The 143,859-nt window shown below is 41.3% G+C and overlaps 3 protein-coding genes across 7 annotated transcripts in view; 2 read left to right on the top strand and 1 right to left on the bottom strand.

Moving 5' to 3' along the window:
• TGFBR3 (transforming growth factor beta receptor 3) overlaps positions 1-2,530 on the top strand; it is a 111,667-nt gene extending 109,137 nt beyond the window's left edge. For all 4 annotated transcript variants that reach the window (XM_026037878.1, XM_026037880.1, XM_026037879.1 and 1 more), the window contains one exon: positions 2,344-2,530. In XM_026037878.1, the coding sequence (XP_025893663.1) occupies positions 2,344-2,462 (119 nt within the window). In that variant the 3' untranslated portion in view covers positions 2,463-2,530. The remainder of the gene's footprint in view (positions 1-2,343) is intronic.
• Positions 2,531-44,853: 42,323 nt separating this feature from the next.
• CDC7 (cell division cycle 7) lies at positions 44,854-58,408 on the bottom strand. 2 transcript variants are annotated; one of them, XM_026037889.1, is made up of 11 exons: positions 58,306-58,408; positions 55,827-55,913; positions 53,918-54,053; positions 53,310-53,403; positions 53,081-53,223; positions 52,206-52,455; positions 51,524-51,619; positions 50,544-50,722; positions 49,210-49,292; positions 46,472-46,621; positions 44,854-45,459 (listed from the first exon to the last, which is right to left on the bottom strand). In XM_026037889.1, the coding sequence occupies exons 1-11, from the start codon at positions 58,397-58,399 to the stop codon at positions 45,080-45,082; spliced, it is 1,692 nt and encodes a 563-aa protein (XP_025893674.1). In that variant the 5' UTR covers positions 58,400-58,408; the 3' UTR covers positions 44,854-45,079. The 2 variants fall into 2 exon arrangements, with proteins under 2 accessions (XP_025893674.1, XP_025893673.1); XM_026037888.1 differs by having other exon boundaries at positions 52,368-52,455; positions 58,306-58,394.
• Positions 58,409-62,364: 3,956 nt separating this feature from the next.
• Positions 62,365-110,289, top strand: HFM1 (HFM1, ATP dependent DNA helicase homolog). Its single transcript, XM_026037892.1, has 41 exons — positions 62,365-62,483; positions 62,815-62,949; positions 64,592-64,660; positions 79,828-79,976; positions 80,388-80,509; positions 81,896-82,217; positions 82,945-83,189; positions 83,912-83,959; positions 85,647-85,717; positions 86,985-87,117; positions 88,619-88,770; positions 89,119-89,196; positions 89,338-89,499; positions 89,923-90,123; positions 90,203-90,291; positions 91,181-91,224; positions 91,306-91,407; positions 93,366-93,511; positions 94,243-94,337; positions 95,556-95,689; positions 96,653-96,700; positions 98,085-98,165; positions 98,773-98,864; positions 99,693-99,799; positions 99,890-99,937; positions 100,179-100,276; positions 100,362-100,493; positions 100,627-100,712; positions 101,686-101,769; positions 102,855-103,012; positions 103,730-103,833; positions 105,077-105,232; positions 105,616-105,711; positions 106,089-106,207; positions 107,038-107,120; positions 107,260-107,369; positions 108,053-108,280; positions 108,719-108,779; positions 109,067-109,172; positions 109,325-109,482; positions 109,768-110,289. Exons 4-41 carry the CDS (start codon positions 79,906-79,908, stop codon positions 109,832-109,834), a joined length of 4,437 nt encoding a protein of 1,478 aa, XP_025893677.1. The 5' UTR covers positions 62,365-62,483; positions 62,815-62,949; positions 64,592-64,660; positions 79,828-79,905; the 3' UTR covers positions 109,835-110,289.
• The last annotated feature ends 33,570 nt before the right edge of the window (positions 110,290-143,859 follow it).

The following is a 143,859-nucleotide window of genomic DNA, read 5'->3' as shown; positions in this document are numbered from 1 at the left end:
GGTAAAAATCAGCCAGGCCAAATATAATTACTGGACTGTGCTTCTCATTTCACTGTGATTTGGATTCTTTTGTTGAGCACAGTGAAGATTTATCTTTGTTTCACAAACTGACAGTGGCACATCAGAAATGATGGTAATATTATAGAAGCAGGAGGCACAGGAGAAGGCAATTGCATGAGAGAGTTGCTGCTGAGGGAAAGGGCTGTCACCTCAGGCTGACAGGACGGCACCTCCCAGGACTCCTCGCAAGGCCAGTGGAGAGGTGCAGGCAGTGCCGCTCGATTGGCAGCGTTACTGGGGCTTTGCTTCTTGCTTTTCCTTAAAAGAAAAAAAAAAAAAAAAAAAGCATGTGTGTTTAGCTTATAAATGAATTTATGATTGAATATATACAGATCGTATTGATATGCTGTGGCTGATGCAAAGCGATGTGTAGTTGTGTGGTTTGTAAAATGGGTGACAGTGAAACTGTAATAAGAGCTAGGAGGGGGAATCGGGGCCAGCTCTGCCTTCGCAGGCCTGTGCTCTTGGCAGGGCTGCTGAGGGGCCCTGCTGAGGGAGCGCCAGTAACTGCAGCTCCTCCGATCCGCCCGGACAGCTTTTTGTAGCCTCGTTGGGGGCAGGGGTTAGCAGTTTGGTTGCTTTCTGGTTTTGTCGTTGTTGATTTACTGCTTTTGTGTTAGTGAAAGGGAGTTTGCTGGTCCCAGCCTGTTTAGTACAAAAGGAAGGAGTCCTGCTGTATTCGAGGCGGACCGAGGAGAGCTGGGTTTAGGAAAGCTTTTACTGTCTGGTAACATGACATCGTTCTAATGCAGTTTATTCTGATGAGCTACAAAACTGTTTCCAATGAATGTCAAGCACATTTTCCCTGCAGATAAATGAGGGTCGATGCTGAGCTGCTACGTGTGAGTAGAAATCTGCAGCTCAGCTATTTGTACTGCGGAAAGCAGAGTCAGAATCGCTCAGGACAGAAAGATGCAGGGCTGAGTTCGAGCCAGATTCTAACTGTCTCCTTAAACGTCTCGTTGGCCTCTTGGCAATGATTGCTCAAGTTTGTATTTCTTCTGTCCTGCCCCATCCCATCTTTCCTGCTCATTCCTAAGCCAGTGGGATGTAAGGTGAAAGCTATGTAATGTGGGGCCTTACATGTGCTCACAGCTGCGGCTGCAGCGTGAGCCAGCAGCGAGGCCGGCAGTTTCCATTACAAACAGCGCCTGCAGCCTCTGCTGTGAGCAATCGGCAGGCCTTTGAATGCGCAGCGGCCTGCAGAAGTACCACTGCTTCATCCTGTGAGCGGCTGTTGCCTTTGGCCCGAGATGCGAAGCGTTAAAGGCGCTTCCTCCCCGGGCCGCGCATTCCAGAGGAGTCTTGGGCGCGCGGCCGGGCGCAGCGGAGCAGCTCCTGCGGGAGGAAGCAGCCTGTCCCCAACGAGGAGACCTCCGGCACGCGGTGTGCACATCCAGCAGTGAGCCTGTCACCGGAGCGAGCGCTTGCACCGTGTCATGGTGCAATCTTTGCTTACGTTCAAGTAGGAGCTAGATTTTTCTACAGGAGTCTAGGTATATGTCTAAAAGGGATGTGAAGAAAGCAGACAAGACCTAGGTTTTACAGGGGTCCCAAATCTGTTTTTTTATAACTTCAGAGTACTTGATTTGGCAATAGAGATAGCGAACAGCTTCTCATTTATTGTCAGTAAACAGTTAACAAGAAATGGTGACAATTGTTCTGTGTTATAAAAGCTAGAGCTACGTATTGTGGTACTGTGAAACTAAAGCACTCGTTGTGGGACTGTAGGGGAACCTCCTACGGAGTAAATCAGGTCAAACTTGCAGGAGAGTCTATTTTTTGTTGTTTTTTGTTTGTTTTACACTAAGAAAACCAGTCACGTCTCAGGATATGTGGGATCCAGCTGACAGAAGAACATTGACTTCAGCTGCAGCTTCTCAGTTTTAGTAAACATGGTGCTCCATGATCTGATATTAAAACAAAACTCTGCGTTTTGTTGGCCTTTCTCCATAAAACAAATAGCAATCCAAGCCATGTAGCAAGGCCCGTTTGAGGGACAGCTGACAACAGAAGATAGACAGTATCTCTCTAGATGGGCTCTGCCAGCTGCTTTTTAAAATGTTGAGGCAAACAGTGTTGCTTTCCCGGTTAGCACAGCAACACTAAGGTGGCAGAGTCTAATAAAAAATTTAGGACTATTCTGCTTGAGATTTGTCACCCAAGACATGAATTTTATGGAAGTAAAAGCCACCGGGAGATGGCGAGTTGGAAGGAACTGTTTTCTGTGATAATGAACAACCTTCTTCCCCCGCCCTCCTCTCCTCCTTCCCCTTCCCTCAGGGGAAACGGCCGGAAGACAGCAGGTCCCCACGTCGCCGCCAGCCTCCGAGAACAGCAGCCCGGCGCACAGCATTGGCAGCACACAAAGCACCCCCTGTTCCAGCAGCAGCACAACCTAACGCCGGCGAGAGCAGAGAGGAGCAGCCTAGGAGAGCAGAGCTTCAAAGGACTGTTTGTTGACATCAGCTTTCCGAAGTTAAAAGGGTGAATTTGGTTGCTTTCGGGAGGGGGGAAAAAAAAAAAAAAATTCTACAGGAACAAAACAAAAAACAAAGAAAGAAAAGAAAAAGAACTGATTTTCTTTTGGGGAAGCCACTGTGTGAGTGTATGTGTGTGTATATGTGTGCACATGATGTGTGGGTAAGCACAGCCTTTTGGATCTTCTGTAGCAGATTATGCTATATGTGACAAGGCTACTAATTTTGCAGTACTGCAATCTGTTTAAGGGGTCTGTGGACCCTCAATGTGAACTCATGCCAGTTTGGAAAAAATGCTGCTTTATCTATAACAACTTTTTTTTTCCACCTAAACCTTCTCACTGGTATATTTGTGGAGGGAATTCAACAAGATAAGCCGAGCAAAGAAGATCTTAGGTCAAAAGTTTTCTATTTGTCTAAGCAAGAAAGTCTCAAGGTCAGATCTATTTGCTTAATAACATTTTATTACTTCAGTTATGTTTAGCCACTTTTGAATAACCTTTGTTTCTTTAAGCTTACTGCTACAGCATCCCATTTGCTTTCCTGTTGTGTTTGCAGCTTCAGGTTTGTTCCAGGTATTTTGTTTTAATACGCATTGGTTTCGTAATTGGATTAGAGAACACTCTGACATTCCCTTTTCCTGTTTTCTGTGGGCCAAAGCTGTGGGCCAAAGCTCTTAAATAAGAGATTTTTTTGACATATTAGATCAAATACAGACATACACACAAGCTAATTCAGATAATGTTCTTGTGCACTAATGTAGATGTGTGTGTACATTTAATGGCAATGTCTTTATGCAGGTAGATGTACGTGTAAATATACAGAACCTAACACACCTACTTTAACAGTTGGGAAATTAGCCCAGTGATTTTCTTCCACACTTTAAATGTGTGTGTATGCGCATATAAGCCCGTATATATGCTTTGTGTGTGTATATGCACATGTATATGTTTGTGCACACACACGTATATACATATATATGTATAATTATATAAAATATACATATATTTGTATATATGCATACAAAAACTGGCTTTTCAGTTTATACTTAAGTGGTAATGTGAGCTGGAAGAAAAATAGGTGACAGTTTTAACCCTTTAGCTCCCCCAAATTCCCTTTGAATTCAGAGATAGTTTTGAGGGTACAAAGAATGTATGACAGAGCCTGTTATTTGTGTAAACTACTGCCTATAAAAATGAAACTGTTAGGGTAATTGTGCAGTTGTTTGTGTCCAGCTGTTGTATGAACACTGCAATCGGTCCCAAAGTAGGGTTGAAATGTGGAAATGGTAGAAAGGTACTGACGGTCACAGTATTTTTTTTCAGTGTCATTGTCATATCCTGGCCTTCAATTCGATGCCAAGTGAAGAGAAAGAAAATATTTCTGAATGTGTAATTCTTTGACTTTTATATTGCCACTTTGCATTTGTAATGTGTTCTACTGATCCTTCTCCTTTGAGGAAAATTAAGTTTTCTTTTCAACATGAGATGAGTAACTTCCATTAATTGTAGTACTGGTCACTTGCCTTCTGCAGGAGGAGAAGGGGATTCATTACACTAGGGACAGTCTGCTCCAAAGTCTGGCCTGCAGATTCTTTTGCTGATTCTACCCTCGTGCCTTGCTGATGCCAGGATGGTCAAAGTGCATGATATGCAATAGATATAAATGCCTCGGATCGGATAGAGTATTACTCATCTTAAATCAAATTTGGTCCTGCAGTCATGTATGCATATGAGTAATTGGACATGCCTTATCCTTGGGGGTGTTCAGCTCTGCATATTATGAGCAGCTTCAGAGCCGATGGAGGTATTTGGTGTATACAGTTGAGCACAAGAAAAGTGCTTAATGTTACCAGGCCCATGGAATAGACGTGTTAACATCAACAGAAATTGTCTCAGAAACAGAACTGTGCTCATGCACAAGAGGATAGAGGATTGGTTGCTTTATGAGGTGTCAGGAGAATGAACATGCTACCTGTGTGGTTGAAAAGAAAGCGCTTTGCCTAACCTTCAGCAGAATGTATTGTATAAGCATATTCTATGTGTAAAATCTTTAAAGATGTCTTCAAAGAAGACTAGAGTCTTTAAATTCAATCATAGCTATATTTTACTACATTAAATTTGTGTATAAAGATATATTTAAATGTTTTAGACAAATGTAAGTTACTCTATATGAAATGTTTAATTTCAGTTACTGTGAAATTTACATATTTTGTAAATTCTTCTTCCTGTTTTAACCCTGTTCTTCCTCAGATATTTTATTAAGTAGTTTCTCATAGGAAGTATTAGATTCTGTTGTTGAGATGGTCAGATTTAAAACTTTTATGTAAAATAGCTAATTGTATATTTTTGAGAGAAACATGCTGCATTATCAATGTTTTTATTAAAAAACTCTAATTTTAAAATAACTTACAGATTTATATTTACCGCTGGATAAACCAAAAATATATGAAAAATCAAAGATTCAATTTTATTGGCTTGTATTTTTAAATACAGTTTAGATTAACAAAACTTAGTGTTCTCAGCTGTTTAATTCAAAAATTTTAATCAATTTGAATTAGTTCACTATTGGAAATTACCAAAACTATGTGCAATTATTTAGCAGATGGGACAGACATTTCTGCTTAAACAGCCAGAATTAAAACTGGGCATTCCCAGTTAACAGCTTTATTACAAAAAATGTGTAGTTCTTACCAGCAGCTATTGAGCTGTCTGCAGATTACAGTACCAGTATATTTGTAAGCTCTGCTTTTGTACCAGCCATTCATATCTACAGCAAGTTCCTGTGTTAGAAGTGGTAAGTTACTGACTGTTAATTGCAAAGCCACCAGTTCCAAATCTGGTGAACCTGGTCTTGCCACACTTGCTCTTATGGGACAAAATACAGGGTGTGGAAAACCAGCAGGACGCTTGTGTCCTCTTCATGTCTCAGCATCGACTGAGATCGGCTTTGAAACGGGACTTATGAGGGACTTGCTTGGTGCTGGGTCACCTCAAAGTGGTAAATTTCTGGGTAATCCAGTTGACTCCAAAGGAACTTCTTACACAAGAATGGAAGGATTGGGCTTCAAAAGAGATACCTTCTAACTATAAAAGCTATTACTAAAATACTTAAACTCTCAAGTAGACTCTTTGTTGTGTCATGCATTGTCTAATCACTAATCTCAATCTCTTACAGTATTTGATGTTGACATTATTATTTCAATGTTTCAAGAAGTCAGAGCTTTCTGTGTTCGGCTGTTTTTGTAGCATTTTTCACATGGAAATGGATTTTGCAAAATGTCTCTAGATGTTGATGATTGTAAACTTCCCCCCCTGCCCCTTTGTAGCAACTCCTCTGATGTATGTACCAGTCGTCGTTATGTTTATCTACCTCATGCTTCACAAGAAGATGGGGCTGTTGGTTGTGCTGACAGCCCTTCCTGTGAGGTGACTGTTCTGTCCTATTGTTTGTCTGTCTGTTTGTCATTCATGGGGTTGTTCGTGGAATTATCAGATTTTCGCTGCCATGTTCCCACTAGTTCCAAACACCATATTCTCACTTCTGAATACATAAAAGCACTTCTTAGAGATCCAAATCTCAGATTAAGAAAAGGGGGGAGATATTGACCCGCTAAAACCTGTGGCCAGTCTGAACACCCCATTTGTATTCCATACTATGCTCAGTATTTCAGAGACTTGTGGAAATGCTTCGTTGTACAGTTTTGATAACCACAGTGTCATGTCATCATAGTTTCATGTCCATAATAAAGTATATATCAATTATTAACAAATGATTCGGTGTCCCATTTATTTGAAGTAGTGTAGATACCAACAGCCACTGCCAAAAACACTGGATCAGATTGTGCCTTACCGCCTGGTCCTCCTCTCACATAAACTTGAGTGAGAGCTGTGTATGCTAAGGCAGAATTGGCTTTCATGTCATTCTTTTCCTTTCTGTGCTTCTTTATTCATTGAATTTTGTCATTTTCTCAGTATTATGGCTTACTGCAGAAGTCAGTAGACATAGTCAATGAAATACTACTATTTTCACCCTCAAGTGCACAGCTCTGATCCTGCAGGCTTTTAGTTGCTGCGTGTCAAGGTCCTGCCTCAGGATGCAGTCCTGCACCAGAGTAACAAGGCCTGACCTGGGCACAGTCAAGATAAAGGGTTTGCTGATGGATCCCTCACGGGAGCTGCAGGTCTCTCCGGCTCTTCTCGTACCCCTGATTGCAACTGAACAGGAGGCACGTGAGCTTGACTGAGAGGTATTTTCACTACTGAAAGGCCTTTGTTAGAGCAGATAGTTTGCCCATGTTTTGGCAGGGAAAGGATTTGGGATTATTACTACCCTAGTTATTCTTTTGTTTCTTTTATTTCCTGTAAAAAATATGCCTTATGGATGCTCTGGAGGAACTGTCCTTGAGTTGTTTAAAGTGTTGGGCTGTTCAGCCACAAAATGAGGTTGCCTACGGAAAGAATTCAGTTGTTTAATGAAAACGTTTTCATGTCAGGATTCCTTCAGTACAGGGAAGATTATTTATGAGATGTGATCATAAGCTTACAGGTTGCTTATGAATTTAACTCACAGATATACAATAGGTTTATTGCATATTCCGTACTTCTGGAATATTTCTGGATTAAGTTATTCAAGTTTTTGGATTATGATATTTTATTTTATCTTTGGAACTGAGCTGACTCTCCACACAAAGATATCGAGGTTCTTCGCCTTTAAGATTAAGATTTAGATAGAAATATGTTGCAAAAGCATGATTTATGTCTTACATGAGGATTTAATTTTAAAATGCAATTAGTAGCCAACAATTTAGGATATTTGCATGAATATTTTTAAACATAAAGAAGTAAGAGTATTACTGCATTACAAAGTAAGCAACAGTTTTGCAAGTGTTTGTTTCTGCCAGGTATTTGTGTGTAATATAAACATTTTGGTGAGTTAAAAAATACCTCCAAGTGCCAGTTCCAGGAAAAACACAGTCCAGATCTTTTCTGTTGTAAACAGAATTAACTGTATAGCAGCATGCCCTCCAAGACAATATGAAAGGAAAAGGAGCCAATATACATTTTCAGAGTTGTCATTTTGTGATTGTAAAGGAGATATTTATGAGGCTGGAAGTCTCTTTGCAGCTTCACTTGTACACTGTATTCCCCATTCTTCAGCCCTAGAGCAGGCCCTGAGAACCTCTGTGCATTTATACTGCCAGGATTCTTTGTGTAAGAAAGATCAAATTACCTCATTTCACCTACCCAAGTAAGGTTACAGCTTAAATTACATTTTTATAGATATTCATTTGCAAAAAGCCGTCAGGGAGGCTCCACAGCGCGTTCGGAGATGGGGCATAGACTGAGGCAGCTCTCGGCCTGCTGTGCAGTGACTGGGTCCTGTGCAGTATTGCCATTTTGTGCAGAAAAAATAACAGAATTGACTTACAGATGGTTGGGAAAGGCAGCACAAAAAAAGTTACTTTTGCACTTTTTAAAAAATGAACATTTTTTCCATCCAATTATTTTGGCATGTGTATCTGAAGCATTAGTTAAAAAAATGCTTGGGTGGAGTCTCTTTCTCAGTCTGCCGTTACTGCCGCTTGTAAACTGTGACAGTTCCCGTACGGAACATACTGTGCTGCGAAAAAATTAACTGGTGTTCTAAAAATCAGAAGATTAAGTGTCAAGCAGAGAGAGCTGATGAGATTTAAAGGCACTTTACTTGGCTCAGTGAAGACACTTTGTGTATTGTCAGTTATGTTAATTTTTGCGGTGTCCAATTAAGCATTTTGTGCCTAGTTTTTTAGGCATGTAACTTCCTAATTTTCACTGTGAGTGAAATGAAAGGAAGAAAAGGTTCCCGCCCTGTCCTCTAGGGTAAAGAGCCATAGCCCACGGAGTAACAAGTGTTCGGGATTTAGGTAAAGTTCTGATTTAAAAAATATTTTTGGTAGTTCATCCTGAAGGTGTTTAAGCTATTAAGAATGTAAAATAAAATAGGAGGATTAAAAGGGTCATGCAGAGTATTTTCACCAGGAATATTTTGCCCATTTACAAATTATTTTAAGCCGGAGCATGTGACGGAAAATTTAAATCACTGAACGGAAACTAAAGAGAGCGCAAAGCAGATAGCAAGTGTGCGGAAACGTGACGCTCCAGCTCGGGCCGCACGTCACCCAGCCGGAGCGCGGCCGCTGTCGCCGCAGGGGACGGCTCCGCACCCCGCGTGGGGCCGGGCTCAGAGCTGGATCCATGTGGGAAGGCTGTCCCTTGCCAGAGCCTGGGCTCTGTGCGTTGTGCAGCACCTGCAGACCCACTGTGATTGTTACCAACAGCTCTCCTGATACCAGCTGCAGGTGCGTCTGCCCTTGCAAATAGCAAGGAGAGAGTAGCAAATAGCTGCTCTTTTTGGCACATAAGCTTTTCATGGAAGCCAAGCAGCGTTCTGGCCTGTGCTTGAGGAAAAGGGACCGTGAATTCGGTGCAGAAGATGTCTGGGGCCACCGAGGTGCAGGCTGCCTGGCAGGGCCGGGGCTCTGCCGCAGGGCCAGCGAGCGGTGCCTGGAGCGGGTTCGAAGCACAAAAAGGCCCCGGGGGAAGGAGCTGTGGGTTCTGTTTGGCAGGTGAGGAGAAAGCAGCGTCACTGTCCCCGAAAGCTTCGCACCAGAGCTTGGGTAACACAGGAGAGAAGATGGAGTCTGCCAGCACAGGCCAGCGCTGAGGGAAGATGTTGTGGGGAATGTGTGACCGCGCTCGGGAATGGCCCCTTGGGAAACAGGGCATTGAGGAGAAGCTGGAGAGGGGATGACAGACCCTGTGTGAGATGTGGGAGCCCCATGAGAAGAGGGGGACTGCGCTAAGCGCTCCATGGCAGAAGGAAGCTTTGCCCTTGCCGAGAGGCGCGCGGAGCTGTGGGCTGGGAAGGAAGGAGGAGAGGCAGGGCCTGTAGCCTCATGGCCGAGCTGAGCCCTAACGAGGCCGCCATGTGGGGACTGCCAGGCCCTGCCTGCGCTGGGCTCCGGCTGCCCACACCTGCCGGGGATGTAGGAACGGATTTGGAGGCGGTGTCCTCCTCAGGTTAAGTGCTTCAGAACCAATAAAGTGTCATTACCAGGGGGTTGGCTGCATGTGTGTGGCAGAGGTGCCATGCAGGCAGCAAAGGTGCTGAACATGATCGAGCCTCTGTGAGCAGAGAGGGGCCGGAACCGGGACCACCGTGACGTGAGCGCTTATGTGGAGAGGTAGGTGAGACTACATTTATATTTTACATCCATGAAGCTGGGGTGCTATTAATCTGAGGGCTGGAAAAAAGAGGGGACCTGTGATGAGGTTACTGTGGAGGTATTGACAAAAAAGCTGGGCTGATGCTGTGATTACCAGTACTGCAGTATGGCGAGCGGATAGAGTAGGTGGTCTGGGTCCGTTTGAGGAAAACGTGTTGCCTGATGACGCCCCTGGTATGGCTGCAAACTCCCAAGGAGCTCGTCGCTATATTGGGAGCTTCGGAATTGTGGCCGTGGCAAGAAATCACAGACGATTCTTCTTGTTCTCCAACATACAGCTAAGTGCCAAGCTAGTTCTAGAAGACTTCGTAAGTTTTCGTTTATGGCATTGTTTGTATCGCAGGAAAAAATGAGAAGCTTAAATTAAAACTACATCATAAGCTAAAAATACACTATGTTGAAAATCACTCCTTGTAGAGTGAATACTTCTTAGTATGTGATTTAAAAAGCCATGAATCAAGAGCAAGTTTGCTATTTTCTGTTTTAAAAGCTGAAAGAAAGCTTAATTGCTATTTTACTGAGTAATGGCAAATAGCACTGTCATGTAGAACTTGGATATATTTTACAATGTTGTTTGGATTTTTATTTGAATAAGGAGAAAATATGATACCACTAAGCTAGGTGATCAAGCATTTATGATCCTAAATACATATGCACATGGATATACAAAAATACATCAAGAGGGGAAGTATCAAGGCAACTCTTAAAGGGCAAATGGATGTGGACAAACAGATTTGCAAAGGCGTGTGTGTGAGCAGTGTTTGTTAACGTGTGGCCAGGAGGACAACTCGGCACACGCTACCAGTCTCCAGTGTGCCTGCATCTCTTTCTCCCCATGGGAATGGGGAGAGCTTGGAGCACCTCTGTTCCTCAGTGAGCACCTCAGGCTAACCGGCTGTGTCCTGATGTCTCTCATCTTTGAATTGCATTGCGTTGTGTAGGGAGCAGTTATTTCAAAAGTTGTCTAGTTTAATGGGAATTAACTAGTTCTTGGGGTTGTGTGTGCTGGTGCTTTCAGGGTAAAGACTATGATGTAAGTTTAGCTCAACCACTGAAGGTAATAGCTGCATGGAAGGAGGCCAGAAGGGATCACACTGATGGCTCTGCAGCTGTGTAGCCTCTGTCCCCACCTGACTGAGGTAACTGAGGTGTTGCCTTCTGCTTACAAAGCTTACGCAGACTTTCTAACAGCACTGTAAGAAACCAACACGTGTGAAAATGGAGGCACCTCCCAGTATCAGGGCCACATTTGAAGAAAAATAGGCCTTGCTCTTACTCAGAGTCCATTATTTCACTTTTATAGCAAACTGAGGGCCAGATTCTCAGCTGGTACAAACCGACTAATTTGACTTTAGTCTATTTGTATCTCTGTAAACCAGCAGAGATTTTTTTCCTCTAGTGTATAAACTGTTCCTTAGCACTGAATAACAGAAATATAATCTGGCAAGCAGCCAGTTTGAAGAGCTGCCAATGTAGGTCTTCAGATCCAGAGATGATTCCTTGAACCCCAGCTCTTCCCTCCCTCTTTATTTTTGTTTTTTTATTTAAAATGGGAACTATTCCCCAGTCTCTTGTGTCATACTTCCTAGAACCCAAGTTCTGCACGCTGTCTGCTTGCTCCAAACATCTGACTATTGCTCATCATTAGCAAAGTCTTTTTCCACAGCTCTAATCAGCGCTACAAGCTCTTATTTCTAGATAAAGTTTTGACAACTGCAGTGCTGGTCTTAGTTTTCAGATTCAAATCGAGAAGGTGCAAATTTTGGATTCAAATAAAGAAGGTGCAGATTTTGGACCAGCCACAGCAAAGGGTTGTGGGGTTTTTTTAATTAATTACATGCATGTTCTAGCTGGGGTCTAACTGTCCGTGTGTGACAGCCATTCTGACTGCCACGACTTGGGTAGGTTTTAATATAACCCCCCCAAGTTCAGGTTAAAGCGAGTGTTCTGGGCAGTATGCATGCGGATATATGAATGATGCGTGTGTTAGTCACAGAGATGGCCTAAAGCAAAACTTACAGGCTTTATCTGGCACTGTAGAGTCTTTGTTAAATCTCTACCTGATCACACAGAGGACAGCACCTAAGGTTTTTTTTAACTTCCTGAACTTTTAGGCTTGAACTGCAGCTCTAGGCTTGCCTAGCCCTAGAGCATCGTGATGTGTTTGTGTCTTTCCCGGGCAAGCAGTGTTTGTGTCCCTTCGTTAAAGGAGGAGGCCACCATGGGGCTGTGTTTGCCCAGGTGCTCTCACCTCAGCCTGTGAAGCCAAACACTGCTGGCTGCTGACAGGACGGTTCCCGAGGACGGTGCTGGCAGGGAAGGGGCCGGCGCGGCGCCCGTGTCTCCGCGGGGTAACCTTGCTGTGGTTTGGCGTCCCGGGGGAGCCGCCAGCATTCGTCAGACGTGAATCAGCTGTGGCTCCCACCCATCGCGCGCGCCTTCGCTTAGCTCGTTTCCAGATGGCTTTAACTGGCAGCTGCACTAGGGTCTGTCCGCGCTCCGCGTGACGTGAGGCTGCTTAACACGAAACACAACTGCAGCCATTAGCAGGCAGGCTCAAACGCTGCTTCCTTGGTCCCTGCTTTCGGGAGAGTTTCCTTTTTCTCTTTAATTTTGGCCTTTCCTGCATTACCTTGTGTCCATGCACCCTACCTAACTTGCTCTTTTGAGAAGCAAATTCTTCCCCATCTTGACGCTTCTACCTTTGACTTTGGATGCAAAGTGAATTTGTAAAATGAGGTGAGAGGAGCGAAAGGAGACAAAGCAGTTGCGTGTGGCCGGCTGAGTTACCCAGGGCATGGCGCGAGGTCTTTGCTCCTGAAGTGTGTGCAGCAGATCTAGCACACGTGCTGCCGCCTGCGTTCAGGACTCATCAAATGCCTTGGAATAGCAACCAAAATAGCCAAATCACATGCTGTTCCTAGGCGAGTAGAAGGAAAGGACAAAAAAAAAAAAAGCTCTTTGGGCTGCATATGTTGATTGCGTTGAACTGTTTGGGAAAAGATTTTAAGTCTATGGAAATAAATTACTGTCCAGTTCTATAAATACAGACATGAGGTTGTTGCACGGTTGCTAAAAAACGTTTTTATAGGAATTACAGCAGTTCTTTATCAGTCATCAAATTTAAAGAAACCACTCTTCATGTATCAAGGGTTGTATTTTCGATGTGCTCCATGATTCATCACCTAGGCCTGTAGGATGATCTGTGGGGATGTTCTGTGGATTTTTCATCTTGAGTTTGACAGTAACTACATATAGGCATCAATCATAGTCAACAAAAAGCTTATACAGTGTGTGATTTGGGGACTTGACCAAGTTTTTCATGGGAAATCTGGGACTTTCCCTAGGACTCTTACTGTTTTTTTCCCTTGGTGATTTCTAATGCTGAAAATAAAGCAACTTCAAACAGGTGTAATTAAGTTATATAACACAACTTTATGCTTCTACCTTACTTAGGTGAGGAAAAGTCACACTTTTTTTTTTTTATTCTTCTAAAGGAACTTTAGAAGAATAATTTCATATTAAAAACACATTCCTGGAGAGACATTAAAAAGTGAATGTGGAGGTTTGCTTGTGTTTCAATTAAATTGTTCTTTTCTCTTGAGGAAGATTGGTTGATCAAACTATTGTACAACTCTTGTAATTTTTTTAAAATGATTTTTATTACTCTGGATGGAAAGAGTAAAAGCCTTTTGCTGTACTATTTAAGGAAAAACATTGCTCTGACTTTGCTTTTCTGTGGCAGTGATTTTTTTCTTTGACATTCCCATCAGGTTGATAGGAACAAGTAAATCCAAGAGAGCTGAAATTAAATTGTCTATAGGTCTGTAATAGCAGCATATACATATGATATATAATGCTATGTACTGACAGGTCTCTTTTCCCATCAGTGCAGTAGGGGCTTTTGTGCAGAGTTAGTCTGTGCTTTGGTGGTAATTTCACATATAAATCTCCTGCAGATCAACTGAATAATTTTCTCCTTTATGTCTCTTCCTCCGCTCACAGTCTGGGTTCACTTTGTAGTAACAGCTGCTTATTTCCCTTCTTTTTAAATAACAGCGGTGATAAATAATTCTTAGTAGCCTTTCTTGTTAGTTTTTGTTAGAGCATCCTCTCTCGAAGCAGTGAATATCATACCCTATATTCATTAAAACAGCTTTTCACTCTTGTATAGGTGAATACCTTGCAGATGATAGACATAGAAAATAGCCCCTGTTAAAGAGCTGGCTTGTAGGCCCCTAACAAGCACTTGATCTAGGCTGTAATTTGGAGGGTTTCCACTTTTTTTGTAAAGTTTTCCTTCCTTGCCCTTTGTCTGCAGAACGTTCATGCTTCTCTGGGGCATAGGACGAGGGATAATGGCTATAAGCTGGAGCACAGGGAGTTCCGTCTCCAGGTGGGGAGGAACTTCTTCACTGTGAGGATGACAGAGCAGTTGAACAGGCTGCCCAGGGAGGTGGTGGAGTCTCCTTCTCTGGAGGTCTTCAAAACCCACCTGGATGCCGCCCTGTGCCACATGCTGTAGGTATGCCTGCTTGAGCAGGAAGGTTGGGCTAGATGATCTGTAGAGGTCCCTTCCAACCTTGAATATTCTGTGATCTCCTCATGCAGATGTTACACAGATATTCACACACTTTCATTTTTGGCCATGACAATAAGAACTTCTATTTCCCCCAGAGATTTGCCGTGTATAGCAGTTTGTATGTAGAGGCAGAACCCTCCAGGACTGAGACTAGGCTGCTTCATTTTAAAGGTGATTTTTGAGGTTGGAATAGGATAATGTAAAAATGTTCTCTCCTTGTGCATTGTAGGGCTTTGCCCATTGTGTGACACAGGTGTGACTGTTAACTGGGATCAGGAGGAAGGAATAAACCCCTGTGGTTCAGAACCTGCCCTGAGCTTGATGAGTAAAGGTAGGACAGCTTATAAAAGTGTTGAACTGTTACTTCTTGAAACAAGGCCTTCCAGATCAGAATTATTGAGTTATAACTAACGTGAACCTTGCAAGCATTTTGCATGTTAGAGGAATAACTCTAGGGCTGAGAAGCAGGACCCTGGACTGTGTGTATTCAACCATTGTCAGAAGTAATATATTAATGCTAGGCCTAAAGATGGTGTGGACAGATCCTGCAGATGCTAAAATGGAGGCATGCTTTAGCTAACATATGGAAAGTATTTACAGACCTTACACAATGTTGATGTATAAGCATAAACAGAATCCTCAGATAAGTATTGCATTCCTTTATTTTTCATGTAAAACTGAAGGCGAGGAATATGCTGCCTTTGCTAGGAGAGAGGGAGAGGAATGGCTTGGTATTAAGGGCAAACTTAGCAGAAGAATGTGCATGCTAAGGTAGCCGAACCATCTGTTTAAAAGCTATTGGTAAAAATTAAATTTGTATGTTGGGAAGATCTCTACTAAAGATTTGGAATAGGAATTTGGATTAGGGCTGAATTTTCTGTTCATTTCTCTTTCCTTGCAAAGAAAGATGGAAAATGCCCCAATGACTCTCATGCTGCTTACGCGCTCTGTTCTGCACAACCCAAGTTTAAATTCCCAGTGGAGAGTCAGTATCTGTGGCAGGTTAGTGAGATGACGGAGACCAACTGAGCCACGGAGTGAGTTTGCTGCGGCTGCTTCCAAGAGGGATCCTTTGGCATTGTCCTGGTAGCTGGGGAGAGGAAGAAGCCGGGAGATGGGGCCGGGAAGCGGCGCTGCCGCAGGGAGAGGCCGGAGCGGAGCGGCCTCCTGCTCTCCCCTTGCTCACAGCGGCCTCGCCGGGACACTGAGCTCCTCCTCCCAGAGCCCAGCCATCTGGGCTCAGCGTTGCGTTCATTTTTCTGTGGTTTGACATTATGACAGTGTTCATGCTACATATCACAGTCTGTGCTTTCTTGCTGTTTAGCACACAACTCCTCAGAGTGCCCCCGGAGTATTGCAAAAGAACGGCCCTGTGCCCTGTGCCTGAGAGCCGAGCGGGGCACGAGCAGCCTGGGGTCAGTGCTCAGCAGGGGAAAGGCAGGAATGATGCGACAGGCCGAGCGGGAAGCGGGACAGCTGCGCTGCCTGGCCCTGCTCTCGGCAGCCGCGGAGATTCCAGCGGTTACGAGCACGGACCGGAGCTGCGAGAGCCCCGACGTAGATTTATTAATAAAGGAGCGGAGACTCTGCAGATGGCTTCCCATTGACTTCAAATGACAGCCCGGGGAACTCGTGAGGATTTTACTTTAAAGCAGAAACGATGATTAGTTTTCTAATAGAGGTACACAGTGGTGATATAGAGAAAATGAAATGATTTGCTAACTCAGTAAGGAAAGAGTGCAACTTCAAACAAGTGTGTTCCTAGTGCCGAGATCTAAGCAGTGTTAGCTTGTTCAAATACTGGTGGTTTGAAACAATCACATTTTAAAATGTTGCTGACTTAAGGATTTTCTTTGATTCTTACAGTTGTTTCTTTTGGATGTGCATAGCTGTTTATCTAAGCAACTCTAGCTATTGAATGAGGTTTAAGAGAAAAGATTAAATAGAGGAAAGACATTAATACAGGAAAATACAAATGGGTTTTCCCATAACAACTGCACTTCTTACATACTGCATCTGTGAAGCTGTATTAAGATGCATTTATTCAGTAAACTTTTTCATGTTTAAGGGAAAGGAGAAGATCGGGAATACTGATTTATACTGAAGTGCTTAGGCAGTATCTAAGATTTGTTAGTTTTGGCACAGGCACGCAAAGGCAGGCTACGATCATGGTATTGGAAAAAGGAGGACAGTGACGAAGGGTGATTCAAATACAGCATGAACTTGGTTAATTTACAATCTTGGTTTTAATAAAAACGGGGTCCTTGGTACAGGGTGCTGCCTGAAAGTCTGGGATAAAATTTTGTATATCTGAAGATACCAGCAAGGAAAATAAAGCCAGGAATTGCCTTTGCTACATTTATTCATTGTTACTTAAGCTTTTTAAGATGACTAAAACTGTGTGTTGCGTTTTTAAAGGCCAAGCTGTAATTGTGTCTGAGGAACTTTTTATATGGCTGTGGTGTCTTGATCTGCTCTAAGTTGCACCAACAAACACACACCAAATCACTTGCTGCTCATGTCAATGCTCGCTCCAAGAAGACCCAGCTGCGGATGCTGCCTCTGATAGAGTTCCAAGTCTGGAAAAACTAATTATTCCCTGCTCATGCAGACAGTGTTGTGCAATGCCCTGGCCTTGCCTGGATACATTTGTTGTACAACGGAAAGTAACCCAGCACAGTGTCTGTGGCAGTGACAGCTGCCTTGCTGAGGCAATGGATGCGTTTTACTGCCCAGGCCCTCTCTCTGCCCACCAATTTCTTGATACTGATGGTATTGCAAGAGATTAGACTGACTGTGTCATCTTGGCCACTTTTCCTTTAGTATTTTGCCTACTGCACAGGACTGGTAGACATTCTTTTATGGCAGACCTTCAGGAGCAGTTAAGTACCAAATTAATTTATCACTGTGCTTTTACATGCACTATCAGTGATATATGATTGCTGTTATCATTTTACAAGGTGGTTTTAGGATTTCTCTCTTTTTTTTTTTTTGGGGGGGGGGGGGGGGTAGAGAGACTCTCTGAAGATGTTAAATAGTACCATGAACCAAGGTGGTGGTTTATATAGTAAACACTATAGAAAGCAAAATAAGAAAAACAGGCCAGGTAGTGTTAATTTTGTACTGTAATATCTCCTGAAAGTGGTGAGGTTGACAAACAAGACCCTCGAAATCCTCCCTGCTCATTCTGTTCCAGCTCCCTCGGCTCGCTATTGCTCTTGCACGTGTTTTGTTGCAAAATGCATCTATCCCCCAAGGATTCTTGAATACCTCTTCCCAACTTAAAATATATTGTTGATGTCAACCAGTCCTTGTTTTTGCTTTTTAAGTTAGAAGCTTGTGTTGCAGAAGTTTTTCGGCAGGAGCTCTCCCCAGCTGCCTGCCCTGCCCGCAGCTCTGCCGGCTCCCGCTCCGTGCTCGGGCAGCTGATGCTCCGCAGCGGCGCTGGGGCCGCTTTCCTTACCTATTTTAGGCATGCAGCAGCCGTGGCATCCCGGGCTGTTTATGCTCTGAGCCCTACCCTGGCTAAGGCGGGAGCCTGGGTTGGGGCTGCCTGAGGGAGGCAGCTCAGTGCCTTCGGAAAGGGCAGCATTAGTGTTTTAGCTTCGTAAAATACTAATGCAAAGACAAGAAAATAATCTTGAATATAATAACAGTACAAAGTCTATAGCTTGTAATACTAGCAGACAGCAAAGTGGCTGGTCTATCATGGAGAGCAAACTGATGTTCTGACTTGTCATTTCCTTGCCACGTAGTCAGGACAGGGAAACAGCCGGTATTTGGGGCCAGGGTAACTCGCAGAGTTGTCAGAGCTGACTCGAGATCCAAGGACCATGTGTTCGCAGCAGGGGACCAGCCTGGGCTTGACAAGATGATATATCAAGTGAAAGAGTATCAAGAATCAGCTTTTGAAAAAGCTCCTGTGATCGCACAGGATGTAGCTAACAGGAGATCTAGGGTTGGGATTCAGTTAAGATGGAAAAACCAAGAGCTCCAGGTGGAGAGGAGGTAGAAAGCGGCCTGCAAAGGAAGGGTGGGGGGCTGCACCAGGGCTTTGCCCCTTTTACTTGGTCACGCCAGGCCTTGTAGATGCAGAAAAAGACTCAAGCCAGGCCTAGCATTAGGGTTATCGTTAGCAGAGACATAAAACAGGCAAACACTGACCCAAACCCTAACCCCAGCAGTGGGCCGAGCTTTTAACCAACTGCCCGCACTCGTGGGTCAGAGGAACGGGCTGAAAGGGGCAAATGCTTTTTGTTCTTAACCATACTCCTTATCCAAACTGAAGATGAGGAGTGTTCTGTGGCCCTCAACACCTACTGTGGCTTACAGGGACAAGGCCACCACCAGGGTGAGGTTAAGCGTTAATTTTAAGCTTGGACTTGGTATTAAATCTTTGTAGAAAGGAAATCCAGTGAATGTCAAGTGGAGTTGCACTATGAAGGGGCTGCCAAAGGAAGTGTTTGACCTAACCCTGAGTACTTCCCTCACAGGTTTTTCCTCTGCACTGTGGCCAAGGGCCTTGGACAGTCACACAGGGTGGAGTTGTGCTAAGGGTTAGGACTGGAGTGTGGTTTTATGGTTAGGTTTAGTGGGGGAGGCGATGCCCTGGGCTGCAGCTCAGATGTGACCAATTGAGGGGAAAAAAGTGTGTGTGAAAGAGTGTTAAAAAATGTGAATGAGTTTGGGGGCAGGGGAAGAAGTGGGTGAAAGCAACTTCCATTTGTTTCTGTGAACTCTGAGAGTCCTGTGAACTCTCTTCTATTTTTTGTAGCCTTGCTGTTTGAATGGCAGGTGTTGTTAGTCCTTCTCCTTCAAGGAGCAACCTGCACCATTCTCTTGCACTATGGCTTTGGCTGCAAACACCTTTTTTTGATTTATTGCAGCACGTCAGAGTTTAGTTTATCATGTGAGGCTGTATTTTTGAGCAGATTAAGTGCTGATTAACTAACCCTGACTATATCATGTACCTGTTACTAAGGTCAAGTACAAGAGTGAAAAATATGGGATGAGACGAGAAGTGCTGCTGCTTTAGGCAAGCGGCCAGCTTCTATCTGCATTGATCTGCTTTGAGGCTTGCTGTACCTAACCTACTCAACAGGGTGCCTTGCCAAGGCCGTCCATCATGGTCACATTTTGTGGCATTCTTGGGCTTGGTGCAAATGCCCTCTCTGATAGAGCAGGCTGGGATGTTCTCCCTGCAAGGCCACAGTTCCAGCAGGCTGGATATCGCTGGAATTTGAGCACCGCGCTCTGCCCTGTGCCTCTCTCCAACACGTGTCCTTGCAGAAATGATTGCCAACATAAGCCCTTCAGACAGGGACAGAATCACTATCAAGCCCATAAAGCATATGCTTGTGTTTGTAATGCTGATAAAACGTCTCGTTCATCATATCACATTTTTCCGAACAGCCACAGGGTAAAATACTCATTCTTTGGCAAGGGGAGATCTCAATTAGGGATGTGGCAAAGGAATTCACAGAGCTATTGGAAATCTTTACATATTGCCTCCTCTGGGGGTAGGAGGAACTCAAGTGTTATTTCTTTAAATGTTTACAGCTGAAAATGAAAGCTGGGAATCCATCAGGGATGCAAGAATTTCAGCTTAGTTTTATTTCTACCATTAGTGTACTGTGTATTACTGATTCTGAAACCATTGGGCTTGTTCTCAGGAGCCTCTTTTATAATTTATATGGGAGATTTTGCATTTAATCATCTAATTGGAATTTGCAAGATTCTTATGCATGTTGATTTATAAAAATCAAGGTTACATACCAAGCATTTATATCTCCAATGTGCTAACACAAATAAGATAAGAGTGTCTTTAACAGTTTTAACTCAAGGATTAGCAGACCATGTTACCTGGCCTTGGACAAGGCAGTTCAGATCAGTTAAGATCTAGCAGGGCATTAACAGCAGCTTCTCGTTGCAGCGTCCCTGAGATAACTGCTAGAGACAAATGCTGAAGGGAAAGAGCACGTTTTGTTTGGCAATCCGCTCCTTAGGAGTCTTCTCCTGTACCTGGTGGTTTGTGCACTCTAAGCAGGGGGACAGCAGTATCTGAAGCAATGGCACGATGGCTGTACAATCTTTATACCATCCCTGTTGCCCGTGAAATGTACTGTACTTTAGAAAGAAACCTGGATTGCAAAAGATCATAGATCTGAGGGTATTAGAGTGCACTGCAAAATGAATCAGCCTCTTTTAGTTTCGGAAGTGAATTTCTTCCTCCCTACGCAGCAGAAGTGGCACCTGGCTTTACTTTCTACCCAGCAGTTTTCCTGCCTTGCAGCAATGCAAAAGGGGCCTGCTCCTTTTTCAAAGCAGTTTTTAGATGTGGGACTAGTCCCTGACCCTCTTTTTCCAAGGCCACATCTCCCATACAGCACCCAATTTAACAGGTAAGCTCAGTTTACTGATCTGTTCTATTGGCAATTTACATCATTTCAGAGTGAATTATGACTTATATTGAAAGTGATTGGCAATCTGTTGGTTGTCGTTAACCTTGTGCATTACTGAGGATGTTAGACCAGAAGCAGAGCTGGGAGATGGTGCCAGCAGGTGGGCCCTGGGATTCGGCCGCGTGGCCGTGCCGGGTGAGCCTGCTGACACAGCCACTGGGGATGGCTCCAGCAGGAAGTCTTGGCTGTTTACGGGCTACCAGAATGAAAGGAAAGAGCTGACGCATCTCCAGACACCACATTGGTATAAGAGAAACAGAGAACCAGGCAGTTTTGCTAGTAAAGGTGGAAAAAATGCTTGGTTTGTCTGCCATGTAAAAAAATACAAGTAGTAAAAGTAATACCTCACCGCAAAATAAGCGGTCAGGAACAAATTAAGGAGAAAATAAGTAGCTGACTGAAGCACATTAACCACTTAGGATGGAAGGTGACTTCAGTTTGCAGTGAAAACCTTTTATTAGCTGCTACATTGAGGTACTGCAGGTGATAAAGTACATAGCTCCCCCCCCCCCCCCAGTTTCTGGCAAGCAAAGAGGGCCGTGGAGGATGATGACAATCCCAAATGCTCCTGGCTGAGGGGTGCCAGCACCGTCTAGCCCTGCCGCTGTCCCTGTCCGCGCTGTGGGTCAGTGCCTGCCCTGTGCGCAGCCGGTTCCTTGGCACGAGCGCAGCTCTGTCCGCCCCCCCAAGCACACGATGTTCTTTCCCTTCGGACACTGCAATCGAGCAAAAGGCGGTTTGCCCCGTCAGAAATCCAAGGCTGCCGTTCCAGCGAGCCGTATCCCGGGACCCGCTGCCGCCCCTGCTCCCGCTGCCACCTCCCGGGGCTCGGGTCCCTCTCGGGGACAGGGGCTCGCGCAGCTGCAGCCACTCGGTGCCCCGGCCTTGTGTTTGCCCTCGATCTCCAAGGGAACTGCTGAAGCCAAATGGCTCAGATGCAAATAGTCCCCTCCTTGCTGCATATCAACCTGTATCTTGGGCGGTGGCTTTGGTTGTCTTTTTCTCCTGAACGCAGAGCTATTGAATTGCCACTGTGTTCAGCCTGAATGCAGTTTTCTGATGTCTTGTAGATAAGTGAGGGCTGTTATGATCTCCTCTCATCTTCTTTCCTAAAGACTGTGGTGAAAAATGGTGAAGTCTCTGTAAAGATCAACTTTGGTTAGGTGGTCTCTTTCTTAAAGTGTTACTTAATCTTAAAGTGCTCTTCTGTCTTTGAATTGCTCATGAAGATCTACCCTATTGAGTGCTGAGGAGAGGAAAAAGAAAAGGAGAATTCCAGTGCGAACCTGGCCCCTTTATCAAGTCTAATCTGCAGGACCTGTTGCTAGAAATAGCTGGTTTGGGGGAGGAGGTGATTTCCCCCCTGCCCTGTCCCCCTGCCTAATAGATTTCCTTGGTTTAGTTCTCTGCTGATATCAACTGCCATTAATAGAAGGCTGTCAAAATACATGAGCAAAATAGGGGTTCTTAAGTGCTTAGGAAAGATTATAATTGTTGTTCTACATATTTTAGTCATTATTACATTCCTGACCTTTATTTCATGATTACTTCATGCTAACAAGCTTCAGGCCAGCTGTGCGTGGCCAACGGGCACACTGAAAACTGCTGCCGTATTTTGAAGGATGGGAAGCCAGATAGGGGTACAGGCAGAGCTGGCTCTGTTTGCTGTAGCATAGACCTAATTAATAAATGCTCACTTCTGACCATCTGGTTCTGAAGGAAACTACCTGGTTTACTTTTAGGAAAAGGTGGATTTTTCAGCCCCAGAGAGAAGGCAAAGCTCTTGGCCCAATTCATCCTAGGCCAGTTGGGTGACACCACAGGGTGCCCTGTTAGCTCCGGTTGCTCATAGGACTGAACGGATGACCACGAGTTGTCTGAGGAAATGTTTTCCAGATGCCAAGAACAGTAATCTCTCCTGGCATCCTTGAAATGCTGAGCACTAAAGTAAGTGTGGTGAATGGAAAAACTGAAGGAGAACATACAAACAACAGGCCAGCGGAACCAAGGCACAGATTTTCTTTCACCCTTCAGGATTGCTTCAGGAATGCCAGCCTAGGTTAAAAAAGGTAGAGCTGGTGATTCATTAAGAACTTAAAAATACAAACTTCTGTTTGATATAATCAGCTCAAAGGAGCTGTGCATTTTCTTTAGACTCTAAAAAGCAAAATCATTTTTCTCTGAATAGGGACAATCAGGTCTTTGTGATGGAAGAACGGGGAAGCCTCAAGGAAGCAACAGCTCTGAGACTTGGGAGATTTCAGTTTTATTTCCATTTGTGTCATCTGACTTCCTAGGTAACCTACGACTGGTAATTTAATCCTCTTGGGTTTTTACTATGAAAAATAATAATAATACAGAAATCCCTTATGAGGTGAGGCATCAGTCCTGCTTCTTACACGATCTGAAGTGTGTACACACAAAGGGTAACTGTCATTGAAGAAAGAAAGGGAGAACAGAAACTTTTCACATCATGAAATAGTGATTTATTCTGCAAAGGGTCAAAAATTAGAGAGAAAAAAAAAAGCTTCTTAATTTTGAGATTAGAGGGCCTTATTCTTCCTAGGTCTGCTGTTGAGTCACTTCCATTAAATATACCTTCTGGAATCAAAGATCTTGTAAACCAAGGGCGTCAGAAGCCACATATAAATATCTGGGTCCTGCTGACGTTAACAAGTATTTGTAGCTGTCAATGTTTTTCTAGTCAAGCTCTGTGGGACAGGCGCAGGAGCAGCAATTTGGCCGTGGCCTTGGCCAGGATTAGTGGGCTAGGGGAGCGGGGCTCTCTCGCAGGCTCTGCTCACAGGCCAGGGCTGCTCTTCTGATGTAGCTCTACACGGCAGTAGAGATACAGTAATTTGTTAAACGTCTCTTATCTTCCATTGCCATCACTCTGGCTCCCAGTAAAAGGAGGCCATAATTCTTCGTTAGCTTTGAAGAATAATTAGTGTTTATAAAACTGTTGATATCTTCTGGGGAGAAGTCGTGGGGCTCCTGAACAAAGCAGGTGGGCAGGAGAAGGGCTGCAAAACCTGCTGCCGCCTCTCGGTGTGAGTGGGAGTGTCGGTGCAGAGCGAGAGAGATTTCCTGGTCCCCGAGGGGGATCGCAGGGCGGCAGCGGGTGCCGCAGGAGCAGCCTTGGGTGAAGCCTGTCCCCCATCAGCAGCAGCAGCCCCAGCCCCAGGGCGCTCTGCCCTGCCTGTCCCCCCGCAGCTTCCAGCGGGCTTTTTATGACACACACTTTTAGCAGCTTATTGTATAGCTGCATACAGAGTTATAACAGCTTACAGATATTGTAGCTTGCAGTGTGGGTATATTCAGTTTTATTAAATGGAACCTTAAGTGGTTTGGGACGTGGTTGTGAGGGCAGGTGCCGCTTCCCTGCGACAGGCTGCCCTTGAGATCTGCGAGGTCTGGGCTGCGGTCCCCCAGCAAACAGGCACTTCGGGTGCTCTGCGCGGCGGCCGCTCCTCGGGGACGGCTCCTCCGTAGCCCCACGGGTGCTGGATCTGTCCCTTGCCTGGGTGCAGTGCGAGGACCGTCGTTCCGTTCCAGGGTCGGCTCTCGGAGGCTCTGGGCTGAGGTGGGTATGTGCAAGTTGTGGTTTTTATTTCTGTGGGATACGTGCCTGGAGCACTGCGTGAACGCCTCCAGTTGTATCCTAAAACTTTGAAAAATTAGCTTAAAGGGAAAAAAAAAGAAAAATGTAAACTCTAAAATATCTCAGAAGGGATTTGTTTAATAATAATAAAAAAAAGTTATAAGTAAAAGCAAGGCCTGAAAACAGATGAAATATTGAGTCACCTTCCACCCCAACATTCCTTTTCTTTAGCCCTGACCACAGCACGTTTCCTTCGAACGCGGAGGCATTTCATCAGCACTTGGTTGCTGCGAGCTTGCTGGCACGGGCAGTGCCCCCCTGTGAGCCACTTTGACTGCATGGGTCTCGAGGGTGCAGCGGGCGCCGAGAAGCTGGGCAGAATAGATGCACAAATGTGGACATTGCAGGAAAGTACTTCTTTGTGTAAATAAGCATGTGGATCTGAGGCATATGGTCTGGATATTGATTCATGCTAGAAGGTTAACCCTACGTGAACTAGAAAAGAGGGTTTTATCAATGGCTTGACACTGATATTTGCTGAACGTGCTCGGTTCACTGTGGAAGTTGTCTAAAGCTTAAGCATGGGTCCCTACAATTACTCTTCGCCCCTGTATTCAGCGTTGTCACGTGCAGTTGTGCTCTTTCTGTGTTTATGGGCCTGCTTTTTGCCTGGCTGGAAGAAGGTCTGGATGCCCGTTGAAACCATATTTATCCACAGAAGGAGCATGCACATTAAGTATGGAGGCTGTGCGCCCTCAGACCTGCCTATGGTGACCTCTAAAATAAGAGGCAGAATTTACCCCCGCAGAGCCGCGTGGGGCAGCTCCCTTTGGGAAGATGATATTTGCCTACTTTTTCTTTTACTTTTTTTTTTTACTTACATTTTTTGGGAGGAGATGTTTCTTGTATGCATCTATTTGTATGCATGCATTTGTGAATATTGATGATATGAAATCAGCAGACTGTGTCTAGAAAAAGTTGAGATACTTTAAGGGAAAGCAAGTTTATGTTCAAAAGGGAGACTCGAGCTCAGTACAGGGATCTGTCCGAGGGGATGGTCGATCTTCCACTCCCTTTGGCTGCACTGATGTCTCACACATGTTAAGGGTTCATAGTTTGCAGTTACTAATGAGAACTGACAGAGTGCAACATTTCTCTTTATTGAAAACCTCTTGTAATTGCCGTGTGCAAAGCTCTATAAAGTCAGTGGAAATGTTCCAGCTGGCTGCAGTGGCTGCTGGATCAGGTAATAAATTATGTATGTCCTATTCACCTATGGGTAAACATAAATAATGTGCTGTAAATGGTGCTAAGCCTGTACAGCATAGTTCATGAGTTTTGTGGAACCTATAAAACCTTCCCTGTAAGCAGCAGTATAGAGGGCAGTCCTTAAGGATCTGCAGGACTGGACCCTAAAAGATAAATCCTGAGGGTCTGCTTTGAGGAACCACCCTTAGTGGCTCAAAACTGGAGTCTGAGAAGGGTCCAAAGGAGCTCTCTGGCATTAAAGCGAAACAGATTTTTCTGCTACAACGAAGCTTGCTCAATAAGCCTGTGGACCAGTGCATTTCAAAAGAGCAGGAATATTAGGAAACGGGTCACAGTTGCTTTATAGGCCTCCCCTTTTGAGAGTTATGCAGCTAAAGTCATCTCTACTAATAAAAACTCTTCTTGGTGCAGATGGGTAATTTCTTTTAAGGACAGAGAGAAAAGGTTCCTCTTTATGCCCATAGAATTTACCTTAACTACTCCTATCTGGATCTTGCATATGGGTATTTTTGAGACAAGACACACACTGTATGATAACCAAGCAAACTTACAATTCTTAACAAATTTATGCTCTTCCCTCAGTGTATTTTGGGTATTTTCTTTAAGTATGATTTTCTTACCTCCCAAAAATAAGTAACCTACAATTGTGCAAAATACCCCCAGTCATCACAGGAGCAATACTTCAGTTGTCTTCATGTATTGTTTTAATATAAGGTTTATCTGTGTATGCATATACAAGTATTTAAAAATAGGAAGGTGTGTTAGGAAAAGCTTTTGTAGGGGCTATCTGAAGATAGTTGAAAGTGAATTTGGAGAATCATGAACTTGTGAAATGGTTGCTATGTTTAGCACTTCTTGGCCAAAGTAGGAAAAAAGGGATGCACTCGGTGCTCTGTTTCATCCGCAACATTTGCTGTTTAACACATGGCATTTTATTTCTTTTTCAATGCCTTTGTGAGGTTATTTTGCAACTAGAGTGCTCAGATTCCCCTTTCATGGTCTCCCTGCAACCAGCAGCTTGTGCAGCAGTTACTAGAGCGACGTGGTCGGGCGTCTTCCCCGGCCGCTGCTTCGACCTCCTGAGGCTGCTCTGAAGCTGCTGCTGGACGAGGAGGCCGAGGGGTCAGAGGAGCAGCAGCCCTTTCCTCCCGCAGGGCCTGAGCCCCTTTCCTGCTTGCTGGCTGCAAACCCACTTGCTCAGGGCTCTTATTGTCCTTCCACATGCTGCTGTTCTTAAAAGACATTTCTCCCCAGTGCTGGAGATGCCTATTGATGCCTTGGGCTCGTCAAAACTGCTTTGCATGCATTTTCTGCATGAAGAGTGGAAAGTTTTGCCAAATTCAATATGAGCTTATTATCAGAAACAAGCACATTTTCCTTTCAAGCTTCTCATTGGGGAGGGTGGGAATTTGCATTTTCTTCAGCTGTTTTGCTTGACTTATGGGTCTTTTTACTTAAATGACTTGATTTATTTTGGTTGTCAGAAACTTGCCCATTCAGAGTTCCGGGAACATGTGCAAATATTTACAGATGGCAGCAGCAGTTTGGAGTAATGTGCCGATAAATACTCTCTTCATCACAGTAATTAGCAGGGTATCCATAAAGGACTGCAGCTACAAAAGTGTTTTCTAGAATCCAAACTTGCGTAACAAGAGGCAGGTACCCCCTTGAAGTTGCTTTATCTGATGAGCAGTGCTGGGGAGAAGCTTCACCTGAACCAATTTCCCTTTTTTTTCTGGCTGAGTTCTATGTAGAGCAGTTGCTTCTATACTCTGTGCTTGCCTGAGTGTGGGAGGTTGTGGAGAACTTCACATTTCATGGCTCATCTGCCCTTTCAGGAGCTCATACACAGTAAAATGGATCCTTGGCCACATGCTTATCTGAATGGGAGAAGCACATGCCAGCTTGTGTGCCATGGGAGAAGGGAATAGGATTGCTCTGGAGTGGCAACTTGGTTTGACTTCGTTGAAAACAATGAATAAAAAACTGTCCTGGCATTTGTTGCAACTATGAAGAGTGCATGGTTTGGGATTCATACCGGCTGTTAAGAAGCAGAGCACTTTCAGGTTTCCAGAGGCCTCCTGAGGTCCTCTAAGGGCGAGCGCCTGTTCTCATCTAATTATAACATATCCACACAAAAGCCACCAACAAGGAATTACTTGCTGCTTAGTTCCCTAGTGCAACTCTTTAGGGCTAGTTCTTTTACTCCCGTGGAGATGAAATTCTCACTGTGTCCATACAAGGGCCTGGCAGTCATATCATAAATGAGTCTGGAAATAGAATTTCTGGAAGTTGTAATGGGCAGTGGTAAAATAGCCATCCTTAATATCAGATAATTGAACTTAGGAGAAAAGTATGTGGGATGTGGAAGAGACTGAATACTGAAGTCTGCACAGGCACTTGTCTATCTGAAGGCTTGCAAGTCTCCCTTGTGGCGTATTAGACCTGATTTCTGCAGATGGGGCAACGTGTCTGCCTTCTTCTTTCCAAATGCTCTTTTCTTTCTTTATTTTTCCTGCTTGAGGAAGCCCGTTTCAGGTTGCTGTACTCCTCCGCTGGCTGTCTATGCAGAGCCGAGCCGTGCTCTTGCCCTCCTCGCCATGGGCTGCGCTGGGCTCTCCGTGCAGCAGCCGGTCGGCCCCTCCGTAGGCTCTAGCTCTGTTTCCGAGCCGGCCGCGCTGCCTCTTGCCCCGGCGCTGCATCCTCGCCATGGGCTCCAGCGGTGGGTCACAGACCTCATGCAGACAGGGCCAGAATGCAGCTGTAGTCTCTGAGAGCTTAGCTGGAACGACCTCTCTAGCCCCCAGATCAACCATGAGGCTAATTCTGCATTTCTCGTGTAACTAGGATTCCCGCTGAAACTGGCATCTGTGTGTGTACAGGGAGTGAGGAGTTGAGTTTCCGTTCTTATCATAGAAAAATGCTGTAAATAAAACAATAAAAATTCCTCCAGAGAAGTCAAACTGAAGGCTGCGGGCAGGCGGTGGGCTGCAGGCACCAGTAGTATAGCAGAGCGCAGTGAGCCCTGCACGGCTGCCGCTGGCTCCGCAGAGCAGAGCGGGCCGGGTCCCCCGGCCTCACGTATGTGCAGGGGCCAGAAGGCAGCACAGGGTGGCAGTGCCACCGAGGTGCTGCCTCGTGTCCCTGTGGCACCAGCGCCAGGCTCCCCTTTGCTTCGGGAGCTGCCGGTGGCTTTGCGAGGTCGCACTGGGCAGCGCGGCCAGGCAAGGAGAGCTCGGGGTGCTCCTGGGTGGCCGAGCTGAGAACAGGGGTCACAGCCTCTCAAACGCCTTCAGGCATCAGAAAACGTCTCTGTCTAGAGGAGCCCTTAAAATAAGGGCTCACAGGGGAATAAAGGGTGCAGCTAGGGACCAAAAATGTTGCCCGGCTCTTCTGCATTTAGCACACCTTGCTCTGCCTTGCAGGGTTAGTTTCCAACTTTAAGGTGACTGTATAAAATACTAAGTTTTTCAAAGATTCCTAGTCCTTTATTTCAGTAAATCTAGTTTTAATCAAGATATGAGCAAATATTATTTAATAGAAAAATACCCCAAAATTATTTGTCTGCTTAAACAGAATTAATGGAAGATTTAGCCTTGGCAAATAAGTATGTTAAATGAGGGTCAGGTTGCTCCTTTAATCAAATAACTTTGCCAAATATTTACTAAAATAGGGCAGACTCTTGTAAAAGTATAAATAATTTGCTACTTATTTAAATAAAAGATCCTTACAAACCTTATTTGGTATGATTCTTTGATAGTGTTTATGAGGGCTTTTTTAATAGCAGGATTTTCATTGTGATTTTCACTAGTAAAAAGAGAAATAACTTTTTCTTTTTCCCCCTGGCAATGTAGAACTTCCCTATAAAATTTGGTAGAAAGCATACTACTTAGTAAGTTATGAGATAAGTTATAAACACTCCATACATGAACTTCACTAAATAAATATTTAATTAGAAAGGAAGTTGCTGTTTGTGGGATTTTAGCAGATACTTTGGTTCTGCACAGCAGCTTGTAGTCAACAAGGTTTCAATCCCTGATAAGAAAGTACTTAGAAACAGAGCGGGTAGGGTTTGAAGGAGACAGCTTGTGATTTTTTAAATGCTTTGTACATGCTGGTATTGTGTGGAAGAGACTGTGTTCAGAACAGGAAAGATGTAGGTAAAAAGATAGGATTGTGAAATACATGAAAGATGATACAAGGTGGACGTTCAGAGTAATTGTCACATGTTTTCAGTCTAATTGGTCTTGCTAAATCAGGTGCAACGTGACCCACTTTGTGTGTCGGATGTTGAGTGTGTGCCCTTACATGCTCCAGGAGGAGGGATGCTGTGTCTGTGAATGGAATGAGTGGTCGTTGTCTAAATAGTAAAGTGAGAGACAAATAGGATGATGAAAAGATGCTAAGCTTTGCTTTTAAAAGGGACGCTTCTCTTCTTTAAGTTTTTCTTTCTCTTTAACTTTCTCTTCTTCCTTTTTAACACGGACTGCACCAAACCTGGAAATCAAGGATATTAAAAGTGGGGAAAAAAGAGGTACCGTAGGGCTGCTTTATTTTATCCTACTTTTTCTAGTACAGATGAAGCTTCAATAAACCAATATCTATTAAGAACATACACAATAAATATGACGTCCAACAAGTTACCTGAAACAGATGCTATAAATCACTCCACAACCAGGAATGAAATTGGTTAACCTGAGGATAATGCTGTAAATGCTTTCCGTGCCTTCTATCAAGGCGTAAGTAGCTTGAGGAATGGGAAATTTATTGTGCCAGTCTTAGAAACTAAGTGCTAAGGTGATCCTGGACTTGTTTATCTACAGTACCAGGAAAACTGAAATGCTGAAAATACTGAATACATAAAGACAAGGTGCTAGTGACTTTGTAAAACAAAACCCAGGGTGACTTTTGCAAAGAAATATAACAGTTTGTAAAGGCATGATGTTCGGGTGTCTGTTAAGAATGGTTAAAAACAGGAAAAAAAAAAAATTTTTGTTCTCTCGTAATGCAAAGGTTCTCCACAAGGTAATTTAAGTGCTTATTAAGTGAAAAGTTGACGTATCGTTACGGTTTAGAAGCCTTTAATACATAGGGAAAGGTAGAAATATTTGATGAGGTCTCAGTGCAGTAGGTATGAACACCATTTACCCAGCGTGGGGTGGGAAAGGGGTGAAGGTTACTGAGTATGAACAGCCTGAATCTTCTTTTTGGTAAAATATTAGTTCAGTTGAAACGTTAGAAACTGATGTGTGATACTTGATGCAGTCTATTTGGACAATTGTTTTTCTGTCCAATATATCTTAAGATTTAGCAGTTGTAAAACTGAGGTGCCTCTTAGCTGAACAGAAGGTTAATTTTGATTTTTAAAAAATTAACTGAGAAAAGACTGGGTTGTTTTAGTGAGAGATTAAGGCAGCGACTCAGTAGCATTTTCTGGTGCTCTGTGTATGAAAAGCAGTTTGGCCTGGAAACTTGAAGGCTGAACTGTCTGGCTGGAGACTTGAAAAATAGCTCTATTTCTGTGCAAGTTTTGCTGCTATATTTAGAACTCAGATTGCGTAATCTTCAATTGTGATGGTGACCATTTATGTAAGTCGCTTCGTTGGCTCTATTAGAAGTGCTCTTGGGAGCAATAATTTATTGGCACTATCAACTTCCATGTTCTAGTTGGCCAGTTTTTGTGCAGCCCTGCTGTAAGCATCAATGCGCGTTGTGTGAGACCCTGCCATCACAGTGACCCTAGAGTGACAGGACTCCAGCGTGAACATTGGGAGTGACAGGACTCCAGAGTGAAGCTGGGAGCAGCACTGAGCCTGGGAGAGGGTCTGGCTTTGGGTTCTGGCCCCAAGGGCCAGCGCGAGGCACCAGCAGCTTCAACACGGGCACAAGCTGCTGCCTTCCCCTTATACTGCACAGAGACTCTTTCGCTTAGGTTTTGCTGGCCTGCACTTCATGAGGAGTAAAAGGATACAGAATAATTTTCCAATGAAAAGATACTTGCTGCTCCCATGGAAAATGTGGAGTATGTGATATTCCTAAGGAATCTTGCAGTTGTGCACGAGGAAAATGAGGCTAGCTAAGAGTCAGACTGCCATCTAACTCCAAGCATCATTTCTCATAATATCGTTTTAAAAGTCTGGAAGGATTACAGAGGTGTGATCAGATTAGCTGAGTCCAAATGATACCCAAGTGATGCAATAAAGGGTGTAAGCATAGGCAGAGCGAGTGAAAACATGGCAAGCAGGTGAAATGAGAAATAATACAAATGGAAACCAATTTAAGGGATACAAAAACATAGCAACAGCCAATGCTGCGAGCTAAAGAACAGTTTAAGGGATACAAAAACATAGCAACAGTCAATGCTGCTGGCTAAAATAAGTTTGAATTAACTGGAAATAAATTAAGTCATGTTAAGTGCTGGAGAGGAAAAGATAAAGGCTGTTACAGAATTTTCTGAAACTGCTTTCTTGTAAACCTTGCTATTTTGGGAGGAATACAGCATAAAGCAGTGCTGTGTAAAAGAGCCACGTACGAAAATGGGAGATGATTTCTGAGATGTGAAATACACGTGGGCAGCAGTGGTTCCTGCCTCGCATTAGGGCTCTGCCCCTGTCCCCGTCCCGAGCGCAGGGGTGTGAGGGCGCCCGGTGTGTTTGGGCAATTGCAGAGTCCTGCGAGGAGCAGGACGCAAAAACATTGGAGCTGGCACAAAACACTCTGTTAGTATTAATAATTGCTTGAAATCCCATCCACTGGGGAAAGTCTTTTAATGCAGAGGGGAAGTTTGAAATAAAAACAAATTTAGAAAAAGAAACAAACGCAGCGATAGGCCTGCCAGTGCTCTGGACTGGGGAGATGCTTGTTACAGACCTGCCTTTCGGTGGGAATCCTTGCTTTATAATGTAGATAGAACTACCTTGCTCTCTTTTCAAAGGCAAGGTTAGAGGGGAAAGGGGGATACTTTTAAACCACCTTGACAATGTTGCTGCGTTGTGCAAAAATTGAGCCGTTTATCTGATGTTTTTGGGTTGAACTCCAGCGCCAACACGGCTGCAGTCAGAGCACCTGGTTTCCAGCAAAATGTGGCCTCAAAAACGGTGACTTAGAGCAGGAGAGGGAATTTGTGTTTAAAAGATGGCAAATTGTGAGCTGCCCGTTCTGCGAGTGCCTGGAGTTCTGCTGTGTCGTCTCAGCGGCCGCTGGCCGAGGCTTTGCATTAGAGGGGCTCCTGAAAGCGGGGCTTGCTGCAAAAGAGCCAGGGAAAATCCCAACACCATCCCTGCCCTAGGTCCCAAGACCCCTCTGTGCTCTCCTTATGGGTCACACTCCCTATTTTAAAAATAACTCTTCCCTATGAAGAGTTTTTGATCAATTTAATTTTTTTTTTCTCTTGAAATGAAAATTTCCTCCTGAACCATTAGCTGGATCTGCACTTCTGAGTTTTGGACTAGAGGCTTTAATAAACCTTGCTCTTAACAAATACCCTTTTGATAGAATGTGTCCTGAAAGAAATGCTATAAAATAAAAATTAAGGAAAAGGAACTGAAAGGGATGTATAAAACTGCTCAATTAAGAGATAAATGATGCTGAGGAAAGTCCATCCCGAGGCTTTGCAGGCAGGCAGCTCTTCACTGGGAGCCTTAGTATGGTGCAAACAACTGGATTTCAAGCCAGACATGTCACAGCTGTGTTACTGGAAATTTGAGATATCTTATTGTAAATACTTTAAGCCAAAAGAAATGTTTAAAAAAAAATCTGCTTTGTTTCAAAATGGTCTCCTGTGAGCCATCCCCTTATCTTTAGGAGAAGGAGGACTATTTAACTGTTGCTAGGTCTTATCCTTAACTGGGTATGTGTTTACATTTGTCATTTGTCAAAAAAAAAAAAAAAAAAGTCAGGGTTCGAGAGAATTAGTCGCTATTACTTACACTCCTTCCAAAAATTATTTTCTTAAAGTACAAAGAAAAGGAATCTATGAAAAGAGAATATAGGCTTTTTACCTATTTGGATTTAGCTATTTTGGTGTCTCTCTCTCAGGAAAAGTCTCTTCCACTTGGAAGAGCAGGAATGAAAAGGGCCGCTTTAGTGTCCATCAGTAGAGCAGTAACCAGCCGTTGCAGGGATTATTTTTTGGGTTGAACACTTCCAAGCAGACTGCTCGGAAATGGCTTTTCCTGGTGCCTGGAAGCCTGTGGGCTGCTCTGTGCCAGGGCCTGGCACCCGTTTGGAGCTCCTGTCCTCATGAAAGCAAGTGCCCTCCTTCCACTGCCCGCAGCAGCAGCCTCCTTAGACAGGGAACTGCTTGGGCGTGTGGAAGCCGGGATGGGAGATACAGAGAGAGCGGGAAGGGGCCTTGTTGGATGGCAGCTCACCTAAAAGGAGCTGTCATGGAACCTAGAATGAGTCCCAGGGCGCCTCTCTGTGCAGCGTAGATACCCACGTGCAGCGTAGCTGCTGCAAGACACAAAGGTTTGTGCTTGTAGAGTGATGGCCCGTGGGGAAGACTTTTGTTTTTTTCTTTCAGATTTCTTTTGTTTTGGTTTTATTTTAACTTGAAAAGTATCTCTGTTAAAATAGTGGAATATTTGTGTTGCGGTCAGGCATTCTGAAATCAAGTAATGTTGCAATTAGAGCTTCTGTAGCTCTGTACATTGATGGATATGCTGAGATGCTTTAGGAATGATATCAGCACTTACAAGGGGTTAAGTGACTCAGTGAAGTTCAGAATGGAAGACACTGGCAAATCTGGAGGTAAAGCCTAGAGCTGCAGTTCCCAGTCCTAGTTTCTCTTGCGAGACCACTACAATATCAGAATGATAAAAAAACCTTGCACAGAAGTGATTGACTGCCCTCTTAACAGATGGGTGTAATGAAAGGAGAATGAGGCAAGGCAATAAATAGCTGTTGCGGTCAAACTGATGCTGACATACAGCCAAAACTTGGAAAATGATCCAAGGTCTTATTTTAAAGACAGTGTGCCACCGCAGCGGCTGTTCAAGCAGGTTGGGAGCTCTCCTGCTTTTTGAGTCCTTCCTTTGCTGCAAAACCCCTGTGAGTGGAATGAGCAGCCTGAGTGGAAGGAGGCGGATGCGACAGGCCTGTCCTTCCTCTGCACTTCAGTCTCTCTCAGGAGACATCCGCCTATTTGGAACAGCCATCGGTTGGGACGGGTTTTCTTGTGCACTCTGCTGTAGCCCAGTGACCCACGAGCAATTTGACCACATCGACCCCTTATTCATATTTGCGGTAAGATCTGCTGAATCCCGACCTACTTTAAAACATTTAATTGCAGCAGAGCGCTGCAGAGCAGGCGGGACGTTTGCTCCGGCAACCTCCTTGTTTTCCTTTCCCAGAGTAAGTTTTTCATGGAATAGTTACTGCACGGAGCACGCCTGGATCCAAGGCTCCCGGGCTGCTCCGCATTCCAGTGTCGCAGGAAGTAGAATTTGCCCTTGCCAAGTCCGCTCGCTGCACTGAGCGACGCGCTCCCGCCGGCCCCGAATTCCTGCGCCGCTTGGCAGGGGTTACGCAACGCCGGAGCCCGGGGCTTGGAGCGGGTCGCTCTACGGAAAAGCAAAAATGAATGGGTGACATGTGGCAGGAAGTAGCTTGTGTAACATGTACAAGCAGAGGCCGAGAGATGTCAGTAATATGTTTTTAATACTAAGCCGAAGCAATGAAATGCTCATTTAAACGGTAAATTGGAGGTCCCGGAGGCTATAAATGAATGTATAAATGAAGTAAACCTCAAAATTTGAGTGGTCGATTTATTTGACAGCATGAGCTTAAATTACCCCAACAGCTGGGTTAATAACTGTTCTCCTCTGTGTGAGACAGAGGTTTTGAGGCAGCTCCCTTGCTTTTTGGAACTGTGATGAGAGAGGCAAGAAGGTTACAATAGTTTTTAAAATACTGAGAGGAGAGGAGTTGATGAAGGGCTGAAGCTGCTACGCCAGGGCCCGAGTGCACGAAGAGGCCCCGCTGGTCCTGACCAGCCTCTCCTGGGGCCTCCTCCCGCCCGCCCCTGCCCTTGGCTTGGGATTCCCTTGGGCTTTGGGAGTGAGGGCATCTCTAGGCCATCGGTGCCAACTGGATGGGCCCAGGGCTGCAGCCTTGTCTCCATCCCTGGCCCCATCTCCTTTTGCTCCTGACTGGGTCTGTGCCGTTGCTGCACCCCAAGGGGTAACTGAACTTCTCCGGGTGCCCGGCTGCACGTGGAGCCAGACCACGCTGACGGCCGATGCGTTTCCTGCCTCCCTTCCAGGCCAGCTCTCTGCCCCCATGCACCTGGGGCATTGATCGCCTCTTGGGATGAGCTCGGTTTTGTTTAACAGATTTCCTGTTCTTGTGGGGACCAGCACAGGGTGACACTTGGTTTCTTCCCTTCTCTTCCTGTGGCACGTTAGGAGGTTTCAGCCTCCTGCAACAAGTCTGCACCTTGTCAAGGGCTGCTGAGAACTATTTTATGGCCTGTGATGAGTGGTAGCATTTGGGAGCAAATGTTCATTTGAACCTTCTGGATTCAGTATCTATAGTGCAAATGTTGAGGAAATGGGACTCTTGACCAAGAGGCCTCAGTCCTGGTTTCCCAAAAAAGCAGGGAGGGATTCTAAGGGAGAAGCCCCTTTCTCCCCTCTCTATACCAGGTACGCGAGCTGATGCTTGCTCAGTATGTCGCACTGGGGCAGTTGTGATCTTTTCTACTCAGATGCAAGGAGACGGTTCCTGGCTACTTGTCTCCAGCAAGAGCAACTTAAAAAAAGAGGCTGGCAAGTAGGAGCGGTTGGGGTGCTGCTGCATCCCTTTTGCAGGTGGGAAACGCAGGCCGTGGTGGTAGAAGCAAGGCTCTGCCACAGCAGAATCTGGTGATGTGTCCACGTCGCCTTGCCCTGCGCCGAGCACAGGTCGGGCTGCATCCCGGGGGGAATTCCACGCCTCTCCTCACGCAGTCCCTGGTGCCCTGGCGAGCGGGGCCGGGCTCGCGTGGCCGTGCGGCTGCACCGCCCCGGCTGCCCACGGGTCACCTGCCTACAGGTCACAAAGAGCCCCGTGAAAACAGACCTGTGCTCGCAACATCTCGGTTCAGCTCCTGCTTGATCCTATAGTAAACTCAAAGCAGAAGAGTAAGGAGATTCTTTTTAAGGAGCGAACAAATAGAAGGGGAGAGGGTGGCAGTCTGCCTGCTCTGCAGCATTAGGATCAAAATACCAAAAGGTGGGGGAGAAGCGGGCCATAATTAATTTACCAGGATGCTGTAGCTCTCATTTCACTTTCCTACAGTAATAACTAAATGAAAATCCAGATTGTGCCTGAGCACATGAAGAAATAAACAGTCCCCGTGTCTTTCAGAGGAGATTGTATTTCATCTTGCTGTGGGACCTTGTTGTCCCTCAGTTTGCTTGGAGATTGCCTTTATCAAAATAGCACATTCTTTGCAGATGAACTAAATTGTTGTTTTGAGGGGGCATACTTCTATCACCATCAACACCCTGAGCGAGGCACGTAGTAAATTTTTCTTAGATGACACCTTTCTGCTGACAAAAACTAAATGGGTGAAATTGAGAAGGTCAAGAAGTACGGCCTGGGTCTTTGGAGGGAAGTTCTCTGGGTCCTCCAGAAGGATCGTTAGCTCCGTGCTGAAGAATTGTGTTGCCCTAAATGCTGCCTCATCTGAGGGATCACTTAGAAATTGTGGCTCTCAAGAGACAAGAAGTAGTATCTTACACTTTTAGCACTGTTTATTACTAGGAAAGCTAATGGAAAAATCAGACTTGGAAAAGATGATATATGGATTCTGTGTACCCAGCGAGGCCTTCTGCAATTTGGTAAAGGATTTAAATCCTTTCTACTATAGCTATCCTGGCTCCTTCTTCCCATCTTGTTGCAGGTTCTGCATATATGTGAAGTTGTAGACTTTCTATGAAATGCCAGTATTATTTTTTAGCTGTTTATTAAATTATTTAAACATTTAGTTGTTTACTTAACTAAATTTGTCTTAGTTACATTTCTTATAGTATAAATAAAAACATGTCCCAGCTAACTTAGAAACAGATGGGACTTATCCCTCTCTCTCAAACGGGCCCTCCTCAGCCTCATTCCAAATGCCAGCTGTCTGGCCGCTGTACGGATAGGGATGCAGCAGCAGCAGTGAGTGCCTCATGCAGCAGTCGGGATGAGGATGCAGCAGCAGCAGTGTGTGTTGGACGGGGCCCCGGGTCCCGGCCCAGTGGGGCCGGCACCTCCGCTCCCAGCTCTGCTCCTGCTGCTCCTGGGCCGACAGTGAGTTCGGAAAGCCACCCAGCAGCTGGCACTTCCCTTTGTCTCTGCTTATAATTTTATCCCCAAACCTTGTTTTTCTCTGTGATAATTGTTGTGTAGAGCTCCACAAGATGCTTTCCTTGTGTTAGAAGAAATAAGAGAACGCTTGCTTAAGGAAAACCAGTGGGGCTGAGGTTCATGCGTCCCCACTCTGCATATATCACTGCAACTTTCATATATGAAGGGAGTAAATTCCTTTCATTTCTTAGGAGAACCGACTAGCAAGTGGGAATACGTGAAGCGTGACCAAACTTGAGCATCTTGTGACCATCTTGTCCCTTCCTCCTAAATGCTCAGTGTGTTTGCAGCAGCCAATGTATTTCGGCAGTGTATTTCTGAAAAGGAAACCACGATTAACAGATGCTCTATGTGTATCTTCATCGGCAAATCAGTTACTGTGCTTGGGCTTTGGAGGAGGTTTGTGCCAGTTTGTCTTCATGTTAACCCTCTGCAGGGACCTGCTTGTTCATTCACAGAATGCTCATGCACCTCTTGCAGAGATGTAAAAAAATAAAGGGGGGGATGAGGCAGGTCTTGCAATCCATCGCACAGCCACCCTTGTCTCCTGGATGTCTTGCTTGCCAGGTGTAATTAATGGACTGATCTTTAGAGTCAATGCATGAGCACATTCCCTGTGTGTGTCCAAATTCTGGCAAAAGTTTATCTCCAGGCCTCGCTCTGGATTACACTTGTGTGTGAAAACCTGGAGTGTGCGCACATGTGTGTGTATGTAGTGAGCAGGCTGTCGAAATGGCTATTGGAAACTTATCTTTGCAGCTGTGTTGCAAGCCAGAATATTTTGAAACTTGGCATACAGCTTTTGGAGTGGGTGCAGTTCATTTAGTTAAACTTGGGTCTGTCTCTTGTGCGCTTTTTATAGCTCAGGTTCCCTAGAGGAGGGGGAAGTACCTAATTGCAAGTCTGTTTTGCCAATACTTGGCAACTAGAACTTCCCTCCACAAGTGGAGTTTGCCTCTAAAGCCAATAGAGTCCATTTGGAACAACCTGACACTTTAGCCTAGGAAAGGACAAAACGTTTTGGAGAAGAGTTAGAAATTAAAGGGTAGTATTGGTAACTCATGTATTCATTTGTAGATAGTGCTATTTACAGGTCAATAGTTGTATTATTAAACAGTTGTATTATATAATTGTCAGTATTACTAATGTGTCAGTGTGTGCTGTAGCAATCTTGACTCCACATTTTTCACCTTTTCCTGCATTTTCTTCCTTGCGCTCAGCTGGCACAGTGTGGCACTTGATGCTTATCGGAACACTAACCAGGTTCTGAAAACACTTTCTACCAATGCAGCGCACACAAACATTTCATGACCTTTTTCATTTTCAAGAAGCTTAAATGCTTTTTTTGAACCAAACATGTTGCTAGAGTTTGAAAAGGACTTTTATGGCTTTGTGTGTGCTGGCGGGTTCTGGCGCCCGAGTGGGTGTTTGCAGCCTGCGCATACCAGGGCGCACGTGTCGGCGGCGCGGAGGTGCCAGCGGCATTAAGGGATTGCAGCGGCTGCTCCTCGGGCCTGGAAATCAGCAGAGTTGCACAGTCAGCACGGGCCCCACTCGAGCAAAAACTTAAACATCTGTTTAACTTTAGGCATGTGCTTAAGCTTCTTTGACATGAGTGTCTAAGTTAGCAGATTTTGTTTGTTTTTAATAGCTGCTCTGAGTGCTTTACTTCACCAAGGTTTTTCTGTAGGATCTAGGAAGCTTTTCCGTCTCCTAGGATGGAGCTGGTTCCCTAACTTCAGCCTCGTTCACATCACGGGACAAGTTGTAAGTGTGCAGTCCCACACTGGCTCTTTCCTGCTGCTTTCTCTCCCCGTGTCAGGTTTGCAGAGGAGGCAGCCAGAGGGCTCCAGCCTGACATGAGTTAGGGCTTGTTGGTGCAAGTCTCCCTCAGTGCTGGGGAACATCTGTCCCGCATCGTGCAGACAGCCTGGAAATGCTCACTGAGCTTTTCTGGGTCTTTCAGGCAGTTCAGGGTATTCAGCAACATTTGGTGTTCGTTTAGGCTGTCAGTGTTAGTTTGGGTATCTGAGGAACTCTGATTATGGAAACTTGCTGTGGACTTGTTCCTCCTTATTCCTCTAAGCTACAAAAAGTCATAGATCTTCCTCTGTCCTAGTTCTTATGACAGCAGGATCAGAAACAACCTTTTGGGAAGAGCCGTGGCTGAGAAGGCATAGAGGAAAACATCCTTGCCTCGACACGGGTAGGATAAAGGAAAAGCTGATAGCAAAATATCACTGGCCTGTTCACACCTTTCAGCTGAGCTCTGCTTCCTCAAACCATGGAAACTCTTCCTTTGCTCCACACAACGTGGAGGAGCTCAACATTTCCCACATCTATTCAATCATCTTCTGTGGGTGCAGCGTAATGCTCGGCCGTGTGCTTATTTACCCATCAAGTGAGATGTACTTGCTAGCACAAAAGCTGTGCTTTGTTCCAAACTCCTTTGCTCATTCACTGATATTTTCTTAGAAATTGTTTGCTGGAACTAACTCTTGAGGTTCTAGGAAATATTGGTAGCTATTTCCTTTGTAAGACGTGTGGCCCGCAATACCAGCCTCCTCTTCCTTCTCTTACAATGTACTCCAATTGCGTTAAAAACGAAATATATAATAGATTTTTCTGTCTTGGAGGTTGCCTAAAAATATTCTAAAGATATACTGATTCATTTAATCCACAAGATTAAATTCTAAAGTCTAAAAGATGAGGAGGAAAATAACTTTGTGAAAGGAACTATGTAGCAGTGCTTGGAGCAAATAGTTCATCGAGGCTTGGCCAAGTGGGGGACATACACGACTAAGGGTAGTCAGAAACGAGGAATTAAAACAGCAGGTCAGCCTAGTGCAGGCACAGAGCCTGGCAAGGAGCTCGTCCCCTCTCCCAGTGTGCGTGTGGGCACTGAGGGCTCGGGGGGTTTGGTTAGTGGATATTGCAGTCAGGAGCTGCAAGGCTGGGAAACGAGATGATGATACACCATGGGGATGATGCATCTTGGCATCCCATAGACAGTGTTCCGGTAGCCCTTTATTAAGCAACTCTGAAGCCTCTGCAGAAACATCTCACAAAGGCACATGTAATGCGGCATGGGGGAAAAAAAAAATAAGCGTTTTAGGAAGAGTGTATTATTTTTCAGTCCAATGCGAAATAGCCAATTTATTGGACCTTCACCTCAATGGTACTAGAAATTTTGGGGATAACAAAACTCTCTATGCTGGGCTTTGTAAGTGTGCAAAGAGACTATTGGATTTCCCGTACAGAGGCCACCGAATTAAATATTTGCCCTCCTTTGAAGTGGCCAAGCAGGAAAGCAGCCCTGAAAGGGGCGCGAGCCCCGTTTGTGCTGCCCTCCTCGAGAGGCGCCAGGGGCGTTGCAAGCGAGCGAGCTGTGGCTGCGGCAGCAGAGAACACGGGGCACCTGAAGCTATTTATGCTTAAGAAAGCCAACAAAACAGACACGTTTGCAGCTATGTGCTGTAGAGAACTCTGCTTGAGTAACGTCCTGGCTCTAAGTCCACTAACTGAGATACGGTATTGTTAGGTTATAGAATGAAATTCTTAATGTCTTAAAATATATTAATTTCCTCTAAAATACTGCTGCTCTGATAAGTACCTTCAAGTGCCTTCCAAACAGTCTTTGAATTGCTATGATAAATTGAACAAATATGACTAAACTTTTTTTTTTTTTCTGACTTCTATGATCTTGTGCCCCTTTAAATGCAAACACTTCTCTCTAAATGGCAGCCTGTTCACAAGAGGCCCTTGTCTCTGTTGGCGAGTGAGAGCGCTGCTCTGCGGGGCTTCTTTTCTGGCTACTAGAACATAATGGTTAGAAAGACACTAGGAAAGGTCTCTTCATAAAAGCAATGATTTTTCTTTGGAAATCATCTGTGCAGTACAAAGTTTTACTGCAACCAGAGCAGGTTCCAAACCCAACCATTAGTTCCCCAGGCTTTTTGTTTCTGCAGACCTACAATGCCTCGATTCCTCTGTAGCCCCCGTAGAGGAGCTCTTGACTGGAGAACCCTTCAAGCCCCACCGTTGGGTCCGCTCTAACTCGTGCCCCGTGGCCGCTTGTGCGGCTGTTTTCACAGCCCATCACCCTGGGGCTGCAGATGGGAGAGCCCTGCGAAGGCCTCGGAGCAGCCGGAGCCCCTTGCACCCGGGAAGCACCAGCTGCAGCGTGTGAGCTAACCCCGGCCACGAGCGGCCGAGCGGGTAAGGGGAGCGCCCCGTGTGCTCAGACAGAACATGGTTTTCATGTTTCTATTCTTATTCATGAATTATTTTGTTTAAACTCATTGCTTCACTGAGCCCCAGCCCAAAAGCAACAGGCCTACAGGCTCATTAGGATTTAGATTTTCGTTTGTCTATTATCACCTGGAAAACTTAGCACTTTTGCCGACGCTCCTTCAGGCTCTTTTAGTAGGATGTCTCCTGTTTCTAAATCATGATATACACTAACAGGAAAAAATGCTGCAACCTTAAGGTGTGCCACAATTTCCTCCTCTAGCCTTGCTTACTACAAAAGTAACCACATTGTCCCCCTGCTATATATGCAGCTGAAAAATCCAAAATTCACAAAAAAACATAGCCAAAAATGTCTCCCTTTGCCTCCAGCATTCTTTTCTCAGGATTTCTTGGGATTTGATGCATCTGTTACTTTTTTTCTTTTCTTTTCCAAGTTCATAGGGTCTTTTTTTTTTTTTTTTTTTTTTCCCCCTCCCTCCAGCCTTATTTTGGGGTCTGGCCAATTTATTAATGTTCTTGTCATAGCATGTCCAGAAAGTCACAGTAATCCAGCTGCAGCCTCCACTGCTGCACGTGTTGCAGCAACCTTGTTGCAGCCAGTTCTTTTAATTACGTCTATCAGAGCTGGAGATTCACAGTCAATTTGTAAGGATCCCCAGCCACATAATTAAACTTTAAAGGAATCTTGAAGAGTTTCCTAAACCTGTTACAACTCCCGAAACTTGAGAGTTATGGAGAAAGATCAGTGGCAACTACTGCTTGTTGCTACTGTATTTTCTTGCTGTTTTCTAATAAGCCTTTTATCAAAACGTTAATTCCTTTTCACCCCAAACAGATCCCTTTGATATTTTACTTCTGGTTTTCATTCTTTTGCGAAGTGTTAAAATGTGCTCTTTAGGAGTATGTATCTTTTCCTTTTACCCAAAATGAAACAAAAAAAGAAAAAAAACAGGAACGATGTTGCCTGTAACTTGTTATCAAATACATAGAGCTTAAAATGAGCCGAGAACTTTATTCCTCCCCCGGCCCCGCTGGCAGGGATGTTCCCCTTTCGCTAGCAGCTGCCCGCAGGGGTGGCTGTGTCGCCCTGCTGCCCGCGAGGAGCTGCCCAGCGCGGTGCCTGGCAGGGCAGCCCAGCTCCCTCACCCGGGATCCTTGGCATTCTTGCCTGTTGTCAGCTGCTGCTCTCATAAGGCCATGGACAGCGTGAGTGAATGTAGGAGGAAACAATACATCTGCAGACACTGGCAGACAGAACCGCTTGCCAAATTTGGCCACAGTTCCTTTAGATAAATAATTTCTCAGTGACGTGCTGTGTTGAAATTAAATAAACAGCAGAAATTACTAAGACCTGGGCCCCAGGGTTTTGCGGGTTTCAAGATTTTCTGCAATCAGTATTCTGACATCTGCAAATATTTTTCTTTAACAGCTGATGCCAGGAACAGAGCAATATTACCCTCAGATTGTACATGCTAAAGATTTTAGGTATATAGAATAATTGCTGTTGAGCCCCAGCCCTGGTCGGGATCTCTGCACTCTCATAACCACCAGTGTGTATGTGAAGGCTTTATAAGAGATATCAGAGCAGCAACCCCCTTTGAGGAGTGGCTTGTAACCTTTTATAGCAGCAACTCATTAGTATTTCAAGAAATGTATATGGAAAGACATTGCAGTAAGCTTCAGTCCCCCCAAATCATCAGGCTTATTTAGAGAAGTGGCTGCTGCACACAATACAGCTCATCTTGCACAGCGAAACTGCAGGTTAGAAGTTACTGAGAGGTTTTTTCCTACTTAGGACCAGGCAATAAACTAGCTTATAACCCTTCTTTGATAAACAAGGTGCTTCCACTCTAGTATCCAGATGCACTGTACCTGGCTGAAAAGGGCTTTCCATCATTGAAGGATTTACATGGGAAACAGGTCTGCACACCAACAGGTATCTTCCTGAACAGCAACATCCCACAGGAAACCTCTACCCAACTCCCGTTTACACAAGCATTTCTAGACAATCTTCTGAAGTTATAAAAACAAATCCTTTATTGAACAGATGCTCTGTAAATCAGTTTCCCTAACAGAGATTGACACCTATGCAGGTCACAGGAGACAGGCCACAGGCAGGAGTTGGTGCCTTGTGACAGTTCCCCATGTCACCCTGGAACTACAGGCTGTGCAAAATGCATAGCTGCTTTTAAAGCAGTTACCTTCCCTCATGGTGATACAACCTCCACCACTTGGGCCCTCCTCTAGCACCATTCCCTAAGTAAAAGTGTTTGCAGAAAACAATCTGAACAGACTTAACACTTGGCATTTTTTTTCCCTTCTCTGATATGTTAATCCAGAACAAAGTAAAGATATAGAAGTATGGAAAAGAGTTTCTGAAGCACTTTTCTCATTTCAGTTATACTTTAAGGCAAATTTATAAATTTTACCAGACTATCTTGAGAGGTAAACTGAGCTTGTGGAGCTCTTCAGTGCAGCTTTTGACCAACAGTGATTTTCCTCACAGAAGAGGTATGCACAGTAATAGCACCTTGAAAGTGTCCTAGGATAAGATCATACCAGCAATGTGTATGTAATACTTACACTTGCAAGTAATTAAGCGAACTTATCTTACGTAGCTGGACTGCAAATGTAAGAGCTCACTAGTTCTGAGCACAGTATAATGCTGTTTCACTGAGTGTAAATGTTAAAGGCAACAAGGTAAACCTAACTACTCTGTATCTTATTTTCACATAAAAAGATATCAAAACAGTAATAGAATATGGCATCTTCTCAAAGTCTCATATTTTTAAAAAAAGGATGCAGCAAAGCCTCTTTTGCAGTTATTCTTGTCGCAGGGTTTAAGTCCAGTAATTTATCAAGTAAGTCATATGCGTCATCAGGAACGTGATCCCAACCTTTCCTGTCTATTGCCTTATTCTCCAAAGCACCATCCAAAGCTTCCTGACAGCTCTGTAAGTGCTGAACTTCTTTTCCGAGTGACTTGGTAGCACAGTGTTTGTCCATGTCCAGTGGCAAAGCCGGGTCGTGTGGAGAATCGCTGTGCGTGGCCCCCTTGGATCTGGTAGAGCTGCTGTTCGTTCCTCTCAGCTTCTCACAGAGGGTTCTTAAATTTTGTGCTGGGACCTCTTGGGTACACAGAATAGACTTGCCTAAAAATAATTAAAAACAATGAATCAACAACCTTAGAAAAAGCAGTATTTTATTATGCCTACTATTCAACCAGTCTCCAAGCTTTGTTTCAAAGACATTCCCTCAATATTCTGGAGGCATTAATTGACATCAGCTCAAGTGCCATCTTTCAAAAAAGAAACAAACACCCAGGCCCCAAAGCCCAGGCATGTTTTACAGCAATGGCCCCTTCCTCAGGGTTTCCACCACATGAAGCTGAAAGAATACAGTGTCAGCTCTGCTGTGAGGAAAGCTGTAAAGCTGTTTGCTTGGGTTTGCTCATAAAATTCATAAAATTATGTAGTGACATGTCACCCACCCTAACAATGTACACGGCATCTTTTTCCATTGCAAATGTCATCTTAATAGAACTGAAATAAATAAGCACCCAGTGCAGACTGCTGCCTTCATTCCTGGTCTAAGTAGCTCTGCTTGGAGAATGAGAATTAAGGCTGTCAGTTTTGCTGGTAGGTATCAGGTGCTGCAATATTTGGCGTGTAAACAGCCAGGGGAAGGGTGTGTGTATATATATTCTTTAAAAACAAAAACAACTGGCCCTTCTTTAGGAAAGAAAAAGAAAAAAAAACCACCAAGGTTGACATCATCTAAATATTAAGTCATATTGACTTAAGACTCCCGGGCAAGTTTTGCAGGAATAGAAACATTACCTCAAGAATTCAAACCAATTCCAAAAGAAATCATTAGTTGGCAAATTTCACCTCAAGTGGCCCTGATGCAGTAAAAGACATTACACAGTCAGGCTGGGTACACCCTAATGTGCCAAATCATGAAAGACATACAAACAAAAACTTATTTCTGGCATTTCTAGATCAGTACTAATTGTCTGCAGTATTACATGCACCTCCAAAGTGGCTCTCAAAGCTAAAAATTTACCTTCTTAAAAGAAGATGAAAAAGTGTATTTTAAGTCACCATATTATATAGCAGACCAAGCCTGCATTTCCCCTTTCCCCCATAATTAAGGTTCACATACCAAAAGTTTTAGCAGCCTGAATGGTTTCTCGGGATCCACGAACTGTCATTATTTGTGCCAAAGCAGTTAAATCATCACTTGCTTTGTAAAATGGATACCGTCCACTGAGCAGAGAAAGGAACACGATTCCTGCAGACCACATGTCGATTGCTGCAAGGGGGAGAGATCTTGGGAATAAACAAACTCGCAGCTTCCTCGCAAATAAACTCAGCTTTCTTTAAAACGAATTATGAGCAGAAAAGTTGCTAACAGAAAAATTACTTGCTGGCTTTGCTCACATAGATAACACTTCAACAAAGAATGAAAATTGCTATAATTAGATATAAAAATAATTTCTTGCTTTAAGGCAGGGGAAGTGTTTAAATTTTTCTGCAGAATTGCTTACATCAGTAATTTCACTTGCTAAACTTGAAAAAATGCAATCATTTGTTTTAATTGTGAATGAATCCTTTCACAAGTGGAGTCATTGAACTGAGTTTTAATTATTATTCAAGTTTGCTTCAGCTGAAGAAAAGATCATATCAGGTCATAAAAATTATCTGGAAGTGAATGGGAATCTTATTTCTGGGGGGGCTGAGGCTGCCTAACAGGCAGTACTGAAAAGTTTATCTTATTACAGACTCTGTCCCCCTCACTTCAAATCACTTGACAAGATAGGCGGTTTAAGAAGTGTAATAGTGAGGAGTTATTCATCACTTTCATTGCTTCGTGAAGAGTACAGAGAGTGCTCTGGGGAAGGAAGCCAAAGCATGATGGAAACTTTAATGCTGAAAGTTATGAAAATACCTGCCTGCCATAATTTTTTGGCTCACTAATTTGCACGTTTTGTTTGAGAGCAAGGAAAGTGAAAGAGCGAAATCTCTGAAATGCTAAAGATGAAAATTAACATTTGGAAGATAAAGCCAGTTATTTATCTTAAAAAAATAAACGTCAGTAAGTAATTTGTGGATTGTAACTACAGACTATCAGCACAAGACTCTGAAAACAGACTAAGTTGACTTCTGTTGCAAAAATAGATTAAAAAAATATAAATCCAAACTAATTATGAGCAAGGGAAGAATATTGCATTTTAATAATTCCCATTAAAGATTTTAGTAGTAGCGTGCCACCGTTGAGCTGACTCCTGGAGCGCTGTGTATCGCCTCCCTTTACGCTGCAGGTCTCAAAATGAGGATTTCTCTGCACTTTAGTCGGGCAGCACTGAACCAGCGCGGGGCCTCCCCCTTGCAGGGGATGCGACAGGGGCCGTGGCCTCGCTGCGGGGCGGCAGCTGGGCCCGGCTGCTCGCTTGGTCCCTACACAGAGACCTGGCCCGGGGCAAAACTGCAGGAGTACCAGGAGGCGACTGCAGCAGGCCCAGAGGGAAGTGGGCAAGGAGATTTGCTAGCTCAAGTACTGCATCCTCTCATAAATATTAGTATTACTGTAGCAAATTCTAATTAAGCCCCTTGCTGACACGGTGCAGAAGCTCTGCACCGCCGACTCGGTGCTCTTAGGGGTGTCACTCTGATTTACCCAGATTTTCTATAATCCTGCTCTCTATTACCCTAGAGAACAGAAAACTGGCTGAAAGCATATTTAAGACTACTATGTGTCTAAGATTTCCTAGGTATGTCTTCTTTCTGCCCGAATTCTGTCTAGACAGCTTTAGAGATTGTCTAAATTAGTCCTGGATTTCTGGATGTCTTCTAGCCCATGAAGCTGGCTGTTACAGCACAGGCACAGGAACTCCAACAGGTTGCCTCTCCAACCTCTCAAAATCCTAGTCGTGGCACAGCCCAGATGGCGTTTAAAAAAAAAAAAAAAAATTAACTCTCTTAAGATGTGCTGACCAAGTGCATAGTAAGTCTCCTCTAAGTGTGTGTATATATATACATATATATACTTAATTTAAATTAAGTGCTGAAAATGGTCAATTTTTCCAAAAGGTATTTAGCAAAAAATGGATGGAAACCATTATTTTAAATCCACTTTTTGAGGACATTTGTATTTATCTCCCTTTTTCTGAAGTTAAAACTCCTGGTCCTGTATCTAACATTTAATAGTTGGCTTTGCTTTGACTGGGCCTTCATTCTACAGATAGGCACAACCTCTCCCATCTTAGTTGCATCAGCTAATACATTAGTTACCTTTTCTTTCTTTTTTTTTTCTCTCAAATTTACCAGGCTAACGGAACTTGCTTGCTTGATAGCAATTAAAATCTCGGCTAAGTTATGAAATTTACCTACCAGCTTCTAAAAAGCACTAGCAAGAAGGAGAAACAGTCTGATAAGAGGCAGTACTGACTAACCAACTCTTAAAAATGTATTTGCAATCGTAATATTAATTATACTTGCTATAAAAGCAAACTGTGTGACAGCCTCTCTAGAAAATTCTAATGTCATTCCCACCCTGAAATATTTTATTCAAGAGTTGTCATTTGGCAAAGCCAAAAAGCTTGATAAGACTTACAGCTTTGTTTCTTTTTAAAAACACATGATAATGAACTCCTGTGTATAGCACTACCCTCCAGATAAAGATATATTCAAATTTCAAACTGAGAATAAAATATTCTATGATTCTTCTTATTTCTAAGTAATAAACATTTAACAAAAATAAACAGGAAATGCTTGAGCAGTGTTAGAAAGGATGATAAATGAACTTCATGTGTAAGCAGAAAAATCCCCTAAAAAGACAATATGATAAAAGCAAATGAATAGAGTCAAAAGCTGAAAAAAAGGCAGGGTGTTGTGCAGTACCTGTTGTCTGAGTGGGGCACTTTGTTAATACTTCTGGTGCTCTGAATCCAGGTGTTCCTGCCCTTGGAGCAACTTGCTGACGCCTTGTAATAAAAGAGGGAAATATATTTGGAATATAAAAATGGATAAATAAGTTCTAGTTATAATAATGTTTAAAATTACTTTTAGACTACATTTCTGTAAGATGCATAAACAGCTTAACCCTGTTTTATTAAGGTTTTGTAGAGCTTTAAGTATGTTAAAATGATCTATCATAAATACTATCTAGCAAATGGTAACAGCCTTATTATTATCATATTAATATATTATCTAGCATTTTGCATGCTTCTTAAAGGACAATTTTAGTTTCATTCACAGGCCGCATAATTTTTGCTAAAGACTTGTATTCACTGGAAACTGAAGTTAAGACTAATTAACTGAAGGCAAAAAATGCATTAGGCTCTTGGAGTGGAAGTTCTGGTTTTATATTAGTCTCTGGCAAGCTAAAATTTGTTACTTCTGAGCACAAGTGTCGACAAGAACTTAAATTTTTGTTAGCTGAACTAAAAATGTGAGATTATTCTTACTAAAATATATATAATCTCCTTTCTACAGCCATGTTGTATATATTGTCTTGAGTACCTTACTTCTATGGGCCAAGTCTAGTTTCAGACTCATGTTTCCTCATGTTTCGTATTTCAGAAGTGTTCGGTTATCACTGGATTTTGTCAGTATGGGGAGAGGGACCCCACAATTTCATAACTGTCCTTAGTAAGCAGAAATCTCTGCCTAAACTTATGTTCTCTAATGCAGAAATCGAGTACAATGGATGATCATAATTAAAAATAACTGCAGAGAGATGGATTTGAATCAAATATTCAGATTATTCGATGTCTTTATTAAACACCGTTACTTAAATTAACACATATAAAATGTTGTTCTTGTCTTTTTCTCCATTTCTTAATTTCTAGAATACAAACTGCTCTGAGAAATCTTTTTAACTCAGGCTCTCAGAGGTGTCCAATCAGTAAACTTTAATCCAGTTGATGTGGTGTAGGTCTATTAGGTAACTAAAGATAAACAACAGATGCCTTGTCTACTCTAAGTGTGGTAATGAACTCAAGTGACTTAATAAACACAGGTACGTAGATAATTAAATATGGGGAAAAAAACAGCAGTCAACCAATTATTCTACGAACTATGTTTGTTTAAAAAGAGCATACGCAAGTGTTTCAAGAGTTGCACAGATCACATGTTATCTTTCATCTACTAAATCAACTGTCTAGTAAATCTCAGTTTCTAATCTTACTTGGCAGCGTAACAGCCAATTTTACAACAGTATCAAAGCAAATTACCTTGAAAGGCAAACGCTGCAGACTCGGTCTGTTGCGTAACAGTCACAGGTCAGGTTCGAAGGACAACCACTGGCAGCTTTTCTGGCTGCCCCATTGCTTACTGTTTTGGTAGAAATAATCTTCTTCTTGATTAGTAACTTCCTAGATGAAATATCTATTATCTTGGATTGCTTTATGAGCTGCAATATAGATATTTTAGAGTAAGCGAAATATTTAAGAAGCTCCCCTTTCTGTATATGTATATTCCATAAAATAAGACAGATAAAGGTCTCAGCAGCAACAAAATGCAGTCTGAGGACACAAGACAGCAATCTTTTCCACCAGTATCACGATACCAACAGAATACATGCTAAAGTTTTCTGTATATGTCCTTAATTTGCTCACTCTCCTTTAGAAAATATTTTTCAATGATTACCAGACATCAATTGTTATGGTTTTCTGAAGCTACAACATGATTTGTATTTTTCAAGCTGTTATAAGCCAGAATTCTTCTGTTTCAAATGTGAGGGAAAAGAAATACTGAAGCCACCCTGACAGGTAACTCCAGTTCTACCAAGAGATTGCTGTTAGCCAAGCTCTCTAATTTAGTTGGGGTTTGCCCCTGCCTTCTTCTCGCATTACATTTTAATTATAAAACGCAGAGGAAAATGTTTGTTACAGATTTATTTTCTCTCTTGCTTCAACTGTTGAATACAAAGGAGACTATCTCAATTACACAGATACTTGTGTAGAAAAATACGTTAATTAACATATGAATGATATCAGCTAGCAAGGTAGTTATGTAACTGGCTTTGGAAGTTTCAAAAGGAACTGAACAAGAAATGAAAAATTCTTCAAGCCCTTCACTAAGGGCTCACTTAACATTCTGCTCATAAAATTTTAAGCCTGCACACTAGGATCCTGTGGACCTATAGAAAGTTACTTCTAGGACTTCTCAAATATGAAACTGATTGCTCTTATTTATGAGTCATTTTTCTTACTTTTGTACTAGAGTTCTCCTGGCACGTGGAAGTAGAGACATTGAAATTCCTCTCTCCAAAGACAGAGCGCTGGACAGAATGGTGTGCAGATTCCTCCTACAATACCAAGAAAAGGACAATAAGGATCATGTCTAACACATCAGCTGGATTCTGACAGTTCTAAGAAGAAGTGTGAAGTGACACAAAACAAGAACAGCTGCACAGTAAGTCATTCTAAGGCATCAGTTTACTTTGGATGTAGAAAACCTTGTCTAGACAGAACAGCAAACATGCTTACAAAACAAATCGCACCTCAGAAGTGCCCCAAGACAATTTGCATGTCATCTGTACTGCATTCATTATGCAAGTGAGGAGCTAAACGTAGATGAATAATTGTTGTGTTGAGGAGGACTTTCACACCGTGTCACCAAAATGTTAGTATTTCAAAAAGATACGGGGCTGTCTAAATAATAACCCACGAGGACTTAATACAGCCTGGAACACTGTATTATAACTAACAGATACTGAATGATGGTGATAGAGTATTACATAAACTAGCCACCTCTGTGTGCAAACCGTGTTTCTATGCGTGTTGCCATCCTGCAAGATACACACAGAGCTTTTGTTCAAGTATTGCATCTCCCCCTGTTGGATGAAGGAATACATTAAACATACAACAATATTAATGAAAAAGACTGAGAACCTTTCCTCCTCTTGCTTGCTTAATCTCTGCTTTTGAGAGTGAGCTGGACCTTTTATTGGATGCTTTTGAGGCTGACTGTTGAGCTATCTGTTTAGATGCTGTGACACTGAGAGAAACCCCATTTCCCAAGGTTACAGTGGGTTTACTTTGCAAATAACTTCCCTTCTGGCCTTCAGACTGGGCCGTTTTGAGAAGTTCAATTTTTGTGTCAGGGGTTCCTTGTGCCAAGCCAAAATCTACCAAGGCATACCTAGAAGACACAAATGTAGAATTAAGATTTACAAAGTATCAACTAATTCTACTTTCCATTCATTATCTATTCATCTTTCATATTATACTCAGTATGTTATCCATAGTTTTCAGCATTACAATCCTATTTTCCTCTTCCTTTTTCGTATCTTACCTATCCCCTCAATTTTTTATTCCATACCTATCTTAAGTCGTCATCTCTTGTCCTGAAATCTTATAAAATGTATTCTTTCTCAAATTAACTGTGATAAAAACTACTTCCAGCAGCTCCTTTCTGGGTCCTTCTAGTCCTAGGGACTCAGAACTACCTCAGCCAACTGCTAACCAGAAGCAACCTGACTCCTGCAGGATTCTCACGGACAGAGCCTCAAATGCCACAGTGAGGATGGACAGACACTTCAACAGTGTTGAGAGCCCTGCCCAACTGCAAGAGATACTACTGCAACTGACTTGTCTCCAAACAGGTAGGACTACATTAACTTGCAAAGAAACAATGTTTTTTAGCTTTAATATTTAAGTACATGTTATGCAGCTGGAAGGAAAAAAATCTCCAAAGCCCAATTTTTTCTGTTCTGCCAAGGTCACATTCCTAGGTGAGATCACAACAGTCATCTGGGCAGACTTACTCTTTTAGCCGCCTGTTGTAGAGGAAGTTACTGGGCTTGACATCACGGTGAACAATTCCGAAGTGATGAATGCGCCTCAAAGCTTTAAACAGGTTAAACATGTATTCCCTCACTTCTTCAAAGGAGAGAGAATTCAAAATGTCCTGAAAGATTATTTGGATACTGCAATTATGCAACTGCTTTTTTAATGAAAAAGCTTTGCTACACATATAAAAAGTCTGGGACTCACCAGGAAGGATTCATGTTCCAAATACGGCATAACAATAACCACATGATCGTTTTTCCTAAAGCAATATTTAACTCCCATAACATTATCCTGTCCCCTGAAAGAAAAGTAATGTTATTGAATAAAGACCAAGAAAAGGGATGCTAATTTCCCTGTATTTCTTAGCAAGTTCAGTCATCCTTTCTTTCAAAAAAGAATCTTTGACAGCAGTCTTAGCAACTGTCAGTAGCTGCACTGCTGTCATCCCTTCCTATGTTCCACTTTCTGCAGTTTGCATGGAGGGCCCCACAGATTATCTGGGAGGTCACAGATTGCAGTTAGGACTGTGCTTAGATCCAGGACCTCATTGTCTTGCTACCAACTAGTTTAAGGTGCTGGTATTCAAACCACATGCTTTGGCATCAGTACCCTCTGACAATTTGCATTCATTTTCAATGGAAAAGTAGAGCAGAAATTACAAAAGGACTTACTGATCCATTATCAATAAGACATCTATTATTTTATTTGCCCTTTCTTTAAGGAATAGAAATTTGCATGGCTAGAAAAAGGTAGAATGACAAAACAAACAAACAGAAACCTAAAAAAGAAACAGCAAACACTTGTTCACGTACCCTGCTACCGTGAGGCACTGAAGTTCAGCAGCAATTCGCAGAGGGTGACTAGTTGGAATCAAGTGCTTCAGAGCCATCTTTTCCTCATACCCTGTTTGTAGCTGTGCTGTGGCCAGGTAAACAGAACTGAAAGTACCTGTAAAGCAGGAGGAAAATCCCTTCAGCATGTTAATTGGTTCAATTAAGATATTATAGAAGTGATCTATGTGTTCACAGTCCTATACGTACTTGAAATCATCTCAAAAGCAGATTCCAGGAGAGAAGAATACATTTTTTTCCACTATGAAATTCAGTGATCTTGTATACAAGATTTTTACGTCAGTGAAGATGCAAATGTAACACTGTCTAACTTGCCTGGGACACAGAGCTCTTTGAATGTAAATTTCCTATCTTTGATTTGCTTTCTTGTTTAGGTAGCTTACTTTCATCTGACATCTAACTCTCCTCTCCCCGCAGTGTAAGCCTACTATTTAATGCTAATCTGGGAAGCGCTACCTTTGCTAGTCAAAGCACTTCTGGAATGGCATTTTTCTTAATTCTGATACCGTATCTATAAAGTAACACTTCTCGCATGGTGTAACTAGACTATTTGTTTTTTTTTTCCCAGCACTATATAGACAAAATGTGATATACTCATTTGGAAAAGGGACTAAGGCTATGAAATGTGCTCAGCTGCCTATACTGCAGGTTTTAAGAGACCCTCTAAACCACTGAGGAGGTTAGTTCAGCTTGATGATCAGAGATACCTGAACACACAGTTTAAGGATCCTTCCACATGAACAAAGAGTATAATTTTGATTATATTTTAGGTGTTTTTGCATCGTGCTGCTTTACAGGCTGTAAAGGCATATGCACATCAGGAGGCCTGTGAGCACTACAGAGTTTCTGAAGCCAGTGTCTCATCAGCTGAGTAGAATTGATCATAGCAACAGGAGTTACCAGGTTGGTTCAAGACCTTATTTTTGGCGGTGGGATCTGCTAAAAATGATCTCTAAATGGAATCCTAATCTTAACATAATACTGCAGAACTGCCGAGGACATTTTTTAAAGCAACATTTGCTCCTAAGAACAAAATCAAAATTAATATTCATGACTAGAGACTCAATCTAACTATATGATCTTGGGGTAACTCCATTCTTTTGGAATTTTGGATCGCTGTGCTGATCTGAGCTTTAATTTTTTCTTAAAAGATTTTTTTTTATCCATCTAGTTTGCCATCACAGGCATTTCATCAAAAGTAGCTATAAAACAATCGAGCTTCTCATTAACATTTTTATTCATTTGAAGTGCACAGTGCAGCAAAACATTTTAAAGATCAAGTGGATAAAGTTCCAAAAAGCACTTGGAAGTACCTAAGAATCTATTTATAATCACACACAGCTTTTTAATTAAAAGTATCTGTAATGGGATCTGCTGAATGTCAGGAATACGTAAGTGGTCTAAATTGTGGTACTCTATGTCCAAAATAAAGATTTTTTTTTTTTTTTTTTTTTAGTAAATTAAAGCAGCTAAAATCTCCCATTCTCCTCCTCCCATGGGATTTCAGTGAAAACAAAAGCAACTTAAAGAACAGTAGTTACATGCGTAGCTGCATATTTCCACGTAAAAAGAAAAAAAGAATGACACGTCAAGACATATTGCCTGAATTTACCACCAAAAGATGTTGTCAGAACTAGAATACTGGTCTGGTCAAACATTTTAACATACTGATTTTTCAAGAAAATCTCTTTTCCCTACCTAAAACACTTGCATGTATAAAAGTGTATTTGAATTCCTACATATACCATAAGTTAATTAAAAAAGCACCTGGCTTAAATTGCATGTATTCAGATCTTATCTATATACCTTTTAAGTTAGAAATACCAGAAAAGAAAAAGCAAGTTTATGCAAGGTAAAAAAAGACATTTACCTTCTCCAATTTTATCCTTAATTTTGAACACATTTGCAAGCTGTGGCACGGCTTCATAAAGTTTTTGAATGTCTTTTTTTATTCCTTCTGTGGAAAAAAAAGGGGAAAACAAGTTAGGAATTATGTTGCTTGATTCAACATCCAAGCTATATTTCAGATAAAAAGTCTTACTTCAGTTCACAAAAATGCAGATTCATATAAGTGGAAAGGAATAGCAGATGGAATCTCTCCTTACATCATTACTTATATATTTTATAATTATATTGCGCTCTATCATACTCTTTTATAAGCTGCTGCATTTTAATAAATTTTACTTTTCTGCCCCCTATCAGTTTCTGGGAGTGGTAAAATATCTTCAGTAAAAATTCAGATTGCAGGTCATTGATACATATTTTCGTAAGAGTTGTAATTTGAGAAAGAGAACCTTATTTTTTTTTCTGAAAACACAAGAGCACATCCATCTGATGCATATCAAGGAGTAAAAATCTAAGCTTTTTTTTTTTTTTTTTTTTTTTTTTTTTTTTTTTTTTTTTTTTAAGATCAGCAATGCAATCTCAGGTATTGTCACTTGAACTAGAAATTTCCAAGGAACATTTTGTTGCATTTGAGGTGCTGCATTTTGTACTGCGATCACTAGATGGCATGACAAGGATGCTGTTCACTATTCTTGCTGAAATTATGTAATTTTCCATTTTTATGAATCCTTATAATTTAAGTAATCTGTATAGTGTGCATTAGCATTCACTTCTATTGAAGCTGATGGAACAATTCCCATCTGAGTGGCCACATCATATTGAAAGTTCCCAGTAGTGCCACAAAACGTGAAGCTAAGTAATTTGTTGTTGAACTATATAGTACAAAAATACATCAGTCCAAATACATATCTAAAGGCTAAAAAATTTAAACTTAAGATCAAGTGATATTCACAACACAATAACAAGGTTCTTAAATCTACGTCTGTTTCAGAGTGCTGAAAACTGAAGTCACTGATCCAAAAGTATGTACAGGCTGTGACTAATTTCTGTAAGGAAAAAAATTATTACACGGATATAGTCCCAAACGATATCCATGTAATAATTTATTACACATTTATTAACATTCCTAATACCAGTCTTCAAACTGATATTAAGAATATTAATAAATGAAGAAATTGTGCATACACATCTCATCCAAAAAATGAATTAGAAAGGAAAGAAATTTTACAGCAATATGTAGATCATATTGAATTCACAAGAAGTCTATTATCTTATACTCTTATAAAAGGACACTAAGTCATAAGTAATGAGAATTATTTTCAAAATATTGCTGATATGCTAGTAACATAGTGTGGACTTATAAGAATCCCCAAGCATGCATGTTGACTCACTTTATAGAGCAATAACTCAATTTCTCTCAATAACTGCCACAGAGCCCATCAGCTGCTCAGCTTTGCCTAACACTCAATCCAGACTCTGGCACGGTCAACGTTCAGTGATACTGGAGCACCTTCAGGTGGGTGACACGGACTGCAAATCCCGAGTAAAGCTCTGGCTGCCCAGAGCACTGAGAAAATGCACTAACTCGACACTGTGTTTAGTGTAAAAGCCCTGAATGGCTTGGCTTGCCTTGTGGTTAGGTAGCAGTTCAAACATCGTCTGTTTTCTTCTGGGCCTGATTCCCCTGTTGGGTGTGTATATACATTTATAGATACAGCCGTTAACAAAATATATATATAATATATATATAGTCATTGTACTGTACTCTCAGCGTATAATAACAACAATATCCAAAAATTTCTGTGAGCAGATTTTAATGCCGTTCCTTGACTTACTAGGATGCAAAAGTACTTGCCAGATGGAAGTGAGAAAGTTGGGTTTTTTAGTATCATTTTATTAAATTCTGAACATAGATGTGTAGGAGACTGATAATGTTTATCTGTTTCTACCAAAAGCAGTAATCGTTACCTGTAAGCTGGCTGACTATTCAGTTATTAAGCGAGGACAATCTGGGCTTTCTGTTTATGTACAGAAAGCCCAGATTCACTAAGAAACTCTAAAGCCAGCAGCACAAACGTTATAGGCGCACCTGTTCATAGTCCAGCTTCGCTGTTAAGGGCAAGAACAGTATCTTTATGCACCTAATCATATGTAAAGAGATACTTAAGGATGAAGTTTGCTATTATAAGGTAAATGGCAAAATATTAATCTTGTTTACTTGTCTGGTCAGAAATTTTCATTTTCAAGGACTGCCATTTCGGATTACTAGCATCCTTTTATATGCTGTAATAAATAATAGGGTCAGCAAATTGTGACAGCTATTGCTTCTGAAGTTTTGTAGCTATGCAGAAAGAAGGAATATGCTTGAAATTAAAAGCAACTTCAAATTGTTTGCACAACAAAATCATATACAAACTTAAAATCCATCCTGAAACTAACTGAAGTGAGAAGGAAGCACGTCAGCAACAAAAAGTAGTATTAGCAGTCCCTGGTTTGGCACATACCTGAAAGTTTGTTGTTCTGCTCATGCTTCCTATGGGAATCTTCAGCCTCACGAGGGTGCTGTTCCTCACAAGGGGACTTCAACATGGTCTCCATTCCAAAAGTAACCTGGACTAAAAGAAAGATCACAACTTTGAGAAGCACATTCGGACACCTAGGGGAGCAAACCTGTCTGGTAATGCACTTCCTTCCCCTTCACACAGTTCCTGAAATGAGATTGAGGGAGTTTGGAATTCCTCTGTGCCACTTACAACTAAAAACGCTCACCCATCATTCCAAAAAAAGAAAAATGAAACCAGGAAACCCACTCTAACTCCAAGAAAGAAAAAGGAAGGGAAGGAAGACTGCAGGAGGAGCTTAGACAAGTGATTTTCTTTCATCTTTACAGTGTTTACTCATTCACATTAAGGCACTGTCCTTTCCTGAAAGTTTGCTTTGGAAAGCAAGGAACTTAGCTACACAAATATCTGCATACTGCAACACCCATAAAAACATTTAGTAACTTGAAAAAAGAAAACACAAAAACAAAACACACATGCAAAAACTCCTGAGACAACTTATATGAGAGGAAAATGATTATCTTCTTAATGTGGTAAGAGATTTCTTTTTCTTCTAGAGAAGATCATCAAGAAGCGTAATTCTTGTTTTGCTTCTCACCATGACAAGAAATGCATACATGCCATCTTGAAATGCTTCTTCCCCAATCTCAGAAATTAAATGAGCTGTAAGAGTGAAAAGAAAGCTGCAGTGCACCTACATTTACTCATAGTGTATAATTCAAAAACTGCTCATTCTAATTCATGGAGAGGAGGAAAGAGGCAGAACGCCAGGGAATACCACAGTGACAGGTGAGCTGGCATCTGTGACACACTATCCACTTAGAGAACCTCCTTGGTTGTGACTTTGCCGAATGTTCAAAGTTGTGAAGACCTCCAGAGAAGGGGGCTCCACAGCCTCCCCGGGCAGCCTGTGCCTCATCCCTCACTCCAGCCTCAACCAGCCTCCCTGGGACATGAAGAGGACAGCGCCGGCCGGCCAAGCGAGCGGGGGAATGGGATTTGGCTTCTCAAGGGGCCGTTTCTGCTGAGCACACGAGCTGATGTTTGCAGGACTGAATGCCTAGAATATGTAGATATGTAAAAAAATGAGAGACTCTGATTTGGAAGGACCTTTAGCAGTTACAGAATGGAATAATGGGATATTTAGTCACAGACACCAGTAGAGCTTGAAACAAAAAAGGGAGGAAACGGAGATGCTCCGGCATCCCCCAGGTGCTCCCAGGCAGGTACTGGGCTCTCACACAGGGCTGGTGACGTTGCTGCTCTACTGGCTCGGCAGGAGATGTTCCCTGGATCCCTGTCTATTATCACTAAAACACAACGTCTCCCAACAGGACCACGACTGCTGGGGACGGCCCAGGGCACGACGACCCGAGGTGACGGTAAATGACTCAGTTTCGTCACTTAAGCAGCCGGGCTAAGTCCCGCCGGGAGCCTTTCCTTTTGCTCCCCCTCCGCAGCAGCTCCTGGGCTCGCGGCGCGGCCAGGGTCGCGCTGGGGCCCCCCGGGACGCGGCGCCCTCGGCCCCGCGCAGCTCGCAGCCGCGCTGCAGGCCGCCGCGGGGCACGAGCCACGCGCGCGCTCAGCGCGCCATTCGGGAGGCCGCGAGCAGCGCCCGCTCAGGCGGGAGCGAGCGCGCCGGGACACGCGCCCCGGTACCGGTATCGGGCCTGGTGCCGGGACACGCGCCCCGGTACCGGTATCGGGCCTGGTGCCGGGACACGCGCCCCGGTACCGGTATCGGGCCTGGTGCCGGTCCCGGTGCCGCCCCGGCCAATGGCGCGGCCGGCCGAGGGGAGGCGCGCGGCTATTGGCCAGCGGGCGGACGGCGTCCCGCCCAAGGCGCGCGCGGGGCGGTGGGGCTGAGCTGGGGCTCCGCGGCGGTGGAGCCGGCTCGGCCCGGCCCGGGAGCGGAGCGCGCGGCCCGGAGCGCGCGGCCCGGAGCGCGCGGCACGGAGCGTGCAGCACGGGTTTGGTGCCGCCCCTGCCCTCGCCTAGGCCCGGCCCGCGCGGCGGTTTTGCCGCTCGGGCTCTGTGGCAGCCCTCGGGAGAGAGGATGGAGGAATGGGCCCCTGACAACGCGCCGGCCCCCGTGCGGCTGCCGGTCCCCAGGTCCGTGTCCTTGCGGGTGTCCGTGCCCTATGCAGGCCCCTTTGGACTCCGTGAGCCCCATCCGTGGCCATGGCAGAGCTGCAGCGGCACGGGAGAGGCCTGGGTGTGCCCAGCGCTGCCGCAAGGCGGGATAGGCGCTGGGGGCTCCCCAAAGAGCTCCCTTTGCGGCAGTGGTAACGGGGAAGTGACGGCTGATTATCCCAGCGCCCAACTGCACCGTAAAAGAGACTGCGCAGAATGCAAAATTAAAAGTAAACAGAGCCTGGGCTGCGCTGTAGCCCCGGTCATGGCACGGGCAAGCACCAGACAGTAGTGAGGAAAGTTCTGTGCCTTTCCTTCTGTGAAAGGGAAGAGACTAGTGGTTTTCAACTGTTCAGATCTGTGCGTTTGTAGAGTAGGGTTAGCCCTACCCACAACAGGTTTGTTTTCACGAGCTTGTAGGCCCTTGGCAAGAAATCCGTGACTTTGTTGGTCACGGGTCACAGACCCCAAAAGGCCCCAGCCCCCCGGGTGCCAACGAGGTAACCGAGACCCCCACGCGCGGCTCTGCCGGGCTGCGGAGGCACCGCGGCCGCCGCCGGGATCGTTGGCGCCCGGCCGCGCTGCAGGGCCGAGCGCTGGAGCTGGCGGCCGCCGGGAGCCGTGTCCCGCGCCCGGCACCGCGGCCAGGAGCGCCCGCGGGCGCTGGAGCCGTTCCTTGGGCATCCCGCCCACCGTTCCGCAGCTATTGCGGAGCGTTTGGCCCCAAACTCTGACAAGAAACAATGAAAAGCTCCAGGAAAAAGAGGCTGTTTGCTTGAATTGTGTTTTGCTGTTTAAAGTGGTAGAACTTTATTGAAGCCAGTGCAGTTGTGTGCTCATGTTCAGAAATTTGGCACTTCGCTTTTTGTTTTATATATATTCCTCTATTCTTCTTTATATATATTCCTATATTCTTCTTCCTCTATTTTTGCTCTAACTTAATATCTTTCTTTAACACTAAAGGCTGGCTGTCCTGCCTTTGAGAACACTAGGTCTCTTGCTGACACATGTTGCTCAGCCTCTTTTGTGTTCATTTGTTTTTGTTTTTGTTTTCTCAGCAGTTGTTCTAATTTGCACATTCTGTTAAGAGCTCTAATCAGCCAGCGGAGCGGCTAGACATTGAGCTAGCTGAAGCGTGCCCTCAACAATTTTAGTTAAAGGTGAGAGTATTTAAGAGCAGATTACAGCAAACACAAATTAAATAAGGGATAATGACAGAATAATGCAAGTGAAATTCTGTTCTCTCTTTTACCCATGAAATCCTATGTCAGGTGGAAGGATTGCATAAGCATAAATGAGACCAAACTTGTCCTAGTGCTGATGACAGATGCCATCAATCTAAATTAACCCTGTAGGATGGCCTACCTGCAGTTATTTCTGCACGCTATATACAGTGCGTTAATAGTTCAAATTAATACTTGTGAAGTATCTGGAGGTTGCTTGAGTTGCTGCCTCCTGGCCAGTTCAGAATTGCAGCCTGCCTCCATGGTCTCCCTTTGTGCCTTTGAGTTCTGATAATGTAGAATAGCCTTTTTTATCATCAGTGTTTTTGAAGAGCTTCCATTACTAGCATTTCTTAGCTGATACTGTGTCAATACTATTGTTTTTTTTTTTTTTTTCCCCTTGTCGTTCAGATTGTATTCATTCACAGTGAGAAATGCCTTTCACTTTATCTTCCTGGTGCAGTAATATCTCAGACTGGTTTTGTTCCAACACCAAAATCTGTATCATTTAGCTTGTCATTTACCTACGCTGATAACTTGTAATATAATCTGATGCTGTGTTTTATCTTACTGTCTTACCTTTTTTTTCCAGTCTGACAGAAATGCCATTCTTGACACTGGCCTACATTTGTCTTCCTGCATCTTGAGTTTCTACAGAGAAACTTCTATCAAGTTGGCCATGACTCTCCTCAAATGAAGTTCTTTTTAAAACTCACCTCTTCATCAATGTCTTTCTTCATGTGCTTCACAGGAGTGACAGATCAGGTAGACTCTTTTCACTATATCTTCTCTAGGTTGCTTTTCTTATTTGGAATAAATGTGGAATTGGTAAAAGCAAAGCTTCGCTTTTGTTAAAACATGAGAAATGCCATCTTTTCATTCAAACTGGGTAAGCAGAAATATCTCTCTGCTGCTAAGGCAGAGAAAGTTCTCATTCAGTACTGAGCTTCCAGTCTTACAACATACCAAGTTAGGAGCTTATCAAAGGTAAAATAAAAATCCGTCAACCAAATCTGGTAAACAAAATGGCACGTCCAATGCTCTGCAAGCCAGACTGCCTTCTCCTGTGACTTTATCTCTTATGTTGAATCTATAGGATTAGAAGCCAAACGACGAAGAGCATTGCTTAAGGCAGGCAAGCAATTGCCAAAACCAACCTCTGGGAGCTCTCTGAGAAGAAATGATCAAAACGTTGCTGTGTGATTGCATCCAACACTGCCAGAATCTGCAGGTGAATTGAACTTTTTTTTTTTTCTCCCCCTCAATCTGCTGACAGCCATAAAGGAATCCATGCTGACACTGGAAAATGTCTGGTAACCTCTTCCTGGAGCAGTAAAGAGAGAAGAGAGCCAGGGAGATAATTGATGAAAGACTCCACCGCAGACAGTGGTAGGAAAGCCTAAGCTCTCCCTGCTGCCAAGAACATCTGCTCATAAATTAGAAACTTAGAATCAGAAGTTAGAAACTACTTTGAACCAACAAGCTGCAGATACTTATTGCCCTAGCAGTTACTATATGTTTGTATATATATATATGTGCATTTATGTGTATGTATGAATGTGTAAATCCACATGTATTTAGACATACACACATACAGAATTCTATTTGAGTAATAGAATTAACTGTTAAGTGTGTTATTCAGTCTTCACTAGCCTTAATATCGTATGCTAAAAGTCAACTTCCCAACTTTTAATTCCTCTTTTTTTTTTTCGAAATAAGATTCTATGGCATTTTTTTTCTCTCTTTAGCACCAGGTTGAGACAAATCTCTTCATGCTGTTGTGCCCTTCAGGAATACTGTCAAATTCAATCATTCAGAACTCACGAGTCTTGCAGTAATGCAAAGCGATTGTTTTGAAAGCCAAGGGACTAGGGTTTTTTTTTTTTTTTTTTTTTTTTTTATTTACCATTTCCATACTTTAATCTTTTTGACTTTAATTTTAGTACTTTATTTACATGTAAGGTGAGATTGATTTGTTCTCTCATGCAGATGAGAGCTTTATGATGCTGCCAAGCTCTAGAATAATGCCCTTGGACGTGGCTGTGACTGTCTATGGCAGTATTTTCTGATCAGCCTGTCCTATCTGAAATGTCAAGAGTTGTTGTGGTGTCAGAAAGTATACCAGAATACAGCAGCCACTACACTCACACAGAGTGAGTTAAAAATAGATGTAAAAATGACCTCAGGAAAAGATGCAGAGGAATTCTTGACCTTTTGCAAATTGGGTTCCATCCAAGCAAAATATATTTTAATACAGCCTTTTGTTTTAACAAAACTTAGCACCTAAGAATAATGAATGTAGGCTATGCCTACACGCTGGAGAACTTTGCAAAGCACTGAGGAGCCAACTGGCAAGTGACTGAACACGAAGGGTGATGCAGTAGCAAGAAGAGTTTGACACTAATTGTGGCTTCTTTTACCTTTACATGAAAATTCCTGAGGATGATTCAGACGTGGTATATGCAGATCTGATGCTCAGATTTCAAAAATGATGCAAAAAAATGGATTTAGTTTAAAAATATCTATCCATCTAATCAAAAAGATTGAAAAATGAGTTGGTAACTGTGTACCTAGGACAAAATATTGAGTAAAAACAGTTCTTGAATCTAGCAAAGAGCAATGTAAGAAGAAGTAATGTCTGGAATAAATCAAATTCAAAGAGCGAATTAGGTGGAATCTCTAGTAATTATTAATCACTGTAATAAACAGGTAGGGGATGTGGCTTAATTTCTTTAGCTATTGATATCTTCAGATCAAGATTGGATGCTGTCCTGTAAGAAGCAGTTCAGCCAAATAAAGCTGATGTTGTGTTTGACTATAGCAGGCTCTGTTTGGGAGTAATTGGGTTAAATTTCATTGTGTATAACTTACAGGATATCAGAGCAGATGCTCCAGTGTCGTTTCTGACATCTTTCACCTGAAGTTCATCTTTTCTGAAGTTTGTAAGTAAATCTCTATTTTATAAAATCTCCCAAACTCTGTAAATACTTTTTTTTTTCCTACTGCCACGCCAGGTCAAGTTTTCCTTTCCAAGTATGTTCTTTCTTCATTAAACTTTTCTATCACACTTGTTCAATACTGTAGCCCAAAAAATACCACTTACAGATAAAGGAAAAGTAGCTCAGAAGCATCAGCTTCTTGTCCCAGCTCACTCAAATCACTCAGCATCTCAGAGGAGCTTCTCAAGTAGTGCCCCTACCCCTTGCTTCTACCTGACACATAGAAAAAATGCAATTCAGCCCAGCAATCTCCATCCGAGTCCAGTTCTTCCTAATGAGACTATCATGCTGCAGTCTTCGCTGGGCCCACGTGTCAAAAGTGCCTCAGCAAATGGTTGAGACTACAGCTAAAAGCAAGAGAGCAGAACTGGTCTGGGATTGTGCCTCAGAAAATTGTTCAGGCTTTAAAAGGGAAAATCAAAGCTTTCCTCAGCTGCAAAATTCCTTTAAAATAACTTGAATATTCTTAGATTTGATGCAACCTTAGTGATTACTCACAGCTTAGCAAGAATACTCTGCTTGGCCAAAATGGCACCTACAGAACTAAGGGTGAAAATTGGGCTGTTATGTTTATTAGCTGAGTGTTTTTCCTTTCCTTGTACTGTATGTTATCTGTACTTGAAGCATCTGTTTGAATGTACAGCAGTGCAATTTTCTTTGTTCTCTACCAAAAATTACTGTTTTTCCATGGTTAAATAAGAGATTCTGTTTCCCTAATAGATATGTAGATAGCATTGTGCTTTTGCTTCACTATCTGACATAAGGCTGAATCTCGTAACCTCACTTACTGAATAATTGTGTTGTCATTGGGAATACTCACACATGTAAAATGAGCAGGACTCAGCCCTTTGGTCATATTTTTGTAATAAAAGATAAAATGAGATTTTAGGAAACTGCAACTTATGACCGTAATATTTATGAGGCTGTCAGGATTGCACTGTAAAAATTCATATTATTTAATTCTTCACTCTGACACTAAAGCATCATTTCATTTATATGCAAATAAGAATATACTCTACTGCTGTTCCTTCACTGAAGAAGCTATTTGAATTATTCACATTTTATTAATAAAGCTTCATAAATAAGTATTTTTTTCTACTCAGTTGGTAGTGGCCAGGGGAGAGAATCTATTTATCAGACTTTGCTATTATGAGCTTCCTAACAAAATATGAAGATTTATGGAGTACATAATTAGATGTTATGTGATTGTAATGAAAACATTGGGTTATCCAGATGACATACTCCTTTTTGTATGCATTTCTCCTTGGTAGAGGCACTTTCTGGAAAAAGAATTAAACCCATCACTGCCTTTAAGTTCCAGAAACTGCCTGTGAAAGAAGCAAAGCTAGATAATACCTTTTTTTTGGTCTATACATGCTGAAATAATTTTGCATAATGAAAGGATGCATAAGAGCCTATCAGAAAGGCCAGGGAGAAACGTATGGGTGAAATGCTGCACCTCTCTTGGGCAGAGGTGCTGGTCTGCAGCCCTGGCATCAGCTCACAGGCTTTCGATTTTTATTTTATTTTACTTCACTGTGCTGTAGTCCAAGCAGTGTTGTAACCTCTGAAATCTGCCCTAGTAAAACTGTTCTAAGTTAGGAGGCCTGCAGTCAGTCTGGGCTGCCTCAGCTTGTGCGTGGTGCTGAAGATGTTCTGTGGGAAAAGTTGACAGCTTGCATTCTGCACCAGTCCAATGGGATATGGGCTGATTCCAGAGCTTCTCTGGAAACAAGGCAATGGAGCGGGTCTTGTGGAAATCTCCTGACATCCTAAACTTGTCCAGACTAAGAAAACAGACTATGACTGCATACATGGCTTTTCTTCACGTCTTTGCCTGCGAAAGAAGGATTTGCAAGCAGCTATGTTGGTCTTTATCCAGCCAAGCACTTAAGCGCGAACCTAACCTTAAACACATGTGAGGCTTTCCTGAAGCCATCGGCCGGGGCTGTGGGATGTTGTCAGCAGCAGCTGCTAGATGGGCCAATGCATTTGGAAGAGCAGCAATGAGCACTCCCCCAAAACAGCTTGCAGCCACTTTGAAGGACCCTATATTGGACTGGGGGCACCCCCAGCCCTCCCTATCCCAGGCTACCTGCCTGAATCTCCCCCAGCTTGCCCAGGCCCTGGTCCCCAGTGCACCCCTGGCCTGGCCTGGCCTGGCCTGGCCGGGTGTCCCACCTACCCCAAAGTGTTGCAGAGGCTCCGGTGGCCTCGGGCCATCCCCAGGGATCAGCCCGGAGTGCAGGGCTGCGGCCACCCTGGCTGCCCTGCTGCCTCCCTCAGTGGGACCGTGGGCAGCAAGTGTTGCCCGCTTTCTGTAGTAGTTTATGTTTTGGTAGGGTGGACTGTAATACATGTGTTTTCCCAACAGCCTCCCACATTTCCTCAAGTCACACTCCCATTTTTGGAGGCTGTGGATCTCCTTTATATTCTCTGTGAGGAAATGTTTTTGTGCTGTAATTTGGCGTGGCCATGATCCAAGCAGAGGGTTTGGCTTCTACATGAGCTTTCCGGGGCAGAATTTGGACGACTCTGCTCTGACAGTTATTTTTGTGCTCCACAACATGGTATGCAAACCACAGGACCGTACGGCACAACTACAGAAATATGTGAGCAGATTATGCAACTGCTTCCTATTATAGCTACAAAATATGAAAATGATGAGTTAAGTGGGTGAAAAATAATGTCACTGTTCAAGAAAGCGGCAAGTCCTAGATACTTATTTTTGAAAACTGAAATACGTTTCTAAGATGCCTGATGTTAAGAAGACAACTGGAAAAGGAAATGAATTTATTTGATGAATAGCCCAGAGAAGGACTGTAGTTATTTTGTCTGACTGGAAATGGATTTCCACCTAGCGTTCCTGAAGAGGGAACGAGTGAGGCACTGGGGGCAGTTCATACCTAGCCCATGAGAGCTGCTGGCGACCGAGTGACAAGCGCATGCGCTGCGGAGAGGTGAAGTGTTGACTCCTTACCGGCTGCGGCACGGATGTTGTAATAAACCGACATTTGTGTGGCTCCATGGCTCTCCTTAGATGTTGCTTTCTGTCATACCAGTCGCTCTCATTTTTGTTTTGATTCTGTGTTAACAGGAATTTGGGGCAAAATAAAAGGGACAAGTCAAAAACAGGTATTTTCATGCAAGGTGTGAAGACAAGTAGGAAACTAGTAGGATGGGATAAAGGGGTAGAAGAAAGGCTTTTAGTGAGGGCAGATGCAGCTTAGGGACAGTGTCTTGCTCAGTGCTAGTGCGTGAACAACCAAGGACGGAATAGAGCATAGTGCTTAATCGAGGGGCTAAAGCACAGAAACGTTACATCTGTAGTCAGGAGTTGCCCAGAAGCCTTCATGTTTGCCCTAGCTACAGGAATCTCTAGGCTGGTCCTGAAGCTTGTCTTCTGGTAGCCAGCTCCTCTCCACAACAACCCAATTTCCTCTTTTATTGTTCACTGTTGCTGGTGGTTTTGTGTGTGTGTGTGTTGTTTTGTTTGTTTGTTTGTTTCCACCAAAACAAACCCTTTGTCACAGGATATTCTGTGCTGTAGAGGCTCTGTTCATCCCAGGGCATGGGACTCTTGCATTGGACTGGCCAATGAAACCTGATTTTCCTCTGTCTTTAATTGCATTTGTGTGCGTGCAATGCAAGCCAATACCAAATGCATGTATTACATGGTCTTACTTGGTAGCGTTTGGTTTCTGTTCTGCATTTACATGAAGAAACGTGTGAAGTAAATACAAGTGTTTCAAATGAGGATAGCTTACAATATCAGATTGTTTTTTTTCTTAGTGGGAGGTTTCAGTGAGGATGAAATTATGAGAAATAGATGGATAACATGCTAGCAGAAGTAATTACCTGCAGCCACAGGAAATAGAAGAAGAAAGGCAGGGTCAAGGATGAAGTCAACAGCACAGACTATAGAGGCAACTGTTAACGTTAGGATGGAGCAGAACAAAAGAAGAGAGCAGGCAGCCCATATATAATATATGTGATGGGAAGGGCCACATTCTGCCCTGCCTTGCATCAGTGCAACTTCACTGGCTGAGTCCTCTTAACACAATGTCACTTTCAATATGATCTAACAACATACAGGCAGGTTTTTATTTAAATCAATGCACAGAGCTAAATTTTGCCCCGTCTTGTGCTATTTCTAGGGAATTGTAGTTTCAACTCTTCCACTGCTGTTGCGGTTATGGTCCTTTACACATTGCTAATTTCTTTCCCTGTATATCTTCTATGAGTAAATATTTACCTATTTCACATTTCTTCCGTTTCAGTAAAAAATATTAAAACCTTCAAATTAAATATCACTTTGGGAAAATAACAGTGTACTATTTTATATATTTTTTAAAACTTTACAAAATCTAGGTACATTCTACCCATAAATTATGCTCATTTAAAATATTTAGATATTTTTCTATGGTAGTGTTCATGTTTTCCATATTCTGGCTTTGGTGGTGTAAAAAGGAGTGATGATGATAAGGATCAGCTACCAAATATCAGTAAGCAGGAAAATGCCCTGTGTTAAGAACATCTATCTTATCAGATCTCCTCTATTTCTAGCAGTTATGCTATTACATCGATTGCTGTGGTTTCAGCCTCTGATTCCACTCATAACCTACAGGAATCTGCCTATAATCTGTGCACAGTTAATAGACAAGTAAATAGATGGGTAGAAAACATTCTTCTAAACCTGCCAACTTCCTTCCCCCAAATTCCAGGCTTAAGGTTTTTCTTCTTTATGTATATGTTATATTAGTTCAGCATTATTGGCAGCACTGTTTGTACTCCTTGTTTTTATGATTGTAATGGGAGCAGAATTAAGCCCTCAGTTCACTGATCAGCAAAGAGCAGCCCTGTCTGCTGCTTCCGACTGGTCCCCCATACTTTGAGCTCTGAAGTGCTACCAAGGGAAGAACAAAGAAGTGCAGCTCCTCCGAGAAGCGTCTCGTGGCCCTGTGCAGCAGAACAAAGCCGGGCACGCAGAGAAGAGCGAGGCGCCGGCCCCGGCTCGGGGGCGCCCGGGGAGCCCCCGGCACCAAACACTGTCCAGGCCCTCACACCAAAGCAGCCCGTCACAGACACATTTCACACCGAAAGGGAAGCAATGCACACAGCACTTAAGGCATCTAGCTTGAAATATTAAAAAGGAGGACAGAACTAGGGAAGGGCAGGTTCTTTTAGAAAATTGCCTTCGGACTGTGTTTTAGTGTTTTGAAGCTGCTCCCTGAAGCTGTTTTATGCAATACTTAGTTTTCTCGAGTTTCAGAAGTACTAATGATTCAATGGATGCAGAATCACAGAAAGCTGCTGAGCTCTGGTAAGGCTCCCCTTCGCTGCCTTGAAGTCTTATTTCGAGCCAGTGTTTTAGAATTATATAGCACCGCAAAGGGGTAAAATCCCTCTGCAGTATTAGCTGTTACCTGCTTTGAAGGGAATTCATTTAAACAAGAAAAAGTGCGTGTGCATGACTGAAGTGTGTTCCCTAAGAACTGATGAATTATTAAGCTAAAAGTTTGGCTTAATGCATCAACTGTAGTAATGAAATGCAGTATCTTCTTTTGTGTTCAGTATCATTTTTTTCCTCTCTCTTTTCAAATATTTCATCTGTTTTTTGATGTATAAAATAGCAGTTACTTAAAATGTCACGAATATCCAGTAGCAATTTGATTAGTAGCAAGCCCCTCTTCTAATTTAATAAGGGGCTAATCATTTCTAATCCTTTACAAAATCATGGACAGCACATCTTAATAAAATGCAGAATGTAAGGTATATAATAAAGTGTAAAAATCTAGCATAAAAATGTCATCTCATGCAAATTTCAGCTATATATGACTTCATACTCATGTCGGATACTCTCTAGCTATATCAATCATTGTGATAAGTATGGGGTTTTTTTTACGACAACAGCAAATAGTATTTCCAAGATTCACATTATAAAAAATAAAACTAGGAAAAATGTAGCTAATACAGAAATATGACTGAAATTGAAGGAATTCTTCACCTATAAACTCTCATTTCAACTCCTTACTTCCATAAGCTTGTTTTGTGGGAATGAGAAATTACTGCAAATTAATACAAAGCCATTTTCTGCTGAAATTTCAACATAATTAAAATATGCCACGTGGAGGCAGGACTTTTGCTTGTTTTTTTAATGAAAAGGCTTGAAACAAATTCCGTATCACTTTCTTTCAGCACTGTTGCGATGTATAGTTTTGGTATAGTAAAAATACTTTCTTTAGACTCTGCGGTGCTAACATTTAGTTATGATTTTTATGTTACAGGAGGGTCCATATTATAATATTCTAACTTTAACAAAATGCAATTTTAATTAATATTATTTCTAATGAATGTAAACTAGGCCAGTGCTAGGTCAATTCTGAAGGTGCTACGATCTATGTGCTCTGCCTTACCCACTGCTGAGTAAGATTCTTCCCTGTTGTTTGCGGTAGCTGGGAGGAATGATTTGGCATTGTGATTTTTTCAGAAGGACTTTATCCCAACACTTTGTTTTCCCTGGTACACCTGCTGGTGCCACTTCTCTTGCCCCAGGAGCTGTTTCTGTCTCAAATCTCCCTCTTCCAAAGTCTGCACAGATTGTGGGTATAAGTCAAAGGTCACACTTTGGAGAAAACAGAAGAGGGTGAAGGGACAAGGGAAAGCTAATGCTCTCAAAAAGGTGGTGACTTGGTGAAATCTAATTTTTTTTTTTACATTAAGGCATGGTGAATGCCGATAAAAACTCTTCAAACCTGTACTTTCTAACATTTTGCAATGCTGTGGCAATGTTCTAGTCACATTGAGCTGACCTTATTAATTATTTTTACCATTTGCTAATACCATTTGCAAAAAAAATTCTATTAAGATAGTAGTTCTTAACGTTTAGTTTCTTTCATATTAAATTAAGCGTTTTTTTACAATTGCATAAAATCCACTCTTGCAATCGAGAATTATTCAAATGTAAAAAAAAAAAAATTTAAATATTGATTTTACCCTTTGGTTTTCCCTGCAAGTGTGATCCAAATCTTACTGATGTCACTAGAAATACTTCAGTTGTTTCTGTTGCATAGTTGGTTGGGCTCCTTTGCATGAATTAAATAAGAGCCTCTCTGTATTCTCTTGTAGCCTAGGGGAATGCAGGGATTTGTTTGGGGGTCGCACAAGTCTCAGGTGATTTTCCTAAGCTGTACAGTCATGCTTACACATCTCTAAATATTCTTTAATTATCCCATAAAATTTCAAATAGGGTTAAAATGAAAGAAGTGAGACAGGCCATGGCACACAAAATTCAGAAACCAAGGATCTGGCATTTCCACTTCATGCAAAAGGAAGAGGTGTTGAGTGAATGCTGTAGCTACGGCACGGTTTGAGTAATGGGAAGGGAGGAGAGTACCAGTTACAGCAGTACGCTCTGAGAAAGCATCTAACCCCAAGAAAAGCTGCAGAAATTGTGAATTCTACGTGAAAAGAAGCCCTTCCCTAACATTCACACAAAGAAAGATATCTGAGGGAATGAAATTCATGTCTGGAGTTTTCTCTTGACCAACTTGAGCTCTAGCTTGTTTAACTGCCCAGGTCTCCACAGGGATTATGTAGGAAGTCTGGGCTCTCGATTCTAGACAGTACATTGCAGTAGGAAACAAGGATACACAAAAATACTGGCACAGAACATTCTGACATCCTGAGTTCTCTTGTGGATACAGCCTTCAGTCCACTGACCATTTTAATATATTTTGACATCTTCATCTTAATATATTTAAACGTACATATCCTCTTCTGACTGTCTTACCAAAAAATAATATATCTGTCTGGCCTGAATTAAGAAATAAAATGGTTGATTAATGAAGAGTTGGACTGAATATGCAAATTGCAAAGTTTTCTTCGTGGCTTTATGAGAGAAAATGTTTGAAGAACTTTATCAACGTCAATGCGTCAGCCTGCATTTCTCTGTGAAATCTTAAAACTGCTCTTTCATCTATGTTGTAAACACATCAACAAGTATGTAGAATGTCTTGACTTTGAAATGCTGTCACCTACTTTCTGTATGGTTGTCAGGAGTCAGCTTGTTATAAAAGTGTTTCGTTTCTAGCTCTGCTTCTTCTGGTAGTGTGTCAACATACTGCATTTTTCAACCATGTTCCTTTCTGCCTCTTCCATTTTTATCAAAAATTTAGTGTGTCAGAAGTTTTCCTTTGCAACATGTTGATATCTCAGGTTTCCACTGTCACCAAAGCCACTGTGCTACTTTGAGGGTAAGTTGAGAGCATGTAAACTATCTTCAGTGTTTTATGTCCAAGTACAGCAAGAATTTGGACTCAGATGTTTCTGTGATGGTGACGTCCCTAAGCTTCAGCTGTTGCCTTTACCTTTATGCTAAAACTTTCCCAGAACTTGTCCATCCTAATGCAAAACCTCTTTCCTATGAGCCCTGCAATATGGAGTCCATTGCTGGCTTGGAAACCATCTGGTCACTGGTAGTTTCTTAAATGTGAGTGTACTCATGGTATTTATTCTGCTGCTTTTCATGTAGTTTTCTTTTGCAGATGATTACATAGTAGACACTGCTGTAGTGGCCTAAGTGTCCCTATTAATAATTGAACATCTATGCTAGTTCTGGCGTTTCAAAATAGTGATTGTTTTGAAGTTTTGAATTATATTTATTTCACCACGTTTTTCAGTCCAAAAGTATAATACAACACTGACGAAGTTTACGTAGGTGTAAGTGTATAAGTTGGAGGACATATTTTGTTCAAATGGTTTCAAAACGTGGCAATAGAATTGCATAGATCTGTAGATGAAAGTCAGTGCAGCTCAGTAACTGTGACCAAGTGCTCAGGGCACTAGCAGCCTGTTAGATACTTGGTCAGGAGGGTTGGCTGCTGCAAGGTGCTTTCCTTCACCTGAGAAGGTACATACTATTTCCTACTGTTTATTATTTGCTTTGGAGTAATATCCTAATGCTTTCCTCAATACTAGACTACACTGTGTTAATTGAATACCAGAGACAGTTTTGCACTTAACCATTTTATACTATAATTGTTAAATACTATTATATTAATTTTTTATTAAATTTTAATCTATATGGCTCAAGAAATGCTTTTTATGATCATGAGAGGTAAAACTGATAAATTTGAAATTGAATTGAATTGCAAGGCAGGAATCCTATGCTTTCTTTTTTAGTCAAAGAAGAAGAAACTTAATTCTGAGGAAACATCACTGCTCTTTCCTCCTATACCACTATAGATTACATTCCTGATAACTAACATATCATAGAGAAATACCTTCTAGTTACAGTAAATTTCAAAACTAGGATGACGTGAACCAGAGATCAAACAAAATCTGTATACACGGACCTACTTTGAAAAAGCTGAGGGTCTGTAGGGTGTTCTGATCTGATATAGTCTGCAGAAATGTAATTTGCACATTGTTGCTGTTTAACTTCAAATACACACATAGCTACATTACTGGAAGTAATTAGAAGTAACTGATAACTGTAACACTAAGGACACTTCAAAATTGTTAAAATTATATCTGGATACATGAGTCTCACACCTGGTCATATCAAAACTTTAATCATATTGGCTGGACTTAATTCTTCTTACATGTGGAAAAAGCTAAATCTCTCGAAATACAGTTTATATGGTTCAGGAGCTTTATTCTTCTTTAGTCAAAATAAGTTTAGTAATGGAATAGGATGAGGGAAGGAACAAGCAAAGTTAGTAGGAAAAACCGTTCTATAAATTATTAGATTGATGATTGTTTTCAGAAGAAAATGGAGTGTGGGTGCACATCTCAAAGTGGACAGGAGCAAAGATATTTGCATCTCTTTCTTGCTTCCTAATGAAAATTCGGTGGCCAGAGAATTGAGAAAAGAAACGGAGCAGGGAAAGAATCATCCACATAGATGCTCCGTGCCTCTAGCACCGTGCAAAGATTCCAGGGCTCCTCAGCTGTAGTCCATTAGAAAAAATAAAGAGCATTTCAGCACACACAAACTCTCTTCATGCAAAAATGGCTCTATGTAAGAAAACATATGTTCTAAAGCATTTTATTTCAGACCCATATTTTTACACCTCATACAGCATCTCTTCTGCCACTTAAAATGGACAAATATCTCAGATTTCTGTTAGTATTTCCAAGATTTCTATAGCAGCATTTTTTTTCCAAGATCAGAAACCTTTTTTTTTCCTGAAAAAAAAAATCTGTCCTTATATTTCCTGTCCTATTTTGAGGATTTTTTTTCTTTTCATAGTGGCTTTTTTTTGATGGTATAATGAGTGGCAGCAGCATGGCAGGCTTTCACTAAGAATCTGTATTCCAACACTCCAGTCAATTGGACTGCAAATATTATTAAGGAATATTTATAGAAACAAGAATTTGGAAGATGAGTACTTTGGACTTAATTAAAAATTGGTATCTATCTACTGATTTAGGGTCAGCTATAAAGATAATCAAAATTTTTTAAAATGCTGATACTCTATTAAATTCATGAACAGTGCTTACAATGTGTAAAGTTGGACAAAAAAGGGAGGGCAATTTTCTCTAGAGAATTACTTTGATAACTTCACAAATAGGTTCACAATGCAGCACCAAAACATAGTAATTTAGTGTCCTGTGCCTGCATAAAACTCACAGTAGAAATGGGAACCTTCAAAACAAATTATTTATTAGAAATGTTTGACTTTTTTACAAACGAGAAAATTATTGGAGAAAAAGTCTAAAGATTTTATAATACACTAAGCTAAAAAAAAAAATTTATACATATATAACATTTCAGGGTTTTCTGAATCATTCTTTTCAATGATATTATTGCAGTTTTGAATCCAAAACAAGAAATTATGCTGACAGGAAATATAGTCAAAGCAAAAGAGCCATCTGGATTTGGAATCCAGATGTTATCCATTACGTATTAGTATATATCATTGATTCACAGTAATGTAGAGCAAAGAAGTAATAAAACAGAATAGAGTTTTGTTGTACCTTGTGCTACTGAGGTCTGAACTCAATAAAATAGCTCAAGTTTAAAAAAAGACCTTTTCCTCCCTTTCTTCTGAAAAAAAAAAAAAAAGGAAAAAAAAAGAGTTCATTGATGGATCAAGAACTGTTGTATTTTCCGTAACAGTTGCTACAGATACAACTATCAACTTCATTTGTCATTTATACAAACTCTGACTCCATGTACACTATCAATGAGATAACTTGTGTTTAAGGGAAGCAGCAGTGACTTGCCTCTTAGGAGACATGTCACCACAGTGACAACCTCATTGGATTACCTTCAACATAGGTCTCATTTTATCAACTGAGCCTTTGATTGAAATAAACAAAGAAATAGCTGTATGAATTTTCAGTATTACCTCTTTTGTCTATGTGCAAAAATCCTAATGTCACTAAATACCAAGTGACATAAAATAATGTGTTTATACATGCTGAATTTGATATAGGTGGAATTGTAAAGGTGGAACAATCTTGTTTTGCTAGTTTGAAGTAGGGTGATAATATTATACATAATGAAAGTGGTCCCTGGTGGTTAGCTTATGTTTGAAGGATTTAGCAGGAGGAGTTCATGTCTTAAAAAATGTATGGATGAGAAACAGAGAAAGGAAATGAAGGCAAAGAAGTAAAGAAAACGACAATTTCTCCACCCTAATAATGAAAGAAATCATATTAAGTGTATTTTAATTTATTTACATAAAAACCAGAGCTCAAGAGCCGTCCTTCCTGGGAAGGTGGCTTGGGGCACAGCAGCAGCAGCTGCTGGCCGGGGCCCTGGGGAACAGGGCCTTGTTTCACTCCTGGCTGACAGGCAGGGCCGCGCTGCCCGCCTCCGCGGGGAGCTCTCTTTAGCTCTCTTAAGACCCAGCCTTGCAAACATTTATGCACATGAGTAATTCCAGCTTCCATCAGTAAACTTACTCATGTGTTTAACTTTTCTGCAAGGGTGGTGCATTGCCAGGTCCAAATTTGTGATCCCTAGTCAACGTGATAAAATGAAATTTGCCTGTGCTTTTCTTCCCCCACTACATCAAAATTTATAACCTAATCAGTCTAGTTTAGGCTATATTTTTATTTCCCAATCTTGACTGGAAAAAAAAAAGTTATGGCTGTAAATATTTTTGAACTTGAATCTATTAAAATTTTATTTAAATGAGTCATTGCCATAATCTCAAGCATATGGTGAAGATAAGCAGTTTAAGATTCGCCTGTGATTTTAAGGCTTCCTAATACTACATAGTAATTTCTGTGTACTTTTCAGAGACCAGTATTCTTCTTGTCATGTCTGTAAAGTTGTGGAAAAGGCTGCGCAAAGGAAACTGAGGGAACACAGTGACAAATGTCATCTTATATCTTGATACTTTTTTGCATTTAATTTGTTTGCAGTGATTTATTCATTTTGTAACTTCCAGGAGAAAAAAAAAAAAAAAAAGTGAAGCTTTTAACAGATTTGTATTTAGTAAGTTTGAATGTTATTTTGCTCTCATATGGATCACTGACCAATGTCTGGTGTTCCTGATTTTCTACTTGCGCTGCTCCAGAACATGCAGGTTTATCAGTTAGTATGGGATCTCCGTGAGCTTGAAAGACACAAAGCATATGGCAGATCAGATGTTACGCTTGGGGGAAATCAAAAATTAAACTGTCTCAGAGCTGTTGAGAGACTGCTTTGCTATATATTTTATGTGATTTGTGTGTGTGTGTGTTGAGGGAGATGTCACCTAGGGAGGGAATTCGAAGAAAAAAAAGCTTTAAAAAATGAACTGTTTGTATTACTGCTTTAAACTTTAAAGTCTGGTCAGCTAAAAGCAGATGTTGCGAATGAAGATGGAAACTTGCCTGAGGCCAGAATTGAAGAAGGCATTCTCTAATAGAAGCAAAAATGCTTTCTGCCACCAGAATTTATTATAAGCATAAAATCAGTTGTCCTCAACTTTTTCCCCGTATTTGTTGAGAGTAATATGGGTGGCTTAAGAATTTAATTGCAGACAATCCCTTTATTAGTTTCAGTACCGATTGTATCCCAGGCTGTTTGTGGTAACCTCTTCTGTTGTTCTAAACTGGCCAAAATCCCATGGTGTTGGAAGCAGGAATGAATTGCTTCTTGTCCTTGGCTCTCTGCCCAGTGCTTACATGAGGAGGTGGATTAGGGCTTCTGGATGTGCTGGAGATTTTGGCACACTGTAATATGACACAGTTCTGGGGCAAGTGTTTCTAGGCTAAGAGGTAAAAAAGGAAAACTCGTGTACACAAAACTGTGGAAGTCACAGTAGCCTTTACTGGATTCTTCTAGCTGACCTGGGCCTGCACCGTATTAGATTGATAGGAGATATGAGACATTATATAAACATACAATGTCTCAGATTTTGAAATGAAAAGTTAAAAATTAATCAGTATTGCGAGAAAGGATTTTTTTATTAAATAAAAATTATTTATGTTAAAAATCAATATTTGAGAAAATCTTATGTCTCTTTTCATCTATTTATGTATGAGGAAATAACATATTTACAGTAGCTGCCTCCATAGTATTTTTGAATGGCATACAGCTTTGAACCAGCTTAAAAATTAGTCTTTCTGAGACAGTTCTGCAATTTATTTTAAATTTACTAGTTCAAAAGCTTTGCTGCAATGGCAAGTCCAGAATTATAAACTGCAGTATTTCTGTGAGGGAAAAGAAAAAGCAACCTCCTTCAGCATTTTACCAATACTTTATGTGATAGCATTTCAGTTCAGATAAATTGTGTGTGGTGGATTTGTTGCTCCGGCTCAGCAGGAGCTGCTCTAAGAAAATTTTATGAGGGATTTTGAGAAATTCACTGGATAATAGACAGCACTATATTCAGGGTATTTATTTCTTCTGGTAGCACGTAGGAATGTGTTTGCTAGCACGGTCCTGGGGTACTGAAATCACCTGATTTGTACCCGGGTAGCAAGGAGCGAGGGCCTACTCCACGCTCCCGCCGTAACTGCGGCTGAGGCCGCGCTCGGCCCGCCCCGCACGCGGCGCCACGTGCCGCCTTTGCCGTTGGGAGCAGAGCCCGCCCCCTGGGCCCCGCCCCCTGGGCCCCGCCGCTCCCGCCATTTCTGGACGCCGGGGCGGCTTTTGCCTGGCCCCGCGCGCGGGAAGGACGATCGCTCGGCGCGCCGCAGTGCGGCGGCATCGATGGCTCGGCGCTCCCGAGGTGATACCGCGCTCGGCGGTTGGCGCCCGCCGCCATTTCGCGCTGAGGCGGCGCCGCGAGGGCAGCGCCTCCGCCTCGGGTCTCCTGCCGCGGGCGGGGGCCTCGGCCGGGACCCGGCGGAGCGGAGGCGCCGTCCGGGCCGGCAGCCGAAGGCGCCCTGCGAGGCAGGGGGCCGGCCCGCCCTGCCCGCTCTGCTGCTGGCGGCACCCGCGCCGCGTAGCTTTTTGGCCCTGTGCGCGAGGCACTGGGGAGGAATGCAGAGGTCTGAGGGAAAAAGTGGGATTTAGCGGAAATAACAAGTAATGGACCCCCAAAGTAGAGCCGACAGTGTGCCCCGTGGTGACTGTTGTCTGTAGTACACCCTTCTTAAATAGTTTGGGAGGTCCTGGTTTATTTTGGTATTCAGTTAGCTACGTGTAGGTGTGAACCAATATACATTAGTCTAAACCCTAAGTTAAAAATGGGAACTACAAAACAACCTAGAGATAAAAATGACTTTCTACTGTGAGTGTCTGATGTCTGTTTCCATTGAGTTTCATTTACATTTAACTCCAAAGTCTACACTTGGATTTGATGGGGCTACTCAAAGAATAAAAGACAAAGTGGCAGCCTGTGGGGCAAGAGAGATAAGAGTGGATAGTAAAGACTGTCCAAGGGTGGGATTCCTAAAACCAAATTAAACAAGTTGCATTATAGTAGTTTGAAGCTTGAAGCTGGAAACCATTTCACAGTGGTGTGCAGCTTATTAGAGCTGATAGGATGGTGGTTTTTGGATCAGTGGGACAAGCACTTAGTGCTAAGTTAATCACTGCTTTAATACTTAAAGCTTGTTAATGCTCTTGAGAGGTGTTTTCTACTGCCACTACTGATATCTCTCTGAGAGCCCTACTTTACCCTATTGTCAATAATAAAATCTCTGTGCTCCTTAAACAGGTTTAATTCTGAAAATTGAAGTTGCAGAGTTCTTTGTTGCGGCTTTTGAAGATTCTCAAGATTCACATTTGATCAAAAATGTTCAGCTCTGAAGACCTGACCTTTTCATTGGATAATTTATTTTTTGAAAGACCAGATACAAAAGAAGGGTAAATACTGTTACATTGTTCTCAAAGTTTCTTAACATTCTGACTCCTTTTACAGGAGGAATTTGTTTTGTCACTTCCTTCTCCCTCTACTAGCAGAAACTTGAGTAGAAGCTTTTGGGTTCAGAACTTACACTGTAATGCTTTTCCAAGTATGTTGTTGAGGGTTCAATAATATATCTTACAGCTGTGTTGTTTTTGGAATACATAAGAAGTATGGGCTGGCAGATGTTTTGCCTTTTATACTAGATGTTTGCTAATAAGTGGGGGGGGTTTTTTGTTTCTTTTTTTGTTTCCCTTTTTGTGAAGGAAAGTCTGAAGAGTGTGTTTTTTTTTTTTTAATGGCAATTTTGAACTACTTGTTGTGCAGGATGCTTCAAGAATGCTTTTACATTCTGTCTGTGTTAAACATAGCTATCAAGAAAATGAAGAGCCAAGGATGTGGTTTATTGCACCTGCTCCAGCTTTGACTGAAATTCCCTCTGCAGAAGAGTTACAGAAGGAACTGGAGAAAAGCACAGTCTACGGTCATATGGGTTAAATATTTAACATTAACTTCAAATTTAAAGTCAAATTCAGAATGATGGTTTTACTTATGTTCTGGTTATAGAAAAGATTTTAAATATTAGCAAGGCCTCTTTATTTGAGTATGTACAGGCTACAAGTCAATTATGGAGAAGCAGGCCAGGTTTGAGAAACATAATTAAATTTGCCATTACTCTGCATTGTGTTTTGAAGCTGTGTGGAGCTGTTTTAAGAGAGTGGTACAGCCCATGGGCCTGATGACCCATGCTGCAACCAAGAAACAGGAGCTTATATGAAACTAACCATCTTGCTGCTTCGGGCTTTTTTCAAACTGATCTTCAGGAGGCAAAATTTGAAGTCTGGCCAGTGACTGATGTTAAGATACCACTTTGAGAAAAATACTTTAAAGGAATTACTTTGCTTAATCACTAGGAAGTAGATTTCTGCATTTCTTAGATGCTGTACTGATTTGTGATATTCTTTATTTAGGAATTTCGGCGTTAAATTTTTGTTTGTTTTGTTTTTTCTCATGTTCAAGAGCAATACCTCTATGGACGGTTCATTCAGATGAGCTTTCTTATGTTTGTACAACTGTTGAGGATATGTTACAAAATAGCCATTTTCGAATACATACCACTGGAATTAGCAGAGGATGGTGACAAACTGTTCTAATTTTATTCATGAATTTCATGCATACTCTTTAAGTTTTTAGGATATGTTTAAATGCTGAGCAAATCTAAGAGAAGGCTGGTGACTGGAGATGTTTTGTCATCTTATTGCATCCAACTGCTTGTTACTCCTGTTACCTGTTGCTGACAGTGATGCTTAATTTGGTCAGCCACATTGGTACGCTGATCCTGCTGAGAAAAACCCTGCAAATGCTGTAATTAGCTAAGTTGATCGGGAAACCAGACCATCAGTGACTTCAGTAGAGGGGGGAAAAAAAAAAAAAGTTAAAATTGCAGGGTTTGTTACATGGCTGTGCTTGGTAGCACTTCCAAGTCCGTTCATTGTTTCTTTTTTTTTTTTTTTTCTTTGAACGTCTATTTTTTCTGAGGGAAGGGAGAAGCATTTCCATTTTGCAAGTCTTTAGGCTTGGAGTGAAGGATATGTCTAGGAGTCAGCAATTTTCATGTACTTTTTAGTTTTAAGGAGCATGCTTGCTTTGCTTTTTGTATAGCAAGCATTGAAACTGATCCCTTTTTTTCTGAGTTTTAATAGCATGATTCAACAGATGCATCAGCTTAAGTCACAAAATGTACAGCAAAGTTTTTGCAATATAGTAAGAGTATCAGTTCATGTAACACTGGTGAACTTGGTTTCTTTTATGTGGGAATTAATAAAATTATTCTGATTAGGAATGTGGGTTATTAATAGGAATTTTTTTTCTTTTGTAGGAGATATACAGCATCAGAAGTCTATGCAACAGTGCAAGAGAAATACTGAGGAAGTAAATGAGAAATCACAAGAACCTGTTCATTGTGATATAGCTTCTAAAAGAGAAGTGTTCCAGTTAAGTTTAGGAGGAAGGAATAAAACTATTTTTCAGTGTGAAAATCTGAAAATGGTTTCATCATTTCTCTCTTCTGACCAAGATAACCATAAAAAGGAAATGGGGGCTTATCAGCCACCTAGTGCAAATATTTCACAAAATAAAGTATTAATTAATTTTCCAGACAACAGTGATGATGAGAGTATCCATTCGTCATTAAGAAAAAGGTATGCTTCTAGTCAACTCTGATGTATCTACTGTCAGATTCATATTGTTGTGCTGCGTGTACTTGTCAAATGCAGAGTTTTTGATTCTTCACATAGGTACTTTAATACAGGTTCAGGCACTCTTTTATTTTTTTGACAGTAAGGAGAAAAAGAATTTTTTTCTGACAGTCTTTTAGTACTGTAATTATATGTGTCCAGAAATCAGCCTGTTTTACAAGAAAGGTGAGGAAAAGGTTGGTATGATTCATTTTAGAAAAACTATCAGATAACAAGGGTTCTTTGAAATCCTGTTTTCAATTCTCCATACACTTCATAAAGAGCAAGAAAAGATCGCTTCCTTCCCGGGGTGAAAAGGTAGCCCCAGTCATTTCAGTGCTGCCTGGGAGGAGGAGTTGTGCAGATAAGCTCAGCTTGTGTGTCCTGCTCTTGGCAGTCCTCAGAAGCTGGGTGCATCTGTACTTGGTTACACAGAGACTGACAGTTGATTTGCTCTAGAGATTGAGAGCCCATCTGTACAGGCTGGTTATTTTTTCAGCCTTGGAATGAAAGTAAAACTAGAACCTAATTTGAAGGGAGTTTTGTTCAGGTAGGAGAATGTCAGCCAAAGCAAATAAAATCAGATCCAAACTTATGTGACTAATCCTAGTAGTTTTGTTTCTGATGTAAGCATACATATCTCTTAAATACTAGAGAAACTGAATAATACTTGATCCTGTATCTTTTCCAGATTATTTAAAATACCTGATTTTAAAGATAGTTCCATTGATACAAAAGAAATTGACACTTATTTGAAAACCAATGTAAACATGAGAGAGATGAAAGAAGATGACATACTGAGAAAGAATCATCATATTCCAGTAACAAAAGACTCAGATTTTACCCTGTGTAAGATAAATGATGGGGACTTTGGTCCTAAAAGTAGAATTAATATAAAATCATTTTCTGATGCTTCAAAGATCCTGAATATGAAAGGTAACTATTGTTACTCAATTTATATTGCCCACTGTTTTACTTTGGTGTGTAATAACAATGGATATTCATGACCTGATGTAAAAGACAGTTTCAGATAATTGGCTACTTTAAATTGATGGTATTACAGTTAGAAAGAACTTGCTTTGTGTTTAATATATGCTGAGTATTGGGTAAAGAATTTATGAAGACAAAGTCTTATTTTTAAAGTGCTTTAGGAGTCAGTAGATGTTGCACTTCTTGTTGTGTGGGCGTTTTTGAAAAGGTCACTCCAAATCTGTGTCCTTGAGTATTTGAAAAGTAAAACGTGGTCCCTTGATGTGGTAAATATTCTCATCTTCAGTTGAAATTGAAAATTGGATGTGTGGCTGACATTCAACTTTTTAGAACTAGGTTTTAGATAGGAAAAAACTGGGAAGTGGAAAAAGCAGTGAGAATTTAGTAGAAGTAATAAAGCACTTGTTTTAGAAATTATTTTTGTTTTTAATAGTATTTATATATACATTTTTCTAGATTTTAGGGCTTTGTTGCCCTATGGAGCGTGCCTGTTGTATCGGGACAAGTGCGGCAGAAATACAGATTACAAAAATAGCATTAAAACAAAATTGTAAGGCAAAGGGACCAGTCAATACACCTAAGAGCTGTCCTTCAGGGAGGAATAGTCACGCTGGAGGAAGGGGCTCACAGGAACTTCATGAAATTCAAAAGATTTTTTTTCTCTCTAGGAACTGCGGAAAGAAATTTGGAAATTTGGAGGGCTGTTACAGAAATCCGTATCCTTTTATTTGCTATATCTGATTTAATTATAGCCCATTTACAAAACTATCATTTAATATGGAGCTACAGGAGCTCATGCTTTTTTCGCTGTAATAGTTTTAATTTGTAATGTAATGCTGGGAAATGAATGATAAACAGGTGTTTACGCCTGGAGCCTCCAGAGCTAGAAAAATATTTTACCACCCAAATTAATAATTTTTAAATATAACATTGATTTTTTAGCTAACTTGATATCTGTTTTATTCCAAACTCTTCACACAGAGACATGAATACATATATCCCCATATACTTTATATGATGGCAAGATGAAATAGTTTTGTTAGGAAAACTGAATCTTATTTTTTGTCCCATATTCTGAAGGAAATGTCACATATGCTTGAAGATCGCAGTTATGTTTTAGTATTCCATATACAGAATATTTCTGTTCTTTAACTTACTGTAGGCAAATTTTACAATAGTTTTCCTTGTTCTTGTCCCTTCATTGAACCATAATGTGATTAGCCACCCAGCTGAATCTGCCAAACTTTTTTTTTGGTACATGCTCTTTTACCCTCATTAATACTTTGTTTCTAGTAACCTGTCAAGCAGTAGGATAAATGGCTATATTTAGGCAACTAAATTTATAAGAATAGGTGATCTGATTTCCAAAGCAAATAAACTCTTTTCTGATGTTGCCAATTGCATATACTCAGTATTCTGCACTTTGGAAAATAGATCATTTATTTAGAGATTATTTTTACAAACCTTTAATATTGCTTGTGCTCTTTGCTCATTTTTATGTTTTTATTTAGCTACTTTAGCTCCTTGTTTTATTCCTTTTCCTTTTTATTGACTCATTTCAAATGAACATAAAATCCATGTCAGGCCTCACAGTTCATCTTTTTTGTTACTGTTGCTGTCATGTCTGACCGTTTGTATCCCCAGCCTGATCAGATGGTTGTGATTAGTTGTTTGATTCCAATTAAAGTCCAGGCAAGGGTCAAGCTCACTTATTTGGATCCATAATGAAAAAATACTCCGTTCCTTCTGTTCATTTTCAGATAGGAATATTTTTGTTTGGAAAGCAACTGAAAGTATTTTTAAACCACTATTAGGATTAAAAGACTGTGCATGGACTTCCATAAACTCTTGACCTTCTCTCTGCCTCTCTTGACATACAATGAAATGTTAATTTATTTGTTTTATATTATGAATGTGGTGTGGCTGTGGAACACTTAGCTATGTTAAAAGTAGTGCTGTGCTTACTCTTATTAACTATTTTGCGATCTAGAAAAAATGTCTGTCTGTTACAGTTTCATATTCTGTGACCATATTCTGTTTCATTTAGTCTGTTACAAGAGGAGCCGCTCTCTGTGTCAGTTCTTGGTGTATTTTGAGATGTCTCTTAAGGCTTTTTGAGGTAGTGGGTTTTTTTTTTTTTGAATATGTCATGCCAAGATTTTAGACAACAATACTAAATCATTTAATAAGTTACTTTTTGTTAATTGTTCTGGTAGATTTGTATCAGTTAAATCACAGCATGTTTAAAACATGTAAAGATATAAATTATTTTTAAATTATAGAAAGTACATTCTTTGTAAAGTGAATAAATGTAATGAAAGTGAAAAATGTGCAATTTATAGTTTTAAAAGAGATTTTAGAATTTTTAGTAAGTTGTTTTCAGATCCTTAACATACTCTCAAGCGACCCAATTTAGAAGTATTTTTAAGGAGTTTCCCTATTTTAATTATGTGCAGTCTAAAGCACTGGATGATGTAAGTACAGACTCTTTGCTACATCTGCAAAGCAGCACTTTAGTATTCAGAGCTTAAAAGTCATTAGAAAGCTGCGATATTTCTCAGAATAGTTGTGCAAACGTGAAGGGTTGTGTTCATGGGGGAGAAGAGACCAGAGCAACTTTTTTAAAAAAAAAAAAAATTTTTGTCAATTATCACATAAATATATTTAAATGTTAATTATAAGCATACTTATACATACAGATTGGTAGTATTTTTTAATGATTTTCCTAGAGAGAACTTTTTTTAAAAAAGATGAAACCATCGTTTATGGAAAGATGGTTAATTTTGTATTTGAGGTACACATCTTGCTGCCAGCAAATAACCTTTGTTGATTGCTGCTGCTGTTAATAAATATTATCTGAACCTATTACCTATACCTGAACCTAAAAGAGTTGCAAGTATTCAGCTTGGTAATATTTCTATGATTGGTGCACAGTGATTAAGACATATGATTAATTTGGAAAAAAAAAAAACAGGAAATATTCTGTATTTGTACTTCATTGATTTGTGTGAGCATTAGAAAGCTGGAAGTGGTAGACTGTTAACAGTAAGTAACAGACTGTTAGTAGTAAGTAACAGACTGTTTTAGAGCATTAACTCTAGAAGAAAAAGAAACAAATATAAAAACAGGAAAAATCCATGGGGAGTTGGGAGGGAAGGAAGCAAGTGAAGGTGCACAGAGAGCAGGTTGCATGAATGGAGAACAGGCAAGTGCAGCTGAGGAGGGGCGAGCAGTGTAGGAGGAAGGGGAAAAGGAGTCACACAACAGACTTTAATAATTATTTGTCCAAAATGGACTTTCATGATTAGTTTAAAACTTAACCTTATGTTAATATCATCAGTGAATTTGGGATTTGGATGCAGATTTGATTACAGAAGGAAAACTCTTACTTTTCATTAGGCGCAAAACGATTATCTCAGATCTGAGCCTACATTTAGTTGTAGTTGGATGCTGTCAGTTATTCTGCATTAATGTAATCTAAGCCCTAAATACTGTAGATTTTACTTTTAATCTGAGGCTGCTAAGCAGTATGTCTTCATTTATTTCCGTCGTACATACAAACAATTTCTTTAGCAAGTGTGTAAAGTTTGTATCTAATACAATGTACTTTAGAAAACTACATCTGTCTGTGTAATAAGTATTTTCTTTCCATCTTTCTACCCCCTAGACAATTCTTTTGGAATATATGATTAGATATAATGGATAGATGCATTTTATTTACTACTCTTAATTCTTTCCTAGCTTCTTTATACAGATAGAAATTTTGTGATTTGTGCTCCGACTGGCTCTGGAAAAACTGTTATGTTTGAGCTAGCTATTACCAGATTACTAATGGAAACTCCAATGCCTTGGTTAAATATTAAAATTGTATACAGTGAGTATTATGCAGCTTTAAACATTTAGTGGCAACAGCAGAACATGTCATTCCAAGTGCTGAAATGTAGTGCTTTAATGATGTGAATTAGGTTGAGAAATAGAGGCTTCATTCTTAAACAACCCCTAAAAGAAACATCCTTTGTTTATTTTCATTACTATAGTAGCTATTATTAGTATTTAACAGCATTACATAATTGTAGTAGCTGCTCTTGCCTGTACAAATAGGGAATTCTTCTTATAAAGAGTGCTCGTCCTCTAAGAAGGCAAGATGAACACTATGGGGGCTGGGGGAGAGGGAAACAAAGGAAACTATCCCGTGTTCCCCGGGGCATATACTAGCATAAAGGCAGCAGAGCTGTGGTCTTCATGTTTGGTTATTGATCTCTAAAAAATAGGAATACTTGAAGATCATCACAGTTGTTACAATGCTTGTGGCCTTTCTGGAGAATTGAGTTTGTATCAAGCAAATGAGCTGAGATGGGTGGATTTGTACCTGTTTCCATTAGTAGCTACAGAGTGATACATTTGTTGGTCTTCTATTAATGGTTGATCCTTACACTTAAAAAGGTTTCAGCCTTATTTGTATTTTCCTTTGTTACAATGGCTCGACATTCTGATAATGATAGTTTTGATATGGGGACGTGTTGATTATGCAGCCGTTGGGACAGGATATTAATCAGGTTGTGTACTGCAGAACAGTGCTCACTACCTGGTTTGTCAGCAGGAGAGTCTATGTGAATTAGCTTAAAGTACTCGTGAGAATTAGAGTTGTTTTCTAGTAGCTTTAATATACACTAGGAATTTGGTGGAAGAGTTTTAGAGAATGAGTCTTGGTTTCTTGCATTCTGCCCTCATTGCTCACCAGAGAGGTGATTTTGACAATTTCACATTTTCTTCCTTATAGCTTAGCCAGTTTTCTGCACTTGTGTAGGTCACTGATAGGCTCACGAGGTTTTATGCTTCCTATTGAAGCAGAAACCAATTCTTCTAAGCCTTTTTGTCTTGGGACTCCCCTGTCAGCTGATGTCAGTAGATTCTCTAGTGATCTTTAACTAACCTAGAATGTAATCACTGCAAGACCAATTTTATTGTTATTTTCCGATCATAGATGAATCACTTCTTGCAGTTGAATCACTGTTCTTTAGAGATACCCATCTGGGTTAGACTTATATCTGCTGCTAATGTCAGTGCTTCTAGAGAGTTATTTCTGATTTCTAGAATCAGCCTATATCTGAAAATTACTGTGTACCCCTCAGGCAAAACACACAAAAAAGGAGGCAAGCTTATTTAAGATTTTAAGAGTTACTTCATGAACACCAGTGTCAGAACTGATGCTTGTAGTGGTAGCTTCTCTGTATGGCAGTGATTATATTTCACAGTGATTACTTCTAGAAAAATTATAGAAAATGTCTTCAAATATACACGTTTAGTATTTTTAGAAATTTAATTGAAGATTTGCGTTTCTTGCTATAACTCTTACAATGCTGTGTTATTTTTAGTGGCTCCAATAAAAGCTTTATGCAGTCAGCGTTTTGATGACTGGAAAGAAAAATTTGGACCTATAGGACTCAACTGCAAGGAACTGACAGGAGATACAGAGATGGATGATCTATTTGAAATACAGCACGCACACATTATTATAACTACACCTGTAGGTTTCAATCCCGGTTCTTAAAAAACAAGATTAAACAGACATAAGTAGACTAGAAATCGCATGCTACTGGAGCTGCCCCTTTTATGTAGTGATGAGTGAATTTCAGAGTAATTTTATGATCTTCATGTACAAACTCTTATGTGTACTCTTAATATAACCAACAACCGTCAATATAATCACATGCCAGATAAGTCATAAATGGCATTATATTGAATTCATTACATTGGATTTATTTAAAGAAGTTAGTCATGTGAAGGCATGTCTTTCTGTGCTCTGACTTTTGACATGTGTTGGTCTTCATAAAGACCAACTTTCTTTCTCCTTTGGTCTTTTTTTCCTCTGTAGGAGAAATGGGATAGCATGACTAGAAGATGGAGAGGCAACTCCATAGTCCAACTTGTACGCCTGTTCCTCATTGATGAGGTAAGAAAATCAGGGATTTTTATGGAATACTTTTTTCTTGAAGATTAAAAGAAACCTCTTAGTGCATAAGATTATATTTTTAACAAATACATAGATGATAACAAAAGAAATACTTTGCAAATATCTTAAAATTCTTAATAGGTACACATTATAAAGGATGAAAACCGTGGTGCAACATTGGAAGTTGTAGTCAGTCGGATGAAGACTGTTCAGTCTTCTCTTTTGCGTCTTTCAGACGATCATGACACTGTTTCTTCCTTGAGATTTGTAGCTGTTTCTGCAACAATTCCAAATGCTGAAGATGTAAGTTGAATTTGAACTGAATTTCAGTTATTATAATTATATTTTATAAGATGGACATGGAATTCTGAATTCAGATTAGTACTTAATAAAGTTATCATTTTGGAGCTGTCAGCTGTGTGACTGATATTAATATTACAAATGGCCTACAATCCTTTCGAGCTCTCAGCCAAGTATGAATGTGGTTCAGTAGGCCTCTCTGTGTGATTTCTGTCTCTAAGTATAAATCTCAGCAGATTGAGATTTCAGTCTGAGTTGGTCCTGTAGGAAAGTAGAACTTCACCTATGATTTTAATGATAAAATCAATGTCAAATACATTAGCAATTTGTGTGTGACAAAAAGTTAATTGTGTGAATACAGTTGGAGTGAAAGATGCTTAAAAGGAGAAATTCATCATTTAAATTCTGCTCTTTTTTTTTTCCAAGATCGCAGAATGGCTTTCAGATGGTAAGATGCCTGCTGTATGTCTAAAAATAGATGAAGATCATCGACCTGTGAAGCTGCGCAAAGTTGTTCTTGGTTTTCCATGCAGTGACAGTCAGACAGAATTCAAGTTTGACTTAACTCTCAACTACAAGATAGCTGGTGTTATACAGACATATGCTGAACAAAAACCATCACTCGTGGTACAGTTTTTTTAATCACAGTTAAAATGTTTTTTTCTTTAAAACAAAAAAAAAACAAAAGTTATTTTCTTATTTTTAGTTTTGTGCAACAAGAAAAGGAGTTCAACAGGCTGCTTCTGTTCTTGCAAAAGATGCTAAGTTTCTGCTGAGTATAGAGCAAAAACAAAGGTATTTTATATAAAAGTTGTTAATAAGTGTTACCTCTCCTACTAAGCCCACTAGTACAGTTTCTAGCAGAGGAGTGTCAGCAGCAAAATCATCATCACAACTGGCCTTCTTTATGGTTAATTGATACTCTTGGGGAATTTTATCTGTTTTATTTGTTATTTTCATGGTACCTTTCATAAAAATGAAATTGTTTTTAAAACCTTCTTCCTAAACAATAAAATTACTATTTTCCATTGACTTCACAAAACTGCCCTGCAAAGATTAAGCATGTGAATACTTCCATTAGATTTGGTCTTACTGGTGCACTGCTAGTGTAGCGCATGAAAAAACTTTTTAATGTCAGGTAGCTTTGTAAACACAGCTGTGTCTGTACTATCTACTTTCTATTTGGGCTTTGACCATATTTCCCTTTGCCTTATGCCAACAAAACATCTCCAGTGCTGTCCTAGTTCCCACTCGTTTTTTGGTTACTTTTGTCACATCTGATTGAGAGAGCAGGATTGTATTTGGATAGATGACTGGGCTGGAAAGGCTGCAACAGCTGCCTAAGAGAATCAGTTTGTTCTCTTTGGCAAGTTAGGATGGGAGGCAGTTGGAATTATTTGAGGACTGTATTTTAGAAGTGTTTTATGATGTCCTTTCGATATTCTAGGATGTAGTTATAAACTAAGTGCATATTTAATAGCACAAATGTGGTAGAACTGTATGGGAAAAATATATGTCAAGGAATGCTCCTTAGAATCTTTAGTGGGGTAATTGTGCATCTAGTTTCATGTGAAGCCTTATTTTTGCATTTTGGAAACATGTAAGCTCCTCTGCATTTTCTGCTTACATTAGTGAATCTGGGGATTTTAAAGACTTACTGTTGTTATTTCTTCATGTTGTATAGATTACAGAGATCTGCAAATTCATTGAAAGATGCCAAACTGAGAGGTAAGTATTGCCTACAGTTCTTCAGCTCTGTGAATGAATGTTTGAGTAAACTTGAAAAATAATGGATATAATTATTATCAGATCTTTTGATGTATGGTGTGGCTTATCATCATGCGGGAATGGAACTATCTGACAGAAAAATAATTGAAGGAACTTTTACTGTAGGAGATTTACCAGTACTCTGTAAGTATATTTACCTTTAAAAGTCAAAAGGCTGTTAATGTGGCTTGAGAAGATGGATGTTTGGATGTGATAATGTTTCTGATTCTATCCTTTACGATTAGCCTTTGGAATTACTTTGTGAAATCCAGAATGGTAAAGGTGTTTTTATGGTTCACGTGTGTTTTTATACTGTGAGACAGTATGTACCTGGTTACTAAGGTCCACTTTTTTTTCTTTTCAGGATAAATAGAGGTCACTGTCTTGTATGTTCTTGCAAGGTTGGTCGTGTTCATAACCCTTTAGTGCCACTGCATTGGAGTCTACTTTTCACAAGATGTTTTCCTTGCTTGTGTCCTTTGTGGTGTGGCTTCCTTGAAAGTAATCTGCAGGCAGGATTTCATTTTCAAGCTCCCATGCAAAGTGTTCAAACAGAGACTCCTAATCTGTTTCATCTATTCTTACCTGGAATGAGAAAGTCTGCTTGAGACACGGTGGGTTCATCTCATCCAGGCTTTCTCTTTTTCCTGTACAAGTTCAGACCCTTTGGAGAACTGCTTAGGTGTAGTTCATGTAGGGGATTGGAAGATTGCTGAATTTTTAATTCTGTACAATGATTATCCTAACTAGCTTTCAGTTTTTAAGGTAGATCCACTTGCTATGATCTTGGCATATCTTGCCAGAGTTTCATGGTGCCATTGGAAAATTGTCACCCTGGCCACTTATTGTACTTTCACTCCTTGGAGCTCTGGAATTAAGTGATTCTGCAGTTGCTCTCTGCAAAAAGATTTTGATAGCCTGTGCTAGAGCCGAACATAACGTGAATGCACATATGGACTACCACTAAAAGAATGCCAAGTTGTTGTCAGTACTCAAGTTGTTTAAGTGCTTCCTGTTAATGTTTCAGTCATCTGAAATACTAGAGTTATATTCCAGCAGCTAAGGGAAAAGTGAAAGGGCACTAAGCTGTGTATGAGCATGAAGGGGGTAGAGTCTGAACACAGCTTTTGCCAAAAAAAAAAAAAAAGAATTCTTCGGTCTTAAAAATAGCCTGTATAGACTGCAGTGTGAGTACATGCACGGACTGTGCATCTCCAAGATGCTATTGCACTGGTAAGTAACCTTTCCCAGCAACTTTTTATATGGTTGGGACATCTTGCTTTGATAAGTATTTGCAGTTTGCCCCATACCACAACAGGAAAAAGAGTAGTTCTCTTGAGATTGTATTGACTTACAGTGTTGAAGTTCTGACTTCAACTTGGTTGGATTCTTCTTTTCTAATGTACTTGTAACTGGTTCATTTCATTTTTTGTTTCAAGAAATGAGTTGGAATAAAGAAACAGTTTTATCAGTTCCCCTGTATATTTGCTTTCCATTTTCAGTACCTGGTACTCCTATGTTTAAAAATGTGAGAGAGAGTTTGCACGTGAACAAGTTGTGATGGTGTTTTCCTGTTGAGGGTGTCTCATTAAAGTATTATAGTACTAATGGTGCTGGTGTTGATTTGGTACTTGTATAAACAATGCTTGTAATTAATGACTTAGGAGGAAAAAAAAAAGTTAGATACAATCACTGCAAAGTAAGATAAGTCCATGGCTATATTCAGGTTTCTGGCCATGAAGATGTATGAATAAAGATGAATAAAAATGTATGAATAAATGTGGCATAAGGAAGATGAATTGGATTACCTGCAAAAATTAAGAAATGTTTAAAGATATCTACAATGTGTTTAATGTTCTTAAAGAATATACTATGAAGTAATTACCTAAAGTGTATACACTTTTAATCAGATACACTGAAATTAAGTAAATTCTATGTCTAATTCTCTGTAGTGAGAATTGCCCTTAATTCCAACTGATTTTATTGGAAAATAAGAGCTCTTAGTAATGAAAACTTATCACTTATTTGCTGTTATTTAAAAATGTTGATAATAGGAAGACATTTTAATTCATTTAAAATCGATATATTTTAATTTGATGTAGTTACTACGAGTACCTTAGCTATGGGAGTCAATCTGCCTGCACACCTGGTGGTAATAAAGTCCACCATGCACTACGCTGGAGGAATGTTTCAGGAGTATAGCGAGACGGATATTCTGCAGATGATTGGGAGAGCAGGGAGGCCTCAAGTAAGTTAATTCTCTCAGATCTATAGAATCATGACCAAGAAATAGCAATACCAACCACCATACTGCAGCATGTGTTTTTTACAATTTTGTTATTTACGGTTAAATTAGTATTGGGTAATACTGTGTTCAAGAAATAAACCTCTTTGCTTTTGCATTGTCATTCGAAAAGCACTGTGTTACCCTGCTGTGGGAAAAAAATAATCAAAGATGATATTTGAGCAGCTTAGGGAATGGAAATTGGAGAAAAAGTAGGAAGTGGTATGCAGATTATGAACTTCCACCACACAATTTATGGAATGTTGAATAAAATTGAGAGTGAGCAATGTGTTTTTGTTCTGATATCAAACAAGAAAACATCTAATTAAATTAGAAGCAGGGAGTTAAAAACCACTGCCTTTACAAGCTAAAAATCTTTTCACTTCCATGAGAGGTTATTTTCACTTTGAGAAATCAGGCTGAAGTCTAATATGGGGGACAGATTATGTTTGGTACCAAATGGGATTTAATTAAAGGATGAGGATTCAAACTAGTATGGAAACTCATACACTCCTAACTTTGCTAAATGATGTCCTTATTAGAGAATGTAATTGTGCAAGATTCTTTAAGTTGTTACTCAGATTCTTGAGTTTAGTTTAAACAGTAGCGTGAGGTAAGTTTAAACAGTTTCAGTCATTCCAAGCGTTGCCATGTTCAAGCGGAAGCTTCTTGCAGCTTTTTTTCTTTCTTTCCAGTTTGACACCACAGCCACAGCAGTTATCATGACACGGTTGAGTACAAGGGATAAGTATGTACAGATGCTAAGTGGTGCAGATATAATAGAGAGCAGGTAACTAAACAGTTTTTCTAAGTGCACTACATTGAAAGCAGTATTTCCTAATTTCCATACAGTGTAGTTTTGGGGCTATTTTGGTTTATTTTGGAGAAATTTTAAGAATCAGAACAACCAAGCTATTCAGAACTAACAGCTTCTGTTTTATCAAATCAGCAGCAAGTCAGAGACTATTAAATAAGAAAAGCAGAAAATTTACATATATATTTACATATGCACACATTTTCATATCTGTACATATTTACAGTAAGATGGAGTCACGGCAGTCTCCTTAAAACATTTTTAAAGACAGAATTTACTTGATACATGAAAAGGAACAAAAATAGGAACTAATTTATCTGTAGGACATGCATATGGCAGAAAGAGGAAAAGGCTGCTTGTAGCTGAAACTGTGCAATTTTCAATCTACTTTCCTATCCTTACTTTTCCATATAATATGCTTGGAGTAATAAACCTTTAAGATTTACATTAGCAGCTCCAGCGGTGAGAGAGAGGAGAGAGAATATATCTTAAAGGAAGCAAAATTTGGGAGCTGAGTGGGGAATTTGCCTGTTTAGTGGTGGAAAGTGGGGAGGGAAAAAAATATATGTGAGCAGTCATTGAAGATAAAATGAAAGAGATTAAAGGTACCATGTTAGTTATGTGTGGATGGAGCATTAGTATATGCTGGTAGACAACGGTACACTATCAGTCTTTACAGTGTTTTGAGAAATAAAGTTGGAATTTAGAGCATTCCCATCACACTGTATAGATATTAGAATTCAATAAAGAGGTGAGCTGCCTCATATCTGCCTCAGTTCATCGGAGATGAACTGAAGTTGGGAAAATACCGGGCTACAGGATTCTCTTAATGTAAAATGTTAAAGGAGTCAAATATATAGGAAAATAAAGATATTAAAGAATAAATCAGGCAATTTATCTCATGTACTCTGCTTATGGCTTATTTTTCATATATATTCAACACTATACTCTTAAGTGGTGAATGTACAAAGTTTTGTTTTCTAAATCATGAAACTGCACAGCTGAAAGAATAATGATCAATTGCTGTACATAAGTCATAAATCATATTTTGATTTTTGGATTATTATTTGATTATTTGAATATTCACTTTTTATTGATTCACTGATTAAGCTGTTGCTTTCCAAAATAGTTTTAGCACTTTTTCTATTACTAATTGATAAATGTACTTAAAGTTTGTTTGTTTTTTTTTGTTAGCTTGCACAGGCATCTTGTTGAGCATTTGAATGCAGAAATAGTGCTGCATACAATCACAGATGTCACTGTAGCTTTGGAATGGATACGATCAACATTTCTATACATTCGAGCTTTAAAAAATCCAACTCATTATGGTTTGTTGCTTTTGAATTGATCGAAAATATGACATGAGGCAGTAGTTGGCCATGTTAGATCCATTTTGTTCTTCTCTTCTAATAAAGGGGTGTTTCATGAGGTCTTGAAGGTAGTGTCTAATGTGACCTGCAACATTTTCAGGAAAAATAATTCCAGTTGCATTAACAAGTATTGAGTGTTTCAACATGATATAACATTTAAAATGTGCAGAAAGCATTTACAGCTTCATAATTACCCATTTCTTTCTATGTTAATACACTGTACCATGTATGGATACAGTGCCATGTCATTTCTAGCACTAAGTATATAATCTGCTGCTGAAAAAAGAACTTTTGTTTAATGCCATGTGTTTTTGCTGAACTAAAATAATAATCTTAACACTGGGGTCTTGAACTCACATCAGCATTTCAGGTCCTACCATTGATTATATCTTTATTGCTGGCCCCGTGCCTTGCACACAGCTGTGTAGTCATTACCAGCCCGATGGGGACTGTTTTTTTCAGAGTTTTATGCACAGGACAGGGACTGGGACAAACCACATCTAGGATTTGGAACAGGTTTTACTGTTTAGGAAGTCTCCAATATTCTAAAATAGAAAAAGAAACACATAACACTTTGCAACTTTCTTAATGTTTAACTTTGAAAATAATGCATATTTACCAAGAAGTCTTTTTGCCAACATTTCCACAATTCGTGGGACTGATATGTTATATAGGGGAGAACCTGTAGCTTTTATCTTTGCACATTTGTTGTAATAAACACTGTGTGCTTATGTATTTGTGCTGTGTAAGGCTCTGCATTCGTTCGCAGAATACTGAATATTTACAAATATTTCACATGTGGTTATCTGTCTGGCTCCTAAGATTAGTAAATAAGTTTTAATAGATCATGGTGTTGAGGATTAAGTATGTAACTGTATTACATTTAAAAAAAAAAAAAAAAAACCTTGTCTCTTCTTGAAGGTTTTTCATCTGGATTGGATAAAACTGGAATTGAAGCAAAATTACAAGGTCAGTGACTTCGGAGCCTATTTGGTAAATCACATTTGCTTTCACTAATTTCTGTGTGCATGCTTTCAAAAAGCCCTGTTTCAGAAGTGGTCATTTCTCTCACATAAGTTTAACCTTAAAAAAATGATGGGAAACCTAAATAATTTTAGCTTATTCCGAAGCAGTACAAAATTGCGTGATTATAGTGTTTTGGACAACAATAATAACTATCAGATGTAGATAGAGAACACACAGTTTTTAAGTGATCAGTACTTTGATCCATCACTCACAAACGTGTAGGTAATATGAAAAAGGACTCTTAGAGAAGTCCAGGGTGTGGATGGTCTTGTTCAGTGATGGATTCAGTGACGTGAAGAATTTGAACGGCTCTTAAATTTCTTCTAGATAAGTCACTGCACCGATGTATGTATGGTTGATAGGAGAATTCCACTTTCTTGGGGCATGCATATATATATATATATATAAATATGTATTTAAAAAGTCAGGAAAGTTAGTTCACATGGTTTTTTTTTGTTTTGTTTTTTTTCCCTTTTTTCTCATATCTCTCATATCTCCTTTCAATTAGGACGTTTCTGTTTTTGGAAGGTAGGTTGAAAGGAATGGAAGGAGTTAAAGCATGTTCTGACCTAAATAAGATTGTATGAGATAAGGCGTGGAAAGTTTCACTTCCAAATGCTTTTAGATACCCCGAAGTGCTCCAATTTTATAAGCAACCTCATTTTGAAGCTCCTACAGAAACTTAGGCTCGTTTCCCCAGCACACGATATATTTTGTAGTAATATATATATATTTTATAAAAGTAATATATTTACTTTTGTAGTAAAATATAGTGTTTGTTACACTTTTTGACATTGCACTTGTGATGGGAATGATTTCTGGTTGCTATGGGAACTATCCCTTTGAGTGCTTTGGCAACTTGGGTTTAAATTCTCAACATTGTATTAATGTCGCTTTTGCCTTTTAATTTCTTTGGTTTGGAAAAGATAAAAACAAACAAAACACTTTGATCATCTTTATGCAGATAAGCAACACCAAGAGCTAAAGAGGTTTACTGAAATAAACACAAATGCAGTTGCTACAGTATGAAAATACCCAATGAAGAATTCACAGATACCTGGATAGATACATGGATTCATGGATATTTGAAATTTCAGCTATTTAAATGTTTAGACCTTACTAGAAGATTTTGTATACATACTGTGAATTCTCAGAATTTAAGTTGGCAGCCTATGTTGCTTGCATATAGTTTCTCTTACTTTGTAATACTTGTATTCTATGACCTTTATTTGAGTTCAGTAGAATTGCTCTGTGTTCATTGCAGCTAGATGATGTTGTATCTGAGTTGCATGTACTAAAAATAAGTTTTTCTCTTAATTGTGGACAGAATTATGTTTGAAGAACTTAAACGATTTATCATCTTTTGACTTGATCAGGATGGATAAAGCAAATAATTTCACACCAACAGGTAACTTTTTTAAAATAATTTTCAGAAGTCACGTTGAGATAGAAGGGAACTGCAAAGCCCATAGTTCTTGTGATCCACTAATGATAATACACAGATATAGGAGAGGGCATAATCTGAACAATAGTATGCCTAGAATATTATGGTAAAGTTAATTTAACAAATCATGGAAGTGTTATTCCCTTAACCTTGATCATTGTTTAGATCTTTCTGATGTTGCTGGAAATTTAGTTGCAAATTGGGAGAAAAGTATAGAACGTTATCACACACTAATAGAATTATAACAGAGCGAAGGAGAGGTTTTGTCAATAGCAGAGCTTCTCTATAGTCTGCTGCTGGAAGTGGTGGCTTCTCAGCAGCCACAGTTCACAGTGTGATATATTAGTGTGAATTCATCTTTATTGGAGAAAACTGTAACTGGCACATACTTCTTTCTGCCACTTTATGATGGGGTCAGTGATGTCTGTCAGACAGCTGGGGGCAATAATGTCTTGAGTCAATGGTGTTAAATCTTGCAGAGCTCTGTAATGAGAAAAATAAATCACTTTTTGGACTTAAAACATACACTGAATAAATATTTAGCTCTTTTTAATTTATTCCTCTTTTACAGAGACTGGAAGATTAATGGCATGGTATTACATTGCATTTGATACAGTGAAACAGTTTTTCACAATTAAAGGAACAGAGACCTTAAATGAACTGGTAACTGAACTTTTTAAAGAGAATTTATGTGTATCTGATTTTAAACAGAATCAAAGATAAAAGTTCAGAAGATTTTATTTCTTTTAAAGAGTTCAGGTTTTGTTTGTATGAAGTGCAAGACCTATGTGATATACCTAAATGAATTTTACATGCAGCATTTTTGAGGCTTTGTACTCAGCTTTTGAGTTCCATCTTTTTGCTGTAACCATCCTTGCTTATGGAGATAAAATTCTGATATTCTATTGTGTTATTAAATCAGTTTTATTGTAAAAAAAAAAAAAAAAAGATGCCTGAGAAGTAGATGTTGTTTTTGAATGAATGTGATTTTTTTAAGTCATTTTTTTCTGTTCATTATATCACAGGTTACTTATGTAACTATATTGTCACAAGAGGTATTTGGGTTTCCAGGAAACACTATGAAAGAATAATTGGCTATGAGCAAATGGAATGCCTTTTCTCATATTGTTCTGTCTTCATTGCTAAAGAATGGTAAAAGCCAAGTGAAATATATAGCAAACAACAAAAACGGTTAGCAAAAAAGTGTTAGCAGTGCAGGTGCTTTGGCGTAAGTTCAAATAGGGTAATGATTTAACAGTTCCATGGAAAATCTTTGCTTTGACCTCTATAGGAAGATGAAGAAAGTTGGTCAGTATTAAGGAGGACTAGATTGACCATCTTTTCATGATTAAAGAATTGAAACAACAATTTTTTCTGACAACATGTTTAATAAGTTGGATAATAAGGTGAAAGAAATGATAAGTTGGAAGAAATAGTGGAATAAATGACAGAGAATAATAAATTAAGAAAAAAAAAGTTATGTTGTTATAGGTTACAATGATCTCCAGCTGCACAGAATTTCTAGATGTCAAGTTACGAACAAATGAAAAGAAAATATTGAACTCTCTGAATAAAGATAAGAACAAGATAACTATCAGGTATAAAAGTTAAATACATTGAAAAAAGAGGTTATATTTTTAACAGTAATTGAAGTGAGTGGCTGAGAATATGTATGTTTTCTTGCATAGGTTTCCAATGGAAGGGAAGATAAAAACAAGAGAAATGAAAGTAAACTGGTAAATACTATATTGTATGCATGAATTTTAACAAAAAGTAACTATTTTGTGGATGTTGTAATCCCTGCTAAAATTTCTGTGTCATTGTAGAGTGGATCAGATCTTACCCTTTCATTGTTTTTATTCTGAACATTGTTTTCTCAGAAATTTCTATGAAGTTGTATATGTCACATATGAAGTTATAAGCAATATGTAAGCAGCATACTGCTTACATATCAAACAATAAATCCTTATTTTCCAGTCTCATTCAGGCTCAACTGGGATGCATTCCTATTCAAGACTTTACTTTGACACAAGATACTGGCAAAATATTTAGAAGTGGCATAAGAGTTACTAGATGTATGGTAAAACTTAATCTTTTTTTTTTTTTGTACATTTAATAACAAATTACACTTGATTAATACAGTCTACCTTATTTTTACAGGGTTAGCTGATTTTCTGGCTTCACGTAAAAATAACTTTTCTGCATTATTAAACTCTCTCATTTTAGCCAAGTGTTTCAGATGCAAACTTTGGGAAAATTCACTGCATGTGTCTAAACAGTTGGAAAAAATTGGTAGGTACCAAAACCAGTCAGAAGTTCTAAAGGTGCAATTTGAAACAGGATCAAAACTCATATTTATTGCAATTTTAAATTTTAAATTTTACAATTTTAAATTTTAATTTTACAATTTTAAAATTTTCAACAGGTGTATCACTGTCAAATGCTATGGTAAATGCTGGGCTGACCTCGTTTAAAAAAATAGAAGACATAAATGCAAGAGAGCTGGAATTGGTAATTTGTTGTTTTGCAGGGGGAAAAAAAGCAAAATATTGAGTAATACTTTTATTAGTAAATGCAGTATGATCATATATATATTATATAACTGCAAACAAGTGCAGTGTTTTAAGCAATTTATTCATTTTTACTACTAAATATACAGCATGTAATTTTTTTATTCAAAATCTGCAGGTTGTTTTGCCTAAGCAAGTTATATATGCTCAGGTAACTCACCTTATTCTGGAAAGCAGTTACTTAAACATGTAGAATTTCATCATAAATATGTTTTGAACCAAAATATGATAAACACTTCCCTTTTGGGAGTTTAAGGAAAAGCGTTAAAGGGAATGTATATTTACAGTTTCTGTGGATGTTCATGAGTAGGAAAATTGTTAATTTTCATTATTGTTAGTTTTAGTTAAAAGCAATAGATGAAAGTTCTGAATCATCTATGAAACAGTCCTTATTTTATGGAATGTAGATATTTTCCTCTGGGTGGTAAAATGGAATTTAGTTGTCCTGCTGCACAGCTTTTTTGGCGCTTGTTTTCTGAGGAAAATTTTACTGGTGTTCCAGAAGATACTGTGGACTTCTAAGTGAAGTGGATTTACTGATATTTTTCTGTTTTACCTTTTTGATTTGTTTTAATTTCTCCTTTCTGCCCCCTTTTGTGGTTTTGTGTTAATTTTTTTTCTATTACATCTTGGGCAATGTACAGGATTCATCTCACTTATAACCTAGGTAGTTCTTCAAGCTTGTGGGTTAGCTACTCTTACCTGAACAGAAAAGTTAGCAGGAAGAAAAGAAGTATTGGAATTAGCTTGATTTGGTACTCAGTTTCTATTTTGGACATTGCTGGTGGCAGAAAACAATCATAAGGGCTTTTGCAGTTTGTGTGTTACTGGTGACTTTGGTTTCTTGGATTCATGTGTCTGTTGGTGTCTCTGTTATCAGTTTAATGCATCAGAAATGAAACTAAATTTTGCAGATTCTAAACAGACATCCTCCTTTTGGAAACCAGATAAAAGAGTCTGTGTTGCATCTTCCAAAATATGAACTTGACATTGAACAGGTAAATACTTCTATGTTTATGTTTTTATTCTGATGACATTTAAGTACTATTAAATGAAAGGGCAAATACTGCTTTTTAAGAAACCTAGAGCCTTCACTGACAGAAGACAGGTAATGTCATGACTGTCTTTCACCTTAGCACATATAATGAAATTCTTGGATGTCAAATGAGAGCTTTGAAATAGTCCTTCCCTAGAAGTACATCAGATTTCTTTGTTGTTGTTGTTTGTTCCTTAATCTAGATAGTATTTTTTATTAAAGAATGTTTCATATATGAATTTGAGAGTTCTCTTATGTCTTAAAACAAACAAACAAAAACGCTCTAGAGCCAGGAAAGCATCAGGGTAAACCTACTAAATTAACTGTTGCTTGTTTTTTATGTCACATTTAGGAATATATAGAAACAGTAGATAATTATATTAAACTAGCTGGCAGCATTTCAACGGAAAAATGTAATTCAGTGCTCCAACCACATGTGTAATTACGTGCTGTGGGGTTCCAATATGGGCTCTGTCTTTGATAAAAATCATACAGATGCTATGCCTCAGCTTTCTGAAATATCAAATTTGAAAAATAACCTTCAAGTCTTTCACAAAGTTGGTGCAAAATAAAGACATCTCTAAAGTTACTTAAAAAGAAAAAAACTTTAAAAATATTAGATGTATGAAATACTTTTATAATGTAATATTTTTAGACAAGAGTCCTATGTCATTTGATGTAGTATCAGATGAGTGACTCTACAGTTATTCTCAGAAGAAAGATTTAATAATCATAAAATTTTCATAAAGAAATGTTGAAATGGCAGAAATGTGCTATTTATACTCAAAAATAGCCTATTGTCTTTTTTTCCCATTTATTCTTGCATTGAACGGAGGATTTTTTTTCAGACTTGCTGTTAGACCATGTTTTATTCTCAAAACTTTAATATGTCAGCTATGCTCAGTATCTGGCATTATATTATTATATAAAAAAACTAATAAAAATGACACCACAAATTGAGAAAACTGAGCTTTTGTGCTTCTATTAACAGTTAAAAATGTTTGAAAGGGCATATGTACTACTTAGCAGTTACCTCTTTTTTTCTAGCTTGCAAAATACAGTGATACATTGGCTGAAATCTTAGTAACCATCAAACTAACGAACTTTGAACAGCTACAAACGAAGAGAACTGCACCAGACTTTCACTATGTAACATTGGTCATAGGAGATGCTGACAATCAAGTCATTTTTAAGCAGAAGATTATGTATGTATGATTTTTTTCTTCTCACATCTTTTAAGCTGTTGTTGTTTTAATCCTTTCTGTGTTTTGCACCTTCTGCAATATTTTCTATTGATTCCCAAGTGGTACAAAATTATTCAGTATCCCGTAACACTTTCTAGTCATTCTGTTGTCATAGAAAGTAATTGACAAGATTCATCATAAAAGTAAAAAACAAAACTCTGGTCTGCTTGTCTGTACAGTGAATATGTGTAAATATATACTCAACTCTGATGCTAAATCTTAATGCAGTTTACAAGTACATGCAAAAAAAAGTAAAAATCTATTAAAATGATACATTTACATTCTGAGATTGCTACTTATACTTATTAGCTGGATTTATTTAATCGTATCGTATTGTTGAGACTTTTAAAGTCAGATATGGAGTTAAATTAAAGATGGATAACCTATGCTTGGAGCAAATGGGAAAAGGGGTGGTGATGTTGGAAGAATCCCTTCACCTGAGCATTGGCTGATTCTAGTGCTTTTGGCAGAACTGAAACTGCACTTGCAGGGTCCTGGCTCTCTTATGGTCACAGGTCATGTTTTATTACAAGGTTATTCTTAGTCCACTTGCCAAGCAAAATCCAAGAACCAAAGCTCAGTTAAGGTGCTCTCACTACTTTTACACCGCTGGTCCCATATTAAACAATCTTGTTGTTCATTGACCTTGTGTAATAGAAGTTTACTGATATGTTACAGGGATTCTGTATTGCTGAAAACTGGAAATTGGACTAAGAAAATTGAAGTGAAAAGAGCTGTTAGATCGGAGGACTTCAGTATAAACTTAGTTAGTTCTGATTATGGTATGTAATTGATACATTTAGAAACAACTCCATAAGGATTTCCAAAAAAAATATTCAAATGTTCTATCAAGGCAAAAATATGAAAAACTGATCAGTAAACACGAATTCTCTTCATTGCTTTTATTGTACTGAATATTGACTGATTCTAAATAGAAATCTGAGCAGCACATTAATATATTAGGAAACCTCAAGCTTTGTGTCTTTGCTTGTGTGGACTTAGTCCCCTCCATGGCAGTTACTCTCGAACTGAAGCTACCACAGCAGCTGAGAGATGGTGATGACTTCGGAACACAGTCATGCAATATAACTAGAAAATGGACTGACTGTATTAAATTGTCATCGTACCCTACCTGTAGAGAGAATTGCTGTGTGCTAGATTAAATCGAGTACATAAATCGTAAGAATATTACAGTAATTAGGCCTAGGAGAAATAGGTGGTATTTCAGTTGAACTTTTGACTCGGGGAAAAAAGGAGTGTTTTCTTCTAATGCGGAAAAAAGTGTTTGCTTTCTCTACTACTTAACTATCTACAGGGTCTCCTGAGTCCAGAAAAACTCAATAGTAACTGTTAATTTCTCTCAAATTGTGCCATTTATAACCTAACAGGACTTTTTAGCCTCTGTTTGGTTTTAAGTTTGCTTCTGATTCACATGTAAGGGAAATGCTTTCATTTTTTAAAAGCATGTCTGCTTTTTCAAGCCATGTTACTTGCCTAATATAGTGTTTCTAATATAAATCTTAGTTTAATTATCTAATACTAGAAACATCAGCATTCAACTTCAAAAGTGCTATCAACATCTTTGATTTATTCCTTTAAAAATAGGTTAAAATAGGATAAAACGGGTTATAGTACAATTTTACAGTGAAAACTAGATCAGCAATTCAAAGCCAGAGACTTTTGTTTTAAAACAATACAGAAAAAAAATAAAGGGGCTTCTGTAAACTATGTAATTAACTAAATTACTCACGTAGAAACCATAGCTTTAATTTATGAAACTCTGAGTTTTTTAATCTTAGTTGTAAAGAACTCATTTGTACAATAGCTTGCCTTTAATGGTGCATTAAATAAATATATATAAAAATTATTTTAACTTATAATTTTATATTAAACACACTTAAAGTGTGTGTGTGTGTGTGTATATATATGAATATATATAGTTTCTTAAGCACATTACAAAAGTGAATGTAATACGTAGTTTGGAAACATTTCGTAGTCATTTAATATTTCTGACTTTTTTAAAAGTTGGCCTTGATATACAGCAAGCATTTACAGCATTTTACTTGGGACCAAAAACCCTGGGAAGTAAAATTATTATAAATCAAAAATTGAAAGATGATTCTTCGCTTGATACGTGTCATGGCTCACCACAAAGGCTGCCATCAGCAAAAATGAATACAGGTAAACGATAAGATGACAAAATTGAGCTAGTACTGAAATAAAAAAGATGAATTTTTCTTTCAGTGGAGAGCTAGGTCTTTATTTCTACTGTTTCTTGAGTACAAAAACATTATGTTGATGCTTCAGCTGGGCAAGTAGTACAGTGCACTTTGAAGGTAAGAGAAAAATGTATGTGGTATCTCATAGTACTTCAGTTTGGTTTTGCTGGGAATGACATTGGTTTTGGGTAAGATTGGCTAATTTCTTGCAAATTATATTGGAACACTGTTGAAGGGAATAAGCTTTGCCATGCAGGATATTTTAGCCTTTCTTTTACTGCATGAAGTACTTCCAGCAATAAATATTAATTTTAAAATGAGTATTTCTTCATTATGTTCATCTAGGAGACAAATCTAAACAGGAGAATACGTGCAGGAAATATGGGAACAGAGAATGCAACCATCATTGTAAAAATAAAGATGTGTGTGGACATGACTGCTGTGAGTTTCATTGAACCTATTATTCCTGTCACTTTCTGACAAATGTAATTCAGAATAGTTCATAGATACCAATGCCTGCACTAACAAGCAAGCCAAGTCAAGCTTAAGTTGTTGCTATGATGCAGTCATAAATGTAATAATAAAACATTTTAGTACACTTTCATAAGGACTACAGTGATTAATAATATTTTTCAAAACACTTAGCTTATAAGAGCATTGTCAAGCTTGTCACGTTTTTGTGGAAGCATGAGTGCATTAAATATTCAGCTTTCAGTAAAACGTACTAAGTTTAGTGACAAAGTTTCTAGTGTTTAGAAAAGAGTTAGGATTTGTCCCTCCTAAAATAGTCTGAAGGTCTTTTTAATTCTTTTATTCAGGTAAAACTGGAGTGTCTCCAAAGTTGGAAATGAAGAGGGATTCAAAGTTTTCTTTGTACCTGGCTGACTTAAGGAGCAGGGACTCGGTTTCATCTGTACTCCCAGTAAAACGATTAAAGGTTCATTTGAATAGTCAACCATTGAATTGCTTTATCTGAAACTTTTATGTATTTGTATACACTTACTGCTGGAAAGCATTTCATAACTAAAATTATAAAGTATAAACATGCAAATATGCCCCTTCTGTGAGGAATGTGAACAGCTAAGAAGCACAGAAGTAACTACAGGCCTGATGATTTGTGAAAGGTTCAGCTGCTAGTTGAAATGCTTGCTGCTTCCTGTCATATGCTTCTTTGCAAGTACCCGGTGTTTTGATTTCATGGTGTTTGATCAGTTGTGGTGGGTGAGCTGCAGAGGCATAGCTGGAAGGTACCATACTGCAACCTCCTTTTGGCAAAACATGATCTGAAATGGAAACAAATTGTGGTATCTGTGAGAATAATGTTACCGAGAGAACTTTCTACATTGATACTGAGATCTGCTCGTTTATGGAAAAAAGTAACTCTTCTACTTTTTAAGCTGAAAGTTTTCAAAGCGGTGTCATGTTAAACTAGTCTTTTCTGCAGCAAGAGTGGTATTTTAAATTTTGGAGTGTTTCACTTTCTCAGGATTTGTTTTTTTGCAGGGGAGAATGATGTAGCTGTAGCTAATAGAGAAAGAACAAATTTAGTGATAACCAGTCTGACCATGCCAGGGTATTTGGATAATTCTAAGCTTGTAATTTAAGCCTTTTATCCACTTAAGTAACTACACAGCAGAAAGAGTTAACATATGATCTTTAAAAATATGCTACTTTAATATGCAAAGTTAATGATGTTTCAGATCATTCAAAAAAAACCCACCACTTTTCAATGTGTATGTCTTGTCACTTACAATATGCCTTCTTTAGATGCAGATGCTAAATCAGTCCCAGAATGTGGACCTCTCTCAATTTGTTTTTACACGCAAATCTTCAATGCCAGCATTGCCAAGGTACTATAATTTTTTTAAAAGAAAGTCTTATTTTAGACAGTGTGCTAAGTTTAAACAATTAAAACTTTATTCTGAATCAAATTAGTTTCTGTTGTGACTTTAACTGTTTTACTAATAATATTTTGGGTTTTTTTTGAAGATCTGACAATAAATCATCATCTTCGTGGCCTTCAGTAGATCAAGAAGATAACATTAATGTGGTAGGAAGGTCTCCAAAACCACTGCAGTCCTGGAATTATGGAAACAATAGTAAGTTATTGCTATTGAAATTTAGTTTTCACTGTTTGGAATTCCATGTTCTTCATAAACTGACACTTGCTGAAATCACTGTAATAGCCACTATAACATTACAGAGCACCAAACATTCAAGAAAATGACAGTGCCCATCTAACAAAAAAGGGGGGGCGGAGGGGTTTAGTAACCTAAACCTGTTGTTTATTTTAAAGTGGTATATGTAATAATAATCAGATGAAAGGATCATAGTCAGATGAAAGGAAAGAGTACGGGAGGAAACAGGAAAATTGTCTTTGCACCAGAGGAGGAAAAAGAAAAGAATTTCTGAACATTATCACTTTTTAATTAGGAATTTTAACAATAACATTTGAATATATGTTTGTCCTGGCTAGTTCTTAGCCATTGGATAGTGTGAGGAGAACAATGAATTAAGAACAATTTGAAAAACACTATGAAGAGTAGAAATGACTGAATTATACCATTAAGCACAGAATCAAACTGGTTCTGACAAAACAGAGGAAGGAAATTGCAGTGATGGAAGGCTTGTTTACTAGGCTCTACAATGGAGATAACCATTTTCTTAAAATAATGCTGAGTAACGAGTGTAAACATCGTGATCATTTTAATATCTTGAACAAGTGGTCTTAAAAATAGAGTGCAGTTTTTTGCTTTACTTGTGCATCGCAAATGTGTTGCAGGTTTGACTTCGAAGAGTTTCGTGTCTGAGAGTCATAAAAGCCAAGAGACAATGACATCAAAAAACAACCTTAAAGAATCTTTAATGCATAACTCGACTGATGCTGATAAAAGCAAGTCTTGGTTTTCGGAGACTTTGAATATTAACTTTGAATTGGAGAATGATGTTTGGGATGATTTTGATGATGAAAAATTAGTACTTGCTAGCAACATTTCCAGTAGAGATTTAGGTAAGATTATTTTGACATAACAATTTTTCCTACTTAAAATTTTTTTCCAATCTCTTTTCCACAGCATTTGTTGTTGTATATGTTCATTAGGATTATCTAAATATCTTTGGTTAATTGACTTGACCATTGGATGTATTATTGTACTTTGAACCTTACCTATAAGGAGATAAATTAATATAAAATAGAGAATTGAGAAAGGCATATTTCAGTTTTTTACAGATGACCTGTGACTGCCTAATTTACATGACTACTTATCTCTGTATGAAAAATTGTCCAAAATCCACAGAAGAAATATTTAAAGTGTAAAGATATTTGAATAAAACTTATTATTATTTATGGAATTACATAAAATACAAGAATGGTTGTCTGCTTTGTGCTTGAATTTTTGAAATTTTTATTCTTATATGGTACATGGAACTGTTCACCTTGAAATTACAGATGAATGTGAACCACTTTGCCAGTACACAAGAAGCAGAGTCACAACTGACATTTCAAAAGAGTAAGAATTATATGGAATATATCATGATTTCATTCAGTTAAAGAGAAATATCTATAGTTGATATATATGCTAATGATATTTGTTTAAGGATATATCTCTTCCAGAGAAACTGGAATTTAACCAGTAAAAGTGAGTGAAATTTCAACTTTAAAAAATGTGAATTGCTAAATGATTTGGAATGAACTTTTAGTTAGTGTGGATGGATGTAAATTGAGAATGTTGAACTGAAAACAAAACACTATGCACTTCTGTAAAAATACTTATATTATTCTGCTTGATATTTTCAGTTCTTGCACATTACAAGATGAGACCAATTCCCAGAATTCAGTTGTTTCTGTGTTTAATGGCCCTTCAAAAGGGAAATTGTCCATACAGAGTGGAAATATAAATATGGTGAGTAAAGGCTATCTATAACAGTTTTTCATATAATAAAATTAGAGAATTTTATTTCATATTTATCATGTTTGCATAATATAACAATTTGGTGGTTTCTTTTTGCAGTTAGTTCTTTTAACTATACACGCTTTGTTACATTTACATTGCAGTTCAGTTTTCAAGAAAAACAGTATTCGAATCCTTCACAAGAGTTCAAAAACGTAGAGTGTGCTTTGAGCGCAGAAATCATCTCAGACTCTTCTAAATTCACTAAGAAAGGGGATTTTTTTATTTGCACCAGAGAACCAGAAAAAGAAATGGATTCCAGGTAATACGAAGTAATTTGTGTGTTTTAATGTTACCTCAGTGTTCAGATGCTTAGTTCTTTGTATAACTCTGGTATTTAGGTGAGGCACTTACTTATAGCTTATAGCAGATTCATTTTGAAGGAATTAATTCTCACTGTAATAGTAGCAATTAATTTTTCTTAAGAAGGAAAAGACTTAAAATTATTTTGCTTGTGTTGACATCTGTTGTTGGTACTTTATGCAATATTTCTGATTCCTTAGGACTTGTTGTACAATATATTTTTTATTTGCTTAATTTTCATTAGATATCATCCTGATGATGAAACCAATGATGTCAAGCCCTTTCTTGGAATATTTGATGACATTTTCTGATACACGAAATATATTGTAAGTGCTGGAGAAAAAATATATAGTCATTTTTCCAGAGCAAAACATTCAAATGCCATTAAGAGAAGTTGTTTTCTGTTGTAGGACTATTATTAAGGGGTAGTTTGCTGCACAGAGTAGATATTATAAAAATGAATGTCTCATGAGGTTTTAATTATATGATCTTAGTTTGAAAAGTATTTAAATCTTTACCTTTTTGGGGATAATTTTCAGCGAAAAATATTGAAATGTGTAAATAAAGGAGCGTAGTTCTGAAAGAGAAAATAAGCTGTTTCTAACATGCCCCAGCTTATTCTGGAACGAATGAAATGCTGTCCTCACAAACGTCTTCATCTTCTAGTTTATCTATGTCAATTCTTCTAATGCTAGGTTTTTCATAATCCTGATTTTATCTAAAATAATTATATTTACAAGTAAATGGAATAGTAAGTTATCCTAGGCTGTATTTCTTTTTATTAAAAACTTTTTAATAAAAAAGTATAACTGCCTTCATGTATTTTTTCCAGACTGTAAGCAAATCAGTTATAAATTAGTTATAAACAATATTTTGTAGTTACATTTAGCTGACACTTGAGGTCATAAAATGGACATTTATACATTCCAGTATAGATTGAGGCCTGCCTTTGGACGGGCTCATTTACTGGCTCCCAGCAGCAATTCTGATACTCAGTTCCTCTCATGCTTTGAAAAAGAGGCTTTCAGTAATGGGGGCTACTGCTTTTTTTAGAGTTGACTCTGTCATTATTGATTTCATTTTTGCAAATATCCTTTCTGATAAATCAGAAGAGAGCAAAGTTATCATCTTGTGTCCTTCCAAATAAAAACAGCGCAAATATAAGTGGTGCTGGAGATGACCAGACCGGGGGAGATAACCTCCTAAATAGCTTCAGGAGTCAACTTTGGTGTCCATTTTTTCCCATCAAGGAAATCTGTTTTGCATTAAAGAATTGTTTAATAGTATTGTCTATAATAAAAGAAAAATGTGTCCTTTTGTCCAAAAAAAACCTGTCAAATACAAAATATTCCTTTCCAGTATGTTATCAGATCTGTGAATTTGCCAATGATGAGCCACATAGTTGATGAAGATGTATCTTAGTCTCAGCCACACTAGCCAAGTTCCCTAATTCCAGCAATGCATTACCTTTCAGGGAAAATGGCTCCTACTCACTCCTAGACAGGGTTTATCCCTATGCAGGGTACCAATAATAAAATTTTGTGTTTGTCTTGCTGCGAGTCAAAGGGAATAATGCCTGGAAACTTCTGTTCTCTGTGAAAACCACCTATAGGAAAGCTCTGTCCAAATGGTGTACTGCTTGCAGGTCTCATCAGTGTCTCTGGACTTCAAGAGAAGGAGGGGTAAGGGTGTCGTGGCCTGCTCTCTTCCGAGCATTTCTGGTCCTGGTTTATGTGCATATGTGAAAACCAAATTTTGAAAGACATAATCATCTCCAGGCACAGATATGACTCTAATTCCAGCCTTGGATGGACTCAACTGAAAATCCCTCTCAATATTCATCCACTGGTTTGGTGTCCACCTGCTAGTAATTTTTTTTGGACAAAAAGTTACCAAGGAAAGATTCAACTGCCTAGATATAGATGTCCTTTTAGATGCCTTGTAGAATCTTTCCTCATTTCCATCTGCCCTCCCAGAAGACCACAGGTCTGTCTCTCCACAAGGAGCTATGAACTACCTGTTGGAAAAACACTGTGTATCATTCAGGCACCAGGGAGTGAGTCAGGGGCTTAAACGCAGGAGCCAGTGCCCTTCAGATGTCCTAGGACTCCACTTGGCTGCTGCATGCAGCTCCCTATCAGATACTGATTAAAACATGCTAAGTAATTCAACAGAGAAAAGACAGTTGCACTAAGCCACTCCCAAAGGATAAAATACAGATTAAAATATATAAAAATATTGTTAAATTGTGATTGCATCCTGTGTTTTAGTTTTGCAGTTACTAATTGAGTGAATTTAGATTAGTGGAATTGAATAAGTAATTGTGGGGATACAGCAGAATGTCCTAGTCATTTCTCTGGGGAAGATTCTGTATAATTTACTTTATAACAATACTGTTTCCAATAATAGAGAAACTAGAAATAGTGAAAGAGAATTCAGTGTGACAGGAAGTCTGATTTTACCATCAGACCATTCTACCATTCATCTGATCCTCTGTAATAAAATACATGCTCATACCTGCTTTTAATTTAACTTCTACTTTCTTATATGTGTTCTTGTCCTATCACATATACTGGTTTCAGAATGCAAACTGAGGTCAACTGTATCTCTGCCTGAAGAAAATGCACTCAAAAAACTCCAGAAATGTTAATAGAAAAATACGTATAACATTTAAACGTGTCAGTGGGCATGCTGGTGTATAAGGTATGTTTATAGCATATAGAATACTGTAAATGTATTGCAACATAATTATGACTATATAGCATGTCTCAGGTTCTTTTTTAACTATGTAGACTTTATTCGTGTATTTGAAAACTTAAACTTCTTGTAATGCTTAATCCATTAAGTGTATGTTTTGTTTTCTGTACCTTTACAGAATAGTTTCTGTAGCTTTACAGAATCCAAAAAGAATAGTTACAATCAGTTATTTTGTACAGTATAGTTTTGCCACCTCCAACATCATTATTACAGAATCAGTGGTATCTGTTCTAAGAGAATAGGGTATTGTTACCTCTTTACTTCTCCTTTCCTGATTTTATGTAGGAGCAGGAGAGCAGTACCATGTCAGTCTGAATGTGATATGCATGACACTAGAAGCATGAATGCTTGCTTTTCTTTGAGATCCTTTCCTTAACAAGGAAATAAAAAAGGAGGGACTAAGTGAGAATGAAATTCATTTTCACCAGAAGACTAACAAAACATTGACTGTATTGAGGGTTTATGTAACAAAATGATGCACATGTTTTGTGCTGATAGTTTGAACTGATGAAATTCAGTATGACTGAAAAAGTCTGTCTGGAAAAGGCCAGTAGGAGCTCGGGCTGCTGTTGTACAGCCAAGATTATAAGGTCCACCCTGTGGAACTGTTCTGCTGCATTTAAACACGTATGAGAAAAAAATTATGTCATCAGTTATTTGTTATTTCCAATGTCATGAAGTGCCTGAGTATGCTGGCAAGGAATTTCTTATTCAACATATGCTACATGAAGCAAACATGTAATAATTATATAGCAAATCTTTTTGGTTCATGTTACATGGCAATTTCTACATTTTAGATAGCTTAGCATGGGGAAGAATGCAAAACAGATTTTGTTCTGGAGACTGGGAGTGTGTTTTGTTTGCATAAATAAAACTGTTTCTTTTGCAACTGTGAAACTTTCTATTAAAGGATGCATATAACTTTTAAAATGAAAAGATGCTTGTAACTGTAAATGGCTATGATATATTTGCTGCTCTCCCACCCATTTAGAGGCAGAACCTATTTATGAGGCTTTATTAAGTGCAAATAATTCCTATGGCTTTAGCAGAGAAGAAACAGCTGCAGAATATAGTCTGATTTGCATATAAATGACATTATTTCAGCTCAGAGAGGAATATTGAAAAAATACATATTTCTACAGAGAAAACCTGGTAGTCACACATATTAAGGTCAGCTTGTGTAACTTAATTTTTAAGCTGTTCCCTGTTGATATCTGATCACACTTCCAGCTAGATTCAGGTTCTATCAGTTTTACCCACTATGAAATTGTGAATTTTTGCATGTAATTGTATTTTAGGAATAAATTCTAAAACATTTATCTCAACAATTCAAGCTTTTATAAATACTCAGAATGTTTATTAATATGAGTGTCCAACTGCAAAATCTATGTTCTTCCTTACCTTCAACACTGTAAAATAAGGTGTGAGAAAAATGCTGTTATTTGAATAAGATAGAGGAAAAAAATCTGCTAATCATGTCTAAAGACTTTAATAAATGGTGAGATATAGTTGAGGCAGAGCAAATATTTGCCTCAATTTATCTCCTCTATCAAGGATAAGTTCATGTTTCTAAAACTTACGACGAAGGAAGGCAGCCACTGACCAACTGAGATGGTGGCCAAAGCAAAAATTCAGCACTTGAAATCTAAACGGACACATGCCCTACTATCCCAGTTCTTTCATCTCCCCACGCAAGTTCTCTGAAATTGTGTATTTATTTCGGTGTGCAGTACAATTGTAGATGACTTTCATAATCATTATGGTTTTAGTGTAGTTCCTGCCTAGCTGGGGAGCAGCTCGGATGCAGATGGGGCTCCGCGCTCCCCAAGGGGAGGCACCCAGCAGAGCCTGGCTCTGCCCAAGGGAGCCTCCCTCTCCCACACACCTTCCCACTTCACCAGGATCTGGATACGAGGTAAGTAGGTGCAGGAAATAAACCTCTTTTATTGATGCTGGAAAAGGTATGGCGATGAGATGGATCTCCTTGACTTGTGATATATTACAGGGATACGTGTGAGAGATGGGAGGCTTCCGTAGTGAGGAAAATAGCCTGCATTAGGATGATAAGAAGTACAGGCAGATCGCGCTCTCTCTCCTGGGTGTGATTGCCATATTAGCAGGAGGGTAGAAACAATCTTCGTTTCTGAAGCAGATTAACTGCAGTAAGAGTGCATACTGAGAATGAAGGCGATAAAATGAATGTTGTTCAGGAAGACAACTTGGAATGGTGAAAAACAGTTTCAGGTAAGCATGTGGTTCAATAGAAATTAGTCTCTGTCCACAGAGTTTATAGCAGCCAATCGCAAATGCACTTTCAGTTCAAACAGTTAATAATATCTCTGTGCTGTAGCTTAAGGGATACGATTTTTAAAATTATTGTAGTGTGGGACCGATAAATTTCAGCACTAAGAAGGCAGTACTCCATATAATTTATTTTAGATTTCCATCTAGGGTATGTTCTGACTCTCCACATGAAAGTCAAATTGTCCATGTAAAATGGTTTTCAGGTGATAAGTTGACCCCTGGGGTTTTAGTCAAATAATAGATTCAGAACTCTATCTGACTCCTCAATCTGTAAAAACTAGTTATTGGCTGCTTGAAGGATTTAATAAGAAGGAGGAGGAAAAAAAAATAGCCTTAGTGTAGTGACATTTTTCTCATTAATGGGGACAACATTAGAATCACAAACTCCATCTGGATTTGGTAGTAAATACTCTGCTGGCGTGTTTGGAGTTGTTCTGCGTGAGGAGTGTGTGTATCTATCGCTATATGTGCTGTAAGATGTATATGGAACAAGGGGTATTTCTGATATGTACGTAGAGCTCTTTAGAACAGGGTGTTTGCTGTGCCACCTAGAGCTCTTTAGAACAGGGTGTTTGCTGTGCCACCATCTGGCCATTCTCTTTAAAGGCATTCTGTCTGTCACCAGAGCTGCCATCCGCAGTTTTGCTGGTGTAGGACTGTCCTGCTGTGCCTGCAGAAACACCAGCAGAATGGCAACGTAGCCACCTCTTCCTGCTAGCACACAGCAGAGAGAAATAGAAAATGTCACAATGTGTTGTTGAAATACACTGCAAAACGAATAGTGACCTGAAGTGAGGTTTTAAGTTTGTGTCTGAAATTACTACAGTATCAGCTGTATTTTTCTTATATTTTTAGATTTTTATTTGAGGATAATTGTATATTCTTGACAATGCCTATAGGTAACTCCTAGTGTGTTGTGTGGCTCCATGATCAGTTTAAGCAGAGAGGAGATTGGGTAGAGGTTTCCTTGTGGTTTTGGTAGATGAGTGTATGTGTGTACATGTATGTGAAACAGAGGACTGGGGAGCGACAGAAGGAAAACTAAGGTGACAGTAAGATGGCATCAGTAAAATGACAGCAGATGTACTCTGACTGAAAGCATGTCTGAGGTTAGTGCTGACTGAACATCGCTTTGAATTCTGTGCAAGGTAAGTTACCTCCTGCTTTTTGGTAACTACAGTTCATTTATTTGTTTGTTTAGCTTTACAGAGGAAATTGGGTGCTAGTTTTCAAGTGGACAGGCTGTAACAGATGTGGGACAGGTCTGTTTGCTCACCTGAGCAAACTCATGTGAGCCAGTATTCATCTGCCAAAGACTGCACCAGAGCCAAGTGTCTGCCAGGCTCCCCCAGTGCTTTTCCTTCAGAGGAAAATCTGAGGACCAGAGGAGTAATGAGTCACTCCAGCTTCTGCTATTGACTGGATTTACTCTGCATGAATGTTTTCCAGAGCAGCTGTATATTCCCCTTTGGGTTATATGTTTCTCTGAGGCTGATTTTAAAATTTGACCAGCATTTTTAAGGTTTCAGGTGTTTGCACTGAAGCATTCAGCTGTTCACTGAGGTCATTACCAGAACGTTTGCATCTGTGGCCCCAGTTAATTGCCGGCACATAGGCCACGCTTTGTGTTTACTCAAGCCCTTTGGGCAACTGTTTCCTCTTCTAGCATATAATGATGTACGGAAGAAATTAAGGCAATTTATCTGTATTCCTCCACATGCCTTGCATGTTCCAGCAGTGCCAGGCTGCTGCTCTGTCGGGCATTGCCCTAATACGGTCTCCACTGGACGTGATGCACCTTGATGCTGGGCTGCACCACGAGTCCCAGCTCCTGGAACAAGGCAAGTGTGTGGAGCAGCTACATGGCCAGTGCCGGCCCCTTGGAACAGCTTGTCCCAGGAAAAGGAGCCCAGTCAGGCCGCGGAAAGGGGCAGGCAGGGTTAGGCTGTGCTCAGGGATGAGCTTTACGAAAATACCCCTCTTAGGGTGGGAGAGAAGTGCCTGGCCCAGGACTTTTAACTTGATCCATCTGATAACTAGAACAGCTTTTGTTCAGTACAAATGGCAAATGAACTACATTAATTATATAGAGTTTCTGAGTGCTGCTTGTAATTGCTATTGGCAGCTATTAATGTCTCTTCAACTGTATTTTTTTCGCAGCTTAGTGACAGTTCACCAAGATAAAGCACATTGTTGGCTTCACAGGTGGCAGGGAGTACTTGGGATATTCCAGGATTTCATCCCAGCTTCACAGCTCTCCATGTTGCCTTGAAACTGCTGGGTTTTGTGTCTCCTGTGAAAGAGCTGGAGTAAAAAAAAAAAAAAAAAAAAAAAAAGGCAGCATTAAATTTACATCTCCAGTTGCTATGCAGATGGAATGGGAAATGAGCTCTCTGCCACCAAGCGGAATCAGTAATATTATTTCAAGCCCTGGCTAACATCTGTAAACATCTGTGCCTGCCCACAGACCCCAACAAGAGGTTTCAGAACATATTTCTTTAAAAAGGTCATTGAGGAATACAACCCCCAGGATGCGCTGCACACTAAGTGTTTTAATATGGCTCTTGCAGAGGCCTCATATTGGACATTTCCCCTTCTTAATTATGCTAACAATCTCCAGCCTGAGGCATATTGAAACACCATCCATCTGCCTTGGAAAAAAAAATGTATGTGGAAAAAGATTTTTTTCTGTGTGCTGCCGTGCGCTTCCCTCTATACGTGTGCACGGTGGCAGGGAGCAGTGTGGGGTAGCCAGGCTCCCTACAGGACTGAGCCCGCTGCTGTTTGGGGCCATGGTGATGGGCGCTGTGTCCTTGAACTGTTGATGGCCGTTGCTCCAGGGAAGGGCAGGCAGGGTCCATAGCCTTGGTGCACCGCGGAGTGGCCAGGCAGGAGCAGGGCTTGGAGCAGCTCCCTCCTTGGCACGGACTCGCATGGACCTTGGTCTCGCCAGCAAGTGGCAGCAGGGCCATGTGAGGAGCCAGATGTGCCCCAGGGGGGACCTGCTAGCCCTGGCAGACCCTCCTGGCCCAAGAGGTGACTTGTCCCGGGTGTTTGGTTCCCAAGGGCCAAGTACAGAGGTATCCCTAACTCTGCAAAGCGCCTTCCTCCCCTGCTGCCCTGCACAGAGTCTCGGGACATGGGCCGGTTTGGTTTGGGTCACCCCGCTGTTGTGCCATGGTTGCAGCCCTGCTCTCCTGGTTTGCTTGCACAGTGAGCTCCTTAAACACAAAGGTGCTGTTGCCTAGTGTAATGCTGCCGAGGGCTGTGATTTCATGCACAGAAAAGCCCAAGTAGCAAACGGGTCACTTAGGTGGGCTTGACATGTCCTGGGACAGAATGCATTGAATTGGTGAGGAGGGCGCCCCTGAGCCCCCATCAATGTCGACATTTCTGCTTCTAAGGGTTTTTCCCCTTGTGAGAGTTGTGTGACCCCATCCAGGCTGGGGTTTCCTGCTGGCTGTTCTGCTTTGTCATTTGGACTGCAACAGCGCGAGCTGAACCAGCCTCTGGGGACGGCCAGGCCACCATTTTGCAACACCTCTCTTTCAAGCCACCATTTTGTGTCACCTCTTTTTCAAGCCACCATTTTGTGTCCCCCCCCCCTTTCAAACAGCCATCCTACGCTGGGTGTGCCTGTGCAGAGCCGTCTTCACGTGTCACTCCTCTCCGTGCAGACGCCGCCGGCGCGTGCCTGCCCCCCCACCCAACGCCTCTGGCTGGTGGAAAAGCAGAGGAGGGAAAGAGCCGCTTTCTGAAAGCAGAAACTGCTTATGGCACTCTCAGGATTTACGATCTCCTGAGAAGGAAGCTGCTTGCCCTGAGCAGCTGTGGAGCTGACCTTGCTTCCCGAACCTGTTGAGGCGGGAAGGGAGCAGCTGTGAACGGCTGTGGAGCCATCCTGCCATGACCCGGCCGCGCTCGGCCCTGCGCTGCCATGGCTGTGCGGATGGCGGTGACCGGCAGTCCAGGCACAGCTCCCCTTCAGTGTTCCTACGCTGTTAACTTTCGGAAGGGCAGTCCCCCTCGCGTATTTATGCCAACAATTTGGGATTTGAAACTATTCATGCATGCAAAATGCCGGTAGGAATTGTGTACTGCCCTGTGCGAGCAAGGGCTGCGTGGGAACGCGGGTCGGAGCGCTGTGCGGCGCGCGCTCCATGGGAGCGTTACGGCGTGGTTTTAAATCCTGGCGCTGCAATCGGGCTGTTCTTGTCCCTTCTGGATTTGTTCAACTTAACAGCTAGTGTGTCTCGTGTTTGCGCGAAGATATGCCCAGCAAATCAGGCAAATTTAAAAAATAGATGAAAAAATATAGTGCTGTGCACATGTTTCAGGTTTGTTATTTATTAATGGACTCCAATTTCCATATGATAGCCTATTTTTTTTTTTTTTTAACTTTGGCTCAATAGATAATTTTTGCCAATTACATGTAGTCAGACGGCTTCAAAATCTGTTTTTGCTTTTCTCATGCATAAAGGCCAGGATTCTGTTTCAGGTTCTAATTAAACCCTACACTGATTTTAAAGATTCTATTGTCCTTTCCATTAAATAGGAGTTTTGTTAGATCTTTAACAAGACCTCAGTGGGGTAATAAATCTAAGCAACTGTCCTTATTAAGAGCAGATTATCCTCATGAGATGGTAAGTCACAGAACTAACTGAAACCATTTGGAGAGACTGAGCTAAGCCTTTTTCTCCCTGAACATTAAACAGACTTCCGAATGACTTGCTTGGGTGCTCAAATTAAATTAAATGATTTTTTGTTTATTTTTCACATATTCAGTGTAGGCTATTTGCATTTACTTAAAGTTTAAGGGTTTCATTCAGCAAAATTCACTCCAGGGTAACAATCCTTATTTCCAGTAAACAAGCTTTGTAGCCATAAATGAAAGCCAAGCAGTCTTATGATTTCTTTTGTGGGCAATCCTTGGAACACTTGTGGTTTTTAGGCCCTGATGACCTTATGAGTATATCCCTGCTTCATGAGATGCCCCACAACAGTGGATTTCTTGGCCGAGGTTAGCCCTGTATTTGTCCTACTGCCAAACTCATCGTGTTGTGCATTTGACCAAAGATGTCCTGGCTGCTGGACCTGAGGATGGCTTTTAATCAGAGAGAAGTGGCCACAAAATCCACCAGAAGCCTTGGCTACACTTAGCCTTGCAGCATTTGTGCATTGCCAGGCTGGGAAAGAGGACTCTGCTCTCTCACTTCTTTTTGTTTCTCTTGGAAATGAAAGTGATTTGTTTTGTTGGAAGGTGCTTGCCGGTCTGTTGGTACTTGTGGATTATTTCATTCCTGGTTTTAATCACAAATTGGTTTCAGATGGGGCATGACTTCCTCCACACAGTCAAATCATGAATTTCATGTATTTAATTCCCAACTTTGCTATATACATTATAGTGTGAATTTTTAAAATTATCCACTTATTTTGAAGCTCTGTTTTGTGGTGCCTGGTTCAAGATGCAGATTTCTGTGACTTAATTCAACCCAGAAGCCATCAGGCAAAGGCAGAGAGCGCAGGGCCATCCTCACAGCAAGAGACCTTGCCTCACAGTCTGATTTCTTTTCCTTTCCCTCCTTGGCTGGCTCGGTGTGGGAGCTGCTGTGACTTCAGCTGCTGCCCTCTGCAGAGCACATTGCAGGAAGCCGGTCTCCGGGGACAAAGCCACACGTGATGCGGCCCACGTCCGCCTCCATCGGAGCGATCCTGCTGCCCCGCTCACGCGCACGTGAAGACAAACCCTTCTTGGTTGCTGCAGCTGCACCAGCTCTCAGCCACCAGGTATTTAACGTCCTCAAGTTGGTGTCCTGTCCCTAGGCTGTTCTGTTCCTGCTTTGCAGCCCAGTGTCTCTGTAGAGCCAAAGACTGCGAGGCTGCAGTCGCTTCTACGTGGTGCTCTGCTATGTTTCTTCGTTGAGGCATGTACTCGACCCTCTCTTGTCCTCTAAGTTGCACTGTACGGATATTTTGGGGCATAACAAATTAGAGGAATATAGTCCAAGACTATTCATTTCTAATTAGTGGTTTGCTGCATATCCTGGGTGAAAATGCAGATTTTGATCAGCCTTCGTCTCCTGCTCTTGCAGCAGCCAAGACTTAGGCATGGCAGGTCATTAGGGAGGTGAAAAATATGGTTTAAAGTGAGGTCTGTCGTTTCTCAGCATCATGGCTCCCCTGTGCTCCGGTAGGAAACTCAGAAAATGGAAGGTGCTGCCTACAGACAAGCCTCTTGGCTGGTGCTGTGCTTGCAGTGCGGGGCCTGGGGTAAGTGTGGGGCAGCGCAGAGCCCGGCTCCGAGATGGGGTCGCAGCTCCTCCATCCCACTGTCTTGTGCACCTCCGCAGAGGGGCTAACATCACTGGGCCCGGCTGCTGGCTCTGCTTTCTTTTCCTTCCCCCCTCTCCCTGCTCATATCCCCAACAGCAGGCCCAGGAACTAATCCTGGTTCTGCGCTGCGATGGGAGCTTGTTTTCACTCTCAGTGGGGCAGAGCTGAAAAGCTGGTGTCCAGCAGCAGAGGGTAGCTCTGAGCGTCTGCAAGAAGGTGACGTGTGGGGACGAGAACTCTAGTTTGCTTTTCAAAGTGAGTAGCTGAGGTTTAGGTGGGAAAGGAATAGAAATGCTAAATGATTACTGCTAACACTTGCTAAGATGACAGCAAATCTCCTCTATATTAATGTTCAACTTCTGAGACTAGATTGAATCTTGCTTTATTAAAGAAGGTAGGAAGCCTAGAAGTAGCTCTTTAATCTTCAGCTGGAAAACACAATTTTGAAGCCCATTATCTTAGGGATGCAATAATCAAACAGAGTAATAACTGATGTTAAAGCAACTTTGAATATTATTTAAAGTATTTTCCAGATGGAAATAAAAGTTGATAGGATGGTGTCAGACTGCCTTGGACATCTGCTGTGTTCATGATGCTGCACACACTGAGAAGAGAAGTTGATTAACATGTATTTTCAGCCTGTGAGATTGTTTGAGAACTCTACTGAAGGCTAAAAAGTAATTATGAGATTTATAAATACTTGCTGTTTGCAGCGTTGGGCTGCTGGGATTCCATCAGCACTGTGTTACAAACACAGCTCTGCCTGTGAGGCCTTCCCAAAACTGGAGTCCTGCAGCTTTGGGCATCTTCTGGCTCAGAGAGGGAAAAGGTGCCATTTGGCAGTGGCTCCTGCTGCTGGTGCTGAGCCATCCCCCTCAGCACGTCCTGGAGTATTCTGTCCAATGTCGTTTTAGAGGTCCTAGATGAGGCAGTGGGTCACTCGTGGTGCTGCGACGGTCACAGTGAGGTTTCCCTTCCCGCTGCTCGTGCTGTCCTGCCTCCTGGTGCTCCCGGGGTGGATCCAGCCTGCGTGGGGGTGGCACATTGCGGAGAACGTGCCGAGTGGCCCAGGAGCGCGAGCACCGGCCTGGCGCCTTCCCTGGCTGCACAACTGTCCTGTTGTGGCCCCTTCTGCAGCGCGCTCAGGGTTTTGCTCACACGGAATTGTATTTCCTTTCCCCATCCCCATGTTTTTCACCTTTGCCAAATTGTAAAATGCATCTGCTCTCTGCTGTTTTCAGTTTCTCCTAAGTTAGAACCTTGGTGGTGAGTTTCTTGCTCTCTGTGCAGATCATTAACAAAAAAAAAAAAGCCAAAAAAAAAAAAAAGGCACGGCATTCCCCAAACAGCTTGCTTCATGTGTTACTGGTGAGCATCAATGCTTTTTGTTTAGAGACTTTCAGCTTTCTTTGGTTCTTTAACAGATGCAAAGTGATCTCTGGATTTTAACCTACTTGGCACTTCAATGTGAGAACACAAGGAGCAGAGAGAAATTCAAAAGTTACAGGACTTGAGAGGACATGTGCAGCCCTAGGGAAAAGGCAGGTTGCCATGTAAGCAAAATGAAAAAGGCAATTAACACAGTGACAGAACCAGTCTGTCAGTCCGTCCCCAGCCCGTGGGCCGGCGAGGGAAGCCCTGTGCTCCCCCTGCTCCCCGTACAGGCCAGTCCTGTCCCAGCTCCGCAGCCGGGCCCTGGCAGAACCAGAACGGCCCTGGGTCCAGCCCACGCTGAGCCACCCGTGGTGCCGCATGGGGGTTCTGCCCCTCGCTGCTGTGGTGCCGAGAGAGGCCGGGGCTCTCGGGATCACTTGAATCTGGGCCGGTCACCAGGCCGGGATGCGGTGCTGGCACCAAGGAGGGAGGCACTGGCACAGGATGGGCTGGCGGGGCCAAGCGCTGCCTCCATGGGCCCAGCAGGGATGCGAGGCCTCTGAGTGCCCGGTGTTCCAAGACCCAGCTCTGCAAGACCCAGCTCTGCCTGCGGGAGCCGCATGGGCAGCAAGGGCAGCTGCTGGCGCCCGCAAAGCTGGGCCCTGCAGCACTGAGTGCGCCCATCGCCCCGCGCCGTGTTCCCTCCGGGGCGGCACTCGGAAGGTGCTCGGTCCTGGTCCGCGGCCTCGCGCTGCAGCCTCGGGGCAAACAAAAGGGGGGCTGAGGCAGCAGCAGGACTTGCAGCAGAGCCCCACGTGCTGCATCTCCCTGAGCAGGGCCCAGCACAACCACCCTCAACCTCCTTCTCCTCTTCAGCCCCTCACAGCACGAGCGGGCCAGCAATTTGAACCCTTTGTCACCTAAAACTCAGATGGTCACCTGGAACTGGAGTTCAGCTTGGGCCAACAACAGTGCTGCACACTGAAATAAATAGCCTAGTTTCCATCACTTTTTACATAAATTATATTAAAAGTTAGCTTTGATAGTAGCTAAATACTTTGTACATGTCACTTAAAAGTTTAAGTCATCTGACAAAGAAACCTATTTAAAATAATAGTAAACTGCCATCTGCTGGTAAGAAAAGCAATGCACAGAATGAAAAGCAGACCTTTGCAGTGATAAACAATTCTTTTGTATTTGACATGCTACAGTCAGATACACACATGATATGGAAGCTGCATATATTTATTTTACTGTTTTTCATCTCCATTTGCATTTTCATATAGAATATGCTAAACAGATGCCTATAACATAACTAACTTTAATGACAAGCGCAGAAAACCAAAGACAATAAGAATAAAGAATGAGGACTAATAAAAGCAGATGAGCGATCAGGGTGGTGACAGCCTCCAAATGTGGCCTATTTACATTGCTAATAAAGAATCACGTATACTTCTTTTTTGATCCCCTCCCCAGACCCTCCAGTATGACCAGAATTCTCTCACTGAAACATTTCCCAGCATCTTCAGTTTGATTTTCATGTGTGGTTCCTTAATCAAGCTTGTAAATAGGAAGTGGATCTTTAATTGTTCCTGATTTAAGTAGGTCATCTTCTCCAATACACAAATCTCCCATCTTATAAGCCAAATCAGCTACTAAAATGGTACAGTACTTTATTATACCAATATAACCAGAAAAAATAATTGAACAAAGGGCCACTCCCAAGGTGCACGGTGAGTTACACGAGCAGTCCCCGTAAATCACAAGTGTGGGTGCCCTTCAGGGGAGGGACCATCAGCTTTCGTATCTGTGTGGTGCCTGCCGCAGAGGTGTGCTGAGCACGGCGGGCTCCCCACGGTGCTGCTGCGCTATTAATAGTGCCATTGGGGGGAACTACCTCCAAAGCAAACGTGGGGCTGCTTGGCCTTTTCATTTGCATGCCATTTGCTTTTATGATTTTAGTTACTCCAAACATATCCCATTGTTTCAGCAAACTAATCTTGTCGTAGGCAATGTGTAAAACGGGCAAAGAAAAAATAGGTCAGTTCCTCCTTTGAAATCAGAGAAGAGTATGCATTTGTAATATTCCCCAGGTTTATTTCCTTGGAGCAGATTTGGCAGGTATGAGAGGAAGTTAAAGATTTATTTTTGGTGCTATGTACCAGATGTCATACCTGCTCTTCTGAGACAGTTGCTTTTATCTCTAGCAGTACCTGCTCTAGTAGCAATGAAAGAAGTGACTTGAATCCCATTTAAAGCATGTAGTGTGCACTGTTTGCATGCCAAGAAAGGAAGGGAAAAGGCAAGGAAAGGCAAGGCTTGTTGGGGAGACTCCAGGCAGAGTCCTTGTGCGTCATCGTAAAGCAAACATGTTTGCATCCCTCTCAGCATCCCTGTTGCTTCTGTGAAGATGTGGTGAATTAATGGTGCCCAAGCCCAGGGCTTGCAACCCCAGCATAGGCTGAGGATTTGCAAAGGCATTTGAAGCCTCCTTGTATTTATGGGAGCTCCCCATGTGGCTCACTTTGCAGAATCCAGGTTGCTGTCGGTAAAGGACCATTTCTGGGGAAATTCAGAGCACAGGGCTGGATCCTCAGCGCGGGAAACCACGCGGCGCTGCCTCCTGGCCAGCTCTGCGCTGGCTTTAATCTGTGGGGGATCCAGCCCATGGTGCCCGTCCGCAGCAGAAACGCTCCAGCAGCCACACAGAGGGCAACGGGCCCGGGGAACAGCGGTGCCCACGGATGCCTGCTGCCAGCGGGAGCTGGAGCCAGCAGCTGCCATCAAGGAGGGCGCCCGCGGCTCTGCTCTCCCTGCATCCCGACTCTTGCCGTTCCGCTGACGCACGACTGACTGGCGGCTCAACAAGTTTATTCCAGGCATGGCACTGACCTGCGTGACCTGTAGGAAGGATGAAGCAAAGGCAATCAAAGCAGCGTGCTCCTGGAGGGCTATAAAAGTGGGAACGGGGGAAAAAAGCTTTTAGAATAGCTGAAGAGAAGAAATGAGGGTGGAGGTTCACCCTTCCCAGCTAATAGGCCAAATCTGGATCACAGTGAGACTAAGAGGTGACCCAGCAAGAGAAAGGAGGTGAATAAGAATGGTCAAGAAATAGAGCTGGTATTTGCTTCATTTTGTGCTAGAATCACTGTGTTCGAAACGTCCCCCGAAGCACGGAGAGCCGGGGAGCAGGGGTGAAGAGGTGGGTTAGGGCAGTTAGGGCTACATAAACTGGAGCAGCTCGGGTCTCTTTAACTGCTCGGTGCCATTTGCCTTTTCTGACATCAGGTTGTCGTGGGATGAGGGAACTTGTGCTGATGGCACCACTGACTCTTCAGCCATTTCTTTTCTCTGTGTTTCCAGACAATTAAGCGCCGTGTCCTGTCTGTGCTCTGTTCAGGGTTTGGCAAATGGCTTTTGATGGTTCCATGATCCTTTTGGCCAGCAGTTAATCACATTCCTTCTCTTACTGCCCCTCCTGTACTAAAGCAGACTAAGTAATAGCAAAACTGCTCACAGTTTCTGAAGGAGCCAGTGACCAGTTTCTAGCAAAGCAAGGTTCTCAATGTGTGGAGATTGTTTTGCAAGGATTACTGCTTTGTAGACTTGGAGGCAGCTTGGTGGTGTTTGGGAAGCAATGAAACATTCTCTTTCAAAATAAAGAGGCACAAAATAGTTGTTACTTCACTGGCAGGGAGAAGGGGCGAATGTGAGGAGAATCATGCAATGGCTGCACAATTGTCAGGTTTGTGAGTACAGCAGCCTTTGAAGCCCTCTGGTATTTATTTGAAGCAAAAGCAGAATAGGACCCATGTGCTACAGGCCTCTCAGTGCCGGGTGTAGTGATTCGCTGACCTGCTTATCAGGCAGACAGTGTGTAGGGAGATACCCCACTTACGCCCTGCCTGCTGACTGGAATTGGGCCCACGACGAAGCCCGGTGATCCATCTGCAGGGATGTGTTGTGTCTGAACTGCTGCTGTCCTGTGTCTCAGAGCAACAGCCCACAGCTCATTAGGCAGGGAAGATCTGAGTGTAAGTGTGAAGGGCAGCGCAAAAAGATTCTCCACACAGGCCTTGTTTGAGCCTTGGAGATGAGAAAAGTCAGGCTCTGGAGAAGGTTTGTCCTATGCTAAGGCTGAGCTAGTGCTTTATAAAAACGATAGCAGTGTTAGTAAATATTGATATGTTTTAGTCAGGAGGGATAAATCTAAAGCCACAGGCTCTCACAGGACCGTGGTGGACACTTGGTTCGAGTCCAGAAATGCACAGCTGCCACCTCAACTTGCCCGCTGAGAGACATGGGCTCTTTCTGAGTCTGTTGCTCCATTTCTTCAGCGACTGCATCTCTCTTGCTCGCTGTGGTCTTTCCACCTGTACTGCTTGTGTGCTCTGGCATCAGGTGCTGGGAAGCAAATGGGGTTGCTGAGTCCAACTGCCTCAACTGAAATGGAAATGGGAAAATAAATAGCTGCACTTAAAGATTTTGCAATATTAAGTTAATCTTAACGGTATCTTCTCCAAGTTACCTGCCCCCATTTATATCCAGTCTCATACCTGTTTGTAAAATATGTTCACCTCTTCAACTGAACTATGTGAAAACACATAGATTCCGAGGAAAGATTTTTCTGACAATATGGTGTTAAAGAAACATTAATTATTTAATTAATTAACATCAATAACTTCAGTGAAAAACTGGGAAGTATTTCAAGCCATTTTTTGTTTTGCCCCCTCTTTTAGCAGATGGGGAAATCGAGGCTTGGATGTGTAGGCTGAGATGCACCTGGGCTGGTGCCCGTGCTCTGCGCGTGGCCCTTTCACTTTCGGCCGCCACGGAGGTTTTCTAAGCATGTCAGGAAGCTCCTTTCCCTGCTCTGTCACCCAGGCCTTTCTCGCGTGTGAATTCGTGTGACCCAACATTGGGGTCACAGAGAAGAGCCGCCAGAACCGTGGGCATGTGCTAACGTTTTGCTGGCTCCGGAAGAGGTTTGGACTAATCTAAACAGAATTAAATCGTTAGATACTTGCCCGTGATCTGCTCTCCCAGTGGGTTTGCAGAGATGCAGTGACGGTGGGGAAGGACCGCAGTGCTTGTGAGAAGGGAAAGCAACCAGATTTGAAGGGTTTCCTGTCTCTGCTGAACCTCTGTTGGCTTTTTCTTTCTTTTTTCTCTCCTATTTTTCTTACAAGTTCTACTATAAACAATTAGAGGAAATTTAGAAGTAATATTGTCTTTGGAGCCTAGGAAAATAAGAATATATTTTGCATCAACACTTCCCTTTGTTTGTCTTTTTTATCTTATTTGTCTTTGATCAGCTGCAGATGAAATAACTTGCTAACTGATTTCATATACAGGGCTGCCAGTCAGGCTCCTCTGACACCAGAGCGTGCTCTGTAGCAGCCCCCATTTCTTATTCCAATGCACTGACAGGTCACTCAGGGAGACTAAAAACTCTATTCTGAAGTGGAAAAGGAAGTGCAATTTCAATTTTGTTTTGATTTGAAATTTCCAGCTTCCTATCAAGACCAAATCCTCCAACTATTTACTTAGAATAACTGAAATACCCCTATTTGAAATAGTGGATATGCAAGATTTAGCCATTAAAGAGTTGGGGTAAAATTAAAATCCCCTTCGATAATAACTAAAGTCAGAGAAAATCTTTCAAGAAAATTAAACACTTGATCAAAAAGAGAGAAGGGTTATTGTCGAGAGCATAAAGATTAAACAGGAGAGTTGTCTCGGAGAATAACCATCAATGATAAGTAGCAGGCAGTTAATAATATCCCCTCGGGGATCTTCTTTACTCACGTAGGTTTTTGGACAAATACAATATTACATTTCTTATAGTTAAAGAATGAGGGAGCTTCGTGGCATTCCAGAGTAGCACTAAAACTTCAAGGGAATAAGGCCAGCCAGCTAGGTGAGGAAGGGGCTGACCCAGGGGCCGAAACAGCGGGGAGCCGGTGACACTTCTCTCCAAATAACTCATTTTTCAAGCCCAAATCAAAGATCTAGTCTCAGTCTCCCCACCGTGCCCCCGTTTTCATCTCTACAGGACTATACCAGCTCTGAGGCTTTATATAGTATCGCCCCTTATTACTGAGCAGAGAAAAGGAACAGAGCCCAGATGACGAAGGGTGTGATGCCGTGTTGTAATTAAGAGCTGGTTTAGAGCACGAACATGCAAACGGTTGAATTAGCACAGCTAAAGGGACGGGAATCCGCCGACGCAGGAAGGACACGGGGGCAAAGGAGGGGACAGAAGGGCTCGGGGAACCGCTCGAGCCAGCTCTGCCGCGGGAGACACGGGAACGTGAAGCGACTCCCTTCATCTCTCATTTTTCTCCTCTTCTCTCCTCCTACATAATTGCGTAATAAATCTTTTTGCTCCTTAACTATCTTGTGGCCATTGCAAACATTTAAGAATTAATGCCGTTCTCACACTTGGTACACATGTTCTGTGTGTCCCCTTGTGTCCCTCCACTTACTCATTTATCGTGTACACACAAAATTCCCATAAAATATTAATTGGAAATACAAATCTCCTCTTTGCATCGTGGGAGCATTTGCATATAGTGATGTTAACGAGATTATTAATTCTGCATGCAGTCTGTGGACTGCACACACAGGGCCAAACCTCTTCCTGATGCAGCCGTGCCGAAGTCAGTGTCAATGTCAAAACCATTGCTTGGGTATCACAAAAATGTTAGTGGAAAGTGAACAAAACTCGGCTAGTGTCCTTAAAATACACACAAGAGAATGAGGGGCATGGAGGGGAATTTCCTTATAAGAAAGGAAAATTGAAAACTTTTTTTAAAAACTCTATAAAAAGGACTTTTATGCTGCTTTATGTTTGTGTCCAGTTGTTCCTAACAGAATAGAAGAGCCTGGCAATGAAGTAATTTTATTTTATTTTTTTAAGTGCTGTAATCCAGAATCCAATGGTTTCTTTCGCTGTTCTTCCTGGGTGAGAAGAGCAGCTGAACTCCTGCTAGGCCTGTGGGGCTCGGGTGTGCCGAGAGGGCAGAATGTGCCATTGCAGCAGGGTCAGAAACAAGGGGGGCCCCGACGCGGGGCTGCAGGGAGCTCCGGGGCCGCGGGGGAGCCAGGAGCAGGAGCTGCCAGCGCGGCCCTCAGCGCGGCCCCGTCGCGGGGTCCCGAGGAGGGGACGCTCCCGGCCGCTGCAGCCCTGCCCCATGGCGGGAGGCCTGCGCAGCCTGCGGGCTGCTGCTGGCCCCGGCTCTGCTCGGCAGGGAGCAAGGGGAGATGGCCAAGGGGCTTCCCTCACTGGTGGTGTGTGCGGGTCTGGGCGAGCTCTTCACCTTCCAAGGAAAATTTAAGGCGAAAAGCAGCAACTCCGAAGAGGGGGTCTCTGGCCTGCAGGCCCCACCAGACACACGTAGTTGCAGGCGCCGCATCCTCCCCAGCGAGCCATTTCCTCCCATGGGGGCCCGGGAAAGGGTCACGTTTCAGTCACTGAAACCTGATTCACTGGAGGCTTCCTGGAGGTTTCTGGTGGGAAGGGGCAGGCAGAGCCGGAGCCTTCCATCCGCTGGCGCAGGGAGCGCGGCCCCGCGGCTCCGGCTCCGGTGCGGAGCGGCCGCTGGGTCTCGGCGCGCCCCTCGGGCCGGGCAGGGCTCTGCCCGAGCTGCAGCCAAACCAAACCGCTCTGCTGTCCGCCGCCGGGACACGGCGTGCCGAGAGCCTTGGCTTTGTGTCTGTTCTGACGCGCCAGTGCAGGTTCTGTAGCTTATGGAAGAGTCAGTGCTTTGCTATTCACAGGAGCAAAGCTGTTGATCCTTGCAGCCTCAGCTCCTAACTGCAAAATACCCATTTGATGATACTCCTTTTAAAAATATTGTAAGTAAAGCATTGCAGACAACTAGCACAGCTGGAGTTAAGCACTTACACGTGCTTGCTGAATAAGGGACCAAGTCGTTAGAAAGATCTTTCAGGACTAACTGGAGATCCGTAAGAAATTGTCTTGACTTATCCAAGCCATCATATTTCTCTTAATCATTACTACTACATCATCTTTTTTTCTTTCACTTCCTTCTTATTCATGCTTAAATGAGAAACATCTGTTTCCATTTTTCACATTGTTCTGTTGTGTGAGTAATGATATCAAACAACTTTTTTTTTTCTGCTCTGTGAAAGAATAAATTAGTGTTAAGTTTTGTGAAGTGCTTTTAAAACACTAAAGCAAAACATCTGTTTCAGCTGCAGGTCATTACAGTGAGAAATCCTACTCTCCAGGCAGTGCAAAACTGTCCCAGAATTTATCAGCCCAAGCACATTGCCTCACCTGTCTCTTACCACAGCAACTGAAGATGCTGTGGGTAGAGTAAATGTTGTCTTCAGGGATGGAGCAGCTCAGAGTGCTCAGTGCCACAATCGGCAGCGAGTCCTTGGTCAGCTCTGGAGGCACCTGAGGTGGCTGCAGGACACAGACCTTCAAGCTGAGGGTGTCCTTGGCCTCTGACGGGAGGGAGGCACAGATTGCACAGGTTGCCTAATCCCCTGTAGATGTTTGTTTTAGCTTCAGCTGCAAAGTCTTTCTGCCCCGCAGTCATTTAGGCTGTAAAGGCTGCAGATGGCTGGAGCAAAGCTCTGCTGGCAGATCTGCCGTACAGGTGAACGAGGAGCTCTTTATGTGCCAGAGCCCAAATGTAGGGCTCTGTGCTCCTTTGCTGACAGCCATCTCCTTTATGAAGCACTTTGAGAGATGAAATGTGGTGGTTACCTGGGAGCTTGGCTATAATAAATAGAATAAATAATATTAACAACCCTGAGCGTGTTCACTGAATTCTGTAGGAAGTTATCGGGTCTTTTGGGCAGGTCTGGGCAGGCAGGTAATCTGTTACTCCTACAAGAGGCTGGGTCCACCCTTGTTTCCCCTCTGTCCTTAATTAAAAGGTCCAGATCGTCCCCAAGTGTAAATGAAGTGCTCAGCATCTGCTAGTAATAGGCTGGATGGGGCTTTTCTTGCCTTTTGAAAGGAGATGCTTAATGATCATTCTTATCTGCTACAGCAGCAGCGTGTGAGGTGCAGAGCAATCCTGCAGCTCGTGCTGCCGGCCTCCTCTGGAAGGGTGAGTGCGGAGCCTCGGGGGCTCTGGTGGCCCCTGTGCGTTCTGTAAAACTCTCCTGGCTCCCCCGTCACCCGCAGCCTGTGGTTTTTGAGAGCTAACGTGGTGTGTGTGTGTGTTGCAGCACTGAATCCCTTCACCTGCAGCTTTCCCCACCCCCAGCTTCTGAGCATGATTTCCTTTTATGCACTGCTCTTTCACAACTTGGCAAGTTTCCCAAGACAATCCATAGCAGAAAGGAGAATATGGCTGCTGAGCAGCGTAGACAGGAGAAACGCCTTATGTAACACACTCATTTAAATACTATGAAATGTTGAGACAAGTGAGACAACTGGAAGGAAAATGCAGCCCTTAATCTCTGGCATCAGTTCTTCTGCTTGCCCTCTCCATCATCAGCAGCTAATAGCCACTGACTATCTCCACACACATCTCTGTCTTTTTTAAGAAACTGCCTGCAGCAGAATATTCAAACAGCTTGGCAAGCGGTTTTAGGGGCAGGTTTTTTATTTATTTATTTTTCTCCTAATGTCTCAGGATCCTCATGAGTATTTCCCCACTAATATGCCTGTGGCATCATTAGGTATTTAATGAGAGTGACGTTGCCTGAATATTCCTGTTTTTATAGCTCATTTTGTTTTGACAGGTCTTTGGTTTTGGTGGCAGTTTACAGCATGCAGACTTTTCTTTCCTATACCTGACTTAGAAATTGCAGCAATGTTTATCACAGAGATATTGTCATAAAACCTGGAATAATGAATTGAAAACATTCATTATCTTTCACAATAGTATATGCTGAACACCACAGTAGTTTAATGATATCAGTTCGTTATTTTAATTAATTTCTTTTCTATAACTGAAACACCAGGAGCAGCTCAGTAATGACCATGCCTCCGACAGCAGTTTCGGGCTATTCTGCAGAAGAACAAAATCCTGCTTTTTGGCTTCCTTTAGAAGCTCCCTGAAAGACCAGCATGGCCTCCAGTGAGCCTTGGATCACAGTCTTGCCCCTCCTCTTCCTCGCTTCCACAGTCTTGATCGTCATGTGTCGTGTTTAGACAATAAGAACAGGCCAACATTGCACCTGCAGCAAACCAGGCTGCTGAAGCCGCAAGCCTTGAGTAGATGGGCACAGTGTCCTTTCACCCAGGGCATTTTGTGTGCATTTTGGCATGTGCTGCATCCATTTATTTGCTGATTTAGTTAAATAGGTGCAGTTTTTGTGTGCAGATAAGATCATAATTCTTACTTAAGAATATGCTGTCTTCATTTACTATGTCATACGGATGATCACTGTTGAGTAATGCATTTATTTAACAGCTCTGTCTACGCAGGGAAACTGGTGGTATTTTAACACACAAACTGATGCCCTTTAAGAGTTTGTATTTATATCACTTTCCAAGTGATTTTATATGGTTTAGGATGCCAGTGTATGCTGTCTTATTGCTACTGCAGCAGAATGGATTCAGCCTGTTCTTTCCCGCCTAAGAGCCTTCAAAGCCACGCGCTGCTCTTGCTGTGCAGCTTGCCTGCCTTGGCTGAGATGAGGTGAATTTACTGGGGAAGGACAGAGAGGCCAGAGTTCCTTCCATGACGTGCGCTCCGCGTGGCACCCCTCTGCTGTCCTTCCCTTCCTCGCTGCCGAGGCTCTCCCGAGAACCTGTTTTCTAGGAATTCCCTGTTGTTGGGAAATGCTCCCAGCCACAAAGGTCTACGCTTCTGTTCCCAGCGCTGTCACAGTGACGGAACTGCACGCCCCCGGAGCGGGAGATGTTAACAAAACTGCAATTGTATACACAGCTACTGCTTCAGATGTGCTTATCCTGGCTTGCAATATCTCTGTTTTTATGTCCTTGTTTATATTTAATAGTAGTTACAGTGGTTAACTGGCTTTACTTTGGAAGCCTTGACATTTCTCTTGCCAGTACTGAAGCTGTGAAGATCTAAAACAAAGACATGCCTTTTTACTCTGTTTCTTCTGATAGGTTTTGTCATTTGGCAACTGTTGTTCTGTTAGACTTTACAGAATTTGGACAGGATTCTAATCTCCTACAAAGTGACACACGCACTTATTAGAATGCAGGAGCAGGTTTGGGGCCTTTTTAGTGATACACCATGCTGGGTGCCATGCATGAGAAATTAGAGTCTGTCTGGTATTATGTGACCAAACAGCTGCAGTAACTTCTAGTGCTTTTAAATACCAGTAAAATGAAAATCAAAATAATATTCCCATAAAGCAAAATAAAAAGGGATGTTGAATGATAGGCCGGGCTTTCTTTTACCAGTCTGCCAGGCTTCAGAAGAGAATGATCAAATCTGGGCCATGACAGCCCTTTTTCGCAGGTAGTTTCTCTGAAGTAAAATAAGATATAATGAGAAAATTTAGATTCTTTATACAAGCTCTTCTATGGTAGTTTACGCCTCCATTAGTCTCTTCTCATAGCCTGCTCAGTGTAAATTTTGATCAAAAAAGCCACGTAAGTTATCATTTACAACTTAAAGGAGATACAGGACTTGTCAGATTTTTCCATTCGCTGTCTCAAAGGCATATTTTTGAAAATCACATAACCTTTCAAAGAGAGGATCCCACTTCTAGGACAGCATTGCAAGTTGGGTGGCAGCTGACACTGGTACGCTGCATTTTACAGTAGGTTAGTTTTCCACTTTGGTGCACAGATCATCACTCACGTGACTTATTCCCCCAAAAGCCACGGGAACCTCTCCAAGCCATTTCACTTGCCTGCTCCTACTGGCAAAGAAAGGGACTTGTTTATCCAAGGAGCTGCGAATTGCATACCCTCGTTTCACTTGTTATGTAGAAACTACCACCTTGGAAGAGGCCAGTTAGCTGGCTCGGTTGTTAGTTAGCCCGGTAGTTAGCTCGGTAATTAGCTCGCTCTGTTAGCTTGTTAGCAGAGGGCAGCTAGCTCTGTCTGTCTGTCCATCCAGCAGATGTGCCCCTGTGCTCCGGGCTCTGCTGTGTGGCCGCCACAGACCCTGCACACCCCACAGGAGCCCACTAGTTTGTTGGGGGAAACTCCTCGGAAACTGTCCCCCCGCCACAGGCACCGGAGTCAGGACCGTGTCCGCCCCTCAGTGCTTGGCCGGAGCCCCACCGCGTCCCACCGAGCCATCTGGCTCGGCCCTTGCGCTGCGCGCCCGGGGCTGTGCACGTGCCAGGCCTGCCCGGACCGGTTCCGCACCATCTGGCCATGCAGCTCATGTTACAGGGACATGTCCTGGGCACTTGAGAGGTGCCGAGGAGACGCTGGCCATCCAAGGGGAGGCTGCAGGCAAGGAGACAAGGGATACGGCCCTGATCCAGACCGCACGCTGCCTTTCGGACCCCTCGTGCTCACCCAGTGTGTCCTCAGACGTGGGCAGCTCCTGTAGGCCCTGCAGGCGGCTGAGTGGCAGCCCGGCACGTGCAGCCAGTGAGACAGCACCCTGTCTGCTTCCCCAGAGCTACCGGGAACCTCCTGCTCCTGCTCTTGCCCTCCAGGTCAGTGCTGGCCTGAGGAGCGTCCTTGGAAATCCCTGGTGTCTCTGCAGCCCCTCCGCTGGAAGCGATGCCTGTGCTGACCCACCAGCTACTCGAGACGTGTGTACCTAGAGCCAAGTACGGATTCAGCGAGGGCAGCCGTGGCACGGGCTGTGGAGCAGCAGCTGAGAGGTGCCTGGTGCTGTTCCCAGGCATGGGGTTTCTTGTTTTGCACAGCGTTGTGGTGCCGACTCCCTTCCCCGCTTGCCTTGCCTCGCTCCTTGCCTGTGACTTTGCAGAGCCTGCGGCTGTCCTCCCTGGCCTTCCCCAGCCTCGTGACTGGCAGCTCATCACAACGTGTTCCCGCGGCAGCATCGGAAGGCTGCTCATTTGTGAGGGCACACAAAGGCAGGGATGCGCAGGCTGTGGGCTCTACGTGGTGCAGAGCGGCTGTCACACGAGTACCGCGCTCGCCTGACACGTTACCCTGTCCGTGCTGTGGGGTTGGGACGTCCCAGCCGAGCCGCTGTGCTGCGCGGAGCTGCGCGGAGCACGGCCAGCACCTCGAGCGCTCGGCCCGAGGGGCTGCAGGCAGCGTAGGGGCTTGCTCAGGGGCAGGTAGGCAGCCCGGTACAGCAGTGTGCGGCTCCCCTCTGCAGCCTCCTCTGCATTCCAGGCTTCTCTTGCTGTCTCCCTTTGGATCTACTTTAGCTTTACAGCACGGAGGGGGAGCATAGAAGGGCCCACGTGAGCTCCTGCATAGCGCTGGAAACAGTGGCTCCCTGTCCTGCAGGGTGATGACCGTTTCCAGCCCTGGCCTCTTGCTAGCTCCTGGCGGGAAGCGCTATCCCTGCTCCTTGTAATGGTTCACTGCCCGGTGCGGCCGCCGGAGCTGGAGCTGGAGCGTCGCCCTTGCGCGAGTCCTCTGCTTCCCACACCCATCCCGCAGATCCCATCAGCTCCTCCTGGCCACTGTCAAAGAAGAAAGCTTGCTGCCGTGCAGGGGTAGGATCAACACTCAGACATGGATGGTGGGAGTGACTGTACAGAGCTCGTGCGTAGTGAGTAACGTTTTCTTGCATTAATACTAGCACTGTTTTACCCAGTATGGGCCAGTTTAGCAGTCCCTGTGAAAAGCCGTGTGTACTGCCACAAATGTGAGGGCACCTTCTCCTCCAGAGAGCACAACTGATGCAGTGTGCTCATGTGACAAACATTGTCATTGCTTATTCATAAATGGGATACTTTTAAAAGAACACAGTCTTACATTGATTGGGTTAAATGACTTGCTGATGAAGAGGCCTACATGAAATATTAAACCACCATTACCTCATTCACTCCTGTTATTTTTCAAAACCAGGATTCTTTTTCTGAGTAAAGTTAAAACAGGTTCACTTTTATTTTAAAGCAGAATATAAACATTTTAACTCAAAGCCTGAGGTGTGACAATTCACATACAACTTCCTACAAATAAATTTTGCTGTGTTTAGGATTGAATTAGAGGGACAAATCTGATATATTAGTAGATAGATTTGCAGGCTGCCTGTAAGTATTCAGACATGAGTTATTTTGATAAAAGCGACTCTGCTATTTCTGCCTTTACAGATGCCCCATTTTACTCAGAGAACAGTCTGCGTGGCCTAACTAAAAATACATTTCTAAAGCCTTATCTTTAAGTCCATTTCCACGCTGACCTATGAACACACTGCTGGAAACCAAAGCCTTCTGGAGCAATGTGAAACTGGGACAAAATTTAAAAGGAAGCATGACAATTCCTTTAAGTTTCTTCATTCTTTTTTTCTTTCTGAGAAAGCGCTACACAGCATGTATTTCAGAATACTGAATATATTGAAATACTGAAATACTGAAATAACAGCTATTTAAAATATGTAGCTTTGTGTAAGTAGGAAAATAAGTGCTAGAATTTTCTTTCTTTGAGCCTGATTGAGAGCTCATTAAAGCTTATGGCAGTCTTTGCAGCTATTTTCACTGAACTTGTAGTGAGATGATTTATGTGGCTAGGAGTCTCACACTAAAAGTAGGAGTATTATAATACGAGATCTGCCCGTAAACCCCAAAGACATTTTTGAATGGGATAATGGCAAATGAAATGCAGCACAAAGAATATAGAAAGGATGTGATCTGCAAATACTAGATGTACAGGAGAGAAGCAAAAGTTTTCATATAGTTCTGATGATTGCACTGAAGATGCTGTTTTGGCAGATGAGTGGTAAAGGATGTGGCTAAGGGAAGGAACTAGAGATGCTTTCCCTCCATTTGTGTAGAGAGAGACTGGCAGGAAGGCTGAACAGAAAATGTTGCTGGATGATAAAACTCCCTTTGTAATAACCCTAATTTTTAACCTACCCTGTTCATTTTTGTCGTTATTTTTATTCTGTGGGAGGAAACTTCTACATGCCACTGACAAAACTAAAATATGAAATACACTTACCTTCTATGCTATGTATTGATTCTGTGCAATCACAAAGTCTGGTAATTTTTCAAAATTGCACATTAACTGTAAGAGTCTCTAAAGCAATCTCAGCTTTATATGTCTTTTCTCCTTTCTAGGATTCAGTCACAAAAGTGTCTGTTTTCATGCCCTGCAGATATATACTTATGTATAAAGTAGAATATACTCTCAAAAAAGGCTTTTGTAGTTTTTCTAAGCTTTATCTCTGATGTTAGAGAACTCGGCTATATTCATAATTAATTGTCTTGATCAAAACCAAACTCCTTACAATTAAGAAACAAACAGAAGGTGCAGCATATCAAACAGACTTTCTGCTCCTGTGATCTTACCTAAATACAAAATAAGCTCCTCAGTACTTTCATATTAATAGTAATAAAGTACTTGTTGTACATTTCATGCTTTCTTTATATATTCTTTATGTGTCATGGTTATGTCTTCCCATACACAAACTTCTGGAGCTTTACAACCAGACGATAATGAGGAGCTACTTAATTGTGGCCAGAGTGTATGGGCAGGAGGATGTATGTCCGTATATGACTCAGGGAAAGGAACCACAAATGCTGATAGAGGAACTACAGGGCAGAGCAGTAGGAAATCATGGGGAGAAGAAGGCAGTTTGAATTCCTGTCTGGTGTGTAGTTATACTAGCAATGACGATGGCAACCGAGATATACCGTTCATTTTCAACTGATGCTAGAACACATGGCCTAAAAGGGCAAAAGTTTATGGAGAAAACATCTTCATTGGGACCTTGGTCCTGATTTCAGCCTCATTTTCCTGATTTCAGGAGGCCAGATGACTGAAGTGGGGCAGAAGTGGCTGCCAAGGTCTCCTCCCTTGGCGGAGTGTTCGCGTGGGGCTGAGCCACGTGCAGGCCTCGCGTGTCCCCTCTGTGGCGTCACATCCCGCTGCCCGGCTGGAGATGGTCAAGCTGAGAGCGACCGGGGCCGGAGCTGGGCGCTTTTACGCCCTGCTCTTTGCAGGGATCCATTAAGGATCAATGTGACACGTGCGAGAAGAACTCGAGATTGCCGTGTCTGTCTTCTCTCTGCATCTGATTTCAGCACTGTCAGGTGAACTGAAAATCAGCAGACAGGTTTCAGTGCAGCTATTGTACCTAGGGCCTTTCTCTCACCTGTTGAAGGCCAGTTTATTGCTGCAGATTTTTTTTTTTTTTTTTTTTTTTATTATTTTTTTAACTCTCCCACTAAGTTAGAACTCATGAACCGGCTCAGGAAGAAATTTGTTACGGTTTTGTTGCTCATAGCATGTTTTCGTATATTAATACTTCCTGTGCATGATGCAAATGGCAGCCCTCCAAGCCAATACATTGTTGTTTTTAAGGAGGTCAGTGTGATAATATATAGTGGTGTTTTCCTACACTGATCTGCTTTCTTGTGATCTTTGAATTCCATGAGCTCAGTAACTCCAAGATGAGAGAGACGCCTGAGCCTTGTGAAGGGAACAAAGGCAGAGGATTAGCTATCACCTCCTCAACGGAGGGTGAATTAGAATAAGGCGAGATAAAAGGAAAAAAGCATGAAGCCCAAGGTTAATTAATTATTATTGGTAATTAATCCTGCAGTTGTTAATGAATAATGTGTTGTTATGGTGGTACCTCAGGAGCAGCTACAAATGGAGCCGCCTGTGCCAGGCAGCCCTGGCTGCCCCTGCGGCTGCTGCTGCTTCATGGGCGGCCCGTGACACCAGCCCATTGAGGCAGCAGGTACCGTACTTTTATACTGGCACCCACGGATAAACTCACGGAAACGGGAAAGCAAAGCGGCGGTTGTCTTTATTAGGCCATGTGGGAAATCTTTGTTATTCTTAGTTTGGAGATTCAGAAAAACTCGCAACAGCAGGACAGTCCTAAAAGCAGTTCGCAGTAGCAAGCAGTATTATGTTCCTGGACAGAATTTTTAAATATTCTCCTATTACGTAATATTTTATTTTAGGACTAACCCTACCCTTGCATTACTCTTAAGAGAGTCTTGGATTTTAGTGGCATATAATTTTACCTATACATTCTTACTGCCCTCTTAATGTTTTAGCAGCAATTCTGACAGAGGTAAGTGTAATTGGTACTGGCAAAGATGTCTAAAATATCTTGATATAATGCAGAGACTAAACTTAAAATACGAAAATGCATTTCTTGTTTTGTCTGAAAAACAGAAAAGACTAGACAATCCTCTTTAATTAATGCTGACAACTATTTCAAAAGAGCCTGTGAAACAAGCAAGCCAACAGAACATGAATCGACAGCTCAAATAAAAAAGTGTTAAGAAAAGTCACATTCTCCTCTTTCAATTTTTATAATGTTGAAATAAATCAATCTGATCCAATTCATTCTGATATTAGTCCTTCTAAAATTTCAGTAGAAATACTTTAATTAATTTTTGTATATACAGTCCCTGAATTTTTTGATACTAGTGAAATAAGTACTACATGGTTGTAAGAATGAGAGCTATAGGATAAGAAGATTTTTTTCTAGGTGTGGATTTAATATTTTTTTTAAATTACTTTTCACTATAAGCCCCGATTTTCACTATAAACCCCGTGTCTAAATTTCTTTAGCCATCAAGTATCGTTTCAATTTTGGACATGTTATGGAAGACCACCTTTTCTACCCTCACCAAAGTTGAGATCCCAGTAGTAATGGAGAGGGAATATGGGATTACTGCAATGTATCTGTTGTATGAGTGCATTACTGTTTTGGAAAACATACATTTTAAAATAGTTCTGTATCTTGAAGCCATATAATTCAATCTTTTCTCTTTTTTTTTTTTTTAGTTGCTGATGAACGCGATATTTTGTTATTGAAAGGCTTATGTTAACTGAAAATGAAATTTTCAAAGAATGCTGCATATAGTGGCTGTATTTCCATGTTGAAGCTTTTTGCATAGAGTTAATGAGGTGCTTGGGGTCCTAGGGAATAAAAGGTGCTATATAAATGTAAGAAATTATCATTAAAAAGTTTTTCCCTCCAGGCATTGGGGATTTCGCTCTGTGTGTTACAAGGAGGCATTTGCAATCCTCTTTCATGCAAAGTGTTTCAGTTTAGACCTGCCCCATCTCTCCCTCTGCAGATTCATCTGTAAAAATGTCCATATGAAGAAACAAGTTTCTAAATTGGTTTCAGTTGATCATACTTTGCTGCTGACATTAATGAGTCTGCTTTAGTTTAGGCTTTTTTGTAAGCATTTTGAAGACCAGGAGGAACAAGGTAGCAACTTCCTCTCAAGAGGTTCTCAAATACAGTTTTAACTGTTATTAGGTCTTCTCTACACTAGTGGAGGATACAGAAGCACAGATATGATTAATGGAAACAAAAGCCCACAGTGTAATTCCTGACTTAATTTTCAAGTACCACACTGCGTGGTTCTTTACTGGCAAGCACACACTCTTCCCCTAACCCACAGCACCTCATTGGAGAGGTTAGCTCTGAAATTTCTACTCCATGAACACAGGCAATCCCATTTTTGTGTCATTGAAAACGGAATTTGGATGTTTTGTTCTTAATATGGGTGTGCACTTCTCTATTCTTTACCCATCAGGTAACCTTTCAGATAAGCTTGTCCATAGCCTACACACAGGCGGCAGTTACCGTTGACAGAATTGGAAATCAGAGCTGGAGTTCGGGCCCCAGCCGACTTCGTAACCGTGTGGATTCTGCCTTCTCCACAACGGGCGGATCACAGGCATTTTTACATAGCATCTGTTACTGCTTATGCACTTGGGCCTTTTCACTCAGCTAATAAGACTGGGTGATAAATAAAATGCTTTTGATAAAATTGTGAGGCATTAGAACTAAAGTTTAGCTATCCTTATGTTAACAAGTTTACTTGTTCACAAATAAATGTGAAATATAATAAAACATATTACATCCTCTTCTTTAGGCTAGCATTTTTATAGATTTTGTTATTTTCCTTCAATTGTTAATTACAGAATTAAAGTAGGAGCTGGTGTTAGTTAAAAATTATCTGCTAGGGGACAAAGCATAATTAAGCAAGTGTGATGACCTTAAAATAATTGAGTACAATAAAATATATGTAGCATTAAGGATAGAGGGAGTATTAATATTTACTTTTTCATGTTTTTATTGTTTGTATTTCTGTTAGCATAGCAAGTGGTACTAGCAAGCAGCAAGTAAGTCGGAAGGTTGCATGAGATATTAATGTTTCTTGTGTTTAAGAACAGTGGAAAACTGCCCATATATGTTCCAAAATATCAGAACTTGACTTTATAAATGTATCTTTTCGAAAAACAAGCTTAAATCTCAGAAGAATAACATTAGCGCTCATTAGGGGCCTGCATGCTTCGGGGTTCTGCTAATGAAATTCATAGCCTTTTGCCTGTGGCCTAACAGTTTGAATTCAGTCTTACTCAGTAGAGATTAAAAATTGTCCTATTTAATGCCCTTTTAATAATTCCTAATGAGGTGAGTTTGGTGGGCCTCAGTTTCATAAGAGAAACTAAAAAGAAAAAAAAACACACACATTCTGGGGAAGGTTCTGCTCTTATGAAGGGAAGAAAAAAAAAAGCCTCTTCCTAAACAAGGAATTATATCCAACATCTGTAAATTAGCGAAGTACTGGAGCATGTGGCATATGTTGCCACATACAGACCTATACAAATTTAATATGAAGACCCCCCCCCCCAATGGAGTATCTGTCTACACAGGTCCATAAGATGACACCAACACATTAGATGTTTAGTAACTGCATTTACTAATATAAGTGTAGTAATGTAAATATGCTGAAAAAAATATGATCCCCGACTCTGCCTCCGTTAGTTAACAGCAGAATCAAATGCTTTTAATCTTTTCTTACAATATTTATTATATTTATTTGGCTTAGTCTTAAAAACTCCATTAATGCAGTTTCCAGAATGTTTTAGATAATGTATGTCAGTTTTATTTATCTGTACTATAGTAAAATTTGTCTTAATGTCCAAAGTAAATTTCTTTCTGTACAATTTGAAATCATTAGGTTTTGTCCTGTCCTCAGTGAATATAGTGAACAATGTATTTTTCTTCCCATTGTCTTCTGTAGACTAAGAAATCTCCACCATTCCTGTTTTCCTTTTTTAGTCATGTTTTTCAAAATTTTGGTTTTTCACCCTTTTCTGAATTCCCTTCTACTAGGGGACTGGACATTTTTGAAAGACACATTCTGAAATGCAGAGCCCAGACTGGACACAATATTCCAGCTGAGGCTTTACCAGTGTTGAGTATGAGCAGAGTTTCTTTGTATGTCCTAGATATGACAGTTCTGTTTACACATCTCTCTGTACTGCAGCTTTTTTCACAGCAGTGTGACATTGTTGACTCCAGTTCAGTCTGTGATCTACTCTGTTCCCCAACCCTTTTTCTGAAGACCTGGTGCTTATAAGACTGGCAATAAATGAACATTTGTGCAATTGTTATTTCCCTACTTAAATGCAGAAGTTGACATGGTAAGTTATTAAATTGCATCCTATTTCTGCAACCAGTTTGTCATTTTGAATTATATTCTTGTCTTGCAGCATGCTGGCAGCCCTGCCAGTTGGTATTGTTTGGAAATCCAATAAGTGCAAACTATACTTCAGCATTCACATAATTAGGGACTTGTTATCAGACACAGGACATATCCACCTCCAAGGAGCCACATTTTCTCTACCCTGCTCTTTTTCACAGTGAAGTGTTGATTACTTTTTTAGTAGTTTTACACCACTGCAGAGTAATTTTGTTATGATCTTATTTCTTATTTCAGTTAAAGTTCTTTGACATGGTGTCAAAAGACTTAAGTCAAGCCGTAAGAGATCTACAGTTATTCCCATCCCAGGTCTTGTTATACCCTTAGAATGGAATGCGTTTCGTTTACGTGATTTTCTTGGCAAATCCTTGTTGGCTGTAACTTTAGCTACCATGTACTTAGAGCTGTGTGATTATTTGCTTCGGGACTTTTCTAGAAATGTAAATTGGAGTGACTGGCAGTTGGAACTCAAACATATTCTACCCTTTTTCAATTGTATGTGTCACGTTCTTCCTTCTTGTAAATGATAATGGCTTATGCCTCAAAGGTTACCTTAGTTACTTCACCCTGGCTGTAAACTCCTTTGGGCCTGGCCGACCTGAAGAAACAATCTAACCTAGGAGAATAGTCTCTAGTTTATCCATTTGCTGTTACCTCCTGAACCCCTGCCCTTTGGTATCAGGCTTAGCCATCAGAAACGCTAACCTGAAGCACAAATGGCACCATATGTTCCTGTTTGCTTGGTGACATCCCCTACCCTTCCCTCCCTGTTCAAAACCAGACCAACACCGCCCTGCCTTCCCTCCCTCTCCCGTTGTTTGTTTGCTCTGGTGTTTTGCGTTGCGCTCTCACGTTGCCCTGCCCTATCTTTTGCCAATCATAGCTCGCTACAGGAGTCCGCCTTTCACACTGGCACTGTACATTCCTCCGTGCGGCTCCTCCGGCGTTTGACCCAGTTTCCCACTTTCTGTGCGAAAGGTGCCACGCAGCCCCCCACACGCCGACCTCCCGTTTC

Source organism: Nothoprocta perdicaria, unplaced genomic scaffold (assembly GCF_003342845.1).
Source record: "Nothoprocta perdicaria isolate Ctin4 unplaced genomic scaffold, notPer1 scaffold_20, whole genome shotgun sequence".
Taxonomy (NCBI): Eukaryota; Metazoa; Chordata; class Aves; order Tinamiformes; family Tinamidae; genus Nothoprocta; species Nothoprocta perdicaria.
The sequence above is the reverse complement of the archived record's forward strand: the minus strand, read 5'-3'. Positions and strand labels throughout refer to the sequence as shown.

Excerpts from the sequence above, each read along its gene's own strand:
- CDC7 (XM_026037889.1), bottom strand. The coding sequence starts at position 58,399 with ATGGAGACCATGTTGAAGTCCCCTTGTGAGGAACAGCACCCTCGTGAG. Across the intron at positions 53,404-53,917 it reads CAGTGCCTCACGGTAGCAGG|GGGACAGGATAATGTTATGG; the intron begins GTACGTGAACAA and ends CTTTTCTTTCAG. Across the intron at positions 49,293-50,543 it reads TGCAGCGTTTGCCTTTCAAG|GCGTCAGCAAGTTGCTCCAA; the intron begins GTAATTTGCTTT and ends TTTTATTACAAG.
- HFM1 (XM_026037892.1), top strand. The coding sequence starts at position 79,906 with ATGTTCAGCTCTGAAGACCTGACCTTTTCATTGGATAATTTATTTTTT. Across the intron at positions 82,218-82,944 it reads CATTCGTCATTAAGAAAAAG|ATTATTTAAAATACCTGATT; the intron begins GTATGCTTCTAG and ends TATCTTTTCCAG. Across the intron at positions 103,834-105,076 it reads CTTAGTTAGTTCTGATTATG|TTGGCCTTGATATACAGCAA; the intron begins GTATGTAATTGA and ends CTTTTTTAAAAG.